Here is a 121726-nt window from a genome sequence, read left to right on the forward strand (position 1 = left end):
GACGTAGTGGATATAGACCTAATGGGTTTAGACGAAATGGATGTAGACGAAATGGATATTAGACCAAATGGTATTAGATAAAATGGCAAATCCCCCTTTACAACATAACTCAAGAACCACATGACCTACAAAGGTATATCTGTGATATTTGAATAATAACACTCGTTATGAAATGATTAATGCAAATTTCGCCAAAGTTCACTACCATTCGCAAGATGATGTGAACTACCAAATCGCAACGTTTTAAAATAGTTGATAACCTTAAGATTATTCGATTTATACGGATTAACAACATTGTAAATATGCTGTCGCAGATGTTTTATTCTAAAATATTGAATAATCCCATCATCATGTTTATAATGGCACGATACTTTCTATCTACCAAAAAACGTTGACAACGTAAAGAAATCAGCAAGTTTAAAAAACCCACCTCGGCTCACTTTTTGAAACTTGGTCCCATTTGTAAAAGGTACTGATTTAAACTTTATCATATTTACATCAATTTAAAACATTTCCAGAAGTGTTATGTATCTTTAATGTGCAGATGCGATATTAATTTGTAAGCTTTCTGGAACGACCTGAACGGTTATTATCTTGTTCTTGCATGATAAGCCAATATCTTTTTGTGTTTTGTTTTATAATATCATGATTAATGATTGAATTAAACGAATAACAAGTAGGCTTGTTTGTAATCTTGTTGGAAACGCTGTATTCTGTTGAAATAAAATAAAAACACTGATTTGCTGTTGGTGTTCAAATGGGACCAAGTTTCAAAAAGTGAGCCGAGGTGGGTTTTTTAAACTTGCTGATTTCTTTACGTTGTCAACGTTTTTTGGTAGATTTCTTTTCTTTTTATGAATGTAGCCAAGCAGCTCCAAGCTTGGAAAGTCAGGTTATGAAGTGCACCATAAAACGAATAAAACGAAAATGGATGTTTGAAGTTGCCATTCTTGATTCATGACAATAAATAATTAAACAAAACTTTATCAGTCGTTTATTTTTAAAACTTGCTCGTCACGCGTGACTGTAATGTTCAGAGGCGTACACAATGATCAATAAACATTTTAATATACTTTAATTATTGAACAACACACACCCAATGTTGACAATGCCAGAGAGACACACATAGAGTAAATCCGATTTAGGCCTACTTCATGTCGGAACTGGTAAATGCGCATATATTTAAGCCTATACTACGGAAGCGTCTAAATGCCCCAGATAATCGTGTTTTAATGTTGGTGGTTCTTTGTAGCCCTGCGGGGCAATCTACTTGGCTATCCGAATTTCGCGGTTTGTGGTTCTTTGCAGCCCTTCGGGGCAACCTAGTTGAATATTCCTATTAAGCGGCGGGTGTCGGCGATCTTTCGTGGTTTGTGGTTTTCATCAAGCCCTGCACTCTATCGGGAGCTAATTTATAGTTTAAGCTTGTTGAATATCCATATTTCGTGGTTTGTGGATCTTTGTAGCCCTGTGGGGCAATCTGGTTGCATATCCAAATTTCGCGGTTTGTGGTTCTTTATAGCCCTGCGGAGCAATCTAGTTGGTATCAATATTAAGCGGCAGTTGTTGTTGATCTTTCGCGGTTTGTGGTTCTTTATAATCGAATAATCGATAGGCCTGCGGGCACTCTAATTGGATATCCCAATTTCGGGGTTTGTGGCTCTTTGTAGCCCAGCGGGGCAATCGAGTTGAATATCGTGGTTTGTGGTTTTCATTTCCTCATCAAGCCCTGCCCTCTATCGGGAGCTAGTTTATAGTCTAAGCTTGTTGGATATCCGTATTTCGTGGTTTGTGATTCTTTATAATCGATAGGCCTGCGGGCAATCTAGTCTTTCGCGGTTTGTGGTTCTTTGTAATCTTTCGTGTTTTGTGGTTTTAATTTCCCTGAATCAAGTCCTGCTCTCTATCGGGAGATAATTTGTAGTTTAAGCTTGTTGGATATCCATATTTCGTGGTTTGTGGTTCTTTGAAGCCCTTTGGGGCAATAGTTCCATATCCAAATTTCGCGGTTTGTGGTTCTTTATAGCCCTGCGGGGCAATCTACTTGGATATCAATATTGAGCGGCAGTTGTTGGCGATCTTTCGCGGTTTGTGGTCTTAATTTGTTGGATATATCCATATAATCAATATGCCTGCGGGCAATCTGGTTGGATATCCAAATTTCGCGGTTTGTAGTTCTTTGTAGCCCTGCGGGGCAATCTAGTTGGATACCCTATTAAGCGGCGGTTGTCGGCGATCTTTCGCGGTTTGTGATTTTAATTCGCCTAATTAAGTCCTGCCCTTTAGCCCTGTGGGGAAATCTAGTTGGATATCAATATTCAGCGGCAGTTGGTGGCGATCTTTCGCGGTTTGTGATTTTCATTTATAATATTTATATCAAATATAATTTCAGTCTGAGCTGTGAACAGAGCCACTGATAAATAAATAATAAATAATAAATAAATTTCGGTGTTTTAAATGACGAAGATGCCATGATAGTCAGGCATGGTGATAGCATCTGGATGGTGAAAGTAGGCCCAGGGCCTAGGCCTAAATGTGAATAAAAAATCAAACATGTTTGTTTGATGCAAAAAATGATAATATCACAATAGCAATGGATGTTCGAAATGGTGTTATTCTTGATTTACGACAATAAATTGATTAATAAAACATTAAAAAAAAAGTGGTGGGAAGTTTCGAACTTGAGCAAAAATTCATAAATGGATTAGAAGTCCATGGCCTTAACCACTTCGCCACGGGGACGTCCCGTTATTACGATGTGTGAAAGTGGAGTATTTATTAATATCAATATATGCTGTGGTCCGGAAAGAATAAAAGAATTGTGAAAAACTTGATTTTTTGGCGAATGGGGTCCAGAATTTGTATGTAGGGTATCCAGGAAAATGCCTGGGTATATTTGAAAGTGAATCTGAAAAATTAGTGCGACAGTGACAGCCATGTATGGCTGTAGCAGTGTCGAAAGATTGTGGATATCAGTATGATTAGCTATGATTTGCCACTAATTTTGGCTATGAAATACCGCGTGAAATAAAGCAAGAATGTTTGTTTATTATCAAACAATCGGATTGACTGTAACATTCGTGTAACTTTTTGAAATAAAGAATTATTAAAATATGACACTTTGGACAGTAAATACGATTTAGCATGGTTTTAGATATATTTTGTACCCAGCGAAAAATATCATAGAACAATAGCGTTTTGTTCCGTGTAAATATAGTCTCGCGGTGCATCTGTTTATTCTTCTTTATCAGTCGTTTTTTTAAAACTTGCTGGTCAAGCTACCGCGTGACTCTAATAAATTGAAACGACAGTGTCAGAAATGAATTGTCGTAGGTCTAGGCCAGCCTCGGACAGTGTATATTTTCAAGCCTTTTTAAACCGACAAGGGCCTTGACAGTGTGAGCAACGCCCGGGGGTAGGAGTACAAAAATTTTCAAAACAATTTTTTTAACTAGTAACTACTATACCATTCACAGTAGGTCTATTACGTTAAAACAACACAATTACGTAACAACACATGATTAATCTGTTATATGGCTCTCACAATTTGCCGACAATCACACATACCTTTGACTACATTTGCCGACAGTCACATGATTTTGCCGACAGCAATCAAATTTTGCCGACAAAATTGTGTATTGGGGTGTCACCCCCCATACCCCCTCTAGCGACGGCCCTGCCCAAGGCTCTTGCTACGCCCCTGACTGGGACTAGGGCGATAAAGGACAAGTGATCTGACTTTATACAGAAGCTATTGGGAGATACCGACGATGATTTACAAACAGATGCTCTTGCCTATAGCTATGGATTATGGTACTTGGAGACACTTTGTAGTCGCCTGCTTCGCAGCCGAATGTAATGAAATGAATGAATTCAAATCGGCATAAACATATACTCTGGTAGTCTAAACCACCATAAAGACAGACACTCGGAAGTAATGCATGTATCAACTATTATGTTGTTAATACCGATAATTTAATTAATTTCCTTGTTGAACATCATAGTATTGTATTTTGATACCTAATTTGTAAATTAGGGTATACCGTTCGTGGTCGTGAAAGGAATTTGAAGAATGATAAAAAAAAATAAATAAAAAAAAATGTGGGAGCAAATTCGTGTCCATTTTGACATGAATAAATATTACCAGACAGCCCGTAACCAGGATTTATTGGGGGGGTGGGGGGGGGGGGGGGGGGGGAGGGGCTGATTTTGAAAAAGTGGATGGACCAGTTTTATTTCAAAATTTGGACCTTTTTGGACTAGGGGGGGGACTTTGAAAAAGTGGACATTTGGGGCGGCCGCCACCAGCCCTCCCCCCGGTTACGGGCCTGTTACCAGATATAGTTTGGAATATTCGTGTGGCGTGCCTGACGAGGGGAGGGGGAGGGGAAAAACTAAAACTTTTTAGTACTCTTTAAGTACGCACACATTCGGTTAATATCTTGATTTGGATATGAATGGTGTAAAATATCTAATTTTATCGCGAAATTAACTTAATGTGTATCACCTTTCACTTCAAATAATATGAAACTTAAACTTTTCGCAGATATCCCAGTAAAGTTGGGCCAACCCAGCAAACACAATAATGTTTTCAAAACATTTTAAACATGTTATATGTTGGGTTTTGGTTTAGATAAAAACGTTTTAATAACATTAAATGTCGGGTTATATAAAGGTCATGGAAATGTTTTAAAACATTCTTATAAAACACACTACAACAATATTTTAAAAACGTTTTCACTATGTTATTGTAAATTTTTTATTTTTGCAAAAATGTGTTGCCAAATATTTTGTCAACACTTATATAACATGTTAGAATATTTGCAGTAGGTTATCAACAAATGTTTTTGGATGTTATGATAACGTTTTATACCATGTCCTTTATGTAACCGACATTTAAACGTTTTCTGGCAACATTTTCCAACCTTTTGCGAATGATATCGAAAACGTTTTGTGTTTGCTGGGAAACTAATGCTCAATGGGCGTTTTTTCTTTGCCGACTGGTAAAAAAAAATGTTCAGGTACGTTCCAAAGAAAGCTAATTAGTGCTAATTAGAGCTTAATAGGATTATGGGGCCTATATAGATAAGAATAGAATTGTGGTAAGGATTAGTGTTTTGGTAGAGACAATTAAGTAATTATGCAACGCGGTTTACACCCATAATAATAGTATGTATGCGCTGTGAAAAGAAAGGTCAAAGGAAAAGGTCAACTACATTTTCTCTCTCTCTCTCTATTTTTTTTTGCTGAACCATGGAATGGTATCAGCCTATTAGTGAATGTTACTAGCTTACTAACTGACTAACCATTTGGTCTGAAATGTACATATCTCAAAATACCACGAAAGTATAACCCCCGAGTGGTGTCACATGTAAGAGGAAGGAGTAAAGAATATAATAAAAAATATTTCTTAACGTCAGAGGTCATCCAAGGGGTCACAGGGGTCAAAAAATGTAATTTTAACTGAAAATGCTCCAATTGAGCTGAAATTTAAATGCAAAGATCCTTATGACATTCTAAACATGTTTAGAATATCTTAATATTCATTTAAGGTCATTAAGTGGTTATAAAGGGGTCAAAGGTCAACTTTTCAAAAATGCTCCAATTGAGCTGATATTTAAATGCAATGATCTTTATGACATTCTAAACATGTTTAAAATATTTTAAAATTCATTTAAGGTCATTACGGGGTCATTACGGGGTCATAATGGGGTCAAAGGTCAAGTTTTCAAAATGCTCCAATTGAGCTGAAATTTAAATGTAATGATCCTTATGAACACAATATACTGCCGAATGGTGCGGTAACCGGCGACCGCTCTAGTTTTATGTGGTATAGACATTCACAGTTGTTATAATTTCATGGTTTAATTCATTTGACTCGTGATTGTATTATGTGGTATCTCTAAAGAAGGTATATATAATTTTATATGTTCCAAAAATAAAGATGCAAGATGTAAGTTTTTTTATTTAGTTAAAACTATTTTAATGTTTGTATCCGGATTTTTTGTACAATAGGCATCAATCCCAAATTTATCACCAGAGCAGTTGCAAAGTATGGAAAATGTTTTAAAACAGAAACTTTTAGGTAGATTGACTTTCAATAAGCATGATAAGTGTTACTGGTTGTACGGGAACAATCCAATATATAGTCCGAAGTGTTATTAGTTCGAATAAGGTAGTGTTTAGGGCATTTTAGGTTAGGATTAGGGTTAAGGATAAGGTTAGGGTTAGGGTTGGCATTAGGGTTAGTGTTAGGAGTATATAGTTCAGCTAAGGGTTTTGAGTTGGTTTATGTTTTAGGGTGACGATGATGTTTAGGGTTATAGGATAGGGATTCGGATATAAGTTATGGCTATAAGGAAATTAGAGTTTTTTTAAATTAAGTTCTTTGGTTTTAGGACTAATGACCCTTCGAACTAACGACCTGTTTCCGATTTCATTTTGTAAACTGTGTGAAAAAAACTTTTTTTTAAAGGAATTTTATGCATAAAATTATAATTCTTCCTGCGATTTCTCAAATTGTCACAATCAAAATAGTCACACACTACAGAAAGCAAACTTCTTGTTGTATTGTTTAAGTTTATTTTGTTTTTGTTTAGCCCAATTCTTGGCACGTATTATACTATAGTTGCCATGTGCGATTGTATTCCCATAAAAAGTTTAAAGGGGGAACAAAGTTGGCCTGGTCAATTCTTGGCAGAGCTTTTTGTTTTGTGTGATTTATAAGCCAATTGAGTCAAGTCAAGGTTATCCCATATCCAGTGTTTGTACATCTCTGGACCTTGGTGTCTGGACCGAGATGCTTTTGACAGTAGCTATATGTGATGTGATCAAGCAAAATCAGTCGAAACTCGGAAATATTGATTTTGAGATATAGCTAAACAAAGGAAATATTTCTTTTTGTTTCCTATTGTTTAAGGGATCTGGAATGAGCGTTTTGAGCGTTTCGACAGTATTTTTTATGGAACATGAGAGCACCTCAGACGTATCGAATTGCATTTTGAATACGAAGCATGTCTTTCTGATATCAAATAATTTTCATTTTTTGAAAATCACGATATAATACAAATTTTATGACAAATTAGAAAAATTTGATATTTTTCAAATTGTTGATATATAACAGTCCTCGAAGTAAATTTTATAAATCAAATGATATGTGTATGTAGCTGGGAGGAAAAGCCGTTGTGTTTTGGGAAAAAAATCCATATCTTCAATACGAAAGGTCAAAATTTTCAATTGATCGTCGGCTTTTCATCCCACCTACATACACGTGAAGTATAAATCATCAGATTTATAAAGTTTACTTCGAGTACTGTTAAATATCAAAAATATCAATTTTAATGATTTGCCATAAAATGTGTATTACATTGCGAATTTCAAAAAATCAAAATTATTTGATATCAGAATGACATTCTTCGTATTCAGAATGCAATTCGATATGTCTGATGTGCTCTAATGTCAATAAATACTGTCCAAACCCCTTCCCTTAAGAAACTCTTTAATCATGTTAATTGCTCATATAACTGGTTATTCAATTTCACTGGGGTTTTCTATGCAGCTCTGTAAATGATTTTTACTATCCTATAAGAAACTGAAAATCTAATATTTCCGAGTTCCGACTGATTTTGCTTGATCACATCACATATATCTCAATGACAGGCTATTATTCTAATAAAAATCAATAAAATTATGACCTATTTGTAAGACTTCATTAATTAATTTGGTGTTTCCCCTTTAAATGTCGGGTTATATCAAGGGCATTTAAAGGGTGCATGAAAAAACAGTTTTGAAAATTTGCTGCAAAACATTTTATACAATTTTATTTACGTGTTGACAGAATATTTTTCAAATATGCTTGTCCAAAGTTATTCAATTATTATTTTACGATAACATTTTGATATCATTTTGAAAAATGCTGTTTTCCTGTGTTTTAGAAACGATTTAAAAAACGTTTGTTTTAACATATACAAAATACGGTTATAAACATGTTTAGCCTATAAGTTTTCAAAAAAATAAACAAATTATTGTTAATGATCGCTGATTGTACGCGAGATGTTAAGCAATTTAATATAGGCCTAGTAGTAAAATTTAAATTAACAGATTTTGCTCCAAGTTTAATTGATTTATAACCGCGCAAACCTAAACCTGCCCCTTTAGAAAATATGTCACATGACAAGGCTACATGAGAAGACTGAAAAATAAGTTTGGTTCAACCAACTGTTGATTCAACCATAAGAAGATCTATGATTCAACGTACTATGTCACGGGTGTTCCTGTGTGTATTATTAGCACAGTCCTACGGAAATTCAAATTTTCTTTCACGTGTCCTTTACACATTCTGTAAGTGGTTAGAATAAGTGTTGCCGATACATCCGCTAAACAGCCCAATTATAGTCTACTTTTACCAAATAAGACCTACCATTATTCACGGTCTTGGGAGTAAATTCGGTTATTATTTTTGTTTCATGAACGGGATTGATCAAAAGTAATATAAGACGGGTTTTCAGATCATTACGTGCCGCACTTTAGATAAACTTAAGTTAGGCCCTATGAATCTTTTTGGTCTTTGTAAGGATGCAAGTGGGAGTTATGGTGATTTTTCTGGCAACACTACAGTGGATAAATCAGAGCTTTCTTGCTTGATTCATTGTCACTCTTCAAGTTGGTGGCGGTGGTGTAAGTCGGGATTCTCTCTGCCTCTGTGGCCTCTCTTCCCACAAACCGGCCGGCAGAATCTGACAGGTTATACGGAGTTAATACTTTATTTTACCAGGAGATCATTACTAGGTATTACATGTATACCTTCATAATACAATCTGTTTAAATATCAACTGTAGGGACAAAGTTCATTGTTACAACATGGATCCAGAATATCCAACGAAAGGAGTTACGGACGAGGAGGTTGTTGTGGATTCCCATCAGAGCCGATCGGAAAAAGTCGACGACGGCGATATAAGCGGTGAGTTTATTTCTTGAATCAAAATGCGCGCGAAATGTGAAGAAATAATTATGCTAGCTATATAAAGCAGTGGACTATATTAAAGCGAAGATTACCCGGAAAACATGGATACTGTACTTTTTTGTTTTGCTTTTTATTATGATGATGACAAGAATTGCGCATATTGTGGAATTAAAACCATAATGTGTGATTTGCTTCACAGCGACGCCCTCAATTTTACTCGGATTTCTACTTTTTGCATAATCATAATGCCCAGTGGTGTACTAAAATACCATGTAAAAGACCAAGCCTGAAGTGCTTTAATAACAGTAAAACTAAACTTTTTATATTAAAACCGGGTCGACTCGGTTTTATTCAGAGTTCAGCGATCGAATGTTTGCTAACATGTCCGCGGATGTCAGCTTTGTGTAAAATGTTGTGCAGTATTACATGTAATACGATCGGCGAGCGAAGTACACGCATTGTAGGCGCTGGAATGAAATCGCAATTTTCTTCGTTATACTTCATTTGTTTGGCTCAAAATTAAAAGGGGATAATGTGATCAGTGAAAACAAACATTTAAATAGGAATCTATTCTTTATGCAAATCACACATTATTGCTTTAAAGAAATTAATTAGCTGAATTAATTAATTAATTGATTAATTGAGTGTAATAATTGTTACAACGATTATATTACTGTTAAGTTAAAACATTGTATGCAAGTAGCGGGCGAACTGAACAATCAGTTGCTTCCGGTTGTTTAAAATCATCGCGACTGTCATGCAGGAAATACACCATTTTCAGAATCTAATTATGTTTAAGGTTGAATACTTTAACTTATTGGTCTTTGTTTTGACAATTATACAAACAGAACGGTCAACTGCATATCCGTCAATACACGCTTTTTCAATGGGAAATGAACTTTGCTGCTTGGATGATGTCACGATGAGGTTAGCATTTATTCCGTATTGAAAAGCGTGTACTGACGGATATGCAGTCGACCGGCCTCCAAAGGACGATATAAATACTAGTGGGATATAATTATGTTTTCTGGTCCTAGATGGACGTCTGAATCACAATGTGTAGAGAAATGATATCTTGTTATAGCAGACATACTTTTAACAAAAAAAACTTAACAAACAAAAACAAAAGCCTACAAATATTATTAAAACCTAAAAAACTAAAAAAAAAAAAAAAAAAAAAAAAAGCAACAACAACAACCAAGATACGGAAGCTTCAAGTACCACAATTTAATGAAGTTCTTAAGTTCATATTAGGGTAAATTGTACAGGCCTACACTGTAATTCTGTTTAATTAACATGGATAGCATCACTTAAATTACAAGGGCAACATCTACACATAACATACAGCATTAAGCATTTAAATAAAATTCACAATATTGGAAATTTAAATAAAAGATTGTTGAATCAGTAAACAAATCTGGTAGCATTGTATACGTGTTCAAAATACTTGCATTCAATTACCTGACGACAAGATGTTAGATATAGGCTTAAGTAATTATATGTTCTGTTTTTACTGACAAAAAAATGACTTGTTATCATTCTGTGCTCAGAATGATAACATTTTAAGCATTAAAAAGACTGCAACATATCCATTTATATATGCATGCGATGCCAAATTTAAAATGGCCTGGTTTAATTATTCAAATACCTAATGTTTATGACTGTACAGCTTGACGTTAGATTTTGATAACGTTTACATCATATTAAACCGGTTTAAAATGGTCTTAATCATGGCACAAAAATCTTGAAATTTACTTTTCAACATTGTCCTTGTGTTGTTTAAACGGGTCACAAATATATTTTAGATTATATATTTTGAAAGGCAGAGTTCTTTTTGTAATGCTATAAACTTCATTATTAATTCGTATTTTAGAGGATGGCGCTGCACGAAGTGAGTAATGTCTTTTGAATTTGCCGCGTCTTGCCTGTTCATATTTTGTGTATACGCCATACTTCAAAATGTTAATATTATGTGACTAAATTAATTCCTATGATTGATAGAAGCTGCCAGACGAAGCATAAGAAAAGCTCGTCTTTTAAAAAGTCATATGTGATGCGATCAATCAAAAACAGTCGGAACTCGGAAAATTTTGATTTTGAGATATAGCCAAACAAAGGAATTATTACCTTTTGTTTCCTGTTGTTTTGGAAACTCTTTAATTACTCATATCTTTGGAACTGGTTGTTCAATTAAAAGAGGGTTTTCTGCAAAATGCAGCTTTGTAAGTTTTTACTCTCATATAAGAAATTGAAAATTTATTATTTCCGAGTTCCGACTGATTTTGCTTGATCGCATCACATAATAACGACTGCTCACCTTTGTTTCATAACCATGAAGGTATAGGACATTTTTTGTTTTTGCTATAGCCCCCGAATGAAATTTATTTAATTATGTTTGTACTCACTCAGGTAGCATTGTGTGTGAATTTTACATCCGGACTAGAGGCTGTTCTTTTTTTATGGGCATTTTAGTGTCTAAAATGGCCCAAAATGAGGGTTTTTCAATATTGCTGTCCATTTCTAATCGTCACCCCCATAGGCTTTACATGTAAAATAAAAAGGCTCGTAAAAATTTAATAGCCTCTAGTTCGGATGTAAAATTCACACAAAATGCTTTTTGAGTGATTACAAAGATAATTAAATACTTTTCATTCGGGGGCTATGTGGAATTTTTTTTATGTATTCCTTGTACAATGACATTTCACAATAAAATGACCATTGGAAACAAAGGTGTGCTCAATGCAATAGCTGCCCTGTGAACATGTGTCAATTTACACACTGTATATTGTACTCATCTACACATGGCAGCTATTGCACTTACCCACTTCTGGCACTGAGCAGTCGATAAGATTATTGAACTGGTGCTTAAAAATAGAAATGGTCACTTTCAAACATGTTCAATCTCCATTCCCTTCAGTTGGTCCTGGGAGTTGACCAATGCATTAAATTACATTTTCTTCACCTAAGTTTGAGCCCAGACCTCCGAGTTTCTAGACAAGCGCTCTCAACTTATCCAAGCTATATACAAACCTTGCAAATCATATCTCCTTTTATTTTTCTAGGTCAATCGTTATATAAAAGATAAGGAAATTTGTTGTGGGCCTATACTTTCCAGGTATATCATATGGAACCACAAATAAATTAATATATCCTATTTTACTCTACGACGCGTGATTAATTAATTAAATACCGCGAAGTCCCGAGTTTCTTTGGTCACTGGATAGAGTCAGAAAACTTTGAACCTGTTGCACAGTATCTTGAGTAGTATTACACCAATTTCCGGTTTTGATGATTTGGAATGGAATGGTATGGATTTATACACCTACGTGTAAGTTATTTTTGGAATCTTCAGATCCAATCACAGCCCTTCTGTAATCCACAGACCTATATTTTGGAGTCTGGACCCTTTATTATATGCATCTTAAATGTCTCATCGCGGATACCATAAAACCTCGTCTACAAGCATATGGAGTGTTTTTGATGAAAGCTAAATACGAAACAGCCGTAAATATGATAATACAATATATTGGTTTTACAATAATACTTGTTTGTATATGCTTGTATCGGTAAGGTATTTGCTGAAACTCGTGCTCTCTATAATGTTTAATTTTGTCGAAGAATGGCACCTGGATTAATCAAGCTTTCATCAAAAGCACTGTATATGCTTGTAGACGAAGTTTTACGGTATTTCAGGAGAATACTATCATGAATACCAAATCACAAGAAATTTACATGACGGCCATGTTTAAACATGATTACTTTAAAGATGAGATCGTTTCAAAGTGTAAATGCCTAAACATACATTGGAATAATTGGCATGTCACTGCCATATATATACAGCATTTATCTTCTTGCAAGTCCAGTAGGTACTGTGTGAATTATGGCAACTAATAAAATGTCCTTCAGCCTTGTCAATAAACTTAAAGTTCAGTTGGCAAAGTTGACACAAATTTTATTAAATATCATATCCTTTAAAAAAATTTAAAATAAACCTTTTTTGGCCACAAACTTTTCATCTTGGCTTCAATATCGTTAACAATAAACATGATCATTAGTAATCATGGTAACTCCTCTGCCGGCGGAAGTGTTTTAAAAATAGTGGCAAAAGGCCAATTATTTTAAATTCTTGGAACAAAGTCGATGCAAATATGTAAAAAAGCATGATCCGTACGACTCTAAAACAGAATAAATTAAAACTATCTTTATTGTGTGCTTTAAGTCGGAGAATCCTGCATTTGCGCTACCAAAAACCACAAAATCATACAAAATAATATGAGAATTTATTTCCATCAAATAACGATAAAAAATAAAAAATAAAAACAACAACACCAACCAGGATTTATACTTAGGATATGATTTTACTTTTCAAAATTTACTTCGCAGGCCTGGTAGGTTTTCATCATGTCAATACCGTTTTCAATGGGTAGTGATACTGTGCTGGTTCTGCTCTAAATACACGAGAGATAAACACAGCGTCGGTATCAAATGACAACAATGGTCGGACTGTTGAAAATGCATCAGGTCAAAGAGGTCAAAATGTAATAATATATATAACATCTCATTATGCTTGAAATGTTTAATATTTGGAAACTTTCAGTATGTTTTTAATCTACTTTTTTTTATGACCATGTTCAGTTTTAAAACTTGGCTATAGCTATATACCAGCCAACAATCCGCCTGTCTACAATGAAGTCTATTTAAGTAATTAATTGTCAAAATCCTTTACATCCCGATGTGTTAATTTGGTTATCCTGTTAATGATATAACTTCGTGCTTATTTGATTTCTTTCTGACAATTCAAACTGCACAAAATAGCTTCGATCATCATCTTATAAATGACCCACTTCGCGTCACACAACAAACACCACTTACAAACCGCACACACCCCACCCCACACACTGGATTGCCTTTGCTATGTCAACGTCATAGACATTAATTACGTGTTTATCCAGCAAATACAAAATATAGAAAATGTTGTCAGAAAACGTTTAAATGCCAGGTTATTTAAAGGATATATGAAGGTTATAAAACGTTTTCATAACATTCGATCCAAAACGTTTTTTGAAAATTTACTGCAACTTAATATTGTGACATTATTTAAGTGTTGCCGAAATATTTGGCAAAAAATGTTTGCAAACAATATTTTACAATAACATTTTGACAACATTTAAAAAATGTTGTTGTATTGTGTTTTCATACAAAACCTTTTAAAAAGCCTTTATATAACCCGACATTTAATGTTATTGAAACGTTTTTACCAAAACCAAAACCCACTAAAAATATAATTCGTTTAAAACGTTTTAAAAACGTTTTGTATTTGCTTGGGTCCTTTGTTTTGTTGTACAGGCCAGTTAAATAGGTCTACAAAGGAATTTCAGTCTTATTAATGAATTCTCTTCTCCAAACGTGTCACTTTCATATGCTGCCGAATTTTGCACCTTTCTTGGTCCGCGTTCTGACCCCAGCCAGCTTGGGTAGACATATTAACGCTTGCTTTACAAACTCGAAGTAATAATGACTATAATTTTATCGAGAAAGTGAGGGAGTAATGATTTTGGCGCAATCGAATTAAGAAAGTAATTATTGTACCCTAGACGTTAATGACATGTTGCTAGGTGGGAAGTCTGTCACTTTGTCTGCAACTGTTTTATATAAAATATCCGTGGAATTAAGAAATATCCTTCCTCTTAGACGAAGTACAGACTGTCATAATGGTCATAGGCCAAATCCAGATTTATTGGACGTCCTTTGAATGCGCTGAGTATCACAATTCACACACCACAATTTTTTGTAGGACTAGGCTATAGGACAGTTTTTGAGCTATGATTCAGATTCAATAACTATATGCAACTGAAAATGAGACTATTGGGCTATTCCAGTTGAAATCCATATGGAAGACATGTCCTTAATTTTCCACACAGGGAGTGCGATTTTCAAATAGGGTTACCTGAATAGGTTACTCTATTTGAAATATATACTCCCTGTGTTGGAGATTAAGGTCAATGTCTTTCATAGGGGGTGTTTGGATTTCAACTGGAATAGCCTGCTTTCAGAATCAAAGTGGAATGGCTAGGTATAGTTTCAAACAAAATTAAAAAAAGGTTATTTTATACTCGGACAAAACATACTACAAGAAAATTTAAGGGGAAAAGTAGTTTCAGTTGGGCTTGAAGTTTATTTGAACTGAAATTCACTAACCTTTCTATCACCAATTTCAAACATAGATTTGCAACTCCCGAATAAGGTTAGTAAAAGTTCAAACTTAACCAACCGAGTACCCATGCAACAGTTTCCCTGTCGCATGCCCCAGAACTTCCGTAGCCGGAGGAACTTCCTTTTTCTTCATTTCTTAATACAATTTGGGTACCCTTGTATCAAGAAGTTAATACCTGGCAACCCGTGTTGTGTCACGTGGAATCCCGTGATACAGATACAGAAACGGTAGGTATAGGAACGGACTGAAGAAGTTCCAAAAATACTTTTGAAACGTTCAGTTCTTAGTGTTAAATAATTTTAGTAATCATGTTAATTTAATCTTCCGCTCTGCAGATTAAGTTAATGCCAACCATGTGTTTGAGGTCTATGTGCTTTCATCATGCATAGAAAAGTCACAAACTTTTAGGGAAGTTCTAACCACCACCAATATGCTATTTATTTACTAATTTGAATACATAAGTGACAACATTAAGATAATATGGCCATCAGTAGCATAAAATATACAAAAACAAAAAACCCGCATTTTATTGCCTGTTAACCGTGTATGCTGTCGAAATAACAGAAAAAAAGTAGCACAGATTAGAAAGATAGCCATATTTTATTTCCGGAACCGGATAGATTTAAAAATCAGGTTTTCATCAAATAGGCCTATATCTCAAGTGAAATCTCACGATATGAGAATGACCACGTGGCTGATATCCGCTTTCTCAAGTAAAATCACAGTCATTTGTAAATACAAAAGCATGGACAGATACTAGTACGTCTAAATCGGTGTGACTCAAAAGTAGAATACGGTTTATGCAAGTAAACAACATAACACTTACTGCGTTCTTGCGTTGGCGCCAAATGATAAAAATTGATCGTCAGCTTCCCAAAATAGTACATGCATGGTAAATGTACAGCAGATACCGCGTTATGACATGGAAGGGTAGATCAAAAGATGAATAATACTAGCTCTAATGCATGCGCAAAACAAGTTACACCAGGACTAACTTTAAACCTGATCTAACAGCATCAGTCTTTGTTTGCACTTACTTCAATGCACCAATGTGCAAGTATACTCCATCGAAGGTTTCTGCACAGTATTGGAAGATCATGATGATGAACATTAAGGTTATTAGTTATTTTAAACTGTTGTGATTTGGTAGTTTACAGCATCTTATAAATGGTAGTGAGCTTTGTCAAAAACTGCATTGCTCAATTCATAGCGAGCGTGTAGAAGAATTAAAATATCACAGATATACTTTTATAGGTGCTGCGGTTCTTGAGTTACGTTGTAAAGAGGGCTGAAACAACAACTCTTTTGTAAAACGTACATAACTCATTCAACAACAATAAATTAAGCAAGTTTGCAAAGTATACGATTTGTAGAATGAACTTTTGCAAAACATGAAGGTGTTAATTTTCAATAATATATTGATATAGATAATGAAAATCGATTTTTAGGTTGCTTCGACCAACAATACCTCGTCTACCCTTAAGGTACAACAAAGAATTCCGACTTCACCATGCTTGCTTGTCACTTAAGAAGTACACAATAGTGCACATCCGGATTATTTCACTATTCGCGCCGCTGGGTAAATAATTCGGAGGTACACTACTTTACACTCCACGAGTGACAAACAAACATGGTGAATTCGGTACGCTTTGTTGTACCTCATTGTTTAGTTCAGGTCTAAAGTTAAATCTGGTCTTACTTGTTTTGTGCACACAAGCCAAAATTATATTTACCTTAAGGGGGTACTACACCCCTGCCCAATTTTGTGCCTGTTTTTGCATTTTTCTCACAAATTAGAGCGCATTGAAATTTTATTACAGCACACTCAACTGTTGTGGAATTACAGTCAAAAATGAGGGAAAACCAATATTTGATCAAGAAATCAATAACTACTTGCCTTGAGTTGCTGAATTTTCAGTGCAGTCGTTGTAGTCCTTGCCCCTATAATATACATATCATACTTGTCACCAATGCGCTATAAATTTTGAGAAAAATGCAAAAATAGGCACAAAATTGGGCAGGGGTGTAGTACCCCCTTAATAATATATCTAAGAGTCTTGTAAGGTCAAAGTTTATGACATAGAAAGAGTAAAATCTTGGTCCAAATCAAATTCAGGGATTTTCAAATATTTTGCCAAGATTCTTTTTCTTACTAGGTTCGCATAATGGGTGACATCAAATGTTAATGTTAATCAGCCGACGGGTTTCCCCCGTTATTGTTTTACTATTTTGTTATATGCTACCACAATGTTGCAGTTCTTTGAATAAAGTTGATTTGAAGGCTGAATGTACACTTTAAATAAATTTGGTTGTTAGCAACGGTGAAAAATGTGTATAATGCTTCTTGATAGAGTTCAAACGCTACGCAAATCATTTCAACAAAAAGTCAAATCACATATCTATCTTTTCGCTAATCTGGCGCCGTTGTTCTTCATTGGGCTACCTCGTCATCATCACTGATTCATTCAATGTCTTCCCATGATGCTTTGTGTTAATACTGCTCCCAGAATTCATTACAATAATAACGTGTATAAATATATTAATATTCCGTAGTCGCCACTTTCATCATAAAGTCACTGTATGTTGCATCACGGAGATCCTTAGCGTTCAATAGCATTCCGTAGCATTCAATAGCATTCATTAGCATCCTATTTTAGCAATCATAGTTCCATGGTTAATTAGTACCTTAGATATTACAAACTAACTTATAAACAGTATTTATAATTTTAAAAAGGTATCATTGTTTCAAGGCAATGATGATTAATATTATTATGTACAAAAAAAAAAGGAGCACTACCTGGACACATTGGCTAAATTCAAATTTGTTGTAATGCATACCCGGGAATGCATAACAATGGCCATTGATTGGTATTGATTGACAGCTATTGTTGAGTTACCAAGTTTGATTGACAGGCCAATGACAGTATACAACACGTCTAGGCTCTTTATAGGATTAGCATTGTAACATTGTTTTGTGAGTTTGTCGGGGAACTCATTACAAAAACCTAATCAAAGATTTTGAACTGAGCCAGTGTCATATGGTTATCATATTCGACATTCATCATAGTTTGATTGTAGGTCGCGATGCAGTATGGGATACAAAGAATTAATCCTCTGCATCGTAATAGCACTAACTCAACAAATCCGCAAAGGGAATAGGTTTTAGCACCGGATGATGTACACATATGTTAACACATGTAATGGCAAGGTGCGTGAAAGAAAGTTAATCAAAAGATTGACGTTTCAAGATTTTTATATTCATCAGCGCGTCACTGATTCAAAGACCTTTACATGGTTCACACCATTTTTAAATAAAATCATGTTTGCGTACCGTAAAAACTCGATAGTTAGCATATGTGCTTACTATCGAGCGCTTTTAAAACATGCAAACATGAAGAGCCCCATCCACAAAAGTGTAAAGGGTTTTGAGCAAATCATCGATACACATAGTTATATACGAACAAGTAAACCTGCAAATGTGTGTCTCAACCCCATTAGCTCAGTTGGTAAAGCGTCGGACTTTGGTACAATTTCTTGTTTTCATATGCTAATTATCGAGTTTTTACGGCATTTTACCAAATTCATTTAAAATTGATTTTAACGCATGAAGATGCCGACACAGGTAGGAGTAATTATTAAGTGAGTCAAACAAATAAACAAGCAATCAAATCCTCAACAAACAAACAATCAAAGTTCCAGATACGCACCCGTGAAACATCTTCCTCTCCAGAATGTCCAAGAAATGTTTCGGTATTCATTACTCGCGCAATTCTTAGTTTGTTTAGGTAATTAACAGGCCTTATAGATGAGTTGACCTCAATGTTTATCAATAAATGCAAGGGACTGGTATATCGATATGCTTGACTAAACCCCGTGCAACCACTACACTGTTCAATAGCCTTATTGTGATGTGGCGGGAGTTTTAAAAACATGAGCCCTGAACAAAATATGACGCGCACGCATACTGCCAGGCAAAAAATAATGGAAATTGTGATGATGCGTGCGCATACTGTCAGGCATTGACGTCACACATCCAAACATTGTGAAAGAAAAGTGCCATAGTAAAATCAGGTCATAACCCGTATATAATCAGGAATTATCTGACATGACTCAAACATGACAGAAAGTCCTTGTCCTTAACATACATCAGGATCACGTATATATATAGGCCAATATATTAACACATTTACAAGCACTACCATTTCTTCTATAAGTATAGTCTGCTATTATTAGAAACCAGATGAGTCTGATACAAATTCATATTCTTATTACAAACTTAAGCTTACTTCGCTCTCACTTAATGTGTAAAGCCTCCAGCATACAAGCGGTAGGGCGTTTCAACCAATGACAAGCCTTTATTGTGTCCGTTTGTCTGCAATGCGCGTGCGCCACGCCGCTCAGCGGCAAGCGGCAGGGTAGTATGAAACCAGCATAAACCTACAGTAGATGAAGATTGTTACCCAGATCTAGCGCCGTTCGCAAACCGCGACGCCTCTCCAATAGCGAGCCACAGTTGGAAATTATTTAGATCATCATATACAGCCAAGACCCTGTGCTAGAAATCATGTTGCGTTGCTTTGTTTTTCGATTCGATTACGATTTCATTCACCTGTTCCTTGCAAAATCGTTGAATAAATTGTATTTAACCCAGCATACATTGAGTAACTATGCAACAGTTAACTTTGTTGAGTAAACCTTTACTACAAAAGTTACATAGTTACTCAACACTTTTACCAATTATTTTGCTGTGTAAGAGTTGTTTTTTCATCAAAGATTTTTATTTTAGTAGAGTGAATAATAGGAAATATGCATGTTAGCGATGTCAGTTTTAGCAATCCCACCCAATACTCGTGATTTTAATCATCACGAGAGAACTGAATCACATTTTTATAAACGTACTTTTCCTTAAGAGCCGGTAAATCAAAAATAATGTAGCGTACAGTGTATACACCCTATTCCAACACCACTCTTTTTGTATTGATTAAAACAGAATATTATCCTGCAGTTTGGTCAAATGAAACAGCTAAATTAATTCTTTAGTTATTTCTAACTGGCAATGAAAGTTAAATTTTAATTTTTGGTCAATTTCTGAAAATAAGGGCCAAAGCACGTTTGATGTGACAATTAAGTCCAACGACTTGTACAAAGACTAATTTCGAGTTATGCATTCTAATTTTTGAAAAACGGATTTTCTAAATTTTTTTATAACCAATTATTAAAAATTGCATAAAATATTAAAATTATGAGATAACTCTACATTCAAGATTTTGATTGCTTAGACTACTGTCAATTCTATGAATTTCGTGACTACAATTGTAAGAAAACATAGAAAATTGTATGTTTTTAGCCCATTTTCCATCAAATTGCACGAATATTAAAATTTTTACTTTCATTGCCAGTTAGAGGTAAGTAAAGGATTGAAATGTCCTTATATTTAATTTGGCCAAACAAGATAATATTTAATAAATTCCAAAATATTAGTGCTGTATTCATCTGGAATCAGTAGTAGTTATTGAGCATTGGGACTTCAAGTTGGTCAATGTCCTTGACAAGTTGCCAAAGTTTTCTCTAGTTTTATTGGACATTATACTCCTAACAGGCTTTCAATTACCTTATCTAAGATCAATTCATATTAAGATCAACTGTTAAGGCACCAGAAACAAATTAGTTCGATCTTTCGATCGAGCATCGATGCTTGGTCGATCCTTATTATTTATGAAATCAAGTAATTTACTATTGTTAATTGTGATAAAATAGTAATTTCTGCCTGTTGCGATATTGACCAATATAAATTAAGCATTCATTATGATTAATTAATTGATAGTTCATTAATAACAAGCATCGAAGCAGGATCGACGGTCGATGCAAAGATCGAACAAATTTGTTTCTGGTGCCTAAGCATTACTGGTAATGATTATACTCATTCATTCTCGCTAAAGGAGTTAATTATTGTATTGTTTGTGTCCTATGTTTAGGTGACGGAAACAAACCCTGTTCTAGGGGCGGACGGACCTTTCAATTACGGTCGGTCGTGCTTTTTGCTCCTGAAATTTTTGAAATTAGGGTCGGTATTCATTTGTAAAGGAAAAACTTGTTTGCCAATTTTGGTAAAATATGGGTCGGTCGGGCCCGTAGAACAGGGTTTTCTTTTTTCTTCGGTTAACCTATAAATTCAATTTCACTCGTACCCTGTGTCGTCAATAATGGTTATTTTTGTTTACACAATAGTGTTGGTGTTGTTCAGTCAGGTATATATCCAAATTATTATATCTAAATTTAATCGCTACATTAAACACTTATCGTTTCACATTGTTATATTTTTACAGAACATCGCCATGACATGTTCGTCGGAGTGCACTTTCCCGCCAAAGGAGGGCGTCATCGTCTGCATTCAGGGAAAGAAAAAAGGAATTCTGCACCACCACAAGGTCAACAAAACGGTTCAGCAACACCAATCATGAACGGTAGACCTGCATCCCATGCCGCAGGTGAAAGTATCTATGGTAAGGACAATCAGTTTTGCAGCATCTTGCTAGTCGGTGTATCAGAGAAATACAAGTTTATTTCAATAACAAAAATCACCATCAGACGTTTCACAGACATGTGTCGGCATATTTAGGGTCTACGTATATGTATCTATGTTGTGACTGCGTTTTTCTATCTACATGATCCTTGTTGCCAAGCAACCTCTCAATCTAATAAATCTAGGTAGCAGAGTGGGCATGTCGGAATCACGCGAGAGTTTGATGGCAAACCACAAGGGCCAAAACGCGTTGCTTCAACGCTTTGAGTAAAATAAGCAACGCGTTTTGGCCCTTGTGGCTTGCCATAAGAGCAGGCTATCTTCCTGGTTTCCTCTACGGAATTAACATTATTAAACTGGGATGCTATATTCGAGAGGATAGAATAGCGGAGTATCCAAGTGAGAATACCTATATCGGGTGCAGTTACTCAGCTACTTGAACCAACTTGAAGCCAAAACAGATTGCCACCTCTTGTCAGATTGGTCCAGTTAGAGATTCTTAATGGTACTATATATATTTTAAAAATAACTCCCTAGCGGTCACACGATCGTTCGCCCACCCACGCGTCCAATCACAATTTCACTGACTCATTTTCTTATTCAAATTAGATGGGGTATAACCAAGGAAAACAGGATTAGAGAAATGGACGAATTTGGGTCAGCATATATATAGTGTTTAGTAAGGAATTTCCGGACTCAAAAATAGCGTCAAACTCATGCCACATGTGTATCGTCAAATGAATGGGATACTTCAGTTGCTTTCCTTAGTATTTTTGCCATTCTCATCAGATATCAGCTCTTCCCTTAACCATAACCCGCCTGTATACTACAAAATACTACTTGATATATGCGCTGTTCGTGCGTGCATCCCACGTGGTGTGATGACGCAATCGCCCTAAGTGATATATAGGCACGGTTTCGCTGGCCAGCGAAGCGAGGGGTCTCGGGTTCGAATCCCACCCAGAACAAACAACTTCTTTCTTTCTTTTCTCTCTTTATTCTTTCCTTCTTTCCCTTCCCGTCGCCAAAAAGCCCTTAGGGGGTTAGGGTTAAACTCCAGGTCCGTGGCTCACATCTATGCCATTCTCATCAGATTTCAGCTCTTCCCTTAAGCTCCACACACGACTGATCAAGCATACCCATTTTTCCTCACGGTCTTGTTTTGTTATTTGTTTGCTTTAAACATTTCTTTTTTTCTATATAAATAAGCTCATTCTGAACAAAAAAAGTTAAAATTACGTCGTTGGGCAGGAAAAACCTTCATGTATCACTGGCCCCTGAACATGTTTAAAGCAAAACCTCCCATGTAACCTCTTGGCAGTTTTGTTTAAAACATGTTCAAGGGCCACAAGTACATATGAGGTTTTTCCTGCCCAATGACGAATTTGACTGAAGCTGTTTCTACAATCAATACACGTCTAGGAGAGAAAATCTATGATAATTCCTCAAAGCGAATTGTTCTGTTGGAATTGCCGTATGTCTGCTTTCTCGATATATTCGGCATTCGCGGAAGGCCAACCCTATAATATACATTTAAGTCTCCAATTTGTATTAAGATATTTTTGGAGAAAGGAAATCACTTTATTACTTTCCTGGATTGATTTGGGAAGACCATATAAGCTGTATGTGAGATTAACAAAAATAACTTTTAAATCTGCGCGCTCTTTATATAGCGACGATTATGTTGATTAGGATAGGAGTAGCGGAGTTCGTTGCTAAGGTGTAGTGTCTGTGTTTGCAAGAAACTATACGTCACAATGACCTCGTACCAGTGACTCAGTACATTAACCCCATTTGACCTCAAGTTGCGAAGTGTGAGTTTTTGTACAAAACTCATGCAATACATGTACAAACATATTAGGGTTAAATAACTGTGTCGTGATAGATGATCATGTTTGATATCCTATAGTGAGGACGTTGTATATGAAAATTACTAAGGCACCACGTTTATTTTTATCCTACAGCACCAACGCGTAGCAACGGTGCCCGGTTAGGTACCGATGACTTATTTTTTTATCATAATTATAGACCTACCCTGCTGATGTAATACGTTGATTGTATCAAGCATAATAATAAACAGTTGCATAGTGTTTTGGTTATTTATGGAACACTGAGTAAATGTTCAGGGTACGATCAAATGAGCCATCGGTACCTAATAGGGACCACCGATAGCGCTATAGGACTAAATAAGATGTGGTGCCTTAAATATTAAACTTTATATATAACGACTCAGTAATAAGTATCGCAGTAATCGGTTAATAATTAATATTTTGTGTATGCAAATACACAAGTGATGTACGGTATTGATATCTTTGTCAGATTTTAACCGAAGATAAAAATGATTGTACACTGTCATGCTACTCCAATAATCAGCCTGCAAACATACCCTTAATTTTGTACCACCTTAAATAGAATGGATGAATCATCGTGAACACCCACATAAGTTGCTAACTTTGTAACTTATAATCATATAGCATGATTGATGGGAAACTTTGTGAGACGATTTTTGAAACATGTTAACATTTCGGACCGGAGGGCAAGAAGAAAATAGAGCATAACGTGAATACAAACATAATGAGATACATTAAATAGGCTGGCTTGTCTGGCTCAAAATAACAAAACATATGACCTGAATGTGCTGATTATGACGCCGAAATAAAATGGTTTTTAGCCCGCGCCTCAATGACGTCATAATAACTCGTGCCTTGCAGGTATCCTTCAGCAGTGCAGTGGCTTTAAACATCCATTATCATATTAATAGTATGATCGGATATTTATTACAAATTAATTGAATTCAATTCGATGAGGAGTCGTTACACAAGGGCACATTTAAAAAGGGACCGAACTGCCCGCATCTCTTCCTATTTTTTTTGGAGCTTTCCATGCACTATACAGGTTTGCAGGAATAATTATCCAATCCCTTCGTTTTCCATGTTTTGGCTGAGTGGCGCCCTCTGCGCCCTCATACGCTTGAATACAATATCAGTTTCAAATCACGAAAGCGATTTTGTGTTTCCTGTAATCCCGTTCCTAGAGTTTCGTACTATATAAACTTCGCTGTCAACTAAGGCTCTAATATGAGGTGCATGTGTGGTGTGTGGGGGTGTGTGGGGTGGGGGTGGGGGGATGGTGGGGGTGTTCTTTGCGTGTGTTTCGGTGTGAAATACAGAATAGCTGCTTTAGGAGGTTTAGTCATACCCTGTCATATTCTTAAGTTAAAAGTTACATCAACATCTAACCACCATAATAATCAATGACTTTTTAAGCTACAAAGAAACATTTTTTTGTTAAGTTGAATTTATCATGTTTTATTTGCTTTTATTGTTTTTACACAGCTGAAGGCGAAACACCCGCCCAGAGAGTGCAGTATCTTCTTGGTGTTGATGATCAAAAGGAATCGCATAATGTCTTCTCAGAAATGGGAGAACTGTTTTATGATGAGGATGGCAACGTGTTGGAATGGAAGGAAACAGCCAGGTATGTTTCTGTAGTGAAGGCCAGTTAGAGTATTTAGAGTAAACTCGGGCCGCAACCCCAATTCGTTTATACAGCTATAATATTACTGGCCTACCTATTCCTATAACTGGCACTTTACAGCTGTGTGATGAACATCGATATGACGTCCTTCTTGTCCTCGCTTTCGTTACGTTTAATACGTGATATCGATAATCACCCCATCAACGGCAGCAAAGTGCCAATTATAGGAATGGTCTTTACAGGCATTTAGTATTGCATTAATGCCACGATGATCCATATAATGTCGAGTCCAATTCCAAAGCAAACAGCAAGACAATCGTATAATTATGACGTCATGCACATGTTTACAATTATGACGTCAGTGCATTTAATCCGTATCTTGACTTAATGTCGTAATTAATAAAAAAAATTACAAGAAAGTGAGACCTGGCGACAATACTACATGTGAAGCTTATATAAACGCATCCCAAAAAGAAAGTATCCAGTTTGATTTTGGTCCATAAGTCAAAGGTGTGGTCTTAAATCAAGACCTACTAAAAGTATGTTACAGATAAATGTATTCCGCAGAATTTGATACCTTATGTCTAAATTGATGCAGAAGTTATGACACAATGACCTTTTGAATGCAGTCACCTCAATTTCAAAAGTTGCAGTAAATTAATTTGGTACTGCTACTCAATATGGGTAGCGATAGATCAAGGCGAGGGCGCATCAGAAGTCTCGCTGAGAGCATGGGCCACAGATGTCTGGCAATCATTGATGCAGCAGGAGGACATTCCAGATATGGACTGTGAAGAGTGAACGGGAAAACAATGTGTAAAAGAGTATCTGTATTGAATAAAACACATGAAGTGGAGTCAAACGGCTCAGACCAAAGAGCTTTTAATAGAAATAGAGTCGCAATAGATTATATAATCTTTTTGTTCTTTTGATGCCGATTAGAAGTTGCGACAGGCTATTCATAAAAGTGGTACCATTGTTTCGAAGAAAGGGGTTCCGCCATTAAATTGGTCACTGATCCGGCATCATATTAACGCTCTACACAACAGGCGGGTATCAATAAGTGACCACACTACAGTCATGTGTAAGGGCAGTCATGTGTAAAGTGGTACCATTGTAATCATGTATCCCAAATGTGTGCTTGTGTGGGTCTGAAGACTATAAGGAGGCTTTAGCTGTCGATGCAATCATCTTTACCACCCAACTGACGATAGGCGTTTCATTTAAATAAATTGAATGCTCTTGGTGATCGATTACACATTAGAATGTATGAAGGCTGCCATGTGCAGTCCATGTATCTATATTACACTATAATGGTAATCGCTATACGTATACATGTAAATATAAGTATAGGCCTATAAAGGTTGTTTTTAAGAAATTTCCATTTAATTTTATTTTAAGAAGGAGATTGGTATAGAAATAGTGGCGTGCCTAAAGAGGGGAGGGGGTTGGGGAGGGGCAGATTCACCTCTGTAAGAAGTCTTGGGAGGGGAGGAGGGAGGAAGAAGGGAGGAGGGGATATGGAGAATGGGAGAGGGCTCGAGGAAGGCAGAAATAAAAAGATATAATAAAGACAAGTAGATAAATAGAAATATAAGAAAAATTATGGGAATGAGAGAGGGAGGGTGAGAGGGGACAATGAGAGCGAGGGAGTGATAAAGACAGTGTAGGTCTAGGAAAGAATAAGTATAGAGAAGGAAAAAAGAAAGGAATGATGAATACATTTAATAATAATTTTTAGGCCTATATAATAACTAAACGCATAACAGCACTGGGCAGCCATTCGACGATGTCAATGCCTTTATTCGTTACGTAATTAAAACGCCCAGTCAGCTGTATTTCACACCTACCAAACACAACTCACCCAATTTCGCAAACTGGACGTCGAATGTACACTCTCATGAATATTGATTGCCAACATTTTCCAATATGTCAGCGTTCTAATAGGAAACAATAGAACAATAGACCCTGCAGAGCGTTGGCTCAGACCGTCTCTGTTATTGAGTACCTTTATGACGAATCTTGAGAAGCAGGAAAACAACAACAATAGGAATTACTGCAACTTTAAAAATTGAAGTGCCTACATTTAAAAGATCACTGTGTCATTAATTCTGCATCGATTTCGACAAATGAGGTATCAAACTGTGCGGAATAAATTCATCTGTAACATACTTTTGATAGGTCTTGTTATAAGACCCCCTTCATTGATTTATGGACAAAAATCAAACTGGATACTTTCTTTTTGGGATGCGTTTAGTTCTAACTAACACATCACAATGACTGTGACTCAAAATATAGGCATCAAATTTTAAAACTGAAATAGCAAAAAAAAGATTGCATTTGCATTTGCATGGATAGCCCCAAATTTATAGCTATGGTGACTCATTGAATGACAAAAAGATGCAGGTTCAAAAGTTACACTAAAACCTTAATAAAGTTAGTGTATCATTACATGCTCTACAAGACTGGTCAAGGATGACCCGCGGTGACCAGTGACGTTGAAACACTCTATCAGCATTTTAATGGGTTTAGCGAAACTTTTGAATCTGCACCTTTTCCATTCAAAGGGTCACCATAGCAACAACTTTTGGGCTATTAAGACAACCGAGGCGTCAACATTTGCAACATAAACTGTGTTTCTGCTATTTCAGCTTTGAAATGTGATGCATATTTTTTGAATAATTATCACATAATGAAGGGAGTAACTCATTTATGAGATGTGTTTATCATGTTATATAATTGCTTGGTAACAGGATGATGAACCACTTCAATTGACTTCCAAATTCTTCTTCATTCTGATATAGGTGGGTGAAATATGAAGAAGACGTAGATCATGGTGCAGGAAGATGGAGTAAGCCTCACGTGGCTACCTTATCGTTACACAGTCTGTTCGAACTTCGGAAAAACTTAATGACAGGAACAGTATGTCTCGATATGGATGCAGATAACCTATTCACTATATGCGGTACGTCCTTGTATTTTTAAGTTAGGTACCACATTATGTTTGGTGCTATATCGCTATCGGTGTTCCGATAGGTATCCATGGTATCGATGACTTTTTTCTATCGTACCATAAGAAATTTATTCTATGGGATACCTTTAGGAAACGAATTTGGAGAAAACCTTCTGTTAATAAAATACTATGCTGAGCCACCAGCCTGGGTGGCTCACGCTCCAGTAATTTCATATGATTGAGCTCAGTAATACATCAAAGAATGTCTTCCAATTCATGAAAACAAATAGATAATCAGCTTATCGGATTAAAAGCTTAGAGGGAAGGCCTTGCTGCTCAGCGAGTGTTTGTAATTATCAGAAGGTTTTCTCCAAATTCATTCTATAATGCTTTGCGCAGTTTTCCAGTTCATTGGTTAAGAAAAAGTAGTCAATATGGTCATTCACACTCAACTATAACACTCAGTACAGTGTTGCTCACTATGCAGCCTTTCCGCCCAAGGTCGGAACAAAGCGTGACCTGCTATATTTAAAGAGGATGATCGTACGCAAAATTCTGCCTTATAGATACAATGGAGATTGGTTGAGATCAATCAAATGACGAGCTTTCCTGTTCATATTAATAAATATATCAAACATTGTTATGTAATTGACACCACAAACTTACTACTAAATGCATATGCCTATACTTTAATTATTGACACAAAATGTGGCTTTATCTTAAAACGGAAACCATTTTTATACTGCGGAAATGAGGTATACCAACATAGTATTATATTTTCATTGATAGACGAGGGTTTAGAATTGTCAAATGAGTTACTTCTTGCCTAATTAGAAAGAGTAGATACCCTTAACCACTAAAGTGGCGAAAACTTAACGTTTATACATGAGAATAAGCATCGATTATGAGGAAAATAAGAGTGTCAAGTTAAATTTGACATAGTGAAGCTGCATATAGTGCGCCCAAACAGGATTCTTGCGTGCGCTGATGGGCAGTATAATTCAGTATGCATGTAGAATGCAATGAAGAAGTTTGAAATGCCCTGAGCATTTGCATAGTGATGCTGTATGCAAAATGTTCATTATTGATACAATTTATTACATCTCCAGGGAACGCTACAAAGAGCCAATGGTACCAATTAGGGCACCAAACTAAATGTCATTTAATTTAAAAGGAAAAACTGGAATAATACTATATAGATTTCCATGTTTGCATAATCTTTATTAAACCAATTTGAATGTTAAAGAAACATAATTACGATTATTACTTGAATTAATTGAATTATTTCACTCGGTTATTAAAATTACAGATTTGGTCCTTGAAAACATGGTAGCAACTGGACAACTGGAAGAAGAGAAAAGACCTCAAGTTAAAGAAGCGTTACTTAGACGTCATCGCCATCAAGGTGTAAAAGACAAGAAAACAAAAGATGAAAAAAATTTGAAAAAGACATGATGAAATTCATGGGCCAGAAAGGCCGTCGAAGGAGTAGTATGTTGCCGGGTATTGATAAAAATTTACAGGAAAAGAAAAAGGAAGGAAACACTCTCCCAGCAAAGGAGAATGGTGGGCGTCAGAGACCCATGGGAGAGATCGGACGTAGCCAATCACATGGAGCAGGAGGACAAGGACTAAGCATGGAACAAAGTAAGATCTTAGTTATAACATTTGATATCTATAATTATGTTAAGGTAGGTCTGAACCCTGGAATTATGGAAACTTTCGGGCCTCATAACTACTAAATTGTTGGTCTAAAGTATATAAAAGTATAAAAGTATACATATTTAGAATGGCAAAGACTTGATAAGTTCATCTGTGAGGTCAAAATTCCATATGCATTTTAACTGGATTAGCTTTATACACGTAGTATATGCTGGATAATTACTTCGCACAAGCGCAGCAGTGATAAAAATAGCACGTGTCCTTATCAGTCGTTGTGTGCTCCCCTGTCACCTAACATCTTGGTGACGATAAACGCGAGCCGAATGGAAAGGAGACTGTTCTTGAATATCGTTCCTGAAATAAAACTTCACCATCTTTAAAACTTCCGAAACTTTTGAGCGACATTTTATTTCCCTCATCAAATTGCTTGCTTACTCAAGGGAATTCCGCAAGTGGGACCAAAATACTCATAATAATGGATGAATACTTGTAATTTAGAAAGGAATAGCTGTCTTTTATGTAAAATACTTTGCCCGGACAGCACATCTTATAATAGTATACCGCTAAAGACATGATTCTTTAAATTATTGTATTCATCTTATAACACTTTTAAACACTTCTTAGTATTTACACACTTAAGGTATATAAGGTAAACACTCAATTATACACTTTTAACACTAAATTAAACACATAAACGCTCTTAGACCCAAACTATTTGGATATTACTATACATGTTTACATTAACACACTGTTTATGAACTAGGCTAAATATCTATGTTTAGTTTAGGATGTTTAGTTCCTAAAAGCATTATGTTTAGTATGTTTTATACCCAGATATATTGATGTGTTTATTATTTAGTGTTTAGGAATGATTATGTGTTTAATTTTTAATTTAGAATTAAAAACGTTTAATCTAGTGTTTAGCTCTTAAACCTTAACTCTGTAAACACTATAAGTTTTTAAAAAGTGTTACAAGCAAATATATTGAAGTGTTAAGATAAGTGTTAAAACGTTTATATTTACAGTTTATGGTCATAATGATCAGAAACACGCTCACCAAACAAGTTCAAACTTTTTAACGCCTGTCACGGAACACGTTATACCGCTTGTGTGGGACACGTAATCTAATCATTAGCGTATTCTAAAAATAGTAGGGTTTTGCCAAATATGGTCACACAGTGAACACACACGCATTTTATTTGCGTGGAAGTGATCTGTCGTAGCATTTATAAAAATAAAAGAAAACTTGGCAGAAGTTCAAACTTTCATATAGTAGGCCTAAAATTATGGGTTAGAATTATAGAAAATATGAATTAAGACGGACAATTTTGAGAATTTTATTGCCTCCTTAATTGGATAAAATAAGACATATTTTCATAAATGAATCATCTTAGGAGGATACTACCTCCAATAACCGATTTCATTAAAGTTCAGGGTATATGATTTTCATTCTACCTTCAGATTACCTTTTTTCCCCACTGAAAGATAATATCCATCAGGGGTGAACTTTTGACCCTTAACAGCCTCGTACACGAATTCTTTTCGGAAACATAAAAATATTTTATATCGGAAGGATATAATTGACCCATTTTATGACATTGACATCTTAATTTTTCACCAAAATGTTTTTTGAGGTTATTCTAATCTAATATACGAATAAACCTAGCACCTTACCATAGTAGCCCCCATTACCATATTTCAGTTAGTGCGTCCCTCGGGTCTAGCACTTGAGTTAAGTTGACCGCTGATTAATCTTGCAAAGTCACGGTGCAACGATAATCGGTTAAAAATATATGTTGGCATTTATAGCGCCTTTTTAATTTGTTTAAAGTTCTTTATTCCCCGGATTTATTCCATTGCCATTGATATATCACACCACGTGGCTGCTAACAACAACGGTTCCAGTATGATTACCCCTACCAGCTCCCCATCATACGGAGTGGAACAAGCGAGATAAAGTGTCTTGCGTAATGTCACAACCCGTTGGCCATGACGGGGTTCGAACCTCCGCAGCCTTGCTATCATGAATCCATGATAGTCTACCGGACACGAAACGGTTACTATGATCGCTGTCGGCATGCGCAAAATTTGATTTCGGTCCATATTTATAGGTCTAAGTTTAATTTTTAAACCTGCGCGCGACTGCTAGGCCATGTAACCTCTCGTCCCTCCAGGAAATGCGTGCATGACAGCTATAGTATAGGAAACAGTGCAAAAGAAGTCATTGAGGAAATGATTTAACATCTCGTCACTATTTCCCGCGAGATGTGTTTTCCCTTACTATCAAAGGACATTGTCCTCATTGCGCAGGTTGAGGTAAACCAGATAGGCCTAGTATGGCACCTTGTCCTAAACACGTATCTGAACGCCATTGGCGGGAACAATTAAAATCTCTGAAATCAAACACGTCTGCTGTGATCATGAAAAAGTTACAACTTAAAGGTGGGTGACCCGATTGACAGCCCCGTGTCCCACCCACATCAAAATAGAAATTTTCCAAGAAAGCTCCTAAAACGTGGTAGCCTAATCCCCATGGTTATATAGGCTACACTTTTACTATAAGTAGTTGCCATTATGGGCTACACAAAAATGCCTGATAGCAATTGAAACGGAGTGGCCTTTGGCGGGAAAAGGTCATCAAACTTTACACATGGTCAAATTTTAAAGTTGCACAAATTGTGTTAAAAACCTTTTCAATGTATTTATCTAGTCACAAGGATTCAGAAAATGTATAGTTTGAATTATCTAGGACGTATCGTTCTTGAGTTATAGCCGAAAAGGATGAGTGGTACCGTCCAACCCCCAGCTCACACACTATACCGGTAAATCTTCAATCGAAGATTTCTGTGCTAGGCTAATTCTGTGTAGTCTTTACAAGAACAATATACCTTGAACTCACCAAAATATTCCGATTGTGAAAATATTATAACGGGATTCAAGTTGTGTTTCACATTGGGCTATTCCATTTAAAACCCACACTACCCCTGTGGAAGATTTTGGAAATATATTCCACAGAGGGAGTATGTTTTTCAAATGTAATTGATCAGGGTTAATCCTTTTGAAACTCATACTCCTCCTGTGTTGTGGCTTTACCTATATCTTCCACAACTGGAGTGAGTATTTCAAATGGAAGTTACCTAATTACCTATTCTATTCAAAACTCATACTCCCCCTGTGGAAGACTTAAGCTAAATCTTCCACAGGGGTAGTGTGAATTTTAAATGGAATAGCCCATTTTGGGCCAACCCTTATTCAAATAACGATAGTAGGTCTAGTAACAATAACACAAAATACTTATTATACTTATATTATACAAAATACTCTTGTTATTTCAGTATCTGCCCTGATGAAAAATTATCGTAACATGTAGTATCTGCTCTTTTGTTATTTACAGTTGCTGCCCTGAGAGAAATCGCCATGAAGAGAAACAGTTCATCGGGTAGCCTGGCAAACAAACTTGGCCTGAGAAAAAACTCCCTTGGAGATAGTGACGAACAACTAAAAGAGCAAAATGTAAGATCATATACACACTATGGACCACAATAGCCTCATCCCAATGGCATAATTCAATAACCTCAATTAAACAGTCGATATTGCAAAATTTGACATCATGTTGCAGAGTAAATAAATAATAAATAATAAATAAATTTTGGATTTATAAAGCGCCTTTTTCCAGATCTTAGAGGACTCAAAGCGCTGTAATTTCGCTGCAATGGTGAATCATCACAATCAGATCGCATCAACTAGGTTGCTGCCGAACGGCGCACACCTATCCGCATTTAGATTGTAACATCCACCAATTATCTGTGCAGCTCCCCAAATTCCATTGGGTGAAGGAAGCTTTTGATAACCAAACAACTAATCACCGATTTGTACTCAAATTTTCAAAGGTCATTCAATGTATGTGCAAATGTATTGGGGTTATAGAACTGTGCCGTGATAGATGAGCATGTTGTGGATCCTAGTGATACGGGACCAACCAATCAAACTTAAAAGTAACTTATACTTGATACTTTAATAGGTAACTAATAAGCATGATTTACTGAAAACGCGTGGTGTTGCTGATAATACTCGAGCAGTATAATAGGCAATGTTGTAGTTGTAGTATGATGTGGGTAAATCGGGTAGCATAAAACTTCATATCATGTCTAAGACTAAAAACCTATCGCTAATCGCTAGCTAATGAACTTTAAATACAACATAGTACTTCAAATGATTACCATTTTTCCACTTGGAAACGTATAATAACTTTTCTCATATCTCTATCTCTCTCACACACAGACCAAATTCTTGCGCAAAATACCACAAGGTGCAGAAGCAGCCAACGTACTAGTTGGTGAAGTAGATTTTCTTGAGAAACCAATCATTGCCTTCGTTAGATTGAGCCAAGGAGTCAACTTGGAAACATTAACAGAAGTACCGATCCCTACTCGGTTCCTCTTCATCATGCTTGGGCCACCAAGCAGTGACTCAGTTGTGTACAAAGAAATCGGACGTTGTATCGCTACACTTATGTCAGACGAGGTGGGTAAAACGCAATAACCTCCATCTTGATGAACCCCCCTAAAATATGCAATTTATTCGTATTCATTTTATTCATCACCTGATAAACATGTTTAGGGGAATAGATCGAGATTCAGGTTGCTGCTGATAAAACAGTAACGCTTTGAACCAAAATTGGACTCGTTCAAATGGTTAGGTTCGTTAACCTCTACTTAATAATTATTAGAGGTCAAATTTACCTCAAATTGTGGAGTATGCGTTGTCTATCCAAGACATTCAAAGGTCATTGTTGAGTGTGGGTTTAAAGAACTATGTCCTGAAAGATGGTCACGAGGTTAATTTAAAGTATGTGAACACAAATGTAAATTCTTGTGACTGAGAAAACGATGCGCCACCAGCGGTTGCTATTTTTGACCTCAAGGGTTGACATCGCCGTTCTAGCCACCATTGGATTTTTACCAGAGTGTGATAATAATAATGTTGACATTAACTTTACAAAGGATTCCGTGTCATCAATATATAGAAAATGGATCTACCATAATATTGTAGATTGCTGTTTTAGTGTACATTTGTGTGTAACATTATTATTATTGACATTTAAACATACAATGACATAATTATGCTCATATGTTGTATTCGTATTACGCGGGCTTTGGATGTTGATATTTTCCCTTGATGCACTGCGTATTTGGCCTCTCCCCAGGAAACCGCTGGAGGCGCATCGTATTGGGAATCGACCGAATTGCCTATTAATTTTGCTGAAATATTGTGGCCTTAAAAAGAGCCGTGTATATAAATATAAGGAGTTAATGTTTCACCGATAACACCTCTAAAAATAACATTCAGTACACACAATAACAGTAGATCAATCATTTCATAGATCATCTATGATCATTTGTACTATAAGTAACTTTTTGTACAATGCTAATTATTTTGCAGGTCTTTCATGATGTTGCGTACAAAGCACGTGATCGTATCGATCTTCTAGCTGGTATCGATGAGTTCTTAGAACAGGTCACTGTATTACCGCCAGGTAAGTGGTTTAGTGACTTCAAGTGTAGACCTGAGCGCAAGAAGACCGTAAGTCCACTTGGCCCCTCAACATGTATACACTAAAGTTACGTATAGTTTCTTAGGGTTTTACGATGTTTAATACATGTTCCAGGGTGAAAACATCATTAAAGGTTGTGAAAGATTTGTTTTGGCCCATGAACATGTATAAAACATTACCAAACTATACGAAACTATATACGCAACTTTAGTGTATACATGTTGATGGGCCAAGTGGACTTACGGTCTTCTTGCGCTCAGGTCTTCAAGTGTACACTCATAGAAATTGTTCGTTGGCATTACTCAGTAAGTTGATGTAAGTCGTTGCGTCAACTTTCCGAGTAATGCCAACGCGTACAATTTTGAGTAACGCTGACTCGATATCATTATGTTGGTCGCACTCATTTGCACTTACTTTATTGAGTTGTTACAACTCAGAAAATTAAACTAGCCTAGCATAATTTTCTAGAGGTGTGCTATAGTATACACAATTTTGCACTGATTACAAAAATAAATATTTGAATACTGCTAATTGTGCAGAAAATGATCCAATTACGTGTATTAAGTAACTAAGTACCAAATTGGAATAACTCAAAACAATAAGTACCAGTAACTTAATATGAACGAGTTACATCAACTTACATGTTGAGTTACAATAACTCAACTAATTGGTTCTTTGAACCTTGTTTATTTTTCTAAGTTCCCTGAACTTGAATTCAGAAGTTGGCATTACTTAAAAAGTTGACGCAACGACTTACATCAACTTTTTAAGTAATGCCAACAAAGTTGATTAGTTGACGGAATTTTTTGAGCTTTTTCAGCATTTTTAAGTTCGGATAACTAAAATGAATTTTGTTTTGGCAACTTTTACACTATTTTGGAGTTGTCCAAACTTACTCCTTTTCAGTGGCGGATTTAAGCTGTCAGCAAGTCAGCAGTTGCTGACAAGGCCCCCCTGTTATTTTGGCCAAAGGGCCCCCTGCTTTTTTTTTTTTTTTTTTTTTTGCTTTAATTGTTTTCGGCAATGTTCAAAGGTGCGGTGGGTAGAATAGTACTGAAAAGGTTATAAATATATGCCCGTGCACGCAAGAGGACATTCTATTTATGCCCGCATCCGCATTTATGATTCTTGAAAATTTTCATTAAATTTTGCCCGTTTTGGCCACAGCAAGAGATCAAAGGTCAGGGGCCCTTTGTTTTAACATTTGCGGCCCTCTGCCCCAGGGTCTAAAATATTTTTAAAAAGTAATTTAAAGCAAATATAACAGTTCATGGTTCTGAGTTGGTTCACCCAGCACTTGGGCAGTGTACCTTTTGGGTACCTGAGCCTCATAATGTCAAATACTATGGGCTACAGGGCCCAGGGCCCCCAAAATGGGCCTTTCCCCCAAATTGCCCTGTGCATCTTCCTTTTTAGACCTAAAACACCATGTTTTGGGCCAAAATAGGGTAAAATCGCATAATAATTTTGCCGGCGCGAAGCGCGCACTGGCCCTATATGTATAGCAAAATTTACCTTTATTTTGGGCTAAAACAGACTGATTTTTTCCGTGCTTCGCCCGCAAATGTCATAGTAAAATCGAAAACAAAATATGCTCGGCTCTCTCTAAATTGTTATGCTTCTGCCGTAATCTTATACGTAAATCAAATTAAACTAAGCCACTTGAGTGCATATGCCTTCCTCACAGTGAGTTTGGGGCCCTCCAAATTTTGGCCGGGCCCAGGATCCTCAAAAAGGCAAATCCGACCCTAAGGTGCACATCCGGGGTGTGGGGATGGGGACAAATCCTCCCTTTTGCACTATGTTTTAACAGTTTAGTTTCAAAATGGCAACATTTTTCTCGCGCTTCGCGCACATTTGTGCCATAAACTTATTTGGTCGCCAAAGGTCCTGGATTAAAGATTTTTTCCAACCCCCATCCCCCCTAATGTCAAAATTCACGCGTACCAGCATATTGGCTTCCTATTCCTTGAGGTCAGATTGTGATATTAAAACTGATTCTGGACCTTAATCTGGGATTTTGCTTCCTTCTTGACTATCAAGCAAAAACAGAAAAGGAAATATTCCTTGTTCTTTAGTACCGTTTTCACAAATCTGATAAACTCTCGATTTGGATATAGAATAGTGTCAAAATGCACATTTTAGCGCGCTTCGCGCGCAATTTACCAAATGTAGGCCTACAACAACTTTTACTTCAAATAATAAGAAATGGAATGAATGTTCGTGCACTACGTGCACGTATCTCATAACATTGGGCCGAACTAATGATCACTACCAAATTTTGTCCTTGCCCTCCTCCCGACAAAAATTCAGGCACGCTCCTGATTTCAACTCTTTACTATTGGGCCCCCAGGATATTTTGCTGACAAGGCCCTTTTCCTTAAATCCGCCTCTGCTCCTTTTGAATTGCGCCAACAAGGCGAACAAGTCATTTGTATGAGTGTATGGTTCAGCTAAGGCTACTTCGTCATAAGAACGCTTTTTTAGTGAAAACTCTTAAAGTAAATGAAAGTAAGTGGACTAAAGATACCATACGAGTAAAATATATACCTACAACGTAGGCATGGGAGTCAAGACATTAGTTGGGGCTATCAGACGTTATTTTGGTTTCATTTACAAAGGATTTCGGGATATATCGAAATGATCAATTCCAAGCTACCATGGCTACGGGTACCGAATCATATGACGTTATATTACCATCTGTTGTCCCACTACTTCAAGAACTCCTCTTTTCACCAAACGCTCAGTGTTTCTAGAATGCTGCTAAAATAAGAATGTTTTTATGCTAATATATTGCACATTCTAGGGAAGCGTGGTTACCTTTTTGAAATAGACGAGTGGGAGGGTTTTCAATGAAATATTTTTGTGTCAAAACTGAAACATCCATGCATAAAAGAATATATGAATAATTAACTGCCCATCATATATAACGATTCGTGATACCCAATTGTGGCACATTTGATGTCGTTTAAGAGGCAGATAATTGTATTTCAATTATATATACGCAAAAATATTTTTTAATTGAGCGAGAATGAACATGTAAAAATTACATTAGAACCCGCCCAACTTTATAAGTCCTTAAAAATAAATAATCTTTGAATTATTACTATTGTTGCCACATGGATTGTTTCCATTCATCTTGCAGGAAGCTGGGATCCAAGCATCAGAATTGAGCCTCCGAAGTCAGCAACCAGTACAGCAGAAGCCAGACGAAAATCTCAACATTTTGTCCATCCGATGGCTGTGAAACACGAAGAAGAAGAGCACGGCGTTGATTTGCAGCGTACTGGAAGGTAAAACATAATTTAACTCTCTTCACGCAGGTGTCAACTGCAGACGACAAGTTTCAATTTTTTTTTAAAGTCAGAAATTTCAGAAATGTGAATTTTCATGACCATATTTGGAATCAGCATGAAAAATGCATTAAAATGAGTACAAACAAGCCTAGTATTGGTTCAGTGGTTCTTGAGATAGTTTTGATATTTTGAGAAAATATCTCAAAACTTGGGACTTCTTATGTTTAAGCCTATGCTAGCGTGCAGAGCATTAAGATTTGCACCATATGATTTAAGATTTCTTAGATCTTTAAAAGATATTCTCTGCTGAAGTCGCTAACGACTTTGTATCTCGGGCACTTTAAAAAATATCGTTACAATACCCTACTAATGGCACTCAATATTATTAATTATAAACGTTATTGGTAGCACATTCTGTTTGACAAGTGGTCCAATTTTCAAAGTCACACATTATTGGATTCGGTAACAATGGCTCAATAGGCAGTTAAGTAAGAAAAAAAGTTGCACTTTGGTCCATTCAACTCTCACAAAATGCAGTATGATGATGTTGATGGACCAAAGTGCAACTGTCAAAACTGCATCATTTCTTATACGGGTTATTGTGACCGAACCTAACGATGTGCGATATTGTAAATTGGACCAAGTGCGTGAAAGAAAATAAGCTACCAATAATTTATATAGTGTTTTAATTTTGTGAAACACTTTTTTCGATTTATTAAAAAAGTATCGTGAACCCTTTATAATAAATATTGGATGGGGTTACTCTTTTAGGCAACACATCGAATTTGGGCCTATAGCTCTATCGGTGCCCGGTTAGGTACCGATGACTTTCTGTCATACCCTGGTGACGTATATATACATTGTATCAAGCTATTAATTAACATTTGCATGGTGTTATGCATAGTCACAATGCTGCTTAATATTCCATGGCTGAATTGGTCTCAAGGTCATTTCACCAGATGTGGTGTCTCTAACTACGACTATCGGAGGTATAACAGTCTCTTTATTGCTCTTTATTTCCAGACTATTTGGAGGTCTCATTGAAGACGTCAAGAGAAAAATACCGCATTATCTCAGTGATTATACCGATGGTCTCAGCATACAGTGTGTTTCCTCCTTCATTTTCATGTATATCGCATGTGTTACACCTATTATTACATTCGGTGGTCTGCTTGGATCAGCTACGGACGACTACATTGTGAGTATGAGACTATTGCTCAGTAAACAAATTTAAAAAAAACCGAAATAAATTTTCATGTATATCGCATGTGTTACACCTATTATTACATTCGGTGGTCTGCTTGGATCAGCTACGGACGACTACATTGTGAGTATGAGACTATTGCTCAGTAAGCAAATTAAAAACGAAATAAATCATCTGAATGTCAGCAACTATCTTAAACTGTTGCGATTTGGTAGTTCACAGCATCTTGCGAATGGTAGTGAGCTTTGCATTGATCATTTCATAGCGAGTGTGTAGAAGAATTCAAATATCACAGATATACTTTTGTAGGTCCTGTGGTTCTTGAGTTATGTTGTAAAGAGGGATGAAACAACAACAATTTTGTAAAACGTACATAACTCGTTAACAACAATAAATAGAGCAAGTTTTCAAAGTATATGATTTGCAGAATGAATTTGTGCAAAACATCAAGGTGTTATGTTTCAATAATATATTGATTTAGATAATGAAAATTGTTTTTTTGGCTGCGGCTGCTTCGACCAACAATAACTGATCTACTTATTATACGAAACGTATATAATTAGGGATAACCATCAAAATTTCATGTTGACCCTATTGCTACAAAAGATTGTTTTCTGAGTAGAACTAATCAACAGAAGTATTTTGGTGGTTAAATGGTCAAAATCGGTCAAAAACTTTTCGAATTATGAATTATCAAAGTTTCCCATTCTGACCGGTAAGTGGAACGAAATAAAATGACAAGGTCCAAAAATAGCAGTTGGGAGCAAAATTGGCATAAGCATATATTTACCTTTATATATTTCTTTATTTTAACATATTTGCAAACATGAAACAAGCATATTGTGAAAGTATCAAAGGGTTTCTTATGAAATGGCACTTAACTAGTCACTGGCATAACTTATTTTTTCAAACCAAGGCATTGAAATCATGCATTTAGAGGACATTTGCCAAAAATCATCCAAGATAGCCGATATGGCACAAAATCAAAATTGCACTAAGTAGGTGAACTTTTTTTTCACAACCAAGAATTTCAATGTTATTGGGTTTAATATGACCAATTAGTAGGTGTATGTAAACAAAATCTTAAGTTTTGAAGGTCATTGACTCATTCACAACAATAGAGATTATCCTCATCATGCTCATGTGTATTCCTGTAGTATTCCTCATTCAAACCAAAGTAGCACTCAATACATTATGAGTATCTTTGTTCAAACCAATTCAATGCTTGACCTCGGAGTTACCTGCATGACTATCGCGGGCTATTTTGAAACAGTTATGGTTGCACATTCAGGTACTTCTTTTGAAAGTCCTAAACAAGGTATAGCCAGCAGCAAGTTGTAGATATTATAGGCCTAAATATAAGAAAACGTTTAGGGTTAAGATCAGGTGAACAATACATCGAATGAGCACGAAACTTCACATTTATGTTCAGAAAGGTGTCTTCTTAACATGATTTGAAAGGAATATAAAAATTCCAAAGGGAAGCTGGTGATTTAATTTGTAACTCGAGATCTACTTGTTCAATTTTTTTAACCTTTTTACAGAGGGTATGATAGAGGTATTACTGGCAACTCTGCCAAATTATAGCTCAGTAGGCCACGTTTTTCACCTGATCTTACTGATTTGAATATTTTGTGCCATTCTTGAGCAGTGCTAAACTCAGCCACTGGCAATTAAGCGCACTGTGGCGATGGACCAATTTTGACTCGCACTTACAGAAAAACAAAATAAGTTATGTTGCTGTAATTTGCAAGATAGTTACAAAATATAATTGGCAGTAACTTTCCCAAATTTTACAGAAAATATTGAAAAATAAAAGAATGAGATCAATTTAGAAATGTATGTGCAAGCAGTGCACAGTTGAGCTCCCTGCATGTCTATGGGAGTGTTCTAATCAAGTTGATGGTTCATTGGTCATCCCTAATATAATGTATACAGGTTGTATCAAAATAAAGTATGAGGTATTTGGTAAAAATAATTTAATTGATAGCACAATCAACATCTTGTCCTCCCACAACTATAAAATCACTAGCGTGTGACCATTAACAAGGACGCAATGGCTATTTTTTTGTGAGCCGTATGAAAATGCAGTTGCGTGAAGTCAATTAAAATAACATGTAAATCACAGTTTCACCACTTTCTGCATACAGAGGCTATGCTCTGGATAGTCATGTGGAAGACTAAGGCTGTCCATTGCTGTAAAGAGAGTGGTTAAACATGTGAATTTGTTCTGATTTGTTGCTTTGATTTTAATTGACTTCGCGCAACTGCAATTTTTACTCGGCTCGCTAAAATAGCTATTGATTCCTTTTAAAATAGCTATTGATTCCTTTTTTGATTCCGTTATTAAAATAACGGTCACGCGCCAGTGATTTTACAGTTATGGGAGGACAAGATGTTGATTCAGCTTTCAATTATAGCATTTTGACCAAATACTCATACTTTTTAATCTAGTGGCATTTTTAAAACTGTATACTCAATTTTGATACACCCTGTATTCCGAATGACATTAGACGTAGTTTGTAGAAATTATCACATTTTCTGTCTAGCCTAAACTGTAAATATAAAACTCTTTCTTTTTTTTCTTCTTTTTTTACAATCAGGCTGCATTTGAGAGTTTAATCGGAGCCGCTATTTGTGGGTGCTTGTATCATATGTTCTCTGGACAACCACTTACCATCATTGGAAGTACGGGACCGATTCTCATATTCGAGACGATTATGTTCCAATTGTGCACGTAAGTAAAGTACAAGTGCTTTAAAAATATGTACGATAATAACTTAATTTAGTAAAACAATGCCGGTAGCATACCCTCTATATAAATATAAAATAAATAAATAAATAAATAAATAAATAAATAAATAAATAATGCCGGTAGCATACCTCTATATAAATATGAAATAAATAAATAAATAAATAAATAAATAAATAAATAAATAAATATTTAATTATTTAATTATTAATTAATTAATTAATTAATTAATTAATTAATTAATTAATTAATTAATTAATTAATTAATTAATTAATTAATTATTAATTAATTAATTACCTAATTTCTTTCTTTATTTATTTATTTATTTATTTATTATTAAATAATTAATTAATTAATTAATTAATTAATTAATTAATTGATTGATTGATTGATTGATTGATTGATTGATTGATTGATTTATTAGATAGTAAGATAACAATCAATGCAGAGAGACTGTCCACATTTAGCTATTCCAGTTGAAATCCATCACCCCATATGGAAAACATGATCTTAATCTCACAAAAAGGGTTGTATTTTTTAAATGGATGTACCTATTATTCAGGTAACCTCATTTGAAATTCACACTCCCTGTGTGGGAGATTTTTGGTCATGTCTTACATAGGGTATATGGATTTCAACTAGAATAGTCCATTGACAACCAACTGCATCAGGTGAAGATCACTTCTTACGAACTACATATGACTGCACGATGTCATCTTACTAAATAAACCTCTTTCCCTCATCTGGGTCATACAGGGTGTCCCTGAAAGAACTGTTCGTCTGGAACTGAATTCGTTGGGTATTTTAACGCATAGGCCAACATTACTAAATAACCAATGTGGTTGAGGAATATATCAGCTATCACATACTTATTGAATTTTGACAATTGACCACTCCCTTTTTGAAATAAAAGAATTTGACTCAACTAGCTCATTTTCAATCCGTTTCACGGAGTCAAATATCTATCAATGACAATGGGCGCCTCATGCGCTAAATGCTGCGCTGTGATTAGCACTCCGAATACAGATCATCAATTGATAATTGAATCCGTGGAAAAGTTTGAAAATGAGGGAGTTTCGTACAATTCTTACATTTCAAGAACGGTGTGGTCTATTGTCAAAATTCAAAAAGTATGTGATAGCTGATTTCATCCTCAACCACACCAGTTATTTAGTTATGTTTAGTTGTGGTGATAAAATACACAAACAATTAAGTTTCTTTAAGCTGTATGACAGCCTTCAATGTCTATATGTGCCCATATGATATTTGGCTTGTTTGTAGCCATTGTGCATGTGCAGTCTAAATATACTGCGCCAATAAAGTATCCTTACAATTGGAAAAATAATCACAATTTTAAAACTGAACAATATTGGGGTAAATTTGTTTTTTTAATAGATGCACTATCTAATTCTGCATATTATGACACCACATTGAATCCAATGTGACCTCAAGAAGTAAAGTTACAAGCATTTGAATATACGAAGGTCCAGTTTTAAAAGTGACAAACTGGCCTATACAAGGCGCAAAAAGATTCCAACAAGCGAAACAAAGAGACAACACAGTTTCTTCAATGAAGCGTTATTTAAAGCAGTTTTTATTTCAGTTTTACTTCTCTGTACTTTTCAAAGCTTTCATTTTATTTGTCAGTTCATTTTGTTCCTTTTGTTTTAAATTAAAGCCAAACGCATAAATTAGCCATTTACCACTCTCAAACCAAATATCTAGTCTGTGGAGTTTTGAATAGGCTTGAAGTCACATTGGATTCAATGTGGTGTCATAATGTGCAGGATTAGCTAGTGCATCTATTAAAAAAAAACAAATTTACCCCAATATTGTTCAGTTCGGAAATTGTGATTATTTTTCCAAGTGTAAGGATACTTTATTGGCGCAGTATAGTTTAAAATTGCGTCATTGAAAATAATGCAATTACATATCGACCAAATGAACACTTATTACTTTAACTTATTAACATTAATACGGTTCCATTTCAGGACGGTAGGGATCGACTACCTCTCGTTTCGTGTATGGATTGGTTTCTGGACCTTTGTCTTCATGCTGATTCTCGTAGCAACGGATGCCAGTGCATATGTGCGATACGTCACAAGGTTTACTGAGGAAGCTTTCGCCGCTCTCATTGCCTTCATCTTTATCGCTGAAGCCTTTCATAACTGCTACGAAATCAGCCATGAGTACCCGATCGCTGGAATGTATGTTGTATTTTTTAGCATTATACTATTTCGTAGTCTCCGAGGCTTAATTTCGTAAGCGCTACGAACGAACCCCGGGAACGAACGTTTTCTATATAAAGTTTGAGATTCACATCATTTAAAATGTCAAAACATAAAGAGTTGAAACTCATTTACCATGTTTACTGAATAGTGAATAATGAATGAACTCATTTACAAAATTAAAATTTTTCTAGCTGCTCAATCTTAGTTAGAATACATATTGGGAGTTGCTAAATTTCCCGATAGTCAGCTGCACTTTAATCATTCGGGTAATCGGGTAGCTTTCCATTTCCATAAGTTAATAACTTAACATCTAGGAAATTATGTTCTGATGGTTGTTTCGATGTATTTCTTTAGAACTGAACATGAACAGATATTCTTACCTATGGGAAAAAAATATTCCTACCAAGACCGGTGGGCGCGAAAGTCCCAGGCTAGCTAGCTGCCACGACCAGACGACGAGCCGGTCTGGCTTCCATGTTACGACATTTTGATTGCTAATGTATTTTTTGTTTCGATTAAACCTCAACCGTTACATTTTAAAGTGCAAACCAACACTGGAAGCATTACTCTAAACAACCAATACTTAACGTTGTTATTACAGAGGGATAGACCCGCATCATCCTGAACTTCCCCACTCCGACTGCGTCTGTGAACCATCAGATAGCACGCCCGAAGGATCACTCATCAACGGCAGTGAAATCGCTATGGAAGACTGCGAGAAATTTAATGGAACACTGGTGGGCAAATACTGCGAACATCATCTACCAGTACCAGACGTGTTCTTCTTCTCCGTCATCCTGTTCTTCGCTACCTTTATCGCTGCCTATTCTTTGAAGATGTTCAAGTATACCAACTATTTCCCAACCAAGGTAAGTTATACTATATGTGATTCCGACCTATAGACAATTCAGTTCCCCAAGTGTTGTGGAATATGCCAACATTTAGAGGAATAGGGGGATTATCAACAGTAGCTATTAAGTCGAAGGCTTAGTAAAACAATATGTACACGAACATTGCACAGCGAAATTCACCCATTACCAATCGTTCCTGATTGTGCATGATTATAGTTAATGTCAGCACAAGACTGATGATAGAAATCAGATGGCAACCAACCAGGAGGTTGAAAGTGCATAGGAACAATGCCGGAAACTACGTCACGCTATTGTTCGACCTAGGATACATCATTCGCCATTTTGTAAATATTAACGCATGATCGTTGCTTTGAAATTTCCACCGGATAGAGCGTAAGAGCACGCTTTGACCATGCGCAAAAAAAATAATAACATGGAGATGTTTAAGATTGATTCATAGATGTTTCAAAAATTACCGCCATATTGCATAGATTCACCAAAGAATGGTTTGTTAAGTACTATACTTATATTTAGTAATTGAAAATCGGGAGAATTTTAAGAAATCAATGTTTTTACCTGTCGGTATTACAACTCGTGAAACACATTAGTGATGTGCCTGGGTGACCTAAATCTACTAACCTTTAACGTTTCCTCTATGAACTCTAACCCTCTTGCAATATGGCGCCTATTGTCTAGACCTAGGCTACATCTTCCGGTTTGGTTATGTAACCTAGGATGCTTATCCCTTCGTCTATTATTCCTGCCAACTTGCTCAAAAGGGTATTGTCGATATAAAAAAAGAACATTCGCCTTGTTATGTAAATCAGACAGATCTCACGCTCCGTAGATTTTACACTGCATGGATGTCGGAGCTTGCTCTTTGGTTATGCTCAATCATGTTCCTATTTTGTGTGTGCAAGATCGTTCTTACACAGGTGAATGAACATGAAAAGAGAGTATTGCACGAATATATTGTGCGGAGTAAATATCACAGTAGTGTATTCAGGAATGTAATGTATTTCAACAACGATTTTATTCTGTTGTTCTCTTTATCTTTAGGCTCGTTTCCTGATCAGTGATTTCGGTGTCTTCATGGCCTTCATTCTCATGACGTTCATCGATTACATGGTCGGCATCCCAACTCCAAAACTGACTGTACCGAGTGAATTTGCGGTAAGGGCCAACTGCATGACCTTGGGGGAAAGCTGTAATATAAAAATGAAACACTTTTAATATGCCAAGTCTTAACACTTACCCATAACAGTACCCACTACTACAAAATAATACTATATAACGCGACTGCAACACCAAGCACCCACGTGATGCGATTGCTTAACCATCCAAAATCACATATACACACAAAATCGTTGGCAGAGCAACGTTCAAAACCGGTCGGAGGTGACAACTTTTCTCTTCTTCTTTCTTTCTTAATATTCTTCATAAAAGTAGTTGTTCCTCAAACAGGAATGTTGCACATGTCTCTTTGTTGAACCTTTTATTCATAATAGTCGCTTATAAACTGATTCATTTATTTTTGTTGGTTCCATTAGCCAACCCGTTCAGACCGTGGATGGATGGTACCCATCTTTGGTGTAAACCCATGGTGGACATATTTCGCAGCCATTCTCCCAGCCTTCCTATGTGGTATTCTAATCTTCATGGATCAACAGATTACAGCTGTCATCGTCAACAGACAGGAAAACAAACTTAAGGTAAGCACTGGCTCAATATCCCGACCCCTGTGGAACACCATCATAAAACAAAAAGAAAACAAACACTTATCCAAGAGCTTGCGGCCGCGCCGAATTCTATTTGTGGTCACTAGTACTGTCTAGTACTTAGTACTTGGAAAAAAATAGAACTCTTGACATGTACACTATTGTCAACTGATTATTGATTACTTTGGTTGAGTTAAATATTGCACTTTGAATATCTAAAGTGCTCTCAGCGACTACAAAGGAAATGTATTGACCTAGTTAGATGCTTACTCTTGACCTTGCTTAATCGTGCATTTTTGTGACCGCTGCCTGTTAAGTTGGAGACCGCTACATTGCATTGGTCAAGCCTACTGGCCACCACCAGAGACATTGGCGAAATTATGCTGTGCTTCCTTTTAATACACTAACAATGTTCATACTTAATTTCTAAAATAATCCGCATTCAAAGGTTGTGTACCACTTCTACATTTTCATGTCACGTGAGGAGTATAAGAAGGTATTTTAAATATCGTGAAGTTCAACTGTTTCTTCATTTTTCCTTATTGCATTACAGAAAGGAGTCGGTTATCACTTGGATCTGTTAGTAGTCGGTATACTTCTGTTCCTGATGTCCGTTCTTGGTATGCCTTGGTTTGTCGCTGCTACTGTGTTGTCAATCAACCACGTCGACAGTTTAAGAGTCATGTCAGAGACCACAGTGCCAGGAGAACCACCAAAGATTGTGGGATGCAGGTAAGAAGAGCAAATGTTGTCCATTGTCGTATTTATTTTTTATAACTTCTAACGTCAGCTATAGTATGATACACAACATTTCCTTACACTACTTCTAACATGCTATAGTCTACATAATAATAATAATTTATTGTGCTTAATCTCGCCGATTAACTCTTCGGCGTGCCCGGAACTTAAGCCGCAGACCCACGCCGATGCACATATGCTGAGAAATAAAATACTGTTGCGATATGCACTAACAAAATGTGTGTCTGCTCGATGAAAAGCCATGTTCAGTCACCCGTTCATCGGCTTGATCGGCCCAACTCCTGCATTTCTCGCAACTGGCTTATAACACTTGACAACAATAGCCTTACAAATTAGTGTCCTTGAGTGCGTTGATTCTTTGCTGGATTATATCGACTGATCCGAAAATTGCTCACGGTGAGTAAACTCAAGTAGGTACTACCAACGCTCTGCAGGGTCTACTGTTCTATTGTTTCCGATTAGAGCGCTGACATATTGGAAAATGTTGCCAATCAATATTCATGAGAGTGTACATTCAACGTCCAGTTTTCGAAATTGGGTGACTTGTGTTTGGTAGGTGTGAAATACATCTGACTGGGCGTTTTAATTACGTAAAGAATAAAGGCATTGACATCATCGAATGGCTGCCCAGTGCTGTTATGTGTTTAGTTATTATATATGCCTAATAATTATTATTAAATGTATTCATCATTCCTTTCTTTTCCCTTCTCTGTACTTATTCTTTCCTAGGCCTACACTTTATCACTCCCTCCCTCTCATTGTCCTCTCTCACCCTCCCTCTCTCATTCCCATCATTTTCCTTATATTTCTATTTATCTACTTGTATATATATTTTTATTTCTCCCTTCCTCCAGCCCTCTCTCAATCTCTATATCCCCTCCTCCCTCTTCCTCCCTCCTCTCCTCCCAAGACTTCCCACAGGGGTGAATCTGCCCCTTCCCAACCCCCTCCCCTCATTGGGTACGCCACTATTTCTACACCAATCTCCTTCTTAAAATAAAATTAAATGGAAATTTCTTAAAAACAACCTTTATAGGCCTATACTTATACTTACATGTATACGTGGACATGGCAGCCTTCATACATTCTAATGTGTAATCGATCAGGAGGAGCATTCAATTTATTTAAATGAAACGCCTAACGTCAGGTGGGTGGTAAAGATGATTGCATCGACAGCTAAAGCCTCCTTTATAGAGTTCAGACCCACACAAGCACACATTTGGGATACGTTAGTACAATGGTACCACTTTACACATGACTGCCCTTACACATGACTGTAGTGTGGTCACTTATTGATACTCGCCTGTCATGTAGAGCGTTAATATGATGCCGGATCAGTGACCAATTTAATGGCGGAACCCCTTTATTCGAAACAATGGTACCACTTTTATGAATAGCCTGTCGCAACTTCTAATCGGTATCAAACGAACAAAAGATTATATAATCTATTGCGACTCTATTTCTATTTAAAAGCTCTTTGGGTACTACAATAAACATTAATATAAAGGTTTCGAGTAATGAATGAAAAACCGCAGAACAAGAAGATGGCAAGATTTTGCGAACTCGTTGCCCATAAATGCTCGCGATCTCGCAACCAGGGATATGGCTATACTATATTAATTCGTCGGCGTGCTGCGGCTTGAAACTGCAAGCCGCAGGAGAGCCCGAGACGAGACGACGTAGAGTTAATCGGCGAGATTAAGCATCGGGGCCTCAGTTATCAGAATTTAGAGGTCAATCTCACACTATTGTTTCACTATCTTTCAGGGAGCAACGTGTGACAGGTGTCGTCGTCTTTCTTTTAATGGGTGTGTCCAGCCTATTGACCAGTGTATTGAGGGTATGTATGGCCAGAATTCAACATTGCACAATATTATACATTATTATGTTTTGATGGATCCAAGTGTGTGAAAATATTGGATCCAACACATAATAATGATAAAATTGATGCTTTACGCCCAATATTTATTGGTCTCGCTATGAGTTTTAAAATATTGGACGAGACGTTAAACTCATAGCTCGACCAATAAATATGGGCTCAATCGATCCAATTTTATATCACAAGTGCGTCAGAAATTCCGTGTCATTTTTGACATGACACGAAGAACATCCTAGCTTCTCTTTTGATGTTCACTGAGAATGCGACCTTCAACACGTATAATTTGGAAGGCTATTTAGCATAACAAACGATAGTTTCCGATACATGCAATTTTATTATAAATAAATCATTTTCTGGCGCGTTTGTGTATAAATGATATGTCATGTTTTCATAGCATGATTCATGTTTTATGTTTTTAAGATTTATTTCAAAATCAAATTTTAAAAGCCCGTTAATAGCTATTACCCCGAAAAACAAGCTTTCGCAACATTTTCAAAATGGCACACAAGTGTGGCCAGAAAACGTTTTTAAACCATAGTCTTAGTTAGGTACTTTTGGTTACATAAAACGGTCTCACTCTACTGGGCCCCCTACTCTGGCCCATTCAAATCTGGTAGATATTAACAGTGGCGTGGCCATACCTTTTTCTGAATTGGGAATCAAGGAAGGTAAATGTTGAGACAAAAATGGGTACAAAACAAGAGGTGGCAAAACTTCTCATAGGGGATATTAATTATACAGTATTTACTCAAGTGTACACGATTCCTGTGTCCCAGCAACAATTGGGCCCCACTCTAGCCGCATGGGTTCTAAGTTTTACCTCACCTTGGATGGTACAAGTATATTGAAGACTGCGGCCACTGTGACTTTGGGAATGAGGTTGTAAGGAAATAGTCAACCACAGGGAAATTGTACTGTTATTAAAGTGACCAATGACTTAGGTCCTGAATATTCATGAGGTGTAATAATCATAATTAGCAATTATTAATCTGAATATTTTGTTCTTTCTGATAGCTCATTCCAATGCCTGTCCTCTACGGTATATTCTTGTACATGGGTATTGCATCTCTACGTGGTGTCCAGGTAAGTCTAGCTGATTGCATATTTATAATCCATTCGTATTTGGTTTGAGCAAGTTTTTGTCGTATTATTATTTATTTGGTGGTTGACGTAATTTTGTATTATTCATCGAATACTCTGTGGATAAACATTATTAGAAAAAATTGCCGAAAAATCACAAAATTGTAATGGCTACAATATCTCACTTTGTACTAATTGTGGCCCATTTTCGTTACTGGTGATATTGGAGATTCATAGTGCAGTTTTGTCCACGGCAAATTCACCGTGACCTTTTCAGCCATAAACCCGCTTAGTGAAGATTAAACCGAAATATGCAGTACTAAACCATTATAGTAATCGATTGTCCAATGCAAATTTCTTACCACGTGATAATATTAATCCAATGAGCGATCGAATTGTCCGCTACGGTCGATTAATCCAATCGATAATGACGCTATTGACATGTACGGACGGAGGTCCACTGACTGAGTTTTGGGGTATTTTTCACTGGTTTGCTATCATTTACTTATCAAGGCGGTCCCCGTTATTATAAGGACTGTGCTAATAATTTAAAGATTGACATGTAGAGAATAAACCATACTTGATTGACAGAAAGTACTAAATTTGTACCTATTACGGTTTCATGGCACCCCTCTTGCAAATGCGACCAAGTCAGGGCGGCCCGGTGAAGCAAAATGTGCATTGGATTAACACAGGATTTTGGATAAGATGTCGATTTCCTTTCTCATACAAATGTATGGTCCCCCATTATTAAAGCTTGTACCGGGTTAAAAATTCAGATATTTTGAAAAGAATAAGTATTTGAAACATAGAGCAAGTACTAAAATCAGAGGATGTTTAAAGACATTCCCACAACCCAATGGGGTTTCTGACCTTGTATGTCTGGCTTTTGTACACATGTGGCACAGTTGATCATACCTTACATTCGGATTGTGTGCAAATATCTGGTGTTTTCATCCTATTATTTAACATTCAAAACATCGAGACTTAGGAATAAAATTAATGCAGTGGGACAATATGAATGTTTCCTGTAAGAAAATCAAATATCAGTCCTAAGTCTCAACTATTAACTCGTTGGCTGCAGTTTTAAAATGACCATTTTGTGTGTGTGGCAATGGGGACTTTGCCTTTAAAATTAGGTTATATTGATCAGATTTCCCAATCATAGTGCATTGTAGGAATGCCTTTAAGCCTCCTCTGTACTAAAATCATAGCTTTTATACTTTTTGATATATGACGCTAACTAGTTCATCTCCTATATCTACAACACAGCGCTACCAGTACGGGTCAATTGCCTATTGTGAGTGCCCCTGTGTTGTGTGCATACATGTAGTTAACAATAACTGCATGATGCCTCGACTGCCCTGGCGAAAAAACAATGGGATCAACAATTAACAATATTAATCTGCAAATAATATTTCGGGCCTGTCAACGAGCCAATTTATAAAGCGCGCCCCCTGACTCGGTGAACCAGGTATCCAATCAGAATACAGTATTTACAAGTAAATAACAAAGCATGTACAACATATTTACTTCCTTTGTACTAAACACAGCGCGTACTACCTTTTTACTTCTTTGTACTAAACACAGCATGTACCTTTTTACTTCCTTCCAGCTCGTCGAACGTATTGTTTTGTTCTTCATTCCTGGCAAGCATCAACCTGACTATTCTTACTTGAGGAAAGTCAAGCTATGGCGTGTCCACGTGTTCACTGTCATCCAAATCATCTGTCTTGCTCTGTTGTGGATTATCAAGGAGTCCATGGCTTCTATCGTCTTTCCTGTTATGGTAAGAAGATACGCTGTCACTATGATAATGTGATGAGTAAAATGACCACCTTGTCACTATGAACAACATAATATGAGTGTGGCAAAACGGCGTGTGGCAATTCTAATTTATTACCACGTGCGCGGTTACAATATGGCAATACAAGAATCAGTAATATAATGTATGTGTATCCAGGCGGCATAGGAAGCGCAACACGTGACGTACGAGGCTGGCGAAGATACAGGGCTGACAGCCCCATTCAAAATACACGGTTAGCAATTACAAATGGAAAATTAACATACTTGCAGTGGGGTACTTTGTAGAACCCCGACGGTTTTAGAGTAAGATAATTTTGCTTTGATACTACATAACAAATTTAGAATTGTTTGTGAAGATTTCATGATTATGTGTTAATCCAATGGCGACCTCAAAATTGGCGATATCGCTTCCATCACCGCCTGTGTGTATCGGTGGTTGATACATAGCGCCCCCACTGGAACCAAACGACCACTTATTGTTAACAAGATACTGTACTCTAGAAAACAGAATAACCAGAATGCATTATTATAAAATGATACTATTTTATATTGGGCGGGATATACTCACAAGAAGTTTAAAGCAATTCCCGCACAATGAGGCAAAATTATATTTATACATGAAATGTTTCAAAAACTGAAGACTTTTTCTTGCACTTTGTAGGTCATGGCTATCGTCTTCATCCGTAAACTCCTGGACTTATTCTTCACTCAATATGAAATGGGTGCACTTGATGACGTCATTCCTGAGAGCAAGAAGAAACAGAAGCTTGAAGAAGAGGAGAGGGAAAAGGCAGAACAAGAAGAGGTCAGTGAGATTTATTATTATTTTGTTCTTTTTATTATTTTTATTATTATTATTATAATGATGATGATGATGATGATGATGATGATGATGATGATGATGATGACGTTTTCAAATTCTTTTTATGTGCATCATTTTCACATTAGGGTGACATTTATCGTATTCTACTATTATTATATCTAGTATTATGTAAATATAATGTAAATTTATGGGCGACGGGCTGTCTATAAAATAATTATTAATATAGGCCTACAGTATTGGACACACCACAGAATATTTATAGCCAGCAAGTCACCCATAACCCATTTCATGCTTAATCAAACACAAAAATTGATAGCGAGGAACCCGGAGACATCCCATTATAAATGTTCCCAACAAATACAAAAAGTTTTGTCTAGAAATATTGCTTTACGAACGTTAAACTGTTCATTATTATTGTTGTTGTTATTATTGAATTATCGTTACCATTTTGTAAAGATCACGCACATGCAGATGTAAAAAGTGAAGCGGACGGTCATGTTGAAAAAGTGTCAAATTTGCGATATTCATTGTTTTCATTGCCTATCTGATGGGTGGTTCCATTTTCATCTCAAACGAATACCTTCATTAGCCTATAATGTTAAACGGTATTGCTGCTATCGGTAAAACTCCATTCTTTGTCTCACTTTAAGGGGAGGGGTATGAACGTTTGGACAGTATTTATTGTGGGACATTAGAGCACATCAGACATCGAATTGCATTCTGAATACGAAGAATGGCCTTCTGATATCAAATAATTTTGATTTTTTGAAATTCGCAATGTAATACACATTTTATGGCAAATCATTAAAATTGATATGTTTGATATTTAACAGTACTCGAAGTAAACTTTATAAATCTGATGATTTATACTTAAAGTGTATGTAGGTGGGATATAAGCCGACGATCAATTGAAAAATTTGACCTTTCGTATTGAAGATATGGATTTTTTTTTTTCCCAAAAAAAAAAAATTAGGTCTTTTTGGGAAAAAAATCATATCTTCAATATGAAAGGTCAAAATTTTCAATTGATCGTCGGCTTTTCCTCCCACCTACATACACTTTAAGAATATATCATTAGATTTATATAATTTACTTCGAGGACTGTTATATATCAAAAATTTGAAAAATATCATTTTTTTATAATTTCTCATAAAATTTGTATTATATCATGATTTTCAAAAAATGAAAATTATTTGATATCAGATATACATGCTTCGTATTCAGAATGCAATTCGATACGTCTGAGGTGCTCTCAGGTCCCTAAAAAATACTGTCGAAACGCTCAAAACGCTCATTCCAGATCCCTTAATAATTCCACAGTCACCATCCAACAGTAGGAACAAAAACGCATGTATATAAAGGGAATGCTTACAACAATAAATCCTATTGTATTATTTTTATTTCTCAATCTAGTACACCCGTCAACGGTCAGGAACACTAACAGTAGAACTCGAAAACGGAGCAGCTCTCAGCATTCCAGCCAACAAGGTGACCTTTAACCCCCACGTTCAGACAAATGTAGATGAGGAGGAGAAAGACGACCCAGAAGAAGAGCGAAAAAGGCAGACTGCACTTGCTCTAGGCAACCTACGATATACAGGCACCACACACCCAAAGGGTTTTGAAAACATCACGACAAGCCCATCAAGCACAAGAAGGTATGTAATTACAATAAACATCTCAAAAAATGTAACTAACCCCCCTTAAATAATGGCTATTATTCAAAAAGAGACTATTGTATTACAAATCTGTAAAATGCGTTGGAAGCAGAATTTATTTCTGCGCATTTTGACACCTCATTTGATACGATAGCCCAGAAAACAATAAAACACCGGTCAATTTAATGTAGTGAGGTCCAGATTTAAAAGTTGCACTTACATACAAATTTTAACAATACAAAAACACTCAGATATCATTACACAGGTTTCCTTCCATTACATTGAATACAAAATCAATACAATTTACTGCAACTTTCAAATCTTGGGTTACATTGATTTAAATGTACGCTGTGACGTCAATATTTAGTCAATTGCTGCAAATGAGGTGTCAAAATCTGCAGAAATAAATTCTGCTTCCAACGCATTTTACAGATTTGTAATACAATCACCTGTTTTTGAATAATGGTCATTATTTAAGGGGGTTAGTTACTTTTTTTGAGATGTTTAGAACTGAAAAGGTAGTAGTACTTGAGAATTGCCATGAATGTTGAGCATCCGTCATTATGATCTCAGGGACAAAATGACAGTCTCCCCCGCAAATTTGAACTGTCACTGTAATTTGTTACTTGACTAGATCCACGGTCAGTACATAAACTGACTTACCGTAACCGTCACCTGAAGAATTTTATGGTCGAAACTATAATTGAAGATCGAATTAAAAAGACTAGTTTGCGTATGACGTCCTGTCAAGCAGACCAAAAATGCAATACTGCGCAGGTCAGCAACCAATCACGTCGCGCCTTTGCCCGGACCCGGACGTCAGACGCAAACTAGTCTTTTTAATTCGGTCTTCAATTATAGCACTGGTTCCAGTTTCTCGCGCCCAGGAGGGGGGGGGGGGGAGTGTGCGAAGCCTTTTGTGATGTCCCCTACGCACTGAACAAGTGTTAGTCTAAACATGATGGTGACAGCCACTGACAAGTTTTACACAAGAGATCACAGCATGTTGCAATGAGAAATTACCCCTTCCCTAAATCACGGTAAAACATCCATATATTTTAAGGGGGTTTGAACGTAAATGTTACTCACAGACGAGACAATAATGACTGCTCAAGTTGGCTCGTATTTAAAAATGTTACCTACACGACATATCAACGTAACCAGGACCCGCCCAATTGAGTGCTGGGGTGTGTTTGGGCACATGCTGTTTTAACAGTACAATGTGAGTAGGGGTCTGAAAAATTTCATTTCATAATTTCAAAACACTTTGATCTAATATGTAAGTAGGTATCATCAAGTATTGATCAGACCCTGGTGTACTATAATACCAAGGGCATGGGAAGTTTCTTACCTTCTGGTGGCTCTGAAAAGATCTCATTATTGAACAGAAATTCAACTGGGTACAGATATTAATAGATGTAAATATTTTTTTTTTTACACAGACGACCACATGCAGCAACGACAAAACCGGAACACGAAGAAACAGCCATTGATATGGACAGTAAACCTTCAGCCGATACTCAGTTCTAGTATGGTACTTCGCCGTGAAATGGAACCAGCACTTTTATTCTTCCAGGGAACTTTTAATACGAATGGGAAAAACACAACACCTTCGCGTGTTCTAGTCGGTATTGCAGCAATGTTTGAACCCGAACCCACAGTATTCCTCAAAATACCTCCTTATTTATGTGTAATAATTGAATTAATTACTTCAAAGAATTGTGAAGATGTCAAAAAAAAAGTCAAAAATGGTCACTGAGAGAACACACACACACCATACGCAATTTAACACGACGTTGGTCTCTTTATATCTTCTGACAATAATATGCTATTAATGTGATGTAAATATCCAATTATCAATTCAACATTAACAGACTACAGTACAGAGCAATATCAGAGTGTTCTAAAATATACTTATAAAACATATTTTATAGCATGATGGAGACCGGGAATGGAGATACTTATAATATCCTCACATGTTGACCAAATGGGTGTTCAAAGACCCCAATCCACACGGTTAACATCGATATTTTTAATTCGATATCAATCTTACTACTTCTTCATTGAATTAAGATAGGTTGCTTTGTTGGTCTTTTGTTTTTCCAACTATGTGAGGAGTAATTTTGCATTATTTAGTCACTTTGTTGTATGCAAATAATGAATTCCTTGCATGCATGTTAAAAAAGACACGCACAAAAACAGAATGTTCAGTTTGTGAGAAAACAAAACCCTAAAAAAAGTTGGAAGTGAAAACTATCAGCGCAGAAGATATATATAAAAGTTGTTCTTTACCAATATTGTAACAAAACATAACAGTGTGAATTAAAGATTTTTAAAATGAAAGATTTTAGATTTTCACTGCATTTAAAAATGCAGTGTAATATTTAAGTGTGACTTTTAAAGCAGTGAAATATTCCTATTTTACCTTAACTTAAAACGTAATGTGCAATAATAATTCTAAAAGTGCAATTTCAACAGTGCAATAAGAACGCTGCATATTATATGCCTATATTCCAAAGTAGAAATAATGTTTTGAATAATAAGTTCATGTATTCATGTATTTTATGTCACCCTTAATGGGTCTAGTTTGTCCCCTTATTTTCAAGAGTAGTAATAGGTCTTTGATAGTAATAAGTCTTTGATTTTCAACACAAGACAGTAGATATTAAAGTTAACCCTTAGTTGCTTTTTATTTTGTGAGTTGAGTGTATTATATATTTTTCATTTGGTAGATTGTCTTGTGTGAAGAAGTTTATGAATATTTTATACAATTCTAGCGCAAGAAGTAAAATATTTACTTTCCCTGCGCCATGTGAAAGAAAGAAAGAAGAAGCGCGTAACAATAATATATGTGGTGAAATTTGTGATATGATTTAAATTTGAATGATGATATTAATCACTGTAATAATCTCTCAAAATATTTGAGATAAGCACGTGACTTTTTGAATTAACTTTTTAGTATTTAAGATACATATCCTTAGAAGAGGCATGTCTTTATTTGTTTTGGAGCAAAATAATACTGTTATCCAATATTTTCCTCGATTTATTTTGATTTTTTTTTAATGTCATGTTACTTTTGTTATGTAAAATGATTGATTATTTTATATACGCTACTTAATTATGTATACCTGAAAGTCTCGTAAAATCTCGTTGGTAATTGTTTTAGTAATTTAAGGGAAAATCGAAATATGGCGAGACCAACCTTTCCTAATGATAACAAAAAATTGGAAGGGAAGATACTTCAAATATTCAAGAGTTGATGAAAGGTAGTTTATGTAAGGCGATAGAAAAGCCCGCCAATGTCTTAGGTCTTAAAATAATTTGACCATTGAGTTACATCTGCGGTGCTTCAAAATAAAACATTCCGATTATGCATATACAACTTATTCTAAAATCAATTAAATTTAAGTGTAAATTTAAGTGTAAAAAAGCCCACCAATGTCTTAAGTCTCTACTTCTAAGAAATAATTTGAGCCATGCATTTGCGGTGCTTCAAAATAAAACATTCTGATTATGCATAGCAAAAGCATTGTACACCTAAGTCTAAAATCAATTAAATTTAAGTGTAATTATGATACGTATGTAAATACGATGGACTTAAGCATTTTCCTCACAGCACGTGTGCGGAGTGATTTCTGACCAAAAGCACATGCGCAGATAATGATCATAAACCGCATGCGCAAAAGAGTAGTATTTCTGCAGGTGGTGTATGACGTGCAGTCCCTAAATTCAGTAAATTTTCATCGTCAACCGTGTAATTGAATGGGATTATTTTGAAATTTTAAAACGCTTGAAATATCACAAACAAATAGGCCTATGTTGATAAATAATATAAATACAAGCTAAAACCGTTGGGGTTCGATAATGAACCCCACAAACTAACCGAGTATATGGAAAATGCCATACGGCCGGGCGGTTTCACGAGTTGCCGGCGCGATCATGTCATCCGCCGCCTGTATTTCTGTACAATAACACATGCGCAAAGTTTGCACTAAATTGGTTCTGATATGTAATGACAAAATATTGTACTACCTTCACTAACAGTACGCTGCGATGAAGTAAATGACAGAAAATATATTACAAAAAACAGTAAAACTACAAAAAAAGTATGGTGTTGATGAAAGTTTTCAGCTTAAGATAATGAATAAACAAAACGAGCGATTTTCCCTTAAAATACACCATCAAAGTGAGCAGTGCTTACTTGGGATAATGTAATATAATGTGGCATTATAATATTATACTTATACGATTGTATTAAGGTGAAAATAAAGATACAAAATAAATTGCTGTTAAATTGCCTCATTACTTTTTGTCGTGTTCTAGTGGAAGACATCACATAATTCACATAATTACAAAGCATCACATCATTATATCACATTACAAGACATTATATGTGACGTGTCATGTCAAAAGGAGACACTTTTGGGCAGGATCGTAAATGGAGAAATAGCCAAAAATCTGCACGGGGTGATTTTTTCACAATTTGGTTTTGTTGCGAATTTGTGATGTTATTAATATTTAAAATATTATCTGATAGTTTCAGACCGGAATATAACTGGCATCTTGTATTTTTTTAGACATTTTTCAAGGTAATTCCTACTCTCAACATTGGCAATAATATTTTTAAAGGTTGATATCTCAATTTCCCAATATCTCAATTTTATAATATCATAACTTATGAACTCAATATCTTTTCTTATGAATGTCCGATTTCATTGGAGAAAACGGCGTTGTGGAGCAAAATATCTCTATATTTAAGATATGTAAAACCTCAAAATTGATAACCTGCCCAAAAGTGTCTCCTTTTGACATGACATGTCACATCTAATCATACATATTTCTACCAGATATTCTAAGTAACATAATTATTATCGATTTTACGTCATTAAACATTCATTAGAACTTGAATTAGGAAAAGAATGGGAATATTCTCATCTTCTCTGAGATTAAATAACGTAGATATGTTACATCAATTATTTTACGTCGAATACTCGGAGTCTGTAGCGGCCTTAACATAATTCAATTGTATTCTTTTGATTCGAAAGAATTCCAATTTCATTATTGTCATTACATAACAGCATGCTTCCTCCATAATAAGTAAATTTGTGTTAAATGCCAACTACATAATGGGCAAAATGAAAATGAAACAAAATCGAAACAAACATCACATGAGATGACACGTTTCCTTGTTTTCTCACTCTCTTCCTTGTTGTTCTTGACACAGACATAAAACGAAATGGAAAACTGAAACAAAAATAACATGATTTTACAAGCTTTCTATAGAAGTGGACTGATTTGTCTTCATGTGTTAACCTTAGAACTACCCCCCTAAGATTTTGTATCCGTCATAAAATACACCGCACGCGTATACGCCCAAACGACCTCATAGATCCATCCTTTGCGCTTATTTTAGAAATAAAATATTTACCCGGGGGTAGGACCAGCCATCAAAGATGACCATAGAGGAGGGGTTGGTGAGGCCCCAATGATATTCAATTCTCTCTTGTGAAATTATTCATTTTTTACTTGTTGGTTAGGTCAAAATAGTCATTTCCATTTATAATTAGGAGAAAATTCGGTGAATATCGATTTTTTTAAAAGTATTTTTAGCCGAAAATCTATTTTGCCTATACTTTTGTACATAGCCAAAATTTCCCAAATTTGCAAGGGCGCCCTCACATTATGACGTCATAGCGACATTAGGTGGGGAATGGTTGTACTTATTTTGGTATCACTTGATAGCAGAGGCCAATAGCTATACATTAGTACCAAATATAACGCTATCTGACGTTTATAATTGAAAAATTAGGGGGGGGGGTTGCAACAACCCCACACCCCTTCGTAGTCCGTGTTACAAAATATGGCTCAGTAGTCCTAGGGTTAAGTAAATATATGAATGCAATTAAAAGAGTTTCAAAGAGCAATCAGTGGGTGAATTTAGAGATAGTTGAACCCGGGACCTCCGCTGGAGTGTCGGGTGGAAGTGTTTGCATTGACCGTCTATGCATAAAGGACATATTACTTCCCTTACTGTTTTTGACAATGTGGTCATTATATGTCTGAGTAAACTGTTAATCGTTTTTTTTTTTTAAATTAATCACGGTGTTCCAAATTCCCTGGGTGGTATTTATTGGTGAATATCATATTTACCGCCATGGTATATACCGCCCAGCACTGACAAAAATCGTGATGATTATGTCTTCACAAAATACTAGTATATTCTCAAAATTCGAACAAATTTTACAGAGTTAAGTATAGTAATGAGTTTGAAAACAAAGAAATCAGCAGTTACGCTCGTATATTATAATCATGATTCGGAAGTTGAACATGGGATTAGGTCCATTAATGACAATGGGAACTTTTAAGTTCCTGGTTTTAGTTTTTGTTTTGGTTATGAAAATGGTCTTGAACGGGACATGAATTTTGCCACTTGGATAATGTTGTATGGAAGTCAAGCTTTATTCCGTAGTGAAAAGCATTTTCCACGAAAACGCACTCCACAACCCTCTTTGTTACGAACCGAAACTTGAAAAAAAAAGTGTTTCCGTTTTTACTTTCAATTGTCTGACCACTTTTTTTACAACGATGCTAATTTCCCCCCGCAAAACTTAATTAATCCATCCTTACTAAGGGCCAGGGCATGGGCATATGCAATCCCCTAGACGAGAAATCTCTCAAAACTACTCTGTGCACCTTCTTTTGGGGCGGTTACGCACCTAAATGCACATTGATTCAGTGCTGAAATAGGGGGAAATTGCAAATTCGCGCGCGCTTCACGCAAAACTCATCTTGGCAAACTTAGTAAAGTGATTGTCATTTCAGGGAGATTGGAAATTTGGGATTAACGCTCTCCAGTAGAATTACTTAAAACTTAAAAGAATCTATAGCGTACTCATTAAATGACAAAGGAAGACAAAGGTGGATTTTCTAAAAAAAACCTGTTGACCAAACTCGTTTTGATCTTTAATGCTTCATTCGCTGCTATAAATAGAGTTATCCATCCACCCCTCCTGTGCATTCTCTTCAGCACGTGTCTTATCCCATGATACATAAACCGTGTTATCCATCCATCCTTCCTCCTCTTCATGATCCTCTCCTTCTGCCACTGATTCAGATGGGCGTTGGACTCGACTTGTCTCAGCATACGCATACCCGTCATTACTATCATCGTTTCGCGTTATTGGATGCATTGGATGTTGACCATCGGCATAGGCGTACGCATATTCCTGTGACCCGTTGTTAATTTCTTGGTAATTGTCGTAAGCATTTTCAGCTGCATCCTGAGGCTGGTATACATTATTTTCGTGGAGGTTGCTGTTGTCAATTCTTCCATTAGCACCCGTGACCGCTGATTCATCTCTAGTAGAGTTTGAACTTCGTTTGCGTTTGGTCCTGAGGAAAAATGAAATTCATAATATTATTTGTACCGCCACTTTATTACTGAATAGACTATACATAATAAGTGGTTACATTCGGTCAGACAGACACACACACACCCACAGGTATACAGACAGACCGGCAGACAGACAGGCATAGATGGAAGAGATGAGGAATACAATTGATGTACCTTACGACATGTAATATCAAGATAATGATGCATATCAACACCACACCACCAGCGACACCCGCACCGACGACGATAGCTGCAAAATAAAATAATTTAAATTTCCTTGCTATTTATATTTAAATAATATACGCTACATACTTATACGACATTTTGTAAAATAGCATCCACGGCCACCTACAACCCATTTTATTATAATATTTTGTGACCTTACTGATATTTATACCATGGAAAATCTTTGTTGCCTTGTTTCGCTACTCGCGCTCGCCAAATTGCGCAAAGTACTTCACGTTTTAGATAGGGGCTGTTTATAGCAAAGTGTTATTCAGCATTATGCAAAAATCATAATGTAAGTAATAACCGGCCAGGTCATTATATATGCCAAAGTATGGGGAATGCTCGCACTAGTGTTGTCATACTATTAGGTTTCATTTCAAACTGCACTCTGCATGTGCAGAGAATTAGAAAGACATATGTACTACCACATATTGTGGTCCCACAAATGTTTTGAATTTTGTGAAACGACATTCCTCTAATTTGACATCTCGAAGAGCGTCCAACATTATCACATCAATATGAAAGGATTTTTACATACCTGTATTAAATTCCGACTCCTCAGACTCATCACTGACATCTGCAAAATCCGTAGTTGGTCCTGTAAAGGACATAATACGAAGTATTTCGTGTAAAGTAAAAAATTATATCTCAACTAAGATAATAATGTTATTCACAGTACATTGATAATTGACGGTCATTATGATAAATGTCACGGGAGGATCATTAATAGCTAATAAATGACCGACTTATCCTCATGTAACGTCATAGGACCAGCAAAATAAAGCTCGCCATCCGACTCTAAAAGTACATCGAAACTTGTTTACAAACATTAATTTAGACTCTTGTTTAACTTACGACTAGAATCGGTCATTGCACTTGGGCTGGTCGAATACGAGGTTGTGGAAAATCCTGGTTCACTTGAATGGGGTCCTATATAATAACAGAATAGATCATATTTTTTATAATAGCTTTTTATATGCGTATATTTGGTTATAATGTACATTCCTCTTGAAAAAGAGAAATGAGTATCAAATAATGTTTACTCTTAGTGGTTCAAATCTATCTACGTTTTTATACTTTAAAGCTGTAGTTGGATGGGGAAAGTAAGAAATTTTAATTCCAAAAGTTCTTGTTAAATCAAGGAATTATTGCGTTTAACTAGCGAGTGTTGAATCCACATACATGTATGATAAACAAAATTAAGTAAGGATATGTAAATACACACTTGAAGAGACTAAAACATTCGCCGAATAAGCGTATGAAGAAAAGTAAGATAGGGCATAAACTGACACGGCAAATCTTGCCGAGGAATTGGTGTGTGATATGCTATGTTGTCCATCAGACAAACTGGTGCGTAAACAGCACATGGATTGATCATGACTCTTAAGTGTATCTTCACTTATTAACGGTAAGTCATCCAAGAATAGTCCATCAATGAAGACACATTCTATGACAACGTTGATGTAATATGTGTGTGAAATATCGTACTTAATCACGGGGAATGTTATATTACCATTGAAAGATGTGATCGGTGGAACGATAAGCATCGACGGACTACCACGTCCAGGGTCATTGGCATAGAACCCCTTCATATATTGTACCACCATGATTGGCTTATCTGATGTAAATGATACAATAGTGTCATTTATGACGTTTCCTTCATGGAAAGACTCAGCTGGAATATGGGCAATGTTGCCATTGGACATAAGCAATGTAGCTGAAATGTTTGTAGTATATACTCTGTAAACATAACCCGAATTTAAACTTAGAAATGGAGACAATGTGAATTTGTACCCCCAACTCTGTGTATGTGGTAGTTGCTCTATTAAGCCACCACTAGATAATATACGGTCATCAGGAACCCGGGTGTTTATACCAGATATCACAGCAACTGGCTTATCACTTTGCACGAGAGTTCCCGATAGATCATCATGATTATCATATCCTCCATCAAACCGGTAACTTTCATGTTTTTCTAACAAGATTTGGTACAATTGTCCTGCAGGTGTTTTGATGATTATTGACGTATTGGAGTAGAGTGACGATATACAGAGAAATGACGGAATTAAGTAACGCTTGTAGGAGGCGACATAATATTGTGTACCTAGTTGTGATGACGGAAACACAGCAAATCCATCACCATATCCTTTTTCGTTATCTATAGCATGTACTGATACCGTTGCTGATGATCTCACCACAAATGTCTTGTTTTGTTTTTGATCTCTTAGCCGAAGACGTAAGTCAGTACCGTTTATAGAATCTGGCAAGCGAATTTCCACTGGGTTGTCTTTACTCATGGTGTTGTTAACGGCAAATCCAACACCAGGTATGGTGAGACTAGTACAGATTGGTTTAGAAGAAGGCGTAGTAATCCAGATCGTAACCGGGTCCGTCAATCCTACGTGGGGAACCGAGAAGATGAATTCATTTTGTAATCGAATATTATCCTCTTCTGTCCCTGTAAAAACAGAACAGTTATAATTATCCACGTCATTATCAATGCTTTAATAACAACGGACAATAAAAAGGTACAATTAGATTTGATAAAATTAAATTGAATTATATTAGATATAATTATTAGCTTTTAAGTAAATATCGTGAATAATCGTTTTAAAAAAAATTCAGGTTCTACGGGGGTCATTCAACATTTTTGCATCAACCCGCATATATCTGCTTCTGCAAATATCAGCTCGCTCATATTTGCCATGATTACAACATGATTCTGTTTAAGGGAAATTGCTAAATTTTATATGGAGACGACACTTGGATTTTGAACACCAGATTATAACATCAAGCCGGGAAAGTAGTTTGAAAATAGCAAGTGAAAAAGAACCTGAGTGTCTTTATTGCTAACTTTCAGCTTGGAGACAAAAATTCTACAATGCTCTAAAAGGTTATCAGACCTTACAGTAAATTTTAGACAATACAATAAACAATAAACGGAATTTATATAGCGCCTTAGCATAAGTATGAACAAAGCGCTTTACAATGATCTTAAAAGTACAACTTACACTACATCTTAGGCTACAGTAAAATGTACAACTTAATTAAAAATAAAAAACTTAGTTTGGAAACAAATAGGTTTTCAGATTAGATTTAAAAGTGGCCAGACTATGTGAAGTACGAAGTTTTACAGGTAATTTTTTCCAGAGAGCTGGCACAGAATTGCAGAAGGCATCATTATGTTGTGTGAGTTCTTTTACATTCAAGCAGACTGCCATCAGCATGTGATCGTAGGAACATATCATCAGAAAATGTGTGAGATTTTAGGAGATTTTGTATGTACAGTGGTGTTGTTTCATGTCTACTTTTATAAGCGAATGCGAGTAGTTTGTAGGTAATACGCTCATTTACTGGAAGCCAGTGAAGCTCTTTCAGCAGAGGAGTGGTGTGTTCCATACGGTTTGCCTTGAAAACAAGTCTGGCAGCTCTGTTTTGTATCTTTTGTAGTTTTGTGTGTTTTTTACAGTTGTTCCATATAACTTTACAATAATCAATTCGAGAAATAACAAGACACCGATAAAATTATTTTAAAAGGTAAAATACATTGTATTGCTCTTAATCTGTGTCTGTTTGGGTAGGTGTTGATTCAGCATAACACAAGACTCACATAATATAGAGTTAATCTTGTAATAAGACGAATATACACACATTTTGATATATTTTTTAAAGATACGAAATAGAATATACCCCGTAATCAGACATGAATATAACTTTACAGTTCATTTTATTTTTATGGTGAAACTTCCGCATGTACAACGAGGAACCAACGTATGCTCGTTAATCTGTTCAAAACTACTCTCCTGTATCGAAGCGAGCTTACGTATTTAGCCAGTTTTTAAGATTTTGCACGTTCAAAATCGTTGAAAATGCGCATTTTTATGTTAAAGACAGTCAGGGATATAATAATGAATAATGAAAGTCGAATTATTATTATGATCCTTTTTGTTTGTAACAAATCATTATAATAAAGCTACAGCGATGTGTTAAATTAATATATCATTTTAGTTTATACGCGATGTTCATACGCAGAGATACACGCATTGAAATGCGGATGATACTTTCCTTATAAAAATGCCATTGCGATTGCACATTGTGGACACCAACGTCGTATAAAACGCACGGGCTACGTTGAAATATGTGATGCGATCAAGCAAAATCAGTCGGCACTCGGAAATATTGAATTTTCAGTTTCGAAAAGTATAGTAAAAAGCATTTACAAAGCTGCCTTTTGCAGAAAACCCCATTGAAATTGAACAACCAGTTCCAAAGATATGAGTAATTAAAGTGTTTCCAAAACAATACGAAACAAAAGAAAATATTTCCTTTATTTGGCTGTATCTCAAAATCAATATTTCCGAGTTCCGACTGATTTTGCTTGATCGCATCACATATGTTGATTTTATAGCATATCGAGGTTCATGTAACGCGCCTAATTTTCACAAAGAAAAAGCCTTAATTTGAAAGTAAAGTCATGTTTTTTTTTGTTTTTTTGTTTTTTTGTTTTTATTTATCAGATCAGGTATTAATCTTTGTTCCAGCCGCCTTGTTCTCCTTCGTGACGAATGAGCACAATCTAGCTTGGAACCTAGACTTGCAACATTTAACGCCGTTTTGAACGTCGTTTAAAACGCATGGTCCACGCATCACGTATGTAACATCACAATCTCTCTAATAGAGGTTATCCGTGTTCGATAGACGAATCCAACGAGCCAAGTCATGGTCAGGATTTGGTCGGCCATCTTTGGTTTCCCGCTCGCACCAACCTGGGGTTTTGAGCGCCCGATTGTGCAAATAAAAGCTGCATAACACCTGGAGAAGATGCAAAGACGAGGAGGGTTAATAGAATAATATATACAATAGAGGTAATCCTGTCGCATCTATTCATACATAGTCCTTTTGTTCATCAATTTGTACATCTATGAATATATGCGACGGGATTACCTGCGGAATTATCTCTATTGTATTATTCTATTAACCCTCCTCGACCTTCTCTAGGTGCAAGGCGGCTTTTATTTGCACAACTGTTGGAACTGTATTGTGTTGTAAACTTAAATCATTCTTTTGTCTACCTGTGTTTTCGCGGAAGGTGTAAAACGGGTGATGGAATGCAGTTTAAAATTTCCGCCAAGGCCGAATCATTTCACATTTGGGATGCATTGTAGCCGACGGGGACCCAACTAAAGGCTGCTAGTCAGTAACTGATATACCTTGTTTAGGGCTTTCAAAAGAAGTACTGCATGTGCAACCATGACTGTTTCAAAATAGCCCGCCAAAGTCATGAAGGTAACTTTGAGATCGTGCATTGAATTGTTTTAAGGGTAGACGAGGTATTGTTGGTCGAAGCAACCTAAAAATCGATTTTCTTTATGTAGATCAATATATTATTGAAAATTAACACCTTGATGTTTTGTAAAAGTTCATACTACAAATCGTATACTTTGCAAACTTGTTTAATTTATTGTTGTTAACTAGTAGTGTACGTTTTACAAAAGTGTTGTTGTTTCAACCCTCTTTACAACATAACTCAAGAACCGCAGCACCTAAAGTATATCTGTGATATTTTAATTCTTCTACACGCTCGCTATGAATTGAGCAATGCAGTTTTTGCCAAAGCTCACTACCATTCGTAAGATGCTGTGAACTACCAAATCACAACAGTTTAAAATAATTAATAACCTTAAATGAGGACTACTGCTGGAACCAGCACCTTTTGTTAGAAGTCACACATGAGTAAAGTGGATAACCTCTATACCTTAACTGTGACGTATCGATGAATGAGAGTCGTTATGCAAATAATGTGTTTGTATAAGCATCTCCTCTGGTACAAGGCGGCGTGTTACATGCTACAGGTCCGTATGGGGTATGAACGTTTGGACAGTATTTATTGTGGGACATTAGAGCACATCAAACATATCGAATTGCATTCTGAATACGAAGAATGTCCTTCTGATTTTTGAAATTCGCAATGTAATACACATTTTATGGCAAATGATTAAAAATTGATATTTTTGATATTTAACAGTACTCGAAGTAAACTTTATAAATCTGATGATTTATACTTAAAGTGTATGTAGGTGGGATGAAAAGCCGACGATTAATTGAAACTTTTGACCTTTCGTATTGAAGATATGGATTTTTTTCCCAAAACACAAAAAAAAATCCATATTTTCAATATGAAAGGTCAAAATGTTCAATTGATCGTCGGCTTTTCCTCCCAGCTACATACACTTTAAGAATATATCATTAGATTTATAAAATTTACTTCGAGGACTGTTATATATCAAAAATGTGAAAAATTATCAAATTTTAATAATATGTCATAAAATTTGTATTATATCGTGAATTTCATGCTCTCATGTTCCACAAAAAAATACTGTCGAAACGCTCAAAACGCTCATTCCAGATCCCTTAAATGTATACATAACTGTAAAATTTTGTTTAACCAAAGCTGGTGACCTGGAATGACCTGTCAATTTCATTTCCTTCTCGTTTGTTGGATTTTACCCTGCATTAAAGGATAACAATGATACTATTTGTATAAGTAAATGTTTGCACAAACAGGGACAACAAGGACTCGGAATTGTTTTTGAAAATGGTTTATATTTATTTTTGTTACGCGTGGTACGCTGAAGAGAGCTAGAATTGCCAAATTCCAAAATAAACATATCCATGTTTTTACTAAGAACATGCAAATTTTTATAATTTGCCATAAAATTTGTATTATATCGTGATTTTCAAAAAATGAAAATTATTTGATATCAGAAAGACATGCTTCGTATTCAGAGTGCAATTCGATACGTCTGAGGTGCTCTCATGTCCCATAAAAAATACTGTCGAAACGCCATAAACGCTCATTCCAGTTCCCTTAATAAAGACAAGTTCTTTTCCACGCCAACGTACATTGATGTTAAAAGTACAATCATCAAATCATGGACGTAGTAGACTACTCCCACTATTTCTTATTAAGACAAATGACATTTGGAAGGATATTCGTGTCTCTGATGAAGGACAAATATTGTACCGGATATGGTCATGTCTATGCGTCTGGTAAACTTGCGATTTAAAATGCGTTGTGGTTTGTGTTCTGCGTGTAACGTGCCGTGTCTAAAATGCGCGGTAAGCATATAGTGCCCAAACCTTAAACTCTCAAGCTTAAAGACACAAATTATCGTTCAATTTCGGGCTCTTGTCGAAAAAAAAAAACGAATAGAAGGTACACTATTCCCCCCTCCATGAGTGTCAAACCAAAATTAAAGACTTACATAATACATAGCGTTACGCACAGGCTAATTTTGAGTCGGTACTCTTTGTGTATAATCTCTTTGGTAAAATAATTTCCATGGTTTTACATTAATTCTTTTCAGCCTGCGACCAAACAGTTTCGACAATGGGCTATTCCAGAAATTAATGGCACCCCCTAAAGAAGACATGTGAATTTGTACCATAAATTTTTGGGAATTCCCAGAACAAAATTTTATCCCAAAAAATTGGGAATTCCCATTTTGATAAAAAAAAATGCTTAAAAATATTGGGAATTCCCAGTGACCCTAAAGAAGACATACAAATTTTTGTCAAAATTTTTGGGAATTCCCAAGCCTAAAAAAGGGGCACTTTTCTTGGGAATTCCCATGTCTTCTTTAGGGTTTCATCAATATGCTGCCCTTTTTGGGGGGAATTCCCACTGCCAGAAAAAAAAATGCTTTAAAAAATTGGGAATTCCTGGTGTCCCTAAAGAAGACAAGCAAATTTTAGCCAAAATTTTTGGGAATTCCCAAGCCTAAAAATTTAGACAAAAAATTTGTTCTGCCCTGAATATTTCCCAATTTCACTCTTTTTTTTTAATTGTTGAAGCCATTTTTGTGATTTTACTTATATTTTACCCATTTTGAAATATTTACTGTGTTTTCGCAATTTTTGGGACATTGTAAAAATATATCCTGGAATTCTACAAATGTTAGGATGTTTTCAGATTATTTCCTGTGATTTACAATTGTTTGCATTTTTTTTAAATATTTCCTGCGATTTTAATAACAACTTTTTTGGCATTTTTGTAAATTTATATTAACAATTGTATAATTATTTGGGAAGTTTTCAAATAGGCCTATTCCTTGGTGTTTTACCATTTTTATAAATATTTTATGCGATTTAACCATATCTTTGGGATTTAAAAAATTCTTACAATTGTTTTTTTTTTTGGGGGGGGGGGGCAGTTTTAATCATTTCCTGCACTGTAGGCCCTAACTCTATATCGCCTACCCCATGGAAGAAACACAAAACAAAACAAAATGTGTTAGGTCCTTTTTTCATCAACTTATTTTTTTCCCCAAAAATATAAATATTATTATGTATTATGTTAGTTGTTTAAAGTTCTGGAAACTTCATCTCTTTATTGTGTGGTATTGAAATATCAAGTATGACTTTGTGTCCATTGCCCAACATTTAAAAAGACTTCAAGGGGCAAGGAAATTATATTTGTCTGCATTGTGGAACTTTTTGTTTCAAAAACAGACTTTTGCAAAAATATAAATGCTACATAAATTTAAGACAGTATAAACATGATAAACACAGATATCACAGAACACAAACCCTTGTGTTTGTAGCAACTACCAATATTACATAATTATGACCTTGACCCTTGCTAAGACTCAATGCATAGTCTGCATTGGTCTGTGCAGTATGTATGTTCCAATATCTGTGGGTCTTATCATATGCCTGCAGCATTCAGAGCATGAGCAGCATTACCATGATTACTATAGTTTCAAAGTTTGATTCAGTGCAGATGCTATTTACATGTTTGAATTTTTATAATGGTTTACTGGTTTTATGCGATGCTGTACCGTACATTTCTCTTTTATGTGAATTTATATCTAGTCTGCTATATTAAAGCATGGGAATAGTAGATCTACTACTATTTCCATGATTAAAGTTAACTTTGTTCAAGTCATTATAAAACTTGTAGCTTAAGTTGTCAACCAATTTAACTGCATTTTTAAGTAGTTGGTTTGGCTATGTGAAATGTCAAGCATGTCGGAGAACACTTGATGGACAATTTGAAGATCCCGGCTGAATAATTATTATAAAAAATACTTTTGAATTGAGTTCTACCTCAGCAAAAGCCTCAAATTCAAATGTAAAACAATTGTTGAAATATATGAAAAAAATGAACACTTAAAATTCCACACCATATCATGGTGAAATAATTTGCAGGTTTTTTCTCAAAATGACATGTACGATGTTAAAGAAACAAAATTAAATGTTATCATTTATTTCCAGTCAAGAAAATTAGATATAGGCTGTGGAATTGTGCAATTTCTCTAGTAGGTATAATAAAAAATATCACTTTTTTTTCTGTCGGACACGTTAAATTTAATGATGTTGGACGGAATTATATTAAACAATGCCCTGAAAAAATTACCATACTAGTGGTTATTAATTGTTCCACCTTTTAATGATATCAGAAAGTTTAGTGTAAAAACACATTAGGCCTACATGTTCATAAAATGGTAACTAAAATGACCAAATAAGTCTTACTAGGGCCCGGCCTATATGTTGGGACTTTGGGGGGGCACATGTCATTGTCCCATTGAGCGATATTATTAAGGTGTTTAAAAATATTTTACATTATTTCATGCGATTTTACATTTCATGTGATTTTATATATTTTTCAGTGACTCAGAAATTTTGGCTAATTTTTACAATAATTTACAAACATTTTTGCTGTTATTTCACATTTATAATTTCCTGCGATTACATATCTTTCCTTGTGATTATATATTTTTTTTTTAATTTTAAATTTTTTCTTGTGATATTTTTGGTCAATATGCATTTTTTCCCCAAAAGACCTAAATTTTCAGGTGCTTTTGGAAAACAAATATTATTTTAATACGAAAGGACAAAATTTTCAAATGATGGACGGCTTTTTATCCCAGCTACATACACTTAACATATCATTAAATTAATACTTCCAGGACTGTTAAATTTCAAAAATATTTTATGTGATTTTGAGTGATTTCACTTAATTTTATCATTTGTACGAGTTTTTACCAATACTTTACAAAAACATTTTTGTTAAAATGTGTCAATATTTTAAAATTGTTTGTCATTTTAATGCGATTTTCCATTTTCACTCATGTGACATGTCAAATTTGTATTTGTTTACAGCCTATATGGGTATAATCAGAAATAATGGCACCAAAGTGTGACAAAGGGGTCAAAATTACAAACAGTGTTCAGAGATGTAATTGTTGTCTTATTTAAGCAAAACATATCTAATTCAAGAAAAAATTTAAAAATTACTTCAGTAATGTTGCTAAATATATTTTTTCAACTGGTTTATTGGCAAAAGTAGTCCAAAATCTTCAGAAACATAACACAAAAGATCCATGTCATTCCTTGTTATATTTTGACAAAATTTGCAAATATGTTTTATTTAATTACTTACACACTAAACTAAAATTGTCATGTAGAATTTTTCACATGGAAACAAAGTGTTGGAAAAAAAAAAATTTCATTAAAACACCTAAAAATTTGTGGAAATCAGGAACAAAAGTTTTTATTTGTCAAAAGAAACATCTTAAATTATTTTCTGTTTAAGTTTGTATAATGCAATATGATGTGCAAAAACTGTGTTGAAGTTTTAGCATCACATTGTTCTTCAAATTGATGTGAGGATCCATCAAAGTAGTGCTAATGTGTAACACTCCTGACACTGTATAGTATCTGTATGGCCTGAAATATTTTATAAACAACATTTTCTAAAAGTCTTTGTAATTGTTTGTTGACAACACATCTATGGCCCTCTCAAAAAAGGCACAGAATTTAGGTGATTTACATTCAATTATATTTTTTAAACCCAGCTTGCATGTTTTTGTAACACTCCTGACACTTTGCTACAGTAACTGTATAGCCTCAAATATATTAATTTGCAAATCACATTTTCTAAAGTAGTTTTTGTAATTTTTTGGTGACACTATCTATGGCTATCTCAAAAAGGGGCAAAAAATTGAATTACATTAGTTCAATTTTATTGTTGAGCCTATATTATTTACAATTGATTGTCAGGAGTGTAACATTTTGGTTGAGCTATGAAAACCATGTTTTTATGTACATATTTCTTGAATATGAAGGTTTTTACATCATGATTGCAGCAGTTTGGCTTCAGGAATATATTTTCAGGGCTAAAAGAATACCAACAGACTGATAATTTCGTCAGAAATTTGAATTATTGCCAATTAATTAATTCTGTGTAACACTCCTGATATTGACTATTTAGATAGCTGTAGCAAACATGTTCAAGCAATGGCAACTATTTTTCTTGCTTTTGAGTTCCTATCGCAATGCACTAATAAAATATGAATATTGCCACCTTGGTGTATGAAAAAAATCAAGTTGAATTCTGATGTAACACTCCTGACGAGACAGGATTTCTCATTTCAACCCGCTCTAAAAAAACAACTTTGATATCATGCAAGTTTAATTTTTTCCAAGTTTGGCCCAAATGTTGTTTTTACTCAAAACAGACTGAAATGGATTATTACTGTCATCATTACCTTACAATCCTACACAATCTGGCGACAAGTGATTTTTGGAACATATTTTATTTTTCGCACCATGTAGTCTTCACATGTTCATAAGCAGACTATTAAGGGAAGGGGTATGAACGTTTAGGATACGTCTGAGGTGCTCTCATGTCCCAAAAAATACTGTCGAAACGCCATAAACGCTCATTCTAGATCCCTTAATCGACTAATACGAAATAATTTGGTACTTAATAATAGCAGATACTTCACAAAATGCCATGAAAACCAATGCAAAACTTTAAAATACAAGTACCTATTTTCTTGTCACGCTAACATGTAACACTGCTGACCATATGGGGAAAAAATTGGGCATATTATTTTTTACATGACAGCTATATGACACTACAAATTGCTGTGGTTAAAGGGCCAATCATAACACACTTTTTGAAAGATGAATTTCTTTGCTGATCTTTTTCATTTGCATAGCAGACATCAAAAACCAAACGGTGCCATTATTTTCTACTTTACCCATATGTAATACACATAAATCATGCATAACTCACAAACGAAAAATTGGAATCAACTAAAATTTGGGGAATACGGGCTTTTTGTGGATATCTACTGAAACATACCCAAAGTTATAAATAATGAAGAAGGAGGCGGCCTCGAGTTTGCTCGAGCCCCAATCACGTCAAAGTTATAAATAGCTGAAATGCAAATCTGCTGCACATCGCGGTACCACCTTTCGACTAGGGGTCTTCCGGTGAGAAGGTCCAAAAAGGGGTCATTCCATGAGACTGTGGAAAATCTTATCAAAAAGGGGGTGGACAAATTTGGGGTCAAAGTATTAAAATAGGTATAAAAAACGGGGTCATTCGGTGAGAAATTTTCAGAAATTTTGAAACAATGGAGTCTGTTGGTGACAGGCAAACAAAAACGGGGTCATTGGGTGAGAAGGAGTTCAGTTAAACAATACGGGGTCATTTGGGTGAGAGGGAGTTGAAAAATGGGGGTCAATGGGGTTTTTTTTTGGCATTACTCTGGGCCATAATTTAATTTGTTTCTTGAGGTGCATGTGGTGTTTCCAATTTTCTTAAAATCTAAAAAATTCTTTATTGCTTTTTGTTTGGCAAATTTTGTGCAAATTTGTCCATGCAGGGTTTACTTGAATGCACAAAACACGCGTATTTACGCGTTCAGGCACTTTGTGGACCCATTCAAATCCAAAGTCCCAAAGTCCAACGCGTACAGAATCTTGAAAACGTACGCATTCAAGTAATATTGCAAGATTTGAAAAAGAGAAACACCCGATATTGTGTATTTATTCTCGGCTTTTGGCATTTAGGACCTACTCCCAATGTGAAGGGCCCGTCACATTTTGTCACATGTTTTAGTAATTGTGAGTCTCAAGACTTTTTTAGGCCTAGTTTCAGTGGACCGGTGTAACATTTTAATTTTTGCCAATTGAGTTCGGGTCCTTATTTCAGTTTAAAGCAATGATTTAAATAGTGTAAAAACGATGCACCAAAAGGCTTCAATTGGCCTATCATTTTGAAAATTTTTCCATCTCAGGGGAAACATCCCCCTTAAACACCCCGCCTGTGTAGTGGATAAACAAGTGGCCATTTTCGCTTCTGCTTTCGACATTTGCAATTTAGGCCCAAAGTTTAACACAATTTATAGGCCAACAATAATCGGTAAAACGTTTTCGACTTTTTTAACTGCTCAAAATTATACACAGTAATAGTGACAAATGGTCCACCAAATTCCAAGTTCTGAGGAACATTCCCTGCGCAGTGGATAAACATATGGCCACTTTCACTTCTGCTTTTGACATTTGCCAAATTATGTTTAACACAATTTATAGGCCTAACATAATAGGGAAAACTTGCCATCCACGAAAGGTTTCATGGACTGCTCATTTCACAAATTTTCAGCTTTTTTAAACTAAAATTTTACACATGAATAGTGCCAAAATGGTCCACCAAACCACTTCAATTAGGTTTTCATCTTGCAAAAGTTTCTTACTTCTCAGGGGCATTTTTACATTTTATTATTTTCTTCTAAAATTGGACCCCCCCCCCCCCTTCTGACTGCTCTAGATCCGCCACTGCTCCAAAAACACACACATTGTTAAAAATGTCTTCAAAAATAATATTATAAAAATACCTCTTGGGTAATGTTTTGGACCCCTTCAGAGAAAAAAATCATAATTGAAAGGGCCAAAAAAATTTGAAAATTACCCTTCAGCAAAATGTTTAAAGAAAACCCTGCATACTACTACTATCAATAGTTGGGTAAATTTACCATAATTTTAAACAGAAATAATCAAAAAAATGTTGGTCTCCTACCCAAATCAAAATCAAGAACTTCCCACCCCTTTTGTAAATACTACCTCGGGCGACTACTAGTATTTTAATTTAATTTACTGATTTTTCTTTATTCTTGTGAAGTTTACAGAGTTTCCTTATAACAAGTCAAGTCTTGGGATATCTTTTATAGAACATATACATTATACAGGGTGTATCAAAATTAAGTACACAGTTTGAAAAATGCCGCTAGATTAAAAAGTATGAGGTCTTTGGTCAAAATTCTCTAGTTGATAACTTAACCAACATCATGTCATCCTACAGCTGAAAAATCACTGGCGTGTGACCATTAATAAGGATTTTGTGGCTACTTTTGTGAGCCGAGTACAAAAAGCAGTTGCGCGAAGTCGATTAGGTATAAATCCCGTTGCTTGTTATTGTTGTGGAGCCAAGAGAATCATGCAGGTGTACAGATCATTTGTCCTCATTGTTAGGGTTCCAATCCTGTGCATGTGTGAGTTACATAACATGTGACTTTGGGTAAATCTGGGCAACTATCTCCTTACATATTCTAGGTTTTACTTGACAAGGAGAATAGCAACATTAAAATGGATACTCCACAGTACACGCCAGAGCAAAGGGCCTTCCTTGTTGCAGTGTACCATCACACCCAGAGTCCAGCAGAAGTGCTTCGTAGATTCCGTCAGCAGTACCCAAATACACGCGCCCCCCTTCACGTGGTGCGTTTTACAAAAATGCTGCGAAGAATCAGATAACTGGAACGAGTCGTAATCTGAACAGAGAACATTGTTGTCGCCCCCGAGCTGGAAGATCTGCTGCTAATATCCTAGCAGTCCGTAACACTCTGCAGGTGGGCGAGCAGGAGGTCAAACTAGCTGCCGTCGAAATGGACTTGGAATACCATCTGCAACCCTTAACAGAATAACTCGTTTATGACTTGCGATTTCATCCCTATCAGACGACAAGGAGACGTGAACTTCAGCAAGCAGATCACCAACGTCGCACTGTGTTCTGTCAGTGCACTCTCAGAACATTGGTTAAAAATGTTAACCAACTTGGTTAAAATTTTAACCAACCATGTATTTACAGGTGAACAGCCCAACAGTTGGTTATATTGTTAACCAACCTGGGTTGGTTAACAATATAACCACAGGTTGGTTAAAAACATTGACCAACTACTGGTTAACATTACGGTAACCAACCAGTTGGGCAAAGCATGTTGGGCAAAATGGGCAAAATATAACCAATAGTTGGTTAAACACTATGAATGGGAAGTTCATTTCATTGTTCATATTTTAACCAATTGAGACATTTGAAGGTAGGAAATTATATTATAAACATTTTATCGGGTAGTTTATAACATGCTTAGTTTTAAGACGATGTTACCACCACAACCGGTACCGGTTGTGGTGGTAGTTGTCGTCGATAAAGCATCGTAAGTCTTGCTCACAGTCTCGGCCTCGCACACACTTAAACTAAGTGTTATACCCGATGAAATGATATACTTTATAATATAATTTCCTACCTTCAAATGTCTCCAACAGATCTTGAAGACCCCGATCCACAGCTTTGCAGCAAGCCACTATATCGGCCATCTTGTTTCCTGAAATGCATTTTTGCCCAACACAATGACCAATCACAGTTCGCAAATGAACACCATGTGACCATGGTTGGGCAAAACCATACTTTGCCCAACTTTATTGGCGGGAAAAGGATGTTTTTTACCAAGGTTGTGTAAATACCATATTGACAGGTTTGACCAACCATGTATTAAACTGTATTTTGCCCAACTTCAAGAATCTTAACCATTGTTGGGCATTTGTTAACCAACTGTTTTCTGCCCATTCAATTTTTATCCAATGTTCTGAGAGTGTGGCTTCTTGCCCGTCCCCTACGTTTCCTGGAAGATTTCATAATTGGCGATGAAGCAGAGTTTGCATTAAATGTTTTCACAAGTCCTCCTGCAGACCTTGATGAACTTCAGAGACGCATAATTGCACAAGTTGACATTCTCAGGCATAACAGACCTCTCATTAGACGTGGTGTGAACGCCATGTTGAGAAGAGCCGAAATCTGCATACAGAAGAATTGTGGGCATGTGGAAGACCAAGACTAAAACTGTCAATAACTGTAAACAGTAAAGAAAGTGGTGAGACTTTTTTTGTGATTTGTATGTTGTTTTGATTTTTATTGACTTCGCGCAACTGCTTTTTGTACTCGGCTCACAAAAGTAGCCACCAAATCCTTATTATTGGTCACACGCCAGTGATTTCTCAGTTATAGGAGGAGAAAATATTGATTAAGTTATCAACTAGAGAATTATGACCACAGACCTCACACTTTTTAATCTAGCGGCATTTTTCAAACTGTATACTTAATTTTGATACACCCTGTACATTATACATCTTTATTTGTCTGAGCTGAGTATTTGAATGCAAACACCGCTAGGTCATGCTCCCCGCCCACAATATTTTTTTCCGTAGTTAACAGTTGCATCGCATACCGTACATAATGTACATTTAGTATTATGAGGCTAGATTCCACATTAAATGCCATTATTATTTCCTCTTAACAAAAAGAAACAAAATCAGTGCCGCCGACAAGGGGGTTAATGGGGTGTGTTACCCCCGGATCAATGGTCCTAGGGGGCCCGTAAAAATAAAGAAAACATACATTAATGAGCCCATAAAAGCAAAGAAAAGAGACCTCAGGGGCCTTAAAAAGGGGCCCGGGCGTTCATTTTACCCCGGGTCCATAACGGCTCACGGCGGCACTGAACGAAATATATAAAATTCTACCAAGGAATGACCGGGGTTCAGAATCAACAACCTATGGATATACCATAGCTATGCCACTATGCTGTGAGTCATTCTGCCAGAAAGGTGTCTGTTTATCATACTTATTGATTACGGAATAAAGCGTATACACAGCGATATATGTGATGCGATCAAGCAAAATCAGTCGGAACTCGGAAATATTAAATTTTCAGTTTCCTATTGGATAGTAAAAAGCATTTACCAACCTGGATTTTGCAGAAATCCCCATTGAAATTGAACAACCAGTTCCAAAGATATAAGCAATTTAAGAGTTTCCCAAACAAGAGGAAACAAAAGGAAAAACTTTCTTTGTTTGGCTATATCTCAAAATCAATATTTCCGAGTTCCGACTGATTTGGCTTGATCGCATCACATATTACTAGTTTTTGAGAAAATTGTGTGGATGAGGCTGTGGATCACAAATTACCCCTTTAATTTCACCTATTTTAATAGATGTACTGGAGGAATAGCTATTAAAATAGCTATTCCTCCAGTACATCTATTTAACTTTTGACTCCTAATAAAATCACAAACATCGGCAGCTTTTAATCATGTTAATAGATTGGGCATTCCATGTTCGATGGCCAAATATGACCAATTCCAGAACCCACAGCAGTGTCAAGTAAACAGTACAATGGAACAAGTGAAGAAAATCACTGTGTGTGCACAGAAGCAGACAAACAAATCAGAATTGACCAATTCTGTGAATGTTGCTATCTTCAGTAGATAGCAGATGCCTGTCCCAACGCTAGCGCTGCATGGGGTTGCTAAAGCTTAAGTTTTCGCTTTCCACAAAATGTCAACAGTACCCCACAGATGATGGAAAATTAGTTTTTCAAGTTTCCAAGATTTGTCTTGGCACTTCAGAGCCATACCACGCCTAAAATAGAGAAATATGGCAGATAACACAAGTTCTGTTGAAATGACAGCAGTGGGGTTTTTTTTTCAGTTCTTCAATTGAAGAAAAAAATGTACCTGCCTGCAAATTCTGAGATATTTTGTTCTCATCATATCATTAAATTAAAGGTCATATATATTGCTTGGACAACATCATATCATTGGCAATCTAATATTATGAAGACAATGAAAAATTAAAATTATTTGATATCAGAAAGACATTCTTTGTCTTGGCCTTTGCCTTGGTTGTGTTTGTGTGTGTGTGGGGTGGGGGGGGTGTACGAAGAACGCATTTGGCTTGATGAATAGGAGCTATTGATATGGTTTGGGCTTATCGTTAGATTACCCCCCAAATAGTACATCAACTCCCATTCCACGCCTATACCAGAATGACTTCAATGTCTTGAGACAATTAGGACAACCACCAACAAGACAGAAAGACCACATGTTGCACTATTCAGGAATGTCTATATAGGTGGCCAAAAGTCCAGTCATTAAGCACGCTGGAAATGGACAAGAATGACTGGAAAGAGAGTGAGGGGACCCAGGTTCAGGATCAGGCAAGAGAAAGTATAAGAGATGCGCATGCTCCCTCCTAATATTATTTAATTGCCTTGCTTCAAAACAAGAAAGTAGCAACTGCTTAAATTTGTCTGTGATCATGGTGGACATTGGTGGCAGGCCTCTAAATGATACCAATTAGGTTGCTCTTCCGCGACTATCAAACTTATTCATTGTATGGCAGGAGAGGCAAGAGTGGGGGGGGGGGGAGCTTCAAACTCCAACATCAATTCTGTAGGGTTATTTTTACTCCATTTCTAGGGGTAAGTTTTACTAAAAATAAACCCAGCAAAATGTTTTGAAATTATAGTCCCACGTTGTCTAAAGATTCTTTGAAAGTACCCTGTTTGTGGACTATTTTACCCCTACTTGAAAATTGACACTCCCTCATCAGGATTAGGATTATGGTTTAATTAGGGTTAGGCATCAGTGTTAGGGTTAGGATTTTGTTTAGGGTTAGGGCCATTGTTAGGGTTAGTATTTGGGCGATATTATTAAAGGACAGTCACTACTCAGAAGGTATGCATTGGTACTGAGATACTGGCTATTAAAACACTTACTGACTATAGCTATTAAAACCTTATTCTCAGCTACATAATGAGGTTTAATTGGGAGATTTCACCAGCAATTTAATATAACTAGAGATATTAGGCTGTTTTGTGGATTAGGCCTACATAGACAAGAAAGATTTGCTGCATTATAGGCCTATACTGCCCCATACTAGTATGACATAATTTTACATAGGCTATAAACCGTGTCTACATCAGCAATTTTGATGTCAATGTGGATATTTGTCCAGTTGGACATGTGCTCACACAATGATAAATTTGGTTGGAATTCCAAAATCTTACATACCATGAAGATGGTTTGATTAGAAAATGGCTCCTAGTTTTGATTGAGCAAGTCATAAAAAAATATTAAAATTCCGTATGATTTTTGAACACACCGTATCCACAGATCCTGATTTCCAGGATCTGTGCTGTATCTCAGCAAGGCAACATTACTCATTATTACAAGTTTGAATTTTTAAAGACTACATGTACAATGTTCTTAGCACATTGGTTTTAATACAAGAAGTTTTGATGGTGGTAAATAAGAGAAGAACAAAATTGTGTACTTTTTGAACCAAATCTTAACTTTTCCACCCTATATGACATTTGCAAGAATAGTTTTCTTGGGAATTCCCACTCCTGAAAAAAGGTCTTTTTATTGGGAATTCTAGAGAATCCACTTTACGGAATGTCCACTCCTAAAAAGAAACAAGTGGTCTTTTTCTTCGGAATTGTTGTGTCTTCTCTAGGGTTTTAAGAATTTTAAGAATAATGACCCGGGAGGGGGGGATTCCTCTCCTAATAAAAAGGGCTCTTTTTTTAATTTTTCTTAGGAATTCCCATGTCTTATTAAGCTTTTGAGAATAATGACCCTTTTGGAGGGAATCCCCACTCCTAAAAAAAGGGGACTTTTTCTTGGGAATTCCCATGTCTTCTTTAGGGTTTTAAGACATATAAAACAATGACCGGTATGTAGAATTTTCACTTCTAAAATGGGTCTTTTCTTGGGAATTCCCATGTCTTCTTTAGGGTTCCCAGAGTAATGACAACCACTTTTGGAGTAAAATTTGCACTCCTAAAAAGGGGAAAAGGGGACTAAAGAAGACATGCACATTTTTACCATAAATGTTTGGGAATTCCCAGACCAAAATTTTATCCAAAAAAAATGGATAACATTTTGGTATGGGAATTCCCAGTGACCCTAAAGAAGACAGGCAAATTTTTGCCAAAATTTTTGGGAATTCCCAAGCCTAAAAAGACATCTTTTTCTTGGGAATTCCCATGTCTTCTTTAGGGTTGTGAGAATAATGGCCACTTTTTTTGGGAATTCCCAGAGCAAAAAATGGTGAAAATTTTTGGGAATCCCATGTCTTCTTTAGGGGGTGTGCCTTTAATTTCTGGAATAGCCCAATGTGGTAGATGAGAAGATATAAACCATGTGATTTATCTGGAAGCCAGCATCCTACCTTCCAATCCAATTATTTTCTTTCAATGTAGAAAATTAACATCCCGATAAGCAAACCAAACATTACAAACAGCCACTTTGATTCCTGTTAAAATAAACATGCTTTCAAATCAATAATTCCAAATGCATCATGAGAAAATGTCCCAAATGTGTCACAATGAAAAATTGTATATGCCTTTTATTTGTAGTTTTTATTCAAGTTAATATCATATCATGAAATGTGTCTGTTTAGCACTTTGATTAATGTGGACAGAAATTAGAGTCCTTAATTAAATATCTGTTCTCTAACAACATTACACTAAGCAATATTACTTACAGCAAAGAACGCAACCAAATAGGAACACATAGAGAACACCCTGAATCAACGTCATTGCTCTCATCAAAAGTATACGACGTATTTAATATATTGCTTCATATATTTTCACTGACATGCAACATATAAATGGAAACCAACACAAAATGTCAGCTTTCAACTCCATTTGTTTCGTAAGTAAACGAGAATAAGGTTCAAAAAGGAGTGATATGGATCATTGGTTCTGTTGTTGTGTCAGTTATGACCTGTTAAACAACTTAAAGGGAAACTAAATGAAATTTAATGTATGAAAGAATTAATATTTATATCACATATAAATCCAGTATGCACTTCTTAGGGGCTTAATGTACGATTTCCATGAAATTTAGATTTTGTTGTTCTAATTTACTCGAAATGCTGAAACAATATTATTAATAACGGCCATTTTGTGTGAATATGACAATTATGTCAAAATTGCTCTGTTGACCTGAAACATAACAAATTTGGCTGATTGCATTTCAGTTGGGACATGTGTAAACATATAAACAAAATACCAACAAATCAGGTTTGATTTTTTTACCAATTTCATAATATAAGATCCTACAATATAGCTTTAAAAATGTAGGTACTTTCATGTTTGACTCCATGACGGTTTTCTAGACCAACATTTGGCAGTTTAGTGACGCCAAACCAGTTGTGACAATGCACATTCTGAATAAAACTGAGTTAGCTAAGGGGAGACTCAAAGATGAAAATGTGACTTTCCAAAATGTTTAAAATCTATGGACTTCATAGTTGGTGGAATATTTTATATGCTGGAGGGTGGTTTAGTGTAGTGGTCTTCTCATTCGCTTCTCACCATTGTAGCCGAGGTTCAATTCGCCGCGGTGCCACATGTGAGTTTGGTTGTCCATGCTCGTCTTCGCAGATTTTTCTCCGGGTGCTCCGAATGAGGTCTTAAATTCGAGCTGAAAGATGCAGCTATTGGCTGCTGGTTCCAAATATGACATATCTGTTTTTGTTTAGGATATACAGGAGGTGAACATAACTGGTACCTTAATTTTTTGGCTTACTGTATTGCGCCCGAGGCAGGCTAGTAATCAATGATAAGTTTAGTGTGCATTTCGAATGAGTATACAATCCAAAAGAATAGACTGGTTTGTTCAAATGGATGTAGATCACCGAACAACACTAATATAATTTGGATATCATTTTTCAAATTCAAAAATGTTTTTTTGAAACCTTATAGTACCATGAACTTTTTTTATAGTAATGCCAATTTTGAATATTCATGAATGTAACTATGACATTGTTACCACTTTCATTAAAAATTGGCATGGATGCATTATATATTTATTGATAAATATTGATTGAGGCATATCTTATCCCTGCCATGCGTCTGTATTTAGCATTTAACTATTGCGCCCGAGTCATGTCAGTTATCAATTTAGTATACCATTATATTTCCTTAGTACACTATCGTGATGATTATGTCCGCACCAAATAGTCGTGAGATACGGCCGCGTGAAATTGCCACATTTACATAATATGTAGGAACAACTTTTCAGAGCCAACGCCCCTTTGAGCAAGTTTGTTATTACCTGGTTTATCATATTTTGAATGAGAAAATATGTATATATACAATTCCAAAAAATAACATAATAACTTTTTTCAAATGGACGTAGATCACCGAGCAACACTAATAGATTTGGATAGCATTGATCAAGTTGAGTAGTAATGGCAATTTTAAATACCCATGAAAATTCACAAACCTCGGTAAACGTTCACAAATTAAGCGAGATCTTGTTGAAATTTTATTTCTAGATAAATTAGACGAAAATAAAGAAAATTAATTTTTAAAGCATTTAGCTGATACTGAATATATTCGTTTCTATAATTGTAATACATTTCAATGTACTGCAATGGTTTACACTGTTCACTCTCGTCATGACTTCATTTCGTCTTGCATTGTATGATGGTTGGCCTTTAATTATATTTGCTATCTACGCATGACGAAATTAGTAGGATGACCACTATATTAGAGACGTACATCCAAATCATGAAATATTAACACCTTGGTGTCAATGAATAATTAAAAGTAGAAGACAATTTAATTGAAGCTTTTTTTTTTAATTCTTCTGCTTTATGCGTCCTTTGTGCATTCTTGTTTTCTATTCTCATTTTCTATTCTTTGTGCATTCTTGTTTTTCTTGTTTTCTATTCTTGTTTTTGTATGGCATTTTTTCCTGTTTTCTTTTGCTTGTAAAGGACCCCACTGGAAATAAGCTTTTCCCAAGGCTTTTTGGCTATACTTGGTACTTGGTGTTGATTTGTAATTTCGTGATACTTCATGTTCACCAATTTTGATGTGCAATTTATTTTATTTTGTAATAATAGTACTGTAATTGTAGTGTAGTTTGTATGTCATTATTAAAGTACCAAATCAAATCAAATCATATCAAATCAAATCTAATCAATCAAGTTAATAACATGAACCGGAAGCTCTAGTCGTTGGTATGATTTGCGTGGATTTCATCTTTTATGTTTTCAAGGTTATTTTTACTGTATTACACATTACAAGCATCTTTCAGAAGGATTATTTAATCTTCACATGAAAATATACCTGTCCCGGTACATCCCTTTTTAAAGGGTTTTTTTTATTACTACATGTATCATCAAGTATATAGACCATTGTTACCATGGTCACCCCGTATTACAATTTCCTAATCGCTGCAAAATGTAAAGTCAAATTGTTCTATATACTCAAACGAAGGTTCATGCTACATTGCCAATTGCCATTATCCATAAGTGCACGATCATGGTGCCAATAAGCAGTTCTTGACTACATTAATAATGTATTATGATAAACATCTCAAAAAAAGTAACTAACCCCTCTTAAATAATGGCCATTATTCAAAAATGGGCTATTGTATTACAAATCTGTAAAATGTGTTGGAAGCAGAATTTATATCTGCGCATTTTGACACCTCATTTGATACGATAGCCCAGAAAACAATAAAACACCGGTCAATTCAATGTAGTAAGGTCCAGATTTGAAAGTTGCACTTACAACAAAAACACTCAGATATCATTACACATATTTTCAGTTTTAAACTCATGTGATTTAATGGTTTTTACAAATGTCTCTTGTAACTGTTGTTGTAATGTTCACTTTCATATCGGTTAATATCAGGTGTGGCTTCCTTCTGCCTGAATAAGCGCCTCCGCCTCATACTGTTTTCAAGACGTCTGATGCGTCCCTGGTCTGTTGCTGCCCATTCCTGTCTCAGAATTTGTTCCAGTCCAATCAAAGTTGTTGTTGCCTTGATCCTCTTGTCTACCCGGTATTTTAAATGTCCCCACAAATGCTCCAACGGGTTCAGGTCTGGAGATTTGGCAGGCCATAACATACGGTTGAAGCCTTCTTGTTCCAGAAACTGGTTGGTTATCCTAGCCCTATGTGGAGTTGCATTATCGTCCATCAAGATGAAGTCTCTTGTAACCTTGGCATGTTCAAAAGGTGAGATGTTACGAAGATGACCAGCTTAACCCTAATCTAACTTAACCGTTGAAATGGACAACTTGGCGGGGCATTTAAAAATGTGTTAACTCTTCATGTTTCAACTAAGGAAGTGAATATTGATCAACGATAAGAATAATGACAATTGATATTGATTTTCCCGACATTTTGACCCCCAAATGCATGAAACAAAACAAACATTCCCATGAGAGCCGAGCAGATTTCCTTCCTATATGGTCAATTCCAGCCAAAGCGGGCCAAAATTCTCTCTGGGGGCCATTTTGAAAATGTTTTCCTTTTCAATTCTAGACTTATCAAATGAGACGATCATGTCTAGTGAATCATCAGGTGGAAGTGCCATCGGATTGAAAAATAACTTTTCTTGCTAGACCAAATAAAGTGTTAAATGCGCATATGCATGTTACCCACGAATTCAAGCATTTTTCACCTGTTGTACGCCATAAAATTGCACTTTCTTTAATATCTTTCAATATTTTATGTGTGACTCATATACACTAGAAATCGGTGAAGACTTTGAACGTAAAATAGAATTTTATTACATATATCTATACAGAAATATTTTGGTTATTACAAATTTTAAGAAAGAACCAGGTGTACAGTTAAGATTGTGTCAATTCTTCGAACTCTTTCCAAAGTGGCTGTCATTTAACATTACTGTATTATTTCGAAAGATTAGAATAAATGCTTCATATAAATATAAAGTTAGATTTTGTATCTCGTCGTAGGATGAGGATCTCGGATGGAGTCGTGGGTAACAGCGTCTGAAAATAGCAATTCCTATTAATTTTTTTAAATAAAAATAAAAATACTTTTCCGTATGTCAATACTTCAGGCTGCAATGGCACTAAAATGAATTTTAATCAAAATACAGACTACATGGAATATTTAGAATGGATCATTATGGCATTTTGGGTATAAAAATTTTGAGAATAATGAAGTTGCCAAATTCAAATAGACAGAGCAAACAGTTTTATATTATTATTTTAGTAAAATCATTCCATATTTTCATGCAGCAATATTCTATTAACTCGTGTTTGACAGTTCCTATGAACTAAAACACTATCAATACATTGTTAACTATAATTTAAGTAGGGATTCGTTCGTAACCAAAATGTTCGTGGGTAACACATATTTGAAGGTATGTATTGGTAAGCGGCAAAATAGAAAATATTACAGAAGGTTGGAAACCACCATGCGGTTATTCCTCCATTGTGTTTCAATGATTCCCGTTTCTCTACCCAATTGCATTTACCCAAAAAATGGTAATTTAGGATAATCAATCAAAACTTCATGATACAGCTTCAGTATACCTTGAAGAGGACGCTATCAAACAGGACTGTTTTGGAACCTATTTCGCATGTTTTCAAAATGTTAAGATGCATAAGAAACATATAATTTACGAGTAAATCCTTGGATTCGTGGGTAACGCCGAATTCGTGGGTAAAGCTATAAGTACTATAGTACCGTTTGGGGTTTGCGTTTCTTAGGTGTATAAACTGTAAGTACTGTCAAAATTATAGCATACCCATGGCTTGAATATGTGCTGATTTAAACTTAAAATAAACAATCTCCTTATTTTTCAAGGTTAACATCTATTCGGGATTCGTGGGTAACACAAGTTTAAACCGTCGTAGATTCTTTTTTAAAGCGGTGAACGTATTTTTACGATTTACAATTTTAAGCGCTTGTCAAACTAAATTCAGTGTCCAAAGTCATTAAATGTTAATTTAAGTTATGGCAATTATATTTGCTGGACTCGTGGGTAACAGTTGATACGTGGGTAACGTCAAATTTGACTTTATGGAATTTTATGGGTAAAACGTATTTGCATAAAATAATCACTTGGACCTTAGAATTATAGAACGAAACTTCGTTTCATGATATAGTCATTTATGGCATATTCACTTAACATTTTTCAGGACGATCATTTTATTTTTGATACGCGGGTAACAAAATTATTAGCCAAATTGACTTAATGGCCTCTAGAGTCCACAAACTTTGGTGGAATTCAATCGTTTTACATATGATGAGAGATCATGCAAACGTTTTTCTAACGGTAATAATTTCATTTTGATTGAAGGACATTCAATGACATATATGGTGCTTTATCTTTGAATTCGTGGGTAACGCCAATTCATTTAAGCTATCGTAACTTGTCCCCTGGTATGACTTGCTAGTAAAGGCCTATATGTACAAAGAGAGCACATTGGACGTGACATGATATGCTCCATCAATAACGTGATTTCCTTTATTAATGACATTTTAAAGTGGAAAGTTAACATAGAGAGAATTTTGTCCCGCTTTCGCTGGAATTGACCATATACTGAATAACTACATATTAATAGAATTTACTGCAACTTTAAAAACTTCATTCATACGTGAGGTTCGATCCGCGCAGATTAACAGATGAAATGTGTGTGATCGGCCGTATAACAAGATATTGCGATTTAACATTTTGGACACAAATTGCAGACTTGAAGACAGAATTAAAAAGACTATTTTTGCGTATGATGTCCTGTCCAACCAGACCAAAAATGCCGTACGGCGCAGGTCAGCAACCAATCAAGTCGCGCTTTTGTCCTGACGTCAGACGCAAACTAGTCTTTTTAATTCGGTCTTCAATTGTAATGCCGGTAAGGCGTCGAAATAGGCTGATTGTACCGAATGCCATGGTTTATGCACGTGACTGTTTTCCCCCACAAAGAGTCTAATTTTAAATAAAACGTCATTATTGGCACGTATAGTGGTTATTAAACTACCGACATTTTGTTTTTATTTTTGCAACTATACTATTCTGGAAGCGCTGAAATAAAATTGCTGTAAAGCGGCATGTTAAACATGGTTTAAAGTCTAAAGCATGCCGAATTAACGTAAATATAAGACCCGGGCACAGACACTAGACCGTTTGGATTATTGGTTAGTCGCCCTCTTGTGGTTGATTATGATGTAAGTTAATTTTATATTTCTTCCGTGCTCCAGGTACGCGCTGGTAATCGGCTCTCGCGTAGTAGTGGCGAGGTCTCCTGAGCTCTCCTCCCCTACGCGCCAACTAACAATGGGTAAACCGTCTTGTTGTCAAGACCGTTGATAAGCCGATCAGCGTGTGTTTACGCTCGTGTACGCGATACGCACAGCCCAGACCATGGAAGAAATAAAAAAACAACTTTACAATGTTCTTGAACTGTGATAATTGCATCATGCGGTTTGAACACGCGAATGAGCGTACGCAAGGAGTGCGGAGTATGGAACACATCTCTACTATCTGCCTTTATAATCATGCAATTTGAACGCGCAAATAAACGTATGCAAGGAGTATGGCGTATGGAACATGGCATGATCGCAATCTCGCTACTATCTGCCAATATAATTTTAGGTATAGTTGGCTATTGCTACAAAAAAGGGGATTAATCCAGGCCCAATTACTGATAATTAACCCCTTTGGTCAATAACACTTCCAGCTGGACAAGCCCACCCCAATGATAAACCACAGCAGACAATCCAAAAGATAGAAAATTGTTATGTAATAATGTTATTATGAAACCTGTTAGCACACTTTTTGATAGTTCAATAATGGGAAATCAGCAGGAGCTAATTGGAGGGATTAGTGGTTTTGATTTGTATACCTTTTTCGTAGAGCAACCAGAATATACAAGTTTTACTAAACGACTTCTTAAACATTCCAGGGGTCTTAAATGGTCGTTGGTAGTAACCACCGAATGAATAACAACACTAAAACGCATAGGCATATCTACTTTCTAAAATAAAATGCTTTTTTAATTAGTTCTTGATAAATTAGCTACGAAATATTCAATTCTGCACTTTAAAAGCAAGCTCTACAGGGTGTCCCAGAATGATCTATACCGGGAAAGATGGAAATTTTTAGGCATGTTAAATGGTCATATTGTTTTACATTTTAAGTTTTACATATATTTAGCTTTCTCAGATTTTTTTTTTTTTTTTAATTGGACGTTTCTAGTAGAAGTTATAGAAGATTGCGTAAAATGGTGAATTCTAAGTTTTGACAACGCAACCTATTTTGAAAAGCTGTAACATTACTAACCGTTCAGCACAAAGTTATTTGTGCTGAAGTTATGCAGGTATTTTAGTTGTGCCCTGTTCATATTTCCACTAAATAGCCGATATTTATCTATTATTTATGACGTTACGAAGCAATCATTATATGGAATTAAGGATTTGCGGCCTAATCCCATTCTCTCTTTGGCGATAGTTTTAAATATAGTTATTGTGGTGTGAGGTCCATGTCATTTGAAATGCTTGCAGAGGTCGAACTGGTTGTGGTACAGAAAAGATGGCTCCTCAATATATTGTACAGCAGCGTGGATTTCTTTCAAAAACTTACTGGCAAACCGGCAGCTATGTTGAGACGCAAAGAAGATTCATTAGACGATTTCCGCGAGCACGCGTTCCAGTCAAAGGATAGTGTATAACGTAAAGTTCCAGCGATAACGTAAAGAAGTTTGGCGAGCACAGAACTGTCAGGAATCGGCAGAGTGAAGCATCAGGTGCTCGTAAGACTGTAAGAACTAGAGCGAACATTGCAGCTGTCCGGCAAGCTTTAAGGCGCAACCCCAACAGTAGTTGTCGTCGAAATGCTGTGCCAAACATCCCACGTTCTTTATTTAATCGTATCGTGCCATTTTCAAGGGTATGCGAGTCGTTTGCGCTGAAAATGAAAAGCAGGTTTTTCATCGATTTTACATTATTGCATGCCACGCCAAAACAAATAAAGGTAGCGTGCTGAAATTAACAGAATAAGTAGGAGACATGTCCAGCATTATAATGCAGGTATCAAAAATAGATACACTGCCCGTCTTCTATTTTTAGTTATTTTTGCAAACACGGTACAAATAATTCTGGGACACCCTGTATTTTAAAATCTCGTTACTCTCTATTAAACATGCACATTAATCCATACTCTTAAAAGCTTAATAACTAGGAAATACAGATTCGGGGTACTCAGTACATATGACTTTACGGGTACGTTTCGAAAACATGAGTGGATCGTATTATCGGCCATCTTGTTATATCAATGACCCCTTTTCAGGTATTTAAAATATTGATAACAAGCTGTGCCAATTTGTTTCGGCTTTCGGGTACTGATGGGTCCTATTTTCTTGTATAAAAAATTACGGCATATTTTGCATAAACAACCACTCCGGCGTCCTGTCCAGTATTTTCAGGGTTTTTTGTTGTTGTTGTTGTTTTGGGGTTTGTTTGTTTTTTGGGGGTTTTTTTTGGGGGGGGTTAGGGGGAGGTCCAAATCACGATCATGTTCGGGTGAAGTCTCCGTGATTATTTTTTGTTTTGAAATTGTGTCTCACTATCATTATAATAATGTACAATATTACTATGTGCCTTACTTTATGAATATGAACACATCATTATGATGAACAACTATGTTATGTTATAGACGTGGTGGCATACGGCTTTAATATAAAACAACCTAAATTAAACTCAAGGCAGATTGAGAGGGTATGGATGTTGTTAATACTTTCAATTTCCTTGGATCCCTCATTGTAGATGAAGGAGGCAGCTTCCAGGAAATTAAAAGAAGCTTGAACATGCCATGAAGAACATCTGTTATTGCACTCATGGACATTTGGAAATATGAGGAATCTCTAGAACAACAAAATATGAACATCATGGATGCCCTGGTCTTCCCGATTGCCACATATGGGTCCGAAACATGGGCCATTGGAAGAGTAGATAGATCTAGAATCCAAGCGTTGAAACAGTGGTGGTGGCGGAAAATGTTAAGAATTTCTTGGAAAGAACACAAAACAAATGCATTTGTCAGAAGCCAGGGAGATCACACCTCATTAGGCCAGAAGATTGACTGCAACAAACTTCAATATTTTGTCCACGTTTGGAGAAGATTAATGGAGATTGCTTGGAGAAGATCATTGTTCAAGGTCATATGTGACCGTACAGCACGAATGAGCCGTAATGTCCTCAATTGTATTCTGAGTTACAGTGTAAAATGGGCATGAAGGTCATATTCATAGGTATTTCAATTTGGTGCTACGTGTATCTCATTAAATGAGGTACACGTAGCACCAAATTGAGGTACCTATGAATACGACCTTCATGCCCATTTTACACTGTAACTCAGAATACAATTGAGGACATTTACGGCTCATTCGTGCTGTACGGTCACATATTGAGGGGATTGCAGAAGAGGTAGACAGAAGACACGATGTATAGATGGAATCAACGAGTGTACAGGATCTCTTACCTATGGTCTTTAACAATTAACCGAAATAGCTGGAATGACATCATCAAAAGGGTCACAACGGGTCAGTGATGACTCTTAAGACGACAAATACAAAATAATAATCCCTTTCACATAAAGATTTATCAAGATTGCTAAATGGACACCATACAACGATTCATAATTATATTCATTCTCATGAACATTAGGTTCAATTCCCTCAACAATTCTAGGGAGAACCCTTTGATAAACAGGGAGAAAAGTGCGCCGCAAAAAGACGCGTAGCAACAGCGGAATTTTTTTCAAGCATTTCATTTCTGCATTTCTCCATTCTCAAATGGAATGACTACCGGCATGACCGGGCATATTCCGCTTGTACAGCAGCACGTTGATATTTTTTATTGAAAATTTACATTAACATACACAAATTTGTGATGATGGACCTAATGTTAAAATGTATATATTAGAATGGATTATCAGGTTTCTTTTACATTCATCATCATCATAGGTGAGTTGATACATTTTGAACATTTCAAGCAGTCTCGTATAGGCAGGATTGACGATTTCTTGATTTTTAAAAATCGATTTATTTGATTTAAATCAGATTTTTTTAAATTAAAATCAGTATTTTTTTTATTATTATTATTCTAAAAACTGCACCCAATGATAAAATCAAACGAGACCAGTGGAATGCTAGATATATGCACAATCCACTAGGCATTTGTTGTATTTACATGTGAAAATTTCAAAGAAAATATTTGGTAAAATCATGAAAATCATGTTGAATACTGTACCTTGAAGGTGAATTTTTAGCAATAGATAAAATGACATCATAGAGGTATTTTAATTGTATCCAAAAGTTGTATAAGCATTAGGAATGGAGTAAAACAGTCAATTCAAGAAAGAAATTAATTTAAATTGATTTTTTTTTAATTTTATTTAAATCAGTGATTTAAACAAATCATTTGAATGAAATCGTGATTTAATTGATCAATTGATAGTGCAAACCCTGCGGATAGGGGTCGAACAATGTACATGTAATAGAGTAGACATGCTGGATGTAATTTGCTTTCTTCTGTAAAATTGTGTAACCTAATACCGTATGAATATAAATATTTGATATAATTTATATCATAAACGGAAAGTTAAAGCCATAATACCGTATACGATTTTATAATATTAAATTGGTTCATTTTTTTTTTTCAAACCTGATTTACAAAATGTCATTAAGTCCCCCACCACGTTAAACGACCAAAATAGCCAGTAAGATATTTTTACTTTACTTTGTTATTTCGGACAAACCTTTTCTGAATATGTTATTTCAATATTTTTTGTAAAATTAAAATTTGATGGAAATCGTACATTATGACTTGTTAACAAAATGTTGTGAGAAGAAAGCGGCGGACACCCGCTATAGAAAATTGCCATTTATTTATTTAAATATCCTATACTGATGTAATAGGGAGGAAACAATAATTGTTTTTGTCACACAGGGTCAAAGATGTCTCAAGTTTGACTTTATAATATATTTGACTGAATAAGCATTAATATTTGAGAATTTGTAGTCATTTTTAGTATTTGCCAATTTCGGCGGCCATTTTTGGTGTCATGATAGAAGTACACTGATGGCCGGGATCTTTATTACCTTTACCTTGACTTAGAAGTATAGTACGCCCTAAATCATGTATATGAAGCCAAAAAGTTATCGTTTGGTTCAGAGAAGTCCTATTAATTATATGATAACCTATAATCTTTTTCAGTATTTAGCTGCCATTTTGGGCGCCATTTTGAAAATACACTGTCTCTTGGGACTTATTTTTATATCAACTTGAGTTTGATCTAAAAAGTTAGTTTGGTTCAGAAATAGTATTCATATTATGGTCATTTATAGTGATTACCTGCATTTGGTGGCCACTTTGGACGCCATATTGGACCCCCCCCCTTCCCCCCCTTGGGGCCAGTTTATATTTTTGGGAAAATCCTGATTGTGTTTTGGGGTCATTTCAGGCACCTAAAAAGGTTAGTTTGATTGGGTTCTGAGGGGATGCAAAGGAGGTGCTTCTAACTCCCCTAGTATTGGCCTTTAATTATATTTGCCATGACGAAATTAGTAGGATAACCCTGTTTTACCATTATTGGTAATTACTTTTTCAATCAAGTTATTAAAATGAACTAGAATCTCTAGTCGTTGGTATGATTATTTTACTCACATTAGGCATATACTGTAGATCATCGTTACCATGGTCACCCCGTATTACAATTTTCTAATCGCTGTAAAATATATAGTTAATGCTTCTTTGCTATTATCCAGAAGTGCACGATCATGGTGGCAATAAGCAGTTCTTGACTACATTAAGGTTAGCCGAGAGTTTTTCATGCGCTTGATTTCAGAGGGGCGTAAGTTCATAACAGAAACAGCCATGCAGAAAATGAACAAGCGTACCGGGACGTAGGCCTACTTACAATAGAATATCGATCCACGGTCAAGACATGAAAAGGCTATGAAACTTGGCTTAGCTCAGTGCCCGGAGCTCGGATGCCGGGGGGGTGCCACAAGCCGTTTTCGGCAATTTTCACAAGGATTTTATAAATTTTAAAATTGATTGGGGGCACTTCGTCAATCTACGCCCTGGAAAATGTGTTGATTTTGAATTTATAGCCTTGATATCTTTGATGAAATCAATGCTGCTATTCCCCTGATTACAATTATTTGTAAATCGAATTTGGGATGAAAATCAACAAGACAGACTTAGCAGGCCTACAAATTTCTGAATTATATAAAGTGAAAAACAATCAATCACGATTCACTGCACTCAGCGAATCAATCAAATAAAACTAAAAAAAAGGAGCAAGAAAGAATAAAGAAATAGGGAAAAAAGAGAAAGAAAGAGAGAGAAAGAAAATGAACGAAAAAGAAAGAAAGAAATGAAAAAAAAGAAATGAAAAAGAAAGGAGAAAGAAAAGAGGAAAGAAAGGAAGTAAAAATGAGAAAAGAGAAAAAAAAGAAAATTCAGCCACACGGAGACTCGATTCCCAGTCCAACGCTCTATCCACTCGGCCATCGATCAGCTTACACAATTGATTGTTCTCAAAGCGGATGATAACTATAATTGGATGCAATAATTTACATGATTACAATCGCGTCCGCATTATGGCTCTTAGAATAAACACGCATGTCGGCGCTGAAATTTTGAACGAACTGATGGAGGAAAACCTCGTTTTTGCAAAACTAGCTTCAATTTGGAGTGAAAATCAAATGGAATAGCAATTGGCAGAATGTTGAGAAATAATGTAGGTATTCAGATGTCTAAATTAACGTCTCGTAATCAAGATATCGATAATTTCACAAACCAGCTTTTTCTCAAGCAAATTCTCCAAAATTTTCCCCCAAAACGGGCTTTTAAAATTTAATCGGTACTGTATTTGGTTCTTCCCCATGGCAACATTATTTCTTTGATCGATTTGTAATATAATACGAAAAAGAAGAAAACAATCGCTCGGTGTGGATTTATACGGAGCGCACATTTGAAAAAAACCTCATGGAACGTGTTTTTGATCTTGTGAACATGGTGGGTAAAAATGCTTTAAACGAAGGATTTTCAAATTTATTCTAATAATTTGTATATAACACACACAAAAATGTTAAGCTACATCCAATGCACCAACATTTCACTCGCTGCGATATTTGATTACTGAGAAAACTCTGTTTTAGAGAACAACTTTATACGTCTTTTATACGTTTTTATACGTCTCTTTGTGTAACCTTAATAATGTATTATGATATTTACTTACCATAGAGATTGCGATTCCCATACGCCTTGATCGTAAGCCCGTCTAACTACTCAAAACCAATCTCCTGTGACGGTGCGAGGTCGCTTATTTTACCAGTATTTTACATGTACGCGCAGATAAAACAGAAAATGATCAAGATGTGTCCGTTTTACAATCACAAAAATCACCTTTTACTCAAATTCACACGAATGCAAAACAACAATACCCTGTTTGATTAAGTTAACAAAATCTAAGTCTTTAATTGAAATTAATATACGATTGGCAAGATTGGTACATGACAACAAATGCACATAAGAATTATAATCACACAGTTTTAACTATTCAGTACTTAACCAGTAGTCTTCTTCTTGGTGATTATAGAGTTCTATTGCAATGTTCTGGACGGCTGATGTATCTCCTTATTTGCTTATCCTGCGAAAAAAACTGTTCAGCGAAATCCATTGTACACTTGCATTTATATATCCTTGCGTTAAAATCCTTTGTGTATGTTGCTTCTTTCTCCTGATATTTAACTCCTTGCGCGGTTCAGTTCATTGTACACTTGCATTTATATATCTTGCGCATAAAATCCTTGGCGTATAGAAATGTTGCTGCTTTCTCCTGATACTTAACTCCTTGCGCGGTTCTCCAAACAATTAACTCCTTGTGCCTACTCCAAACACTTAACTTCTTGTGCAGTTCTCCAAACACTTTTAATGTAGCAATGCTAATAGCAATGCCAGACACTCCTTTTCAATTGTGGAGTAATTTCTCTGGTGCTTGTTGAACTTCCTTAGGGAGATCTATTTGATCTTCACCTTCTTGCATCACAACAATACAGCTACAGTTAAAACTCCTTGCACTGCTCCACTTTATTGACAGATGCAAGCAGACAGAAGCAAGCAGACAGAAGCACAATGACGACCAACACACATATGTAGAGAGTCTACAATCTCTCTTCATATTCTGCAAAGAGCAAACTCCGTTGCTTTCACCTTTATACTCATCCAAAAAAATATGATCTATTAATAAATCATTCTTTCACATTCCAACAATTCCTGGGGTATTCCCCATGATGTCATATATCCACTTTATATTATCCGGAAGTCCCCTATTGGTGCAATACACTGAACGGTCTGGATTAGTAGGGATTTTCCCTAATATCCAAAATTAGAATGTGTATTGATCAACTTGATAGATGAGAGGGGGTTTCCCCAAATGTCTCATGAAACAGATTTTAAATTGTAAACAAAGATGAATAATCAAATTAAATTACTCAGGGCACATCACACCCTCCCCCTGAAAAGAAGAAAATTTGAATGTAATGAAAACTTTCTTAAATGTTTCCTTCTTTTATATTAACTTCAACATAGTTATTATCAACTTTGAGTGTTTAACTCAATATACACAGTGACTACTTGTCACACACGTTCCTTTTTAAAGGAATTTTTGTTTGTCAGTTTTACGCAATTCTGGACAGGGCATCAGCCATTACATTGTCTATTCCCTTAATATGTTTGATGTCCAGATTGTACTCTTGCAAGGTCAAACTCTATCTGGTCAGCCTTTGGTTTTGTTCTTCATCCTGTTGATGAAAGTGAGGGGATTGTGATCTGTGAACACAAGCACAGGATATACTGTGGTACCCAAATACACATCGAAATGTAGCAATGCTAATAGCAATGCCAGACACTCCTTTTCAATTGTGGAGTAATTTCTCTAGTGCTTGTTGAACTTCCTTAGGGAGATCTATTTGATCTTCACCTTCTTGCATCACAACAATACAGCTACATGTGCGACAGGTTGACTTCATTCATACGTGAGGTTCATAAGCGCAGATTGTCCATTGAATTGTGTGTGATATCGGACGTATAGAAAAGAGGTTGCGATTTCACATTTTGGACACAAACCGCAGACTTAACGCCCGCAAGGTGACCGAATAGGATGATTGTACCGAATGCCACGGTTTATGCAACGTGGCTGTTTTCCCCACAAAAAGTCTAATTCTGAATAGAACGTCATTATATTGGCATGTATAGTGGTTATTAATCTACGGAAATATTTATTTTTATTGTTGCAACCATGAAATAAAATTGTTAGCCTTGGTTTAAAGTCAAAATCCAAAATATGCTGAATTAAAGTAGATAAAAGACGCGGGCATAGAATTTAGATATGCTAGAGGGTTGCCCTCTTGTCGCCCTCTTGTGACCATATGCTGCACAATAAACGTGCAAACATTCCACGGTTGAATGGTCGTTGGTAATAACAACCGAATGAATAATAACACTAAAACGCATAGGTTTTTTTTTCATTTCAAATAGAATAAAATGCTAGGAAAAAACTGCTTCTTTAATTAGTTCTTAGTAAATTAGCTATGAAATATTAAATATGCACTTTAAAAGCAAGCTTGGTTACCACATGATTAAAGGCCCAGTCAGTGAATTGCTCATCGTAAAAATCATCAAAATTCAGATTTGTCATTGTCATAGATGTGCTAACATAACCTGCTAGTGGTTCAGCCGAAAAAATAAGGCAATTACACTATGATGTAATCTGTAATTTATATGCTGTCAATATATAAATTAGCTACATGTATGGGGCCTCAACTTTGTCAATACTGCTGTTTTCATTTTTTTTTTCCAAATATTTTCATTTCAAAAATACCTAATGATAATATTACTGACTTATCCATTCACATTTAGGCAGTTTAGAAACATTTTTTTTGTACTTTCGCTGGGATCACTGAAAGGGCCTTTAACAAAGAGAAAAGTGCACCGCAATCTGACGCGTAGCAACAGTGGAATTTGTCAATTTACAATCATTCCTTTTTTGCATTAGTCTCGTAATAGAATGACTACTGTGCATATTCCGCTTGAGCTACAGGTTGATAATTTCTTATTGATACAACATATTTGTTACGATGGACAAAATGTCACATTAAAATATTATAATGGATTATCAGGTTTCTTTTACATTGATCATCATCACAGGTAAGTTGTTACATAGTTATCATTTAATGCTCTGCGTGCTAGCCATAGGCTTCAACATAAAAAGTCTTGAGATATTTTCCCAAAATATCAAGAGCCCTGTGGCGTAGATTTCCTTTTGACATCGACAGGGTGGTGTACAAATCTTGAAATAGCACCTTTTGGCAATATGATAAGTATATTGTACAAATGCGCGCCAAAATATTTGACATATTTATGCTAAACTGGTAAAAATGATGCAAAGCGGAATCAATTCGCGCGAAGCTTGATAAATTGGCACTTTTTAGGCTACAATGTCCAAATATAAGGTTACTTTGGTCAGAAACTCACATACAGGCGTCAACGTTGGGGGTATGATTGTATGATGATGATTGTATGGACCACCCCCTATGAAAATATTTGGGGGGACTTATCCCACATTACACCACCCACTGCCCCTATCCCCCTAGGAACTACGCCTATACAAGAGCTATCTCAAAAACCTTTGAACCAATACTAGGCTTGTTTGTACTTGTTTTAACGTATTTTACATATTGATTCCAAATATGATCATGAAAATGTACAATTCTGAAATTTTTGATTGAAAGTAGTGTCAGACAGTGGTCGGCCAACTAGGTTAGAGTTGACAGACACAGACTGTGACTGTAAATATTTGTCTTGTTATTTCGGACAAAAACATTTCCTGACAGTTATTTCTAATGTTATTTCAGTATTGAGTAAATAATAACAAAATTCAACTTGGATCAAAATCGTACATTATGGGTTTAAGTATTTGTACACAGTGGCAGCACCATGTGGCATGGGGGATAAATTTGCTTCATATTAGTACTGTAAAATATACAGTGACACAAAATGGACCGACCACATTTCACAATAACACATAAGATAGTATTGACTCTGTATTTTGTTCTATAATTTCTTTCATTTTCAGGTTATCTGGCTGTGGTGAAGACCCACCTTTGTGTTCTAAAAGAAAGAGCAGATCCTTTAAGCGGCGGTTCCTTAAGATGGTCTTTGCCATATGCAGAATTATGCCTGTGTCAACGCGTTGTAGCCCCTGTACTCATGTCACCGTGTCCACAAAGGAAAGATGAAGATCTGTGGTTTGTTGATGACCCGTGGCCACTTACCATGCAACATAACTGGGAGAAGCATATACTTGATGTACTGTTGGATCGTGCTTATTGCGGTAAAATTATATGCGTGTAGGGATCACACCACTAAATCAAATTCCTATTCTCTTATGTGTTAAAAGGTACCCAAGAAATCGTCATTTTCTCATGGTTATAACGTCATCGTTTATTCAAAACATCATTTTCCAGAAGTTTATGATATATTCTACCCTAGAACCAGCATTTTTTGGTAGTTGAGCAGCTCGATTTTTCTCAGTGGTGCATCGAACACGATGTAAACCATACCAAACTCTACAGCTCACCAACTCTATGTTGTGACATCAGTTGGTCCAAAAAACTTCATAAAATTTCAGAATTGTAGTATTTTATATCTTTTTATGCTCAGATGATTTGAAAAACATCCACAGAGCACAACTATCACCAAAATTTGGCATATCAGCCTTCATTTTATACTTTTTTTTTTCATTTTAATGTACCTGGTATGGTCAGCGAATTAAACACTAGTTCTTATTTCTTCAGTCAGATAGGGTTGGACCCGATTGAGTACGGTAGAACTACATGTATAGTAAACGCAATACGATGCTGCGCAGTACAGTAAAATCGCTTACTTAGTGAAGTAATCACATACATTTATTATCAACTTTTCCACAAATTCAATCTTAAAAGTGAGTCACTCACTTGGAAATTTTAGACAGGTAGAACAAAAGCACATACAATCAAAACTATTATGTATACCGTGCATGTATCGTGATCAATTTTTACAGCAGGAACTGGAAACCGAGGCAAACTAACTATACAGTAATATCAAACCAGTATAATATTACAATCGGAGGTCCCGGGTTCAATCATCTCGAAATACCAAGTTAAGTTCCAGATAGTAATCAGTTGGTGTGTTAGAGATGGATGAACCCTGGACCTTCGGTTGCACTTGGTAGTGGATGTGTTGACCGTCTATGCAGAAAAACATGATAAAGTAAACTTAAGGGTAGTACTTCATGAAATGAGATATGATATCTGTACTTTAATTTAGCATTGGGTTAGATCTTTTAAGATAGGTCCACGACTTATAGGTTCCCCCTAAATACTTTTCAAAATAAATCGGACAATATTTGACGAAATGCAAACGTGTAAAAGGCATGTGTAGCCTCATTTGTTTTAGTCACAATGGTTCATCATGTAAAAAGAGACCGTTTTAAACAGTAATAAAAGTTGCATCTGAGTCCATATGAGTCAACTCTCAATTAATACAATATGTCAGGCCTATAATTCATGCGTTTGTTAAAACAACCCCGACTGCTGTGGACTCAGGTGCCACTTTTAAAACGGCCTCTTTTCTTACACAATTAACCATTGTGACTGAACGCAATCATGTGTGCCGCTATAAATTGGTCGACAGGGGTCAAACAAATAGGGATATACATACCTTTTTACATTTTTAGAATTCGTAAAATATTTTTCGACTTATTTTAAAAAGTATTAGAGGGGAACTTATAAGTTGTGGACCCTATAATACCTTCCATATTGTTTTTGATAATGTGATTGTTAAAAATGTGTTTTTATGACAGATATCAATGAGTGTGCTTCAGGACCTTGCCAGAATAACGGTACATGTGATGATGGTATTCTTAGTTATGTCTGTAGATGCAATGTTGGTTATGAAGGTGTAAATTGTGATCAAAGTAAGTACTTTATAATGGGAATGTTTTAAATTTTATTTTGAGGATGGCACTCTCTAGTAGCCTGTAATATTTTCAAATCTAGGAGAATACTTATTGAGCTTACCTTGCATTAGTGGGTTCAGTTACAAGAATTGCTTTCAGTGACACTTAGATGAGACCCGGTGCCCCATGTCAACAGCTTTGCATGTTACCCAAGACTTATATAGATTTTTTTGTTTTTGTTTTTATTTGTTTTTGTTTTCTTTCTTTTTTGGTACAAAAATTGGAAATGAGAAAGATATATGCTGATTTTGTCCCATCTTTATAGTTTCAGTTGATTTTTATTTCAGACACCGATGAGTGTGCTAGCAACCCTTGCTTAAATTCTGGCACCTGTGTTGATCAACTTAATCAATATGAATGTATGTGCGCTCCTGGTTGGCACGGGAACATTGTAACCAACGTGAGTACAATAGGAGGATAACTTGGTTAAACTTTCTCCGATTACTTTGTCGTATATTACCCAATTAAAGTTGTGTTTTGAGGCACTTCACTTGTCTTAATCATACTACTTATATAATATTAAAGCAAATCTCCTACTAACGCTAGTCAGGTGCTTCTAGATTAAGCTTTCGTGACATTTGAAACAATATTTTATGTATATTGAACCAAGAGATTATGATGGATTTTTACAGATAGTATTATTTGTGTGAGACAACCTTCATAATGCATTTTGTAATATGTGTCTTGAAAATGATAACCATTTGTCATGGAGTTTTTGACGTTTCAACGTTGATGTTAATATAAAAAGGTAAACTGGTCTATGCCTGCATCTACACGCCGGAGATCTTTTCGTGGAACAGACTCCTCGATCACCAGTATGCTGCCACATGTACCTCCCGCATTCGAGCATACAGCATGATAAGCTAATATCGATATATGTGATGCGATCAAGCAAAATCAGTCGGAACTCGGAAATATTAAATTTTCAGTTTCTTATAGGATGGTTAAAGGCATTTACATATCTGGATTTACAAAAAAAAAACTATTGAAATTGAACGACCAGTTCCAAAGATATGAGCAATTAAAGAGTTTCCAAAACAAGAGAAAACAAAAGAAAATATTTCCTTTGTATGGCTACTCTCTTAAAACGAATATATTTTTTGAATAGACACTTGTCGAATTTGAAAAGGGAAACTATTCAGTTGGGACGTACATTACATATTTTTCTTCAAAATGACTCGCATATTATTTTTTGATAAGATGGCCTTGTCATTTAAAACGATGATCTTGTCAAATATTATAGAATGAATAGATTCGTGTCAAACATTACCCAACTTATCAAATTTGAGTAGGTTGTCTTGTCAGAGGGGGATCTAATAGAATCTTGTCAAAATGAAATGAATCATCTTGTTAAATATTGAGTTGGAGATCTTGTCAATATGAATAGTTACTTGTTAAAATAAAACGAAAACTAATCATTTTGATAAGATTGTTCGGTCAAAGTGATAATAAACCTAATCAAATGAACTGTATATCATTGATCTCTTGGTACGAATAGTTAATACGGGATCAAATATACATGAGTAGAAATGAATAGTACGAATTTCAAGTATACAAACCCGCTCACGGTATCGTACAAAAACTTACACAAAAACTTGGCATGTTGTACTTATGCTTTTGACATTGTAGGCGTTTGTTCTCATGAATGGAATGGAAATTGCTACCAATATGTTGCCATTCCTAAATCATGGTCTGATGCTGAAATGTACTGCAGTATTCAGTATGGAGCCCATCTTGTGAGCATCCATTCCGCTGAAGAAAACATGGTTGTCAGGGGACTTGGTGAATCGGCTGATGTAAGTGAGATTTTTTTTTAAATTAAAAGAATATAAACGGGGTGTTTCTTAAAGGATGTATCCGGCAATCACATCATTATGCCTAATATGTTAGAAAAATAATTATCAAGCACGAATCACGTGATTTTATTTTAAACAAACTAATATTGGCCATAAAAATGAATAAAAACAGCCGCCTCTCAACACGCGATATTTCCCGAGCAATGAAATTGCCTAGTGCAATGACGTCCAAGTACTAGTAATACAATGAAGGCTGACGACAATTGAGCACAAATAACCATTGCGTCATTGTACTACGATTGACCAATTCACAGTGTATTTCACACTCACTCTAGAGGGCATACTAACTCATTTCTGCTATTATTCAGTGTAGCATGCGGTTGGCGGCCCGGTTTCACGCAAAAATCGCAATCTCTCTACTATCTCGTCAGTAGACTTCGGTTATATATATATATATATAAATGCGCTTTTATAAATGCGCACGTGACCAGATGGCCAGCGCCATATTTGCATTACATCACTGTCAATCACTGATATGACGACCATTGAGGGAGTGGCTACAGTTGTGACTTTGTTTCATGGCTAGCACTGGCAAGGAACATTGGCTGGAGGTTCGATGCTATAAATTTGCAAGGATAAATCATGGATATCGAAGGATCATGATTATTGCACAGCACCCCCCTCCCCCATGTACAAACATAACTAATTTTTATTTATTTTTTATTTATTTATTTTTATTTATTTATTTATTTATTTATTTATTTATTTATTTATTTATTTATTTATTTATTTATTTATTTATTTATTTATTTATTTATTTATTTATTTTGTATTTATTTATTTTTTTATTTATTCGGTACAAATAAATGTTTTTTTTATTTTCTTAAATTGCAAATTATTTACAGATTTTGGTGATTTTTTGGGTTATTTCTACAACCAAAAAACCGACCGATCGACCCTACTTGAAAGGTCCGTCCGCCCGTAGAACAGGGTTTCTTTTTTTCTTAGCCTTACTTATAATTTTATAAATATTATTTGTTCCCCCTTTCGGCTAGGCCAAACCCACCCTCCCCCCTTTTACACTCATAAATAATTGTTTGTTTTTTTTGCTAAGTTTCCCCTTCCGTGTAAAGTAAAACTTTATAAACCGTTTGAACCAAACTGAACAAAATTGACGTATACAATTACAATATATAATACCATGACAATAATGTGTATGACGACCATAGTAGAAGAATAAACCATGCATAACATACTTCCTTTAAAATTAGAGTTAAAATTAGGGTCAGGGTTATGTTCAGTGGCGGCACTACGGGGGGGGGGGAGTGGAAATACTTGACTCCCAAATAAATAAATCCATGACCCATTCCTCCCGAAGAAAATGACAGCCCCCTAAGTTCCCTATCATCACGTGCAAAAATTATCAAATAACATCATCGGCAGCTACTCAGTTCTGACCTTAATGCCAGTAAGAATCACATTTCGTCATCAATATGGCCAATTGACACGCCCATTTAGCACGGAAATAATGAAATACAAGTTTTTAAATCAGCTATATCTAGCTTTTCCGTCATTAATTTTTTTGTCCGTAATGGAAAATCCAAATAAAGAGTGTATGTTTCGCTCAAATTATTTTGCCCTTTGCAATCAATGCCACTATTTTGCAAAAACAGTTTTCCTTGTAACCTGTCATTTTCGCCTATACTTTTGCGTGTGGAATTTGTGTACATCCGGGTACCTTACATTGTTGAACACGGTATGGCGACTTGTAGATGTCACGTGCGCATTTATAAAAGCGCATTTATATATATACCCGAAGTCCACTGCTCATGTTGAGAGCCGGCTGTCATTATTCCTTTTTATGCCCAATATGAGTTTGTTTTAAATAAAACCATGTGATTCGTGCTTGATAATTATTTTCCTAACATATAAGGCATAATGTTATGATTGCCAGAGATTTAAGTTAGCTTTGGTTAAAGCACACATTTAAAACAACATTATATAAAGCGACGATAAAGGATTTTGATGAATTTTTTTAAAAGACATGAGGTATGAAAAGACATGTCAAAAATTCATAAAAGGTCATACCAAAATCGTAGATTTTAAAAAAATTGAAAACGTAAACATACCACGTATTTGTATGTCAAAATTACAACAAGAAAAAAAGAAAAAATAACACTCACAAATATTAATGTTTAGGGTCAGTTAGATGTGTCAATTATTATATGGATATCAAATCGGTTAGCCTTAGATCAGTTTACTCAGAATCAAAGATAAGTGCACTGGTATACAGTATTATAGATAATATTCGGGTGCCTTACCATTATATTTGCCATTAACAACATGGTAAGTCAAGAAAGCAAAAACGATGTGATCATATATTTTTATACTCACAGAATGTATCAAACTGTTATTTTATATGCTTAATCTCGGTACAATAAACAACAAAAAGTATCATATTTTTGTAGTTATATGATGAATGACATTTTGTGCTTAAACCCATTTTACTTTACGAAACGTTTATTAGTAACTGAATATATTCAGTATTGTTGCTCTTTATTGTTTGCAGCCATGGATCGGTTTGAATGACCTGATTATTGCACGTACATTTCAGTGGAATGATGGTACTCAAACAGACTATACTAACTGGAATCCCGGCGAACCTTATAATAGTGTTGGTGAAGATTGTGTTACTTTCGTAGCTTCAGGCGCCTGGAATGACAATTTTTGTACTAGGGCAAAGGAATTTGTTTGCAAAAATTCAAGCTTGCAGTTTGAACCATAACTAAAATAAGTTATAATTAGACCTTTTTAATTTAAGTTTATTTGGATCGGCTAGCAGCTTCGTGAGTCTTTTGACGGTGAGACTTATCACCCACATGCACGGGTATGGGATTCGTAAAAAGTCATAAAGAGAAGTAATTTTTTCGACTTTTTTTTTTTTCAGATACACCTTTTTAACGTAAAATGTGTTGACTAGGTAATGATAATGGGTACCAAGTTGCCCCTACTTGTCCAATAACGGAATTTTTTTTACACTTGTACATATGTTTATTTAGTACTGCATGGGCTGCTACCAATCCATGAATAAATACTTTGATCAACTATACATGACATTTATTTGAAAATAAACGGTAGTTAAATGTAAGATTTTTCAGCTTTTACCACCTTGAACACACAATATTTGTGATTTTTGAAATTATATATGTCATGCAGTCTGGTTTTCTTTTCATTGTAAATAATTGCACATCAATTCAGCTTTTAGCTGCAACTGTGTCTTTTAATAAACCATGAATGATGCTGATGATAATGGTAGGCATTGTTTAAAAAAGATAAAAGGAGGTACATAATGGTATACTTTATTTTTAAATTACCATACTTTCAGAGTGTAAATACACTTTTCATGCTTTATAGATTATATATGTTCACCAAGCAAACACAGAAATATTCTTAAATGTTTTTTTTAAACGTTTTAATAACATTTAAATGTCGGGTTATATAAAGGTCATGAAAACGTTTTTAAAACGTTATTGCAAATATTTTAGGCAAACATTTTTCGCAAAATATTTTTTCAACCCCAAAATAACATAGAATGTTTAGAATGGTTTGTATCAAGTTTTCAAAAAATGTTTTTTGGATGTTATGAAAACGTTTTTATACCCTTTATATAACCCGGCATTTAAACGTTTTCTGTAAAACGTTTTGTGTTTGCTGGGCAAGAACCACTGTCATTTTAGTAACAGCTTTGTGAAATTACCATCGTTCTAATTGAACAATTAGTATGGGTCTATCTATACAGGGTGTTCCAAAAATAGAGAACTCTCATTGCACCCTCTTTTCTCCTATTTCTAAAGAGTTGATCAAATATATTTTGGTATGTAAAGAAACCTTTAATCGTTAGCTTTAATAAACCAAAACAGTTATTTCAATCGACTCACAACTTTTGAAGATATGCTCTTTTAAAGAAATGTACCAGTTTTTCACTCTGTCCACGGAGGAGGATTGGCTACTTCAAGATTGTAAAGGAGTACACGTACCATGCATGAGTATGAAACATTCCTCAATGATTACTTTATAAAATAACTTTATTTAGGGAATGGGCTTTACCGGTGGGCTTATGTGCTATTAATGTTGTTCAGTGTCATTAATTTGTGGGTAAAATGGATGTGGGATGGGACTTCTTTTGCCATACTTGCAATTACTTATTTGTTCTTGGTTATTTATGCCTTTTTGTTTTATTATGTTTCTTACTTTCTTACTTTGTTGTTTCTTGATTTCTTTTTATTTACAACAGAAGTCATTTCTCTTTTTAAGATAAAAGGTAGCCCTGAAAAGGGCTGTTTGGTTTGTCTTTGGTTCTTCTGAAGTGAGTTTACAGTGCTGCTCTGCCCTCTACCTGGTTGCCTCATTGGCGAATACAGGTTTCAGCCCTGGTCCTCATTGCATCACTTGCGTTGCGTACCATACTTGTGCGCCGGATACTTGCGAATGCAGCAGTAATACGTTTGCAAAGATCTTGGATTTTGCCGCAAAGGAAGAAATGAAGTGGTGTGAGGTCTGGTTCTCTTGCAGGCCACTCCACAGCATGACCCATCCCAACCACTCTGTTTTCTATCCGTGGACAGAGTGAAAAACGGGTACTTTTCTTTAAAAAGGCATATCTTCAAAAGTTGTGAGCCGATTGAAATAACTGTTTTGGTTTATTAAAGCTAACAATTAGAGGTTTCTTTACATACCAAAATATATTTGATCAACTTTTCAAAAATAGAGGGCGCAATGAGGGCACAATGAGTGTTCTCCTCTTTTTTTTTTTTTGGGGGGGGCACCCAGTATATTAGCCCTATCCTTAAGCTCTAGGTTGAGGACCTTATGAGTTAAAGGCCCATTCAGTGATTTGCTGATCCGGACGATCGTAAAAATCATCAAAATTCAGATTTTGGTACTTTTGTCATTGCCATAAATGTGTTAACATATAACCTGTTAGTGGTCCAGCCGTTAAGTCAAAAATAAGGAATTTATATGGATCTGTAATTTAGATACTGACAGTATCTAAATTAGCTTCAACTTCGTCAATACTGTTGTTTTTTCGTTTTTTGCCAATTTTTTTTTTATTTCAAGAATACTAAATGACAATTTGAATGACTTATCCTTCACTTTTAAGCCATTTATGAACAATTTTGTTTTCTTAAACTTTCGCTGAGATCACTGAATGGGTCTTTAAGTGTAAATAATTTGTACATAGAGCATAGAAGACTGTGACTTTTCAATTAATTATTATGTTTGAATTTGATAACATGTCTGCTGTATTCTTGGGAAACAATGATTCCCAGTGTGTCGCTTTAACACACCTGTCATGTAACGTATCACTATATTAAGCCGTAGGCCAAAATGATCTCATTTCTAATGGAAGGTTTTTATTTCAAACTCTAATGGTGACCCGCAGGTCAAATTGCTAGAATTGTACATTAAACACACCTAAACAGACACAATGCAATTTGCAGGCAGCAGCTTAATCAGCGCCAATATTGCAACATTGAAACAAACAACTATACAAACATCCAATCCAACCCAACCCATCCCCCAGTAGGCAATGAGGATAAAGTGCCTTGCCCAAGGACACAACACGTTGGCACGAGCGGGGCTCGAACTCACAACCTATGTATTATGAGTCGGGCGCCTTATCCACTCGGCCACACGTGCTCCCACTAATGGCGCAGTTTATTAACCGCTATTTCACATCAAAGCACTAATTTTGACCTTAAGTTGCGGGGTATGAGGTTTGGTACCCAACATATTCAAATGTCATTTTATCAATGTATAAAATTGGGGTTAAAGAACTGTGCCCTGACAGATGAGCATTGTTTGAGATCCTAGTATATATTTTAAGATTATGCAACATCAAACTCAAATCACATATTGCAAATAGAAAAGAGACTTGTTTTAAACAAGACAAAGTGGTTACATGAATAATTAGTCCATTTCACATCAAAGCCCAAGGTATATATTCCATTATCATGTCCCTCTTTCCATAATCTAAAATTGCATCTTGATAAAGCAAGAGAGACCAAGGCAAGTTAAAACTTATAATCTTACCTTAGGACTGCAACTAACGGATAACAAATGGCGTGAAAAAGTCGTTCCGCGTTGCCCCAGGTTTTTGAGTAAAGTGAAACATGGAGAGGAGAGGGCATTACAGAAAACAAAATAGCCCCATTCCGGCGTGTCTTCATTGGCAACACCAGTACCACTTAGGGCCTACCTCCTGGTACATCAGTATACTATGGCCGGGTACATTTGTATTGCATAGTTCTGAGTGGGGTCTGTTTCCGACGTTCCACTTTGGACTATTGTCCACTTTGCTCATTCCACTTTGCCCCGACCAGATGAGACATTTCCCGAAAAGCATCACTGTCATGTACGCTAGTGTATGCTAGCCCTGTTACCATGCATAGAGTAGGCTTAGGCCACCTGTCATTAATATGGCTATCACAATAACTCAGCAAATTATATTTCTATAAATTATCGAATTAAACATACGAAAAACAGACATTTTCTGCACAAAAAAACCACCCAAACAATGCTGGATAAGTGCCGTGTTCTAAATACATTAGCTTGGAGATTAAAGGCAATATACTTAGGTTAATGGGGTGTTTCGTTTTGCCCCTTGGTCCACTATGCCCCGGTCTCCCCTGCTATTTTAATTTCAATAACATACCAAATATACACGAAATAAGCTTGTTAAAAATGAAATAATTATTGTTCAAATGCAAAATGAGAAACCTGTCCTACAAAGTACAATTCACTTATTTTTATTTGAATACCTAAAGTTGGCACTTTAGTACGATGATTTACTGTGCATGTGCATTATGTTCATATGGCGCTTGAATTTATTTTGTGCATGTGGGTGCGAATGTGTGTGTGTTCTGAATCTCAACAATCATCTATTCCCTCCTCTGCGCTGAGTTCTAATAAGCACTGCGTCAGATGTGACTCCATCAACACCCCCTGAACGTATAGACGAATCCAACGAGCCAAGTCATGGTCAGGATTTGGTCGGCCATCTTTGGTTTCCCGCTAGCACCAACCTGGTGTTTTGAGCGCCCGATTGTGCAAATAAAAGCCGCCTAACACCTAGAGAATATGCAAAGACGAGGAGGGTTAATAGAATAATATATACAATAGAGGTAATCCTGTCGCATCTATTCATACATAGTCCTTTTGTTCATCCATTTCTACATCTCTATTGTATTATTCTATTAACCCTCCTCGACCTTCTTTTGGTGTAAGGCGGCTTTTATTTGCACAACTGTTGGAACTGTATTGTGTTGTTTTAATCATTCTTTTGTCTACCTGTGTTTTCGCGGAAGGTGTAACACGGGTGATGGAATGCAGTTTAAAATTTCCGCCAAGGCCGAATCATTTCACATTTTGGATGCATTGTAGCCGACGGGGACCCAACTAAAGGCTGCTAGTCAGGTGTAGGAATGCGTGTATTTGGATTCGTCTATAGTGCTATCCTCACATCCTTCTTGAACATTTTAATTTGTCGGACGTGTATTCTCATCACCGTCACCTGAGGAAACATAAACTGTGTTATCCATCCAACCCTCCTCCACCTCCCGATCCTCCGCCTCTCGACCCTCCGCCACCGGTGCAGGTTGCCGTATACCTCGATTGGTCTCAGCATATGCGTACGCATATTTGCTACTTTCAGTGTTTGGAGTAATTGGACGCTGGCCATCTACATACGCATACGCATATTCCGGTGGCTGGTCGTTGATCTCTTGGTACTCATCGTGATCATTTGTACCTGCAACCTCTAGCTCATAGCTGTTAGCGTGATCGTTGCTATTGTCATTTCCTGCTTTGGCACCCGTTTCCTCTGATTCGCGGTGTTTACTTCGTGAACTGCTCGTACGTTTGCGCCTGGGGAAAACAATTACAATGTTTGTAATTATTTATCACCATTCCCATTTGTATGTATGTACATGACACTGTCTTGTTCATTATGCTTATAAATACTATAAAAAGTGAAGGCAAATTATTATAATTTACTTAAAGTATATGAAGCAGGGAGAAAAGGCCGACGATCGTTTGAAAATTTTGACTTTTCGTATTAAAGGTATACGTATACGAGTACATTTATTTCAAAAAAGACCTAAAAATTTAGGTCTTTTGTATGTGTATTTTCAATACGAAAGCACAAAATTTTCAAATTATCATCGGCTTTTCCTCCAAATACAATTACAGTAAATATCATTAGATTTGTAAATCTTACTTCGAGAACTGTTAAACGTGAAAAATAAAACAAAATGTCAATTTTTAATAACTTGCCATAAAATGTGTATTATATTGCTAATTTCAAAAAATCAAAATTATTTGATATCTGAAGGACATTCGATATGTCTGATGTGCTCTCATGTCCCACAAAAAATACTGTGCAACGTTCAGTGTTATCGATCCTTAAAGCCATAAACATTTGCTGATGAGGACGCCCTCAATATTTTTTCAAAATTTTGTTGTTGTTTTTTTTCACGATTGTTATGTACTTTAGTTAACTAAAAACTAACATACTCTACAAAATTCAAGACTTTAGGTACCGGTACAGTAGTTTTGTCAAAATTCGAGATTTTGAATAAACTGCAGAAAACGCGTACACGATGTGCATAACACTGTACGTACATGGCGTGCTGGCAATCGTGACATATCAAAAGAGCCGACACGACTCCGTTCGAATGAGTGGCTCGCATTGGCGACGTATGCGCTGGTAATGAAAAGCGATTTTCTTTGTATTGCCTCGTCAGTTTAGGCCTAAATTAATAGAGGACATATCTGACAGTGAAAACTAACATTTTATGCCAAAAATATACAATTTTATTTCTTATGGAAATGTTATAATATGGCTTTAATGAGGTAAATATAAGGGGTAAATAGCCATTACGTTCACCTTGCTTTCATGCTGTTTCATTAAGGTTAGTCACAAGTCACAAGGCAGTCAACGCCCTATTCCTAATCATAAACCATAACCCTATACCCTAAACTGAACCCAACCGTAACTCCTAACCCTAACCGCTGAATTGAATATCAACAGGGCCGGATTTACCATTGGGGGCCCCAAAAATTGCCCTGTGTATATTCCTTTTTAGCCCGAAAACATCTTGTTTTGGTTCAAAATATGGTAAAATTGCAAAATTTTAGTCTGAATTTAATATTTTTTCGCACGCTTCGCGCGCAAATATCCCAGTTCAACCTATGCTCGTCTCCCCGCCGCCACTATCGACCTTATACCTAAAACAAAAGTGGGCACTTGAGTGTACTTGCCTTCCCTACGGTGAGTTTGGGGCCTCCAAATTTTTGTCGGGCCCAGCCCCCCCAAGGTAAATCCGGCCCTGAATATCAATGACCTTGCAACTAACCTTAATGTATATAACAGCATTCAAGCATCGAAGAGGCAGAAGGGATACCTGCTGGGCGCTAATGACCGCAAAATAATTGTTGAGGATTTAATTCTTACCTTATGAAAATTAATATCACTATGATAAGTAAACATATCAATACCACAGCTGCAGCTCCGGCAACGCCTCCGACGATGGCACCTATAAATCAAAAAATATATCTGGTAAACTTGAAGGTGCTGATCCCATCCCAATAAGGGAAGATAACTCGGTAATTACCGGAAGTTTGAAGTACCACATTTTACTCTTTTTACACTTTCATGTAGTAAGGGGCTGTGCAAAAATTTCCAAACGGCTCGCCAAAATCGCTTGCCCCCCCCCCCTCTTGGCCCGCCAAAAAATCTTTGCCCTCCCCTTGCACATACCAATTTTTTGGGATCCCAATTTGCAAACCTAAAGTGGTCTATATACATCATGTGCGAGCGCTTTTATTTAAAAGGCACCGGCCCCAAGAATGTGTGCCAAACATCACTTGCCCCCCCCCTCACGGCTTGCCAAAATTGCTTGGCATGGATTTGCCATTCTAAATGTGTATATACTGTTAGATACTTTAGACAAACATTTTAGCAGTTAAGGGTTAAGACCAACATTTACAGTTCCTGGTTTTGGTTTTGGTCACATGGTTTCCCATTGTTGTAGCCAAGCTCTCGGCTGTGATGTTATTGATAGTTTATATCTTTATCCTTTGCACTATAGCTGAATGCATCTTTTTTGCTGCTAAGGTATTTCCTGCATCAAGCTCACGTTTTATTCGGTGTTATTGAAAGGGGTTTCCCCACTACCCAACCCTCCCGTCGGTTTTTACAAACAAAAGTGTTTTTAGTTTCACTTTTAGTTCCCTCTGTTCGCTGATCTTCGCAGTACAATATTCGCAAGCAGAGAAAACAAGCTACCTTGGCTTGAGTGGTAAAAAGATCCATCAAATGTCCAAATTTTAAAAGGGGTTAAGTCCCCTTTTAACATCAAAGACATTATTTTCCCCCACTAAACAGCTAAACAGGTCTCAGTAGGTCAGTACATTTTTTTAAAATCCCACACACCCCTTAAAGACCCCATTTTTTAAATCCCACACACCCCTTAAAGACCCATTCAGTGATCCCAGCGCAAGTGTAAAAAAAATAGAATTATTCATAAATTGCTTAAAAGTGAAGGATAAGTCATTTAAATTGTCAGTTGGTATTTTTGAAATGACAAATTTGGCAAAATATCAAGAAAACAGCTGTACTGACCAAGTTGAAGCCCCATTCAAATACATGTAGCTAATTTAGATACTGTCAGTATCTAAATTACAGATTTTTGTCATAAATACACAGCTTTTGGCTGAACCACTCACAGGTTATCTTATGACAACAGTCTATGTCAATGACAAATGTACCAAAATCTGAATTTTGATGATTTTTACGATCGTCCGGATGAGCAAATCACTGAATGGGCCTTAAAATAATCATGCTAGTTAAGGGCATTAGTGAGATGCAATTAAAATTACAGCTGCCCGCTAATTTTTTTTTTTGGGCAGGCAAAACTTTTAAATGCCCACAGAGTAAATTATTCCTATTTACTATACCCTGTTTCATGTTACTGCCTACTAAATTCACGCTGCTGAACACTCCTATAGAATAGAAGACGTGACCTTAATCATAGATTATCAAATGCCTTAATCTTCTAGAGGGAGTGTGATTGTGAATTTCAAATGGGGTTACCTGAAGGGGTAACCCCATTTGAAATCCACATCCCTGGGTGGGAGATTAAGGTCATGTCTTTCATAGGGGGTGTGTGGATTTCAAAATGAAAAAAGCCCGTTAACATTACCTGCTGTGGCTTCAGATGGTACACGAAGTGGTCTGGTCGTAGTAATGACGTTTGTACTTGCTGCGTATTAATACATTTTTAACCATAGATTAATGATACCCGATTATAGAATAATAGAATAAAAGCATGAGAGTTGCCAATTAATTAGTAATAATAACAGGTCTTTGAGTGACAGTTCCAAGGAGAAATAAGGGGTGACAAAACCATATGGGTTCTTTGGGTGAGAGTGATGCATAAAAAGGGGGTCTTTAAATAGGTCACAAATGTTAAACATGTTAAAGTGCGCGCCTGGTCCAAAACTGGCTTCGTAGTCGTTATAATATGATATTATCTTGAACAAAGATTTTACCTAATATCAGTAATTTTAGCATTCTACGAAGAGCTTACGAACGCCCATTGCGTGTGACGGAGTTCAGGTTGCTAAAAATAATATTGTATCCTTCCTTTTCTAATATCCAATTCCTTCTTTATCATGTTTACTTTAATAGCTTTACTTACTGATGCAGTATGCATCGTAGTCGTTACAGCAGTTAGTGTAGTTCTTGCAGAGACTATTGCAGTGACAGTTATTGGCTGGATCGTAGTCGTCACCGCATCGAAGGTAGCAAGAATAGTCAGCACCTGTTAATAAGCAATATATCATATTTTCTGAGTAGCGGGTATTTTTCTGAGTGGCGGGCCTTCTGATTAACGGGCCCTTTGCACACCCTCTATTCAGACAACCCTCCACTCAGAAAGCCCAGTTCTCAGAAGTTAGGGTTAGGGGTTAGTTGTTAGGGGTTAGGGGTTATGGTTAGGGGTTTGTGCTATGGTTAGGGGTTAGGATTAGGGTTATGGTTAGGGTTAGAGTTGGGGCTAGGGGTTAGGGTTAAAACAGCCCACTAGTCTGAGTAGCGGGTCTTCTAACAGATACAGCCCGCTAGCAAGAAAATCCGCTATTCAGAAGGCCCGCTAGTCAGAAAATTTTATGTAAAAGTCAAGACTCGCTGTGCTGGAGTAGCGGGACTTTTACATAAAATTCAACAAAAAGCCCACTATTCAAGTCCGCTACCCAGAAAATTCTGACTAGCTGGCCTTCTGAATATTGGGTTTTCTGAATAGCGGGTCTTCTAACTACCGGGTCTTCTGAGTAACGGGCTACATTTCGTTCACACTTCTTTTGCCAGAGTGTGCAGCAATTCTCCATTTCGGTTGGTGGAATCATGCTAGAGGAACTTGTAGTGTTTTATGCAGACTCTTACATTGAAGTCACACATTACCATGTAAGGAAGCTGTGAGCTGGAACTTGCTTGATGGTCTTGTCCAGTGGCATGTTGTATTTATATTTATATTTTATTTCTTGAACAATTTCAACGAATGAGGTCTTAAATTCGAGCTAAAAGATGCAGCTATTGACTGCTGGTTCCAATTATGACATATCTGTCTTTGTTTAGGATATACAGGAGGTGAGCATAACTGGTACCTTAATTTGGCTTACTGTATTACTAGATGCTAATGATGATACATGTGAAAGAAGTGTACAAAGATCATTTACTTATATTAATTTTTCTTTTTTTTTACTAAGCTAGCCAACCTTGTACCTTAAACATTCAAATAAAGGGCAATGATACCTTCCAAGGCTTTAATTTAATTTTTTTAATGGCAGCCATTTTGTAAAACAGCGCCCAAGTGATAACATGAGCATATTTTGTGAGACCTCCAATTCTGTTAAAGCATGTTTTCGCTTTGAATGTTGTGAAATAATGATGAATATTCAGCTTATAAATGATTTATAATGATTTGGGCGGCCATTTTGAAAAAACCGCCCTCGCGTAGTGAAAATGGTAATTGAGAATCTGACACCAAGTTAAAACTGGTTTCTTGTGATGTCACTGAACATATGAAAGTGAAAAATAAAACTTGCCCAAATTTCTGAAGTAGATTACAAATGCTGCTCAAGCCCTCCCAAATACCCCGTTACCACACACACCCCACACACCGTCTACCCTCGCTCTCCTTACCTCGACATCTGTACTGGTAGTTGTCACAGCAGTCCCCCTTTTTTTCACATGCTTTGTTACACTGGCAAAGCATGGTTTTATCATAATGATCGTCACATCGTCCTACACACGAATCATCAGGGCCTAAATGATAAGACAACATATTAATCATGAATTTCAATAAATATGCATGTGACAATAGTATTTAAAAACAGGGAAAACTACACGAATTTTAAAATATATTTCATGCACCTACACACATAATTATGATGCAATCTATAATCGCTAATTTTGGCTGTCAAAATAAATTAAAAATGTAATTCCTAGGGAAACTGCCACAACTTGGAGTGTCTGCCAAAAAAGAGCATTTTGTGTTGATCTTTATTTCAAGAGGTCACAGTTCAAAACCTCGAAACGGCTTTACTATGCTTATGATGATTCTGATTATGCTGGTGTGAGATATCTTCAATACATTTTAAGACCGGTATATTGTGGCGCTGATCGGGTTCTTTAAAGCAAATTCGGACTATACTAGCGAACCTAATCTAAAATTCGGACTAGCTGACTATATTTAAGATTCGGACTAGTGAACCTATAAAATTCAGACTAAAGGACCTGATTTAAAATTCGGACTGAGGACATTATTTAAAATTCGGACTAGCGGGCCTGATTAAAAATTCCCATTAGCGAGCACGGTTTTAAATTATTATAAATTCGGAGTAGCGGACCTTCTGAATAGAGCACCTTTTTTAAAATTCGGACTGCCGAATCTTTTCAACTATTCGGATTAGCGAACCTTTTTTATTAAATTCGGACTAGGGAACCTTCGGGCTAGGGAACCTTCGTACTAGCAAACCTTCGGACTAGCGCACGTTTGGACTAGCGAACCTTTTTACCTTTTTTCGGACTAGCGGACCTTTTTGCAAATTCGGGCTAGCGACTGTCAAATCCCCAATTGAATTATATGTTAACTGTTGCTATGGGCATCATATATAAACTTTGACTCCCTTGTACTCCTCTCCAATTCCTCACATTTTAAAATCAGTGAACAATACTGAACATCTTCTTTTTAAACACTCTTCTGTAATTCTGTGACTTCTTCTATTGAGTTGGGACCAATCAAATGTGTTGCCAGGGGGTAATCATGCAATAGTCTTTCTCCTTCGATTTCGCGTGATCGATGGTGCATGTCAGTGATGGTTAAGAAGCACTTGCTATGATGATGTCCATCTTCCACTAACAATTGTCTGATTCCTTCCTCCATCTTCTTTACACAACGATGTCTACAGCCTCCTTCATGTTTGATGATGTTGAAACATTGTGTTCCCAACAACCCTATTGTTTGTCACACAGAATCCTCAAAGCAGTCTCTTCTTTCAATCCTCAAACCAAGTGCAATTTCGGCGCGAAAATTTTGATTATCGCGTGTTGAGAACCGGCTGTATTTATTCGTTTTTATGGTCAATATGAAAACCACGTGATTTGTGCTTGATAATTGTTATTCTAAAATATAAGGCATAATGTTGTGATGGCCTCGTTTTTTAACTCTCATGATAACTAATGTGACAAAACGTTAGAAGGGTCCTTCCACACGCGCATTAGAGAGTCACTTCTGCATCTTGTTCATAGTATTGTATTTCACTTTATTATATGAGTGCGTCTTACGTCTACAGATATATCTTTAATACATAATAAATTTTGGTTTTTGTATGCTATTAGGTTTCGTATTGATTAAATAGGAGTATCATAAAATAACGATAATTGAAACTATTAGTAATTCCCCAAGTAATGTAAGTATAAACACTTAATTGCTAATTGTAAGTAGGAGCTGACATACCTTTTGTTTGAGCTGCTACATTTTGTTCATATACTAAACTACATAAAGTAACAAAGACATTGACACACCACAGGCATCCATGCCCCTGTTGAAAAATAAAAATAAAATGATATAAAAATATATCAATTAATTTATAACTGGTCGCAAATTTGAATAATAAAATGGAAAAATAAAGAGACTTTTAGTGAAAGCGGTGCATGTTGGAAAGGGAAATTTTAACAGCACTACATTATGCGTCACCCCCAAGATAAGAGTATCTTAAAAGATATTGTTGGTCACTCTTGGGCTCTAAATTCAGGACAGGTTCTCAGATTCCCATCCGAACATCTCCACCCAACCCAAATCAAGACCCCACGGGTATGCTTTGTCAAAGACCCTCGTGTATGGCAAGCCAAAAGGCCCATTACGTATTGCGACAACGCGTTGCTTTCAAAAGCAACGCGTTGCTAAGCCAGCCAATAGATATATAGAGCTTTTAATAGCAACACGTTGCTTTCCCCAAAGCAACGCGTTGCTTTCGCCTTCTGAAAGCAACGCGTTGCTTTCGCAAACAACACGTTGTTGTCATTCTTTACGTCTTGTGGCGACAACCAATCACAGCGACTCTTACAGGATACACACAAGCATGCAAGAAACTCTTTATAAGCTTATATATTGTTCTCATAATATCTGTGAAATTTTACGCCTGAAATGGATTTCGTTTTATGATATGAACAAATTAATATTATTGCTCAAGGATTTTCTTAGACTGAGCATTTAGGTCTAAAATTGAGTGTACAATAGTGTGATACACGCAAAACATGCTGTTACATGTAACAGCTACTAGTAGTACCACTAAGGCGGGATGGACATAACCAACAGCTCTTCAAAGCGCCGATATGATTGGCTAATCAAAAACTCGGCTTGGGCGCCCCTGAATTGAGTATGTAAGCAACGCGTTGCTTTGGGAAAGCAACGCGTTGCTTTGGGGAAAGCAACGCGTTGCTTGTGAAAGCAACGCGTTGCTAAAAGCTCTATTTCTATTGGCTGGCTTAGCAACGCGTTGCTTTCGAAAGCAACGCGTTGCTTTGGCGAAAGCGGCGGCGGCCATTTTGAATTTTGGCCCCTAGCGAAAAATGCCGGGATTTTTGCGAGGGACATGGGGGCTAAATTTTTCTAAATAGTTCATAGAAATCAAATCAATCGTCAAACCTTACTAGCCAGAGAATGGTCACGGAATTGAGGTTTTCGACTATACTAATGATTTGTTTACAACCAAGCATTACAATATTAACAATGAAAAAAAGAATATCTTCATGGGGGGTCCTGGAGTCCTGTGCACACCACTGTTATTTTATAGATTGCCACTTACCTTGCTTATCATTGCTGTAAATGTAAGATTCTTCTAAAAACAAAACAATCATGCAACACTAAATTACAGCATGACTTTTGATGTAATCAGTGTTATACCATTATATTAATGTTAACTCATTTCCTTATATTTATACGGTGTGCATGAAACATGCGGAAATATCACCATTGGAACTAATATTATTATTTATTGTTTACTCGCTGAAGAAAAAACACACCTCAACTCAATGTCGAAAATCGTTATGGTAGTTTTACTTTCACTCTTCTGAATGACGCGGAAATTGAACTATACCGATATTCACATACCACTCAGAACGCTAGTCAGTCGATGGCTATTGTTATAAAAGACCCACTCAGTCACATAATTGGGCACTGGAAACGATCGAATTCGGCGTTGAAATTAGCAAAATTCTTTTTCTGAAACCTCTAAGCTAGGTGAACAATTTGACCTTTGACCATACACAACATCTATGTGTCCTTTTGTGTCCCATAACTTCGTAACGATAGTCGTACACGCACAAACATTACATTTTTGGGATCCGTGGATCCATATGCATAATTTGACATATTTGAAAGTGTTGTTGGAATTAAATTAATATTTGCTCCCTATACGATCCTATGGGGTCATTTGGGGGTCTTTTTGAGGGTCAAGGTTTC

General features: G+C 36.0%; 3 protein-coding genes across 3 annotated transcripts; 1 reads left to right on the forward strand and 2 right to left on the reverse strand.

Annotated features, from left to right (window-relative positions):
- Positions 1–8637: 8637 nt before the first annotated feature.
- LOC140168380 (sodium-driven chloride bicarbonate exchanger-like) lies at positions 8638–57572 on the forward strand. Its single transcript, XM_072191757.1, has 24 exons — positions 8638–8959; positions 21503–21679; positions 25035–25176; positions 27981–28141; positions 29439–29569; positions 29602–29644; positions 29711–29776; positions 33186–33304; positions 34073–34315; positions 35234–35327; positions 38491–38638; positions 39665–39839; positions 42449–42582; positions 44590–44805; positions 45431–45698; positions 46740–46853; positions 47231–47392; positions 47952–48130; positions 49925–49997; positions 51051–51119; positions 52732–52905; positions 53584–53727; positions 55159–55403; positions 56846–57572. Exons 1-24 carry the CDS (start codon positions 8860–8862, stop codon positions 56931–56933), a joined length of 3465 nt encoding a protein of 1154 aa, XP_072047858.1. The 5' UTR covers positions 8638–8859; the 3' UTR covers positions 56934–57572.
- A 2466-nt stretch (positions 57573–60038) lies between these two features.
- Positions 60039–83551, reverse strand: LOC140168378 (uncharacterized). The gene is made up of 6 exons (XM_072191753.1): positions 83483–83551; positions 64250–65482; positions 63880–63954; positions 63563–63622; positions 62971–63046; positions 60039–62795 (listed from the first exon to the last, which is right to left on the reverse strand). Exons 1-6 carry the CDS (start codon positions 83544–83546, stop codon positions 62375–62377), a joined length of 1929 nt encoding a protein of 642 aa, XP_072047854.1. The 5' UTR covers positions 83547–83551; the 3' UTR covers positions 60039–62374.
- Positions 83552–110710: 27159 nt separating this feature from the next.
- Positions 110711–121180, reverse strand: LOC140168381 (uncharacterized). The gene is made up of 7 exons (XM_072191758.1): positions 121071–121180; positions 119720–119804; positions 117904–118026; positions 116402–116524; positions 115904–115963; positions 114154–114235; positions 110711–112565 (listed from the first exon to the last, which is right to left on the reverse strand). Exons 1-7 carry the CDS (start codon positions 121080–121082, stop codon positions 112178–112180), a joined length of 873 nt encoding a protein of 290 aa, XP_072047859.1. The 5' UTR covers positions 121083–121180; the 3' UTR covers positions 110711–112177.
- Positions 121181–121726: the final 546 nt, after the last annotated feature.

The sequence above is a fragment of the Amphiura filiformis genome, chromosome 13 (genome assembly GCF_039555335.1).
Source record: "Amphiura filiformis chromosome 13, Afil_fr2py, whole genome shotgun sequence".
NCBI lineage: Eukaryota > Metazoa > Echinodermata > Ophiuroidea > Amphilepidida > Amphiuridae > Amphiura > Amphiura filiformis.

Excerpts from the sequence above, each read along its gene's own strand:
- LOC140168380 (XM_072191757.1), top strand. The coding sequence starts at position 8,860 with ATGGATCCAGAATATCCAACGAAAGGAGTTACGGACGAGGAGGTTGTT. Across the intron at positions 8,960-21,502 it reads CGACGACGGCGATATAAGCG|AACATCGCCATGACATGTTC; the intron begins GTGAGTTTATTT and ends ATATTTTTACAG. Across the intron at positions 46,854-47,230 it reads CTGTACCGAGTGAATTTGCG|CCAACCCGTTCAGACCGTGG; the intron begins GTAAGGGCCAAC and ends TGGTTCCATTAG.
- LOC140168378 (XM_072191753.1), bottom strand. The coding sequence starts at position 83,546 with ATGAGAGCAATGACGTTGATTCAGGGTGTTCTCTATGTGTTCCTATTT. Across the intron at positions 65,483-83,482 it reads ATTTGGTTGCGTTCTTTGCT|GGACAGAAGAGGATAATATT; the intron begins GTAAGTAATATT and ends CTGTTTTTACAG. Across the intron at positions 62,796-62,970 it reads TTGATATTACATGTCGTAAG|GACCAAACGCAAACGAAGTT; the intron begins GTACATCAATTG and ends ATTTTTCCTCAG.
- LOC140168381 (XM_072191758.1), bottom strand. Across the intron at positions 116,525-117,903 it reads CTACCAGTACAGATGTCGAG|GTGCTGACTATTCTTGCTAC; the intron begins GTAAGGAGAGCG and ends GCTTATTAACAG. Across the intron at positions 115,964-116,401 it reads CTACGATGCATACTGCATCA|CAAGTACAAACGTCATTACT; the intron begins GTAAGTAAAGCT and ends ATTAATACGCAG.